Source organism: Lathamus discolor, chromosome 2 (assembly GCF_037157495.1).
Source record: "Lathamus discolor isolate bLatDis1 chromosome 2, bLatDis1.hap1, whole genome shotgun sequence".
Taxonomy (NCBI): Eukaryota; Metazoa; Chordata; class Aves; order Psittaciformes; family Psittacidae; genus Lathamus; species Lathamus discolor.
The window spans coordinates 107,453,749-107,597,927 of record NC_088885.1 but is presented as its reverse complement, the minus strand read 5'-3'; the positions used below and the strand labels follow the sequence as shown (position 1 = coordinate 107,597,927).

Sequence of the window (144,179 nt, the reverse complement as noted above, 5' to 3'; positions counted from 1 at the left end):
AGACCCATGTGGTTTATTGATATCTTCAACATAGTGTGATGGTAAGTTCTACAGCAAAACACTACATTGCAGGAAAAAGCGCTTCCCTTTACTTTCAACCTATTGCCTGCTAATTCATTTAATTCCCCAGCATTCTCTTACCAGAATAAACAGTTGAACAATTGTTTCCTTTTTGCCTTTTCTATGCTTCCCATAAATTTAAGATCCTTTATCAAATGTTTCCATCAGTTATATCCTTTGCAGGCTTGACAAGTCCTAATATCTTCAATTGTTCCTGTTATCGAAGCCATTTCATACGTTTAAACGTACTACAGCCCTGCTCTGTACGGGGTTTTTTATTACTGTCTTTTATTCAAGAAGGCCAGCACTGCATTCAAAAATGTGTTTTCAGCATAGGTTTACACAATAGGTCTTTATCATTTAATCAGTAGTTTATCCACAAGAGGACTTTTTTTTATCCCATGGCATCTTAGTGTCTCTAAGACCCTTCAATGAGGGATGTGGTTGAATGGCTTTTAGAAATCCAAGGAAATGAGATCAGATGGATCTTCCTTTTCATGCAGTCCATGATTGCTGGATGTCACAAATATTTTTAGATCCCCAATATAATTTTGTCTTCTGTTCTTTGATTTCAGTACGTACCAACTACCCCATATCAATGTCAGTCTGATGTTCCTTCAAGAATTCCCTTCAGTGGAATGTGCAAGGGAGGACAGAGAAGATGTGCGGGTTTTGCACTAGATGTGTATAGTCGCCGCTCTAAGGCAAGCACAGGCAGGTTGCACTATTTCTGTCAGCTGAAGAACAGATGGAAAGCAGTTTAAAAGCAGTGAAAATTTCCATGTTCACACACTTAAAAGTTTAAATTTGGTTATGTTTAACTTGCACCACTGGTGCTCTTCTGGATACAAATCTCTATACTGAAATAACTCACCTTTGCAGGTTCTTGTGAACTCTGCATCCACACAAGGATTACTCAAAATGGCAACAAAATAAATCATAATTGGAATCAGCTTGTTATTCCCAAAATCTTGTTATAGGCCAAAATGGGGACATGCCTTGTATGCAAAGCCAAGAATTGCTGGTCTAACAAAAATTTTAGCAGAGTTAAATAAAATGCAGTAAACAGTTACTGCTATTAGTCCAGTGACTAGATTTCACAGTCCAATTATCTAATTAAGTGAATACTCCTCACTATTTACAAAAATATCAGTTTGAATTGTTGCAGAGAAGCACAAATGAGCACACACACTGGGTGGAGTGTGATGTTGATGATGGGCTTTCGTTCTGTTCTTTGCCAGGAGGAGTATGATGTCGGCCACCTCATCCCTCTGGATTCCACTTGGGGCTATTTTCATGTTTGCTGACTCTCTCATACACCTTGTTCTTTCTTCACTGGTCTGCAAGTACATTACATCCATGTTCATGATGCACAGTGCATTTTACGTGTGCTGGATACTGCATTTTATTCTTTTACTCCTAACACTGGTTTTGCCCAGCTCCAAATTTTGACCGTGGGTGAGTACTTACATCCTTAGTGTTATCTGGAGGCAAGGCCTTTGTTTTTCTGGATTGCATCTAATGTCCCCATTTTGGAGCCTTTGCTGTCATACCTCTTCTATCTAATTACACTGGCCACAGTAGGTTTCAGTCCTAAATGTATCTTTCCATGTAAAATAACCAACTGCCACTACTATATCTATAAAAATTAATACATCACACGATTAAAATAAGCAAAAGTACACAGAATGGGTAGTAGCCATCTGATCACTAGAAGTGTTGTTACAGCTAAGCAAGTTCAGCCGAGGTTTCCAGTCAGACCTAGACAAGTTCAGCCAAAGAGGAGAACCAGACAACCACTCTAGTAAGTCAAACATCACATTAAAGAGACATCACAACAAAAAAACAAAACAACAAAAAAAAACCACAACAAAAAAACAGAAAAATCATATTGTTTTCTATAGATAACTGTAGATCCCCTGTAGGTTCTTGCAAGGCATCACCAAATTAAAACGGGAGAAAGTTGTACACAGTTAAGTATGCCGTGGATGTTATGTCAGTCTTAACCAGTAATGTGTTCCAAAATGAACAGATCTTGAATTGGTGCTGAGGATAGAATCATAGAATAGTTTGGGTTGGAAAGGACCTTAAGATCATCTAGTTCCAACCCCCCTGCCATGGCAGGGACACCTCACACTGAACCATGTCACCCAAGGCTCTATCCAGCCCGGCCTTGAACACCACCAGGGATGGAGCATTCACAACTTTCTTGGGCAACCCATTCCAGTGTCTCACCACCCTAACAGTAAAGAACTTCCTCCTTATATCCAATCTAAACTTCGCCTGTTTAAGTTTTAACCCATTACCCCTTGTCCTGTCACTACAGTCCCTAATGAAGAGTCCCTCCCCAGCACCCCTATAGCCCCCCTTCAGATACTGGAAGGCTGCTATGAGGTCTTCATGCAGCCTTCTCTTCTCCAGGCTTTCTCAGCCTATATTCGTACGGATCTGCAAAGACATTGCTAGGGAAGGGATTGCTTTGGGCTTGCTCTGGTCTCACCTTAGGCACTGACTGCTAATAGCAGTCAGAATTTGTTATCTTGTGCTCTTGAAGAACATCTTCTAGTTTAGACTCTTCTAGAAGGAATCGGCTTAATTTTCTTTTACACAATTCTGCAATGTGAATGAAAGTGCAGTAAAAAGGGATGATCTTGATCTGAATTAAAAGGCTAACATAGGCATGCCTTGCATAAGATTAGAACCAGGGTGATTAAAGCTCTTAACTGGCATTTTTTGCTTACTGGAGCATCTTCCAGTAGTGAAGGAAGAAAGTAGGAAATTAGGACTGGAACCAGGAAACTAAACAAAGCAAGTTAAATATGAGAGAAATGTGAGGTTGCATAATAAGTGCACTCAAGCAACCAGTGAGATATCTCTGCAAAGGCCATGAAATATGAAATGTAGCTGTAAGAGACCAGGGTCACCTACACTTAGATCAAGCTGATAAATTCAAAAGGTCTGTCTGCAAACCTGGAAAAGCATACAGTCATGGTTCAAAAGCACACAGTCATGAAGGAAAAAAAGTGGAAAGTTACACTGTTGAAAGACAAGTGCACTTCAAACTGAATCTCATTCTGCTAACTCCAGTCCTTATTTGTGATGTCTTGATCTCTTTCGTGGCAGCTGGGGCAAGGCACAGTAGGCTGTATGAAATGCCAGCTAACATCTTGAATTACAAAAGTCAGGGAGAAAAACAAGATCTGATTCTGTGGTGAAACCATCCACTCAGAAAATGCTTTTCAATGCAAAAGTAATAACTGCATGCTATTAAATGTAACCATAAACCTAAGCTAATATAATATTCTGTTTATTCCCACTGGGTGGGTTCCTGTGAGTCTGATCTTTTACATCTCCTTAATCCCTGCACGTGCTACTTTATGCATTTCCCTTTCTAATACTCTGCTTTGCTACCTGCTGTCTGTGCACTACATAAATTTTTGTAAGCATGTGGGATTATCTTTTTAGCAGTAGCTAGCACTGGCTGGCATTTGCATGCTACCTTCATTCAATTCAATTACTGATTGTCCATAGGGCAGTAATTGCAGTTTCAGGAAGCTGAGGTTAATGGGTAAATTGAGTTTTATGTCTTCCTGGGTCATAAGATACTGATGGGTAAAATGTATTTGGATAGTATAGATTTAAATTGTGGCAGGCTGTGCTAGCAGCTCATAAAGAAAGTTTAGGTGTCTGCTGAAATTGAAAATGTCATTATTGATAATGGAACCCGAAAGATGTTAGAGAGCTATCCTGAACAGTTCAACTTCTCTTTTCCCAATAAATAGACACAGCGTGCAATTTGGTTGGTGAGAAAATGAGCATTTCTGTTTTTCTGCAATAAAGACAGCTTTTCCTGTGCATTGCCCAACTCTAAGTAAACATCATTGTTTGAGGGACAAAAGGCTTCAAAGAGAGTTTTGTCTAATGTAAGGGTCCAAAATGAAAATTAGACATTTGCCTCCAGATGCCTGTCCATTTTTGGAGAGATCAGAAGGCAGTCCCTGCAGTACATCAGTTGTCAGCTTGATCAACAGGCATGAGGGTTGATTATCAGCCATCCAGTTCTAACCAGGCACTATCTAGGAACCGAATTCCCATCAAATATGGGGCTTTTCTGTATGTTTCAGTTTTTTAAAAAACCTTTTCAAGTCAGTGGTTCCAGAGAAAGACAAATTTGTCCCAGCTCTGCCATGCGAAGAGAAAGAGGTTATGCTGCCATAATGGCTTTCTGAAAGCGCTGTGCCTTTCAATAAAACATTAAGGCTCACATTTTCCTGTATGGCAAAAGGTTAAGAGCAACTAGAATGAATAAGAGGGAGAATGCAAATGTAAGTAGGGATGTGGGACAGTCAAGCCTCACATCTCAAATGTTACACACCAAGTAGTAATTCAGCTGGGAGTCAGATCTGCCCTGTGTTGCTTGGGGCATTCAATGCCTTATGCTTTCCATCTTTCTTTACATCCCCTCAGTTTCCTGTGGGGGGCTTCAGCGAAGGCTGACTGCAGGGATCTGGCTCTGTTTTCTTCATCCTCTGGCACACTGCAGCCTTAGCCCATCTGGCCTCATCTTTGACCTCCGTTAAAAGCTCTTCATTAGAAAGTATGTCTCAGTCATGGCTGGAACCTTGACCTCTCTCTTGACCCATACCCTTCTTTCTCATTTAACCCCATACAAGGGTGTGTTACCAGGGTCAGAAGGTCAGTAACTACGTATCTGGGCTTTAACTTCTCAGTGCACTTGGCTACTGTGACTTTAGGCAGGAGAATTAGAGGAGTGTTTGAGGAAAAAACAAAGAGGAAGTGGAGAATGGATGGGAGTATATCACAGGTAGACTGAATTTAGATGAGTGAAAGTGGGGGAGCAAAGGAAGAAGACATGAGAATTATCAAGCAAATATTACTGAGGTACTGGAAGAGGAAATTGTGCTCATTAGTATTAGACCTGTAAAGTCAGCCTGTCAGAGTTAGTGGGGGAGATGCCTACCTTGACAGCACCAGCTGAGCTGAGCTGAGGTCCTGGTGTGCCCAGACAAACCCTCAAAGCTGTGCCTTACCAGTCAGAAGGTGGGGGGGGAGGATAGCTGAACACCATACAAGTTGCACACCAGTGCTCCCTGGGCAGCCCTGGTGAGCAAGCAGGGCTCAGATCCTCAGGCCAGGATCCAAGGACCCATAGCATGAAAGTCCTGTGCACATTTCATACCTACAGGGTGGAACTGACAGGAGCCTGCTGGACACTACTGCAATGGGTGCAAAAGAATTAGAGAAAGAAAAGGGAAGAAAGAAGCAGACAGACTGAAATGGAAGAGGAAAACTGAAACAAATGTTGATAATATTGAAAGCATAGTCTAGATCTTGCCAACAAAATTATTAGCATGTGAGTGGAAGCATCTTACAGCTAGAATCTGCTTGTATGCACTTTGGTTATTTCTAAAATATATATGTAGGTCTGCTTTTGAGGTAGCACAGGAAACCATCCCTCTGCTTTGTTTGAAACTGTGCCAGTAACAGCAGCAAAACCTTTTTCTAGCATTGCAATACTGGGACTTGGCATCACATGCGATGCTCATGACAGCAGAAGCAAAAGGGAGGTGGTAGGTATTTTCTGCACTAGTTTCAGCTGGAATAGAGTTAATTTTCTTGCTACTAGCTGATACAGTGATGTGTTTTGGATTTGGTGTGAGCGTAATGTCGATAACACACCAATGATACAGTTGTTGCTGCACAGTGCTTACCCTAAGTCAAGGACTTTTCAGCTTCTCATGCTCTGTCAACAAGGAGGCTTGGGGAGCACAAGAAACTGGGAGGGGGCACAGCCAGGACAGCCAACCCAAACTGGCCAAAGGTATATTCCATACCATGTAGCGACATGCTCAGCATATAAACTGGGGGAAAGCTGGTTGGGAACCACTGCTTGGGAACCACTGCTTAGGAACTGGCTGGGAATCAGTCAGCAAGTGGTGAGCAATTGTATTGTGCATTACTTGTATATTTTAATTCTTCTAACATTATTATTATCATCACTATTTTCTTCCTTTTCTGTCCCATTAAACTGTCTTTCTCTCGACCCACAAGTTTGAGTCTTACAATTCTCTCCCCCATCCTGCTGTGAGGGGGAGTGAGAGAGCGGCTGTGTGGTGCTTAGCTGCCAGCTGGGGTTAAACCACGATGATTGGATAAATCTATTTAATGCCATTACACTATACCTTCTTATTCCTCCCTGTGGAAACACAAGCACCTGAGCATATGGCAAATAGTTTGAAAACATTGCTGGCAATTAGAAGCCCCGTGTCCTTCACCATTCACCTCTGGCAGAGCCATAATTAAGGTTAATTCCTCAAATTCTGAATTAGAATTGTGAGAGTATTTTATCCCATTTATTTATATTTTATGGTAATGCAACCCATCAAAGGTATATCTTGGCCTTGCTTTGCCTTCACATCATTTGTTTTCAAATTTCCACATGATATTGCCTATATCCCACTCCTTCTCTTAGCCTATGGTCAGCTGAGGGTGCTCTCTCCTAATGACTAGTAATTATTTTCTGATAATACTAATGTTTCCATAACCAAGATGGATATTTCCAAGGGAATGACTACATGAGTGCTTGCAGCTGTGTTCAAAACATAGTACAGCCAAAGGCTGTCATGAGTGTGTGTTACACACCCCAAATTCAGCTCCAAACAGTATTGGGACTGTGTTTTAAGAGCTCATGTTAATTCCTAGGCCTCTCCATGAAAATCAAAATTCTTGATATTTTAGGATTAGTCCGTGGCAAAACTCATCTGGAAGATGTTTTTTTAATCCCACTGAAACTGTGGGTGGAGATCTGGTTTCACATCCTTACTCTCTAACTATTCTCTGTTCCTGGCCAAAGCAGAATTAGTTGGGATTGTGATCCTTAGCCTATTTAAATGGCCCTTTAATAAGGGTTCAGGTTTTCTCATTATAGACAAAGATCTCAGATCTGAGGTTCCGGTGTCTCCATAGCTTTTTCCTAGGCTCTACAACATTATATTAGCTCATGGTTCTAGCCCTGAAGAGAGTGTAATTTCATCCTCACATTTCAAAAGGTTAATCTCTTCTCATTAGCAATAAAGGGTCACATCACATGGCAAAAAAAAAATAGCAACATACATCTGAATCTCCTACCCATGTGAGCAGTGGAAAAATGAACAGGAGTGGGAAGGAGTCATCACATCATGTACGTAACTCATCTAAATCTGGATGCTTAAATTAGGTTCCTCCACCAAGTGGAGTCAGGAGGAGTCATCTCTTTCCCTGTTAGGAAAGTGAAAAGAGCTCCTCATTTATTTATCAAAATGTTTGACTCTATTTGATTGTGTATCAAATACCTTAAAAAGGTGCTGTGAATATCTTAACTTCCTCCCAGGCTCTCAACTTCTTAGGCTGCCGGCTTGCTGCTCCTGCTGACCTTTCAGAAGTACATCAGGATGTCTTTCTTTGGGCTCCAGGCCAACAAGAAACAGAAAAAAAGAACCCAAAAAGCTTGAAAAAAGCCAAGAAGGAAGCATCTTCATTTTCAGAAAAAATCCAGAGGTGAAGAGGAGGAGCCGCAGATGTGTGTCACAGCCACAATAGCTGCTGCATTTGGAGATGGATAAACTCTCAGCCCACATGAACTGTGAGATGTGAGAGCTTAATGAGCAAAACTGGCCATGCACTTAATAAATATTTAGGCTGAAGGACTGAAGAAGGTCATGTTTTGAAGACCTAACTACAGACAATCCAATCATAATGGGGGTAACAAGGTATTTCTAGGAGGCAAAGGTGTCACTTCAGCAAAGCCAGGTAGGCAGGAGCTGTCAGAGGAAGGGCTACCAAGACCACAGCTCTCACAAGCAGATGCCAGCATTCCCTGTGGGACTGTAAGGGCCCCTCTGCTATGGTAGCTTCGCTGCCCTTGGCTTCACTAGCCCAAAGGTTGCAGAAACCTTTAATCTGAATCTAGCTAGATGTGAGATGCTGCAGGTACACCTACCCATGCCATAATGGCAACTTTGATTACAGTGTAGGTATCTTTGAAAACAGAAGATCTTGAGAACAGAGGTCAGGGTGTGATTATAAGAATTACAGGCTTTCCTAAAAGCGCTGAGGAAAACAAGAACGCAAGCAAACTGAAAAATCCATTGATTCTTCTATTTTAATCCTGATGACCAGCTACATCAAAATGATCTGCCTGGAGCCATTGCAGCCAAATCCACAATAAAGGAAACACCATTTGGATCAGCAACAGACATCAGAAGCCTTCCCAGAGGAGAGAAAAGGTAAGGAATGTAGTACTGGCCTTGTCGCTTCTCCTTTGGCAAATGACTAGCTCTCAAAAACCCTAATTAAGTTTCTGTCTTTAAAATGTGATTTCCATTTGCTCCCTAAGGTTTAAAAATAGTGAAAAGATTTCAGCAATTGATGACATTCTCAGTTGCACTAAATTAGAGCCTAGAGGAATTAGAAGCTGCTGTTGGTTTCACATCATAATGGTACCTCCTTTTCTTCTTTTCCCTTGTACCAGGACGCTGTTCCCTGACGCCACCCTCATGGGCAGCAGCTACATGCCAGAGAGGTAAATCACTTGGCCAGTGCTGCTCGGTGGTCAGAGTAAGTTTTCTAGCACTTAAGGTTTCATGTATCCTTTGGAGCCCTTCTTTCCAGTTATCCCATGGGCCTGCACCTCCATCTTTCTTCTCATATGCAGTCTTGTGAATATGGGAACGATTTTGCCTTTATGAGTGTTTTTGACAACAGGTTAACTTTACTGGCTGTGATGGAAATCCTTTAGATTTGCAGTGCAATGAACTAAGCTGGGCTCAGGGGATCCATGTGTGTGGGTACAGACTGCTTAATTGCGTGTGAGCAATGTTGTCCTCTGACTCAGAAATATCTTTGCCTTGGGGAAAAATAATATATCCCCCAAAATTCTTGTCTTTCTCTATACACAGACATCATCTCTTTAATGTTGCTCTTCATTTGTCTCAACACAATTTCTTGAGTAAATGACATAAAAAAGACTATTAGTTGTTTCTACTGCAATCTCTGAATGATAAACACATGTGGTTTACTCCTGTACACTAATTGGGCATTTCTGTGATTAGATAGTGCCTAATTAAAAGCATCTCACCTGCTCTCAATATGATGGCAGTAAAAACATAGCTATGTGCTGTGTTTCTGGCGTAGTTTCAGCTTTTCCACAGAGCTTAAATCATGACCGTATATACCAGTTAGCTTAGGCTTCAGGCTTTGAAAGCTCAATGTGAGTAATGAAGAGAAAGCAATCTGATTAGCTGGTGGAGCTGTCTAAAAGGCACCTTCATTACGAAGGAGCTTAAAGAAGGAATAGAACTATACAAAATAGATTAAAGATAAAATAATAATAATAACAGAATCAAACAGCATAACAAAGAAAAATGCATTCATCTGAAATTAATATTTAATAGATTGCACAGTGACGTCCATGGCTTTATATTCTTCTGTTTTAATGATCTTCACCACAGCTTGAGGTCCTTTGTCTTGTCCCCTTCTACTGACATCAGCTGGAAGAGACAGAGATTAAAACAAGGGTAATTTGCCCATGGTGGTTCATTGGCACTGTTTCTGCTTTGCTCAGCCATGAACTGAAGTTTAAAGGATGAAATGTTGTCACTCAGACTGATTCTTCCCTCCACCCCTCCTTACCAGGGTTAACCACTCAGCTAGTCACCAAGGAAACGCGTGGCTCCTTTGCCCATCTTACTGCCATCCTACAGCCTCATATTGAGAACATCACCATAATCTCATTAGGAGGTTGAATTTCCTATTGAAGCTTGAATTCCCTTAACAGGAGGGGACTGGACTAATGCAATTAAGCAAATTAGCATTTTGAGCCATTGCATGGTATCTGTCTAATACCATGAGCAAAGGCTAGGTAGTTTTCTTCCTCCGTTAAATGAATAAATCAACAAAACCAAAACCCCAGCCCTCTGCCCACGTTATGTTCATGGAAATACTGTAGTCCTCTCTGAGCGGTAAAGGTCTTTACAAATGGGAAGACAATTGTTCACTTGACTAAAAACATTAATTGCCTTCCCCTTCTTTTTCCTAGTACTCCCATCTGAGTGGTTCTGATTATTTTTATCCGTGTAACATTTATGCTTCTAAAGGTAAAGTAGGGTAAACCTGAACATTTTGTTTTGTTCCTCTCTTACGGTACGTAACAATGGTTACCAGATAGATAGGAACAAAACTCCTATTGGTTTCAAATCTATTTTGATGTGAAGTGTTTGTGAAGTGCTATGAATAACTATTTTAAAATGCACCGAATTTTCTGGAGATAATTCCATCATATTCAGTAATTCTCTAGAAATGCAGATTATTAAATGCCTAATGCAGAGCTTTTCTGCATTTTGTTGTGTGGTTTTGAGCCTAATCCAGTTCCCTCCTCCCTCCCCCACGCTGCCAAGAAAACAAAGCCATAAGAGCAGACCATAGCAAGAATCAGAATCCATAGATCTTTGAATAATATCCTGGTACATGAGTTTCAAAGGCAGTGTATTTCTCTAGGAGCCTGGGGGAGGGAGAGGAGAAGCAGTATCCTCCTGTGGATAATGCTGCCATCTCTGTCACAGCATTTCTTCCTGGGGAGATGGAAGATGGAACGAGAGGGGTAAGGTCTAAGAACCTCTTACACATATAGATTACCAAGGAGGTTATGTTGCTGGCTGTTTGCTGTGTTCAGCTTTGAATGAGAAAGGCAGGAATAACAAATGTATTTTAATAGATGTTATTGTGCTACCACTCATCTTCTCACGAATAAATCCCAGTCTGCCACTGGGCACTACAGTCAGAAGGAGCGAGAACATGGGTTATTACTAAATAAAGGCATGGGGTTTACACTCCACTCTCCATAACACACAGCCCCCATCCTAAGCTGCTTACCAAATAGATATGTATTACATAGGCAGTACACATAGTCCCAAAGGATAGACTAATCTTAGTGTTTTTGCCTGAAAAAAACAGTAACTTCAAGACTGAGTCAGTACTGAGAATATCTGTCACAAACTTGAAAATAGAGTGTAGTACAGATAATGCTGCGGTTATTTCAAAAGAGTCAAGAAGCTAATAAGTATTTCTGTGGTCACAAACTCCCAAAATGTCAAACCTGAGCTCCTGAGCTGGTACGGAAGAGAAATCGAAATGTGCTGAAACAAAATACAGGACTGAGGCTCACAAACAAAATGAGCTCTGCACTGTTGTAGCAATAGCCATACAGTTTGGATTAAAGTATTTTAGTATTTATGGTGTCAGATTAGATAAAAACAAAAAAACCTCAAAAAACACCAAAACAAAAAAATGGAAGAATTAATATTCTGAAATACCTTTTTCCCTCTTGATGTCATTACAGGGGATGAATTATTTCCCTGTGTAAGTTCTTACATAACAACTAGTCATGTTTTACACATTTGGTTTTTCCCTCCTATCATGTTTGGATTTAAATATAGCTTTAATCCTGCATATCCTGCTTTGAAAAGCTTAGATCTGTAATGTATTGTATAGTATTCCTTAAAAGGCTTTGCTCTGTAGTGTGTAGTGTGTGCTAGCCTTGGGCTAACAATATAGATTCCAGTTCTTAACCTTATACTTGATAGCTTTGTTTGGATAATATTTCTATGCGGAGAGGAATGTTCATCACCTAGACTGCATTATCCATTCCTACCTTCCTCATCTCTTTGGGAATTAAAATAGTACATGGCTTTGCCTCCTGAGATAGCGAGTTCTTTTGTTGAATGGAAAAAGGATGGTGTACAGAACCCCAAATTAAAGCAATTAAAGAGAGCTTGAAAGTTACAAATTTTGATGAGCTTAAAAATAATGAGTGACAAGTGCCAATTTAAACAGATGTTAAAGATATTTTTTGGTCTTCAGCAGAGAACACAACTGTTATAAAAATTGATGCGCATCTCTGGAGTGTGGCAGTGCAGATTTTTAGTAAAAAGGTCCAAAAGACACAAGGACATAATCTGTGTGTGGCATGCAGAGACACCGCCACCTCCAAATCCATTACTGTTTGCAGACAGCAAACAGGATGACTCAGGTGTGTATACTTCTTCATTCAGATGATGGCTGTCATATTATAATGGCTTGTGTTATTGTTCACTGTTTATTGCTAAAGGGAAGTGTCCCAATTTTAATATCAGCATTTTGCTGAATAAATCCCACATGCCTGGTTTTTGAGAAGCAAGATTGATTCATGTAGAAAAGGTAACTAACAGCAAAGCAGAAAAGGGGGAACAAATAAAGATAATGGATCCTTAGTGTTCCTTTGCAGGAAAGGCTCTATTTATGAAGCAAATGATACAAAATGAGTTTATTCATTAATTAAAACTGAGAGGTGGCACAAACATAAACAGACTATCGTTGGAATAAAACTGCACTGCTGTGCTTCCTGTGAACCACCACATGATACTGGCACTCCTCAGAGCAAAGCTGCTTACTCTCATGAGTGTGAGTGGCTTCTGCACTACTGAACACAGAAAGCAGAGGGATGTCCTCATGCGACCAAGGCTTGTGATGTGTTGGTGGATTTGTTAGAAAGAGGCACTTCCAGAAGGCATCATACGCAGCTATGGTGTCTCATGGGGTCTCCAACAGCCCCTTCCTTCTCCCTGCCCTCCATCACCCACCTCTTCTTCATCCATTTGGAAAGGTCAAGTGAACCACGGGAAGAGAGGAAGGTACAAGTTGTCATCAGACTGCACTGGGATAGTTTTCCAAATATACTGTATGTCCTAGACCTAGAGGTATTACTTGTTGGAAAGTAACATGCTTTGTAAGCTTGTTTCTCTTTTTCTTCTTGTCCAGATTTTTTCCCCCAAATTCTCCACGTCGCTATATGATAGTAGTGCTACAGAAATCTGGGTGCAATATAATTACAATCCAATGCTAGTTGTCTGTAATATGTGCCAAAACAGTCTCAGCACAAATCTTCATTAAATGATGAAGGCTTGATCCAGTTCCCACCTCTGAGATGTTCTCAGCACACAGTTACAATGCTCATAGCTGGGGTTTTAGGTGCTGTTGACCAACATAGCTTCTTACATTTAACACACAGATTAATTCTTTTTCAAAGCAAACTGAAATTATATTCTTAACTACTGAAGTCTTTTTTGACCATCCTGGTAAAAGGACAGCACTAAGAGGGTCCTGTGAAAATGGACTGATGATTTTGGGTGCTACAAACTTTCTGAGCTTCTCTTCAGTCTTTCCATGGTTTTCCTTCAAATATACCATTTTTACCAGGATCAGTTCTCCTCCACTCCATATTTACTCCTGTAATGTTTCTCAGATGCATTTTTTTTGTGTTAACTTAGTTTTCTGTTAAGCTCTGATGAAGACCACATTTTAGCTCATGTTTTAAAAATCCTATAGGGTTTCCTCTCATACAAAAGAGGTGAAGAAAGGCTGATCCACATTCTCTGTCTTACCATGACATTTTCTACTCTATCATACATCGCCCTTTAAATTCACTTAATTTACCTAATTCTAAACTTCTAGAAATCTCTCTTTAGCATATTTATTTCATGCATAAATGAAGGATGTTCTGGGATTAAAACCACAGAAATCAGTTTGCACTGCTGTTTTCAGATACCGCCAACCTGGCATCAGGAGTCAGAACAAGAGCTGTGAGGTCCTACCTAATGAAATGGAGAGAACTTGCCATTAATAATTTAGGACTTGAGATTTATTCAGAACAATTATATTGGGAATTCCTGAAACAAGTAATGAGTTTTGGAAAAACATAAATGGATTTTGCAAACATACACAAAAAGTTAATACGCTGGATATGTTTTAAAAAGAATTATTCACTCATCTCTGGTCCCCTGTCTTGCATGGGTCTAAATTTAATTTACCACAATTGTCTGTGCCCTAATTTCATTAAGATTTTCCTAGAGCCTGTCGCAGTCTTGAGCCACCAGAAGAAAATTTTGCCATCAGCAAATTTGGTGAATGAGGGCATTCACTTCCTCTTCTAAATTGCCAATGAAATGTCAATTCTATTGTGACATTCCTTGACTAATTCAACAATTAACAGCTTTCCATTTTTGCCAGTTCTCCCTGTGTACTTCCCACCTTGCAGTGAGTTCAGACTTTGTCACAAGGTGAATTGTCAAGACAATCTCCACAGACAGATTTTATCAAAACCCTTCAGAACATTTTAAATAAATGGCAGCTGCTGTTTGTTGTGCGTTTCGTGAACTCCTGGTATTTAGAACAATGTTAGCTGTCCTGTGAAAGTCTCAACAGTTTGGTTTTATTACTTTTAATTAATGTCTACACTACACCCAATGCTGAATCACCTGCTGCACTCTCCCAGAGGGTTAGCTGGTCTGTGATTTCAGCTCGGTGCTGACATCCGCTCTTGGTAGGGAGATCATCCTCCTCTTTTATTTCTTTATTCTGGGTTTAATCTAGTCTGACCCAAGTGGTCCTGAGCTGATTAACCCACTATAGTCACTGGATTTGACTTCCTGCAGGGACAAAGAGGATACAGGGCTCCAGCTCACACCCCAGCCCACACTCCCAGATCATCCACATGCTCCACGAGCAAACCACTCAGCTCACCAGTCCCTCCTTGGAGACGGGCAACACAAAACCCTGGGACAGACAGCCAAGCCCATGGCAGCATGGATGGAAGAAAAGGTGGAAAACCAAACCCCAGCCCTATCTCCCCCCAGCTCAGGGCTGAGGGGTCAGGGTCGGGGCAAGTGCCTCTGCCTGTGGATGTGGGCAGCATTGCCTGCACCGCACAGTGGTGCTGCACCCTGCTGTGAAGGGGGCTGCTTCTCACTCCTGCCACAGCAATGACGCTGCTGAAATACCCTCTGCTATGGCATCCCTCTAATAAGTGTCGGTTCTTACTGAGGGATAGAATAAATTCATTTACGAAGTTGCAGTGTCAGCGTAAGAAAGGCAGCAGCATGAACTTGTAATCACTCCCAGTCCAACATATGCATCCAAGAAACTGAGGTTTTGGTTTATCTTGTCTTTAATGTAAAATGATCTTCATATGAATTTTGGACAAATTATGCACAGGTAAGGCAATCAAGTACATTTAACATCTCAAGACTGGTCAGTGCTAGCACTATGCTATCACCTCACAATATTAAAGAGAGAATATTAGAGCTGCAATACCACTGCCAGATGAGAAATTAAACAGAAAATATTTCTTCCTTCAGAACTTTCTTCTTTCAAACTGTCTTATAAGTTAAAATACTAGAAAACTCTTCCTCCTCCCCCTGTTGTTTTCTGACCTGGAAGGGCACTTCGACATAGTTTTGAGTTCAACCCTACAAATTGGAATGCAGTAAATCAGTTATCAGATTGTGCCTTATTCTGTATAAAATGTAGGCATTTCCAGTACTAAATGACGTAAAGAACTGCTTCAAACTAGCCTCAGAAAAGAAGAGCCCCAAAGAGTTGTAAAGATACAATGGGTGTCCAATTTTTCAGCCTTGTGTTTTGAAATTCTAATAATTCAGTGCTAAGGACACTTCTTGGATATGCTACAGGAATCTGCTGATCTGAACATATTTTTTAGTGAATATTAACTCCCTGTTTTAGTGAAAATCTGTATTGATGAACCATTTTTTACAGTTACAGGGAAAAATCACTATCCATTCTGCTACTGATCAGAAACAAGCTGTAATACACCATGAGGCAAGTGAAGAATGCAAGCAAAGCTTATTCTTTGAATTCTGAATAGGAGTTGCTAACAGTAATGATTTAAATTCACAAATTAACGTCAATGACTTATTTACTGAAGGAGTGTGGAACCCTGAACATACCACTAGTACTATTTTTGGTGGGTTATATTGTGCTTAGATTGTATGTATATAATGCCTCCATCTACCCCTGCAGTCAGTGGCCCATCTTCTAAGCATCCCTCTGATGTATGGAAAGCAGTCTTACTTGCATACATTTCTCTTTAGGTTAGGATAACACATTCATGCTCATTGGTTTCTGCTTCTTCTGGGCCTTTGTTTTATGGTACTCAGACACTGATGGATGAGAGTTTGCACGTTCCTTATACATCATTGATTTCTCAATGGAATGTGAAACCTTCTTGGCTGAGTCTGCACTGCAGGAGGTAACTATAGGCTTGCCTCAAAGGTGCTGCATAATTAAGAGCTTGACTGTCACACAGGGATGCAATGACATGATCCAAATTTGGATGGGAGAGTTGGAGAGGAAATTCCATGTGGAAGCACAGGCAAGGAAGCAGACTTCAGTAATCAGCTTTTCTGAGCCCTAACAGAACAGCAGATGCAGCGAGGACAAAGTGACTCCTAAACCATTACAGTCAGCGTATTTGTAAGAAGCAATTGTTCGGGATTTTCAGAGGCAGGAAAAAACCTAGGGAGCAGCTGTCTCAAAAAAACAGACTTAAATCAAAACCAGCTACAGCTTTGAAGTGAACTGGCGCTAAAGCCAGAGGTCCTAAAGGTTTGGGATCAAATGGAGGTAGATTAATTGGAATTTCTGAAAGGAGATAAAATAGAGAATACAGCATGTCTGCCCACAGCGTCTTAGGAGGAATTGAAGTGGAAATGAAAATAAAAGTTGGTATTTAGTTACTGCTGAGAACAGTTACAATACTGCTAAGTCTTCTTAATGGTCAGAAAAGAAACAGTTGAAGAGGTGCTAGGGGTAGGAGGAAATAATACAGTGGGAATGAAGCACTGTGGAAAAATACTCACTCTTGAATTGCTAAGTTTGGTACAGATATAGCTAGGAAGTTAATCCTATTGAATGTTTGCTATATTGGGATATCAGTTATCAAAGTGGGGGTGTGTGCAGAATGATGTTTTCTGGAGTTTTCTTCAGCCAACTGTACCAATAGAAATGGAAAATTTGTAATATTCTGAGATTGATGTTTTGCTTAGTGTAAGCTGACACTTTCCATGCTGAATATCCAAGCTAATAATACTGTCAAACAGGAGCCATCTTATTAGTCTGCTCCCTTGGCTTTTCAAATATGTACCTAATTCTGATAAATATTATTCTCATGTTGAAGTAATATCAAACTATACCTTACAAACAGTATATCCACTGTATACCAGTGTGTACCAGTTTCAACAAGAAACTGTGAAAACCTCTATCTTCAGTCAGTAACAAGTATACAACCCGTCTTTCTTTTTCCTTATTGAATGCCTGGTAAGTTAATGCTACCTTTCTATGCCAGCTCCTTACTGGCTATGAAGGAAGACTCAAATGCACTGTTCCTCCTTTGGTGCTTCTGATTAAAGCCAGTCTTTGATTCTCAATGATTCTTGATTTATTTGGTCTCTCCCTTTTGAATATCACCAAACATCCAGGGGTTCAAAGCAATCAAATGTTTTATGGCTTTAGAAGTCTTGATTTAGTACAGTTATATTCCCCTACCACCCAAAAAATCCTCAAACCCCAAAACAAACAGTAGTGGCCAGCTGGGTTGAGCTGCACCTGCAGTATGTAAGGGTTAACCAGAAACAGAAGAACCTGTATCAATCCTACTTTAAGAGAAACTTGTTGAAATGCAAGAAATGATCCCTCGAAAGTTAGAGAGTTGGAAAATGAGTGGCACACAGTGCTATGCTATAGACAACACCAGATCCTAGGTACTTGTGCCTACAATGGGGAGAGGGTGATAAATATTGAAGTGTGCATGTAGGTGTTTATTGAGGTCACAGGTGGTTTGTGAGGAGAAGTACAAATTCATTTAATATTGGAAACTGCATGTTTGCCTTGTTTAGTTCTGAAATAGGCAGTAACCCTAATATGTGCTCTTTGGTTCAAAGACGTCCCTTGGTGTGATAGCACAATATATTAATTTTTTGAGGGTTTTTTTCCCATTGGACGTTACGGTTGGCTGTACTATGCAGAGATGGGTAATAGACCAAGTCAGGCCTCAGCATGAACTTTTGTGACTCTCCAGCAGCCACTAGCCTGGAAAAAAAAAACCCTGCCTTGTAACACTGAACATGTAGGACTTTACATTCTGGCTCTTTGGTGTTTCCTTGGCCGTTGAAATTGTGCACACTTGGGAATGCCCGCCCGTAACAGGGTTGCAGATTTCAGTCCAGGGAGCAGTGGTTAACCCAGAGCTTGAGGAACCTGACAAAGGTTCCTCTGTCTCTTCCGTGCTTGGAAAGGGGAGGAGGGCTTCACCTGTGGGAACCATCTGCTGCTTGCACAGGGCGGCCCGAGCTCTCACCCCAGCAAGGCTGCAAGAGCCATGTTTGCTTCTCAGTCTCAAGAGGATTCACACATGTACAGAAAGGCTCAGTACCAGCAGAAATGACTGACAGCAGTCAGCAAGCCCCATCAGCCCCTTGGTATCTGGCGGTTTGATCTTTAATCCCTGCAGAATGGAGAAGGCTTCAAGGCCAGTCCTCCCACTTGCTGCCAGGCCACATGGCCACCAGGTCCTCTGCAAGAGGTGCTGCTGTTTTCTCATCAGATCAGGTCCCTACCAGAAAGCATTAGTGGTGACCACATGATGCCTGGGGCTGCATTGCTGGCTCTGGGTAAGCAGGGATGGACATATACAAGGATAAAGCTCTGGTCATCCACGGAGCTTTATGGCCAAAATTGAGATGGCAAACAGCTAGGAGTCTGTGGGCTGGGTGATGGGCTTTGGATGAAGGTGACTAAAGTCTCTCTAAACCCTTCTGCTGCTCCTGAAGTCCTTTATAGGAATTAGTCATGCAATTATTTCCATTCCCTGATGTAATTATGGCAATCAGTAATATTGTTACTGCAGGACAGGAGCTCCAGTAAAGAACTGAGACCTTTAATAGTGGGGCTTTGTACCAATAAGGAGCAAGCAGCCAGAATCCTGCTACAACTCCTGGAACTAGGAACAAGGCTTTAAAAAAGGGTCTTTGGGGCTTTGAATCCCCCAGGGAGGGATAGCAGTTGAGAGAGAGATTGCAAAAAAAACCATAGTATTTGTGTACTTGAAAATGTCACATATTTTGTCTGTTGCAGCTATGCCTCATTGCGGTTGTTAACGTGTTACTGTAACACCTGCTGGCCCTGATTAGGATTCCTCCGGGATGGTATAATCACAGAGCACAATGTGGCCACCAAGAAATTACAACTCATGATGTGCAGCACATAAAGGGGGAATAATGATAGACTCAACCAGAGAGATATATGCTGGTTTATCCATACATATGGCCAGTATGAATTTGCATCTTCATTTACTATTTTCCTTTAGCCCCATGAGCATCAGTGCTCCCTTATAACTCTGAGCCGGGCCATTATAAGTTGGCTGTTCTTACAGTGTCATTGAAGTAAATCTCAAATAAGGATTTGAAACAGGAGAAAATAACAGCTTAGGTTTAGGCTACTGTAAGCTGGGCTGGCCCAGGGACAAATTTACGTTTAGATTGAGCCTCTTCACATCTTCTGTAAGTAATTGTAAACTCTCTCATGCCTCAGCCCTACAGAAGAATTTAGGCGGCCCTGCACTGTCAGAAACTGTGCCTTACACTTTGTAAGACATGAGATAGCTAATCAAAGTCGTCAGGCTTAGCATCTACTTTTCATAATTATTTGTGCAAGTACAACTCGGTTTATCAAATGTCTGCATTAATCAGACAAAGGATATCAGCGTTGCCAAAATAAATCTGTTTTAAAAGTGTTATGTCTGATTATTTGTATTATTCAACCAACACCCAGACGTCCTGTTATGTTAAGAGCTACGCAAGCATGTAAGAAAGCATTCCACCACCAGGGAGTGTACGACTAATTCACGATAACAGAAAACAATTGGACATTACAAGCAAATAAAGGGAGAGGAGAATGAGGGCGGGCATGATCCTCTGTGACTGGGTATTCCTATGAGAACTGTGAGCGAGTTTTAAATAAAGGGAAAAATGGTTTGATATAAATAAATTGGAAATATGATATCAGTAATCCTTACTGGGCATTTGCCTAGCCCAATGGAGATTTCTCTGGTATGTACATAGCTTTCATATTAGGGTCTTATTCATACCGTGCCTATTTACACCACTTTCACAGGGAACTCCAAATGGCATTGCAGAGACAGCAGAGGACAGAGGAACACAGCCAAAACACTACAGCTGGCCTCCTTATACCACACAAATCTGCCATCTGCACCCAGCCAGGCACGTGCCCAGCGAGGGTTATGGAGGCTGCATTTCTTTGTTATTAAATGCTTCATACTGCCAGCACGACATAAAGGGATCTTAGTGGGACTGTTTGTCTCAGCCTAACGTGTTTTGCTGCTGCATGTTTTCAGTTCCACAGCTATTCTGCTTGAGCGTTAATGTGAATAAATCACTTCATTAAGATGCCTACTTGAACTGGTGCTGCCTGGAATAACAAACCTTACTGTATGTTTCAATGAGAGGAAGATGTACAGAATAAAAGGATACATGTTCACAGAAGTCTCTGCTTTCCAGTACCCTTTCTGATCTGAGGTCACCCTGCCATGTCATGGGCCTTCAGTTATCCTGAGCCTTTATTTTTCAAGAGCACCTCCTTAGAAGTCAGGTTGAATTCTGGTCCTCTTTGCCTTTAGGAGCTTGTGGTCAGTGATACACAGCAATATAACAAGGCATCTTAAAAGAACAAAGCATTTAGCAGCTGAAACAAAGAACTTAGTGGAAAAAAAAAAAACAACATAACATTGCAAAAAATAGTATTTATTTATGTATTTTCAATGTAAAATTTACAAGGTAAACTTGTGAGAGGAAACTGGACTCTGTCAGGCACTCAAGTGTCTCAGATTAATTCTCCTGGACAATTCCCAGCCTTTTGTGAATGTGCTCCTTTCTTCACATCCCTAGTTCTTTTCCCATCCAGTGCAAAGAAGCCTGGCATTATCTTTCAGCTATTGTTTGTAGAAAAGTGGCTTATCTTGAGCCATACTTTTTCCTTTCATTTTCTTTTTGAATTGAACTGTTCTTTTCAAGGGGCAAAGTCAAAACAGGGTGCTCGTAAATTATCACAGCGCAGTTCCCTTTTCATCACGGTCATAAAACACATTGCAAATCTAATAGATGAAGTTGGAATTCCTATCTATTCTTGAAAGTTATAACCAAAACCAAGTGCGAGTGGCAATATAGTAAAGCAAAACAACCTTTGTGATACCTCTCATCTAGGTTAAAATCCATAATATTTAGTATTTACATAATAATTACTATTTTTCAGGATGAAACACAGTAACTGCCATCTCTTTCACCCTCCAGCATTCTTGAAAAGGAGCACTGCTTGAACTGACCAGCAGCGTATTGCCAGAAGAAACCCGAACTAGGAGCACAGCAGCTTGGTAGGAAACACTGATAACATGTGATGACCTGACACAAATGCTATGTCATTAAAGTGTAACAATAGTTTGTATTTCATAAGTCATCTTCTGTGTGAAAGCCTACCTGATACACTTCATACTGCTTCTGTAGCCTCAGAATCACCCAGTCATCATTGGGTCATCTCGCCCAATCACATAAATTACTGACATTGTGCACGGAGGGAGAATGAGGGGGCTTCCGCCTGCGAGGAGGGTTGCTGTTTTCCCTTCCTCAGAGTATTTTGTATAATTTTTAAAGGCCTTGGCCAAACCACGTCTCCCGGTAGCTCCACTTGGTGTGCAGCCCAGCAGTAGCATCTTTGCCACAAAACGCACTTTGCGGTGGGGCCCTAAAGGGCACCTTTGGATGCATGACCCAAGCCGCCCGGTAGCGATGCCAACGGGGAGGGGAGCGTGAGCAGTGGCAGAAGCCGATTAACAAAGAGATTAACAAAAAAAACCGCCCAACGACAGCAACAGCCTGGTGGGTGCCCTGGAGCAGGGCTTTCATCTCCTACCCACTCGCGGAAGGAACCGCAGCGGGGGAAGGAGGGCGAAGGAGGGCAAAGGAGGGGGGGGGTGTCCCACCGGCGGGGACGGGGAGGGACCCCGGCAGCCTCTCCCTCCTGCCCCGGCCTTCTTTGGGGTGCCTGGCCCCGCCGGCAGCCCGCCCATCACCGTGCTCTCCTGGCTGTGCTGCCCACGAAGGTAGCCCGGGGTGGTGCCGAAGGGCTGCTCCCAGTTCCTGGAGACCTGTAAATACAGCTCTGATTTGAATATATCTATTTCCCCCACACACACACACCTCTGCAGCCTTTGCAAAATAAGGGACCACCTGTTGCATACTCATGCGGCAGCAGCGGTGTTGCCACTCACCAGGATAAATCGGTTCTCCCCTCGTTTACCGGGACATGGGCTTAGGGATGCCAGCGTGGCCCCAGCTATTCCCCAGGCAGTCCGGCCCTGTCGTCTGGCGTCGGACCAGAACCGGGACCTGCACTGTGGAAGCCGGCTGCCCGACCTTACCTTGGGCACCCTGCCTGCGTTGTGCTGGTGCCTGGCGCCCCCAGCCCCTGGGGCTTTTACCTTTTGGGGTAACACTCTGTGTCCCTAGGTACTGCCCCCCTCCACCCCAGAAGTGCCCTTCCCGGGGCACGCTGTGGTGACTGCCGTTCAGGCGTGGATGATTTGAACCTCCCAAGGCCTTCGTGAGCTATGCCCGCGTTTACTGCCTCCGGCTGGCAGATAAGGGAGAGCCAGGGCAGCTGGTCCAAGGTCCCGCTGTGCTCGAGCGGAGGAGTCCGAAACATCCCTGTGCTGCTCCTCTGCTCTGCCCATTGGGCCGTGCCTCTTTCCCACGCCTGAGCCTCTCCTCCCCCTCATTTACTCTCCGGGTGCTTTGCAAATGCAAGGGCTGTAATTTCTGATCCCCACGCTCCAAAAGGTTGGGTCCGTTCCTTTTGTAGTTTAGCTACCGCCAGGAACTTGCTGAGTATTCGCTCGGATACTCAGCTCTGCCTCTGGGTGAACCTGTGTCTGCCTTGAGAAACGGGATAATGCAGTGGCTGTCGTTCTGTTGCTGCCAATCTCTGGAGAGGGGGTTTTTCATGAAGTCTTAGCTCCGACAGCAAAACATAAAATAGCACACGGGCAACGCCACACACCTCATGGCTGGCAACTTAAAATTTCCCCACATGAGGCTTTCTGATAGAAAGCGGCTGGCAGAGGCGCCCCTATAATAACGCGTGCGAGGAAAGTAGTTTGCTAGGAGGACAGCCTGGCTCGCTGACAGAGGGGGCGGATCCTGCGCACAGGCGGGCCGCGCCGGAGCGGCCCCAGCAGCATCGGGGCTATTTCAGGAGCCGGGCGGAGGCGGCAGCGGCGGCGGCTGGAGTCGGGGTTAGCGGAGGACCATGGGGTTAGCGGTGTCGGTGGGCTGAATGGGGGCTTGCAAGTGGAAGCGAAGGTAGCCAGGGAAACACGGGTTTGCTTCGGTTGAGGGGAGAAGAAGGTGGGGGGGGGTGGGGGGTTGAGGGCTGCATCACAACTTGAGCTGCATCAAGCTGAGCCAGGCAGAGAGGGGAACGGGAGGAGAAGAGGGAGGTGGAGACGGCTGCCACCGGGGGATTTGGGCTTGCTTTATTGAAACAAATCAGTGTTCGGGAGAGAGCGGCGAGGAGGAGGAGAAAGAAGAGGAGGAGGTGGGGGTGTGGGGGCAGGAAGAGGGGGATCGAGAAAGAAAAGTGCGAGGGCTGTAGCTGGGAGAAGCAGAAGTGATGAGAGAGCGAGCGGGGAGGCTGGAGGAGGCTGCCCGTCCTGCTGCTGCGCCCCGCGGGGACCGCCGCTCCTGCCGCCGCCGGGCGCCCCCGCGGCCGCCGCTGCCGCCCCGCCGCCCCCGGCCCGCGACATGGAGGCGCTGAACGGCCCCGGCCCGGGGCCCGGCGAAGCGTTGCGGCCGCCGCCGTCTTCGCCCGGCCACCACCACCCGCACGCCGAGAAGAAGAGGCTGCACCGCGCCCCGTCGCCCGCCAGACCCTTCCTCAAGGATCTCCACGCCCGCGCCGCCGTTGCCGCCAAGCCACCGCCCGCCCCTCCCAAGTCCCCTGGCCTCCCCGGCCGGGCACCCCCATCGCCGCACCCGGCAGCCCACCCGCCGGCCGCAGGGCTGCTGCCGGCCCCGGGCCGCCTCTCCCGCCGCCCCGCCGCCACAGGGTGCAAGGCCGCCGCTGCCGCCGTCGCCGCCGCGGGCAGGGCGGGTGCCAAGGCCGCCCCTTGCGCCAAGCGGGCTGCCCGCGGGCCGGAGCCGGGCCCCGGCGGTCGGGGCGGGGGGCGGCAGCCCAGTGGCGAAGCGGCCCCGCCGCCCGGCAAGGGCAGGAAGGGGAAGCGGGGCGCCGCGGCGGGCAGCGGCCATGCGGCGGCGGCGCTGGCCCGGGTGGGCCACACGGACAGCAGCTCCGATCTCTCCGACTGCCCCTCCGAGCCGCTCTCCGACGAGCAGCGCCTGGCTCCGGCCGCCAGCAGCGACGCCGAGTCCGGCACTGGTTCCAGCGACCGTGAGCCTCCCGCCGCTCAGCCCGCCGCCGAGCCGACCCGCAGCGGTGCCGGCCGCGGAGCCCCGCCGACCACCCGACCCAGCGGGGATCCGCTGCCCGCGCCCTCGGGCGGGGGACGAGTCCCGAGCCGCGGGGAGCCGCCGCCGGCCGCCCCTGAGGAGTTGCAGCGGGAGGTGGAGGAGCTGCGCTCGGAGAACGAGTACCTCAAGGTGAGCATCGCCCGCAGAGCCCGGCGTTGGCGGGTCCTCGCCCTGGGAAGGGGAGGAAATAGGGCGCAGCTCTCTCCTCGCTGGGACTATAGGGTCCGCGCTAGGGTTGGCGACTGCATTCGCGCAGCCTGAAAACACCGCCCGTACCCCACCCCTGCCAGACCAAATGTCCAGCTTCACCCGCGGGAGAGAAATAGGGGCAGGGAGAGCCCGCCGGGGGCCTCGGCGCTGCCCCCCAGAGCGGCACAGGGCGTCACTTCAGGGCAGACACGGGGCTTCAGCTTGCGATCCCGGCTCCCGGTAAAGCCCGGTTTGTGGAGACTGGATGAACGCAAATCCAGTGCAACATGTGCTGTGTAGCAACACTGCGTTTGGTTGACGTGGTGGTAGCTCAGCAAACCCCAACTCTTTCTGAAGCGCCGCAATCACTGTACTGGTTAGCAAGACCTTGCTTTCCAGGAACTGTTTTCCTCAGTACCACCCTTTAAGACAAGCCAAAGAAGCTGGTTTGCTCCTTTGCTGAGGAAGGAGTGACAGGTTTATGTTGTCTGTTTGTTGTGTTGCTTTATCACTGGGAAGCGAAGCCACTCATTGTGAAGTACTAATGGAATAACAGAGCAGCAATAAAAAGTGTTATTGCATCCTTGTGCAGGTAGAAAAGTACAGCTATATGCGTTCATCCTTGGAGAAACAGGAAAGCTAAATGCAGGCATGCTCTGAGCTGGGTTGACCTGCGGGAACCTCTAGTTGGACTTGCACATACAATCTGATCTTTTGGCACAGCGAAGAGGTTGCGTCCATAAAGATCTATAAATAAGATAAGCGGAGATAATTGTATAACCACATCTACTGTACCATTTGACTCTTTTGCTAGTGAGAACAATCTTCCTTTCCTGATGTTGGAAACACCCGGTTGTTAAGCAAAATGACCGTGGAAATCCATGGGAGTTTTCTTGGATAAGGACTGGAGTTGGGCTTAACCTTGGCAGGGAAGGGTGGTAAAGATACAGACTGAGCTTGTTAAGGGCTTTTGGCTAAGGAGCAAGAAACAGTGTTCAGTGTAGCAAAAGGTTAACAGTGGGGGTGCTGCAAGCTTCTTTGCTGGGTCTGGTGCTGCTTAATGAAGTGGGAAAGGGAATGAGCAATGATACAGCAAAATTTGCAGATGGCATTAAGGCTTTTCTGTCTTAACTCAAGCCTAGAAAAGATCAGACAGAACTTAATTGTAGACTTGACCCCTGAGAAATGGGTGAAAAATGAAGGCAGAAGATGAGAAATAAATCTCAGTATTGAAAATGTAAAGCACTTGGAGAGAAGGACTGAGTATGCACTTCTCTGGGTTTTAAGTGTGTTGTGTTAACTCAGGAGGATAATGAGAAAAGGAGCAATGAATGTCTCTGCTCAATGTGACACTGCAGGCAAAAAAATGTTAGATTTCAGTGGGAAATGAATGTTGTTATTCTTTGAATAACAAAGACAGTATTATAGTGTTCTAGATATCTGTAGCTGTTACACAGATCAATAGGTGTACCTGAAATACTGTGGGCACTGCTGGTCACCTATGAAAGAATAACCCAGAACTAGAACAATAAAAATTATTGGCACATTGCAAGGCTTTTTTACAGCACTTATTGGATAGAAAACTCTGAGGTGTGTTAGGTAAATGTAATAGTCTATAAAATGCTGAGCAGCGGAGAAAGCCTGTATCAGAAGCTTCTGTTTTACTCAACAGCCCAGAAAGAAGAGATATAATGAAGTCACGACTGGTAAAAGTATTGAACTGGTATTGCTTTTTAAGGAGCAGGTGAACTGGCACTGCCACTTGAAGTCATAGAGGCCAAAAGCCCAGGAGCATCTCTTTGCATTACAGGATTTGCACAGTTACAGTACTTTAACCCATTATGAAGAGTGCTTAAGCTTCTTGTTTCATATTTAAAGGAATTTTTAACTATAGGAAACTGAAAAAAATAGAGCGTGACTGAACTGTCTAGGACCAGCCGCTGTTAGGGTGTCCCACCTGAGGGACTTTCTGACCACAGGACCTGACTGATATTGACAAGTCATAGAATCATAGAATGGTTTGGGTAGGAATGGACCTTAAAAACCATCTAGTTCCAACCCCTGCCATGGGCAGGGACACCCCCCCCCCCCCACCCCCCACTAGAAAAAACTTTATTCTACATAGTTTCAAACTTTTCACCCTGTGCAACAGTGTCTTCAGGTCTTTCACCTTGAGATCTTCATCATCTACAACAGATGTGTCCCAATCCTTCTTTAATTTGGAATGTTGCTTTTCTGTGCTACAAGTAGTTCTGAGACCAGTAGGATACTACAGACTAGTTTCTTGGGGCTCCGTGTCTTAGTCGGCTTCTAGTGGGCTTGTCCTGGTGCCTTGAAAGCCACAAGCTCTCACTGTCACCTCTTCTGAAGGAAATGAGTGCGTGGTCTGTCTGCTCTCCTTGGCCACCTGGGTGCACGAAAGTTCTAGCAGTTCTGCTCCTCTCTCAAAATGCTTGGAAACAACCCAGTGGTGCAGAAGTTATCAAGAGGATTCCCAAACTTCGTTTTCCTTTTCTGGGGAAACCCATAAAAACCTTCTGTGAATTAAAGCCGCAGCATTGCCCAAGGTGTTTACCTGTGGCTTTGTTCCTCATGTTTTTTACGGTGCAGTTCTCTAGTTTGCCGTTACAGTTTTGTTTCCCCTTTAACTGGAGGGGGATAAGGGATAGCAGGGAGGCTCTCCGCTCTAAACAGACAAATAATGAGGTAAATCCCAGAAGAAACTGTTAATTTCCTGAGCATAGCCATATGCTGAATTTTTTTTGTTTTCACTTCTTATCCCTCTCTGCAGCTGGAGTGCAACTGTAAATGCACACGATTTTCAAGTCTGTTTCAGGGAAATTTATCCTTCACATAGGAAGCTCTTTCATGTGTCTGGAACATAGGTTATAGAACTTAGTGTGTGTATACACGCACCCACATCCACACACACACACACACTTAGTGCTAAAGATTACTGGAGATTAAAGGGCTACCAGAAAAACAAACCAAACAATTGTTTGTTTTTCTTTCTCATCAAGAAGTGCTAGAAGGTCTCCCAGAATGCCGAACAGAAGCCTTTGCAGGGCAAACTGTTGGTGATGCAAGCATCTCAAGACTTCATATCCTGTGAGCTAGATCTCAACCTGATACCAAGTTACTACCTTATGTATTTCCAGGAACTTTGATTTTACCCTAGATGAGGCTCCAGCAGTGGCTAACTATCTATAAAGTTAAGCTTGTAAGTGAAGTCACTGAGGAGGTGTGTTTACATTGGGAAGTGTCTCTTCTACTACTTCTGCAAGAGCTCGTCATTGATTTCACTTTCATATATTTCTTGCATAACCTCATTTGAGCTACCTGTGGGGAAGACTGTAATCCTACAGTAGCATTTAAAAGGTATTGCTTATTTGTTGATGTGAAAGAGGAATTATGTTGTGGAGCCAGGAGGTCATTAGTAAGTGCTAGTGGAAGGTGAAGTTTTAGTTATTACTCGTCAGTACTGTTAGTAATAGCAAAATACAACCCACACAAGTGGTTGTTTTTCAGGATTACTTCAAAGTGTCCAGCATGTGGAGAAGCATCTTGCACTGTGCAAATCCTTGGGAAACTTTGAAAGACGCTCTTTGTGGTGTAGAGCCCTCTAAAGGATAAGCGATCCTAAGGAAGAGGGCCCAGATTTTAGCAATTTTCTAAATTTAGCTATTTTAGCAATTACATTGTATTTCTGGGCATCCTTGAAACTGTAGGTCTTCAAGTCTGTAGGCTTGAGATGAGCTCATGAGGTGTAATACCACCATTTCTTTTGTTAACCTGCAGGGAGCTGTGTATGTCAATGGGTTTTGCAGGGCAAAAATCATGCAAAGTGATGGGACCAATTTTTTTCCATTTAGCAAGGGTTACTGGGGTTAGCAAAACAAAGCTCGTCCCGCATCTCTGCCTGACAAGCTGCTATTCCCACCTGGTGACTGACTGTCCCTAAGAGAATGGAGGTGATAACCCTGCTTGGGGCACAAAACCCGTGTGGCTGGGCCCAGCTGGAGGGATAGTCAGCTGTTGGAGGGAGATGTCACTTTGGGGAAGAATAGCAAGGCAGTGTGCCTTGTTAGCTCCAGCTGTGTCTCTGTCAACCCCAGTGCTGCCTGGAGGGGTTTAGCTGTGTGATGCACTGGGCAATAGTTTCTCTCGGTGGGCCTAAATAGATTATACCAGTGTTGCACCAGCCAGACAACTGCTTAAACGGCTTCAGCCGCCACAGTTGAGGAAGTGTGTTTGAAACAATACCGGGGCTAATGCTTGAATGAAGCAGAAAAGCTGCCAGATGCTGCTCTTGCTGTGGGATCCTAGAAGCTTAAACCAGCCCTGAAGTCAACAGGTGCTTGTGGTCCTGTGATCTTTTCAGTTCTTGTTTTGTGCACTAGCTTTGGATGATGTCGGGTCGGTGTATGACTTGTAAAGTAGTTTGGCTTGAGAGCTGAACAATAGCATCAGTGGCCCAGGGGCTTTAGGTTCATTAACATACTTTGCAAGAGGCAAAAAATAAGTTATTTCCTTTTTCCCGGACAAAGCTGTTTAGAGCATATTTATCCCTACTGCAATTCTGCCATAAAGTGATATGGGGGATGTGTTTATTCCTTAGCAGCAGCATCTCCTACATATAGACAGTTTGAGGTGTTTAAAATACAAAACCAGAGATTATGTAAAGTCACAGTTCATGAATCTGTGATTTATCAAGGACTTTCCAGTTCTGGATTCACCAGAGCAATAGCAGCTACCCACTGTAATTTCCACCACCCCTCCCTTCCTCAGTCTACTCTCATATCATGGAATGTATATTGAACTTCTTTCTATTTTAAAAAAGTAGTAGTGGCATAATCTATAAATATGACTATTGGCTGAATGAATAAATACTTCTATGTTTTACATAGACAATTGAATTTCATCCTTCATTTGCGTTTTCTTAAGTACTGTACATTTCATTGGTTTTGTATGTTTTTTGTCATCCTAGCTGGTGGATATTTCCAAGTTAGTATTTAACTGATGCATTCTAATTCATAGGAGGCTTAAAATTTTCAGTTTGCTAATATGCATAACTGTCAGTGCATAATAATGAGTTCGGTATCCACACATCTTTTATGCCATTCACACTCTGCATTAAGAGCTTTTTCTGTATTAGCCAGTAATTCAGCTTGGTGGAGGTACATAAGCAGGCTGACCTAGAGGTGCTGATGCCCTTACTCCTCCTGCTTTTATATGCAGTTTAGGGGTCCTTGGCTTGCTTTTATTCTGCCCATTAAATGGAATATACCTATTATACATGTGTTTTATAGCTGTCCAGAGGCCTCAAGAGAATGGAGCACATTCAGTACACCCTTGGAGTGTAGGTCTCTCATTTGTTTCAGAAGGAATCTGGTTCTTGCATGCTCTGTGGGTTGAATGAGTGTGTAGTTGGTGGGGATAACTGGAAAATTTACTTTCAGACCTCATTACGGATCTCAGCCAGGCTGGCTGGGTAGACACAGCCCATCAGTTGTACAAGTATGCCTGGTTGTTTCAGTGGGAATGACTCATGAGTATGGGTTACTTAGTATAATAGCTGCATGACCTGACTCTTTCCCTCCCTCTTTCTCTCTCTCTTCCTCCCTCACTCTCTCCCCCCTCCTTTTTCTTTTTCCTTTCCAGAATCCTGCACAAGGCATATTCCTATAATTTACCCTTAATTACACTTCATTATAAATTAAATTCATAATAAACAAGTATGACATCACTAAAGGTATTAATGAGATAATGGCTTCTCTTCTGACAGGCAAGTCTTCAATTTGCACAGCACAGATGTGGAATGACACCATCAGTATGTATTTGGGCTATGCTGTGATGTAAACTGCACACAGGCTTTCCCCTTTCAGCCAATTCATCTTGGCTTTTTAGACTGACAGGCAAACAGTGAATCCTAAATCTGTTGTCTTTGCACTGACATCTAGGGGAATCCTGCAAATGGAGCAGTTGCCCTGTGTTCATACAGTTGCCCTGTGAATCTCGGATGAGTGATCCCTATTACACCCATAATACCTGACCTCTAGGAAGTCATTTGGGCCAAGTATCTGAACCTATAAGTGGTTAGACTCAGGAGCAACTTTGATTTCTACTGCAAATTTGAAAAAGCTGTCAGTTAGAAGGTTGTTTTCTTTCCTATTCTTCTATTTGTTCTTTCTGATGACCAGGGTGACATCTGGAAAGCAAAGCAGTTTAGCTTTTTCCTAAACAATATTCCAGGACACGCTGCCTGCTGCTGTTCCTACTGAAAGTAATAATGTAATTACCATTAAATTAAAAGGGATCAAGAGGAGGCTCTCATCCCCTACAGGAATGTACAGCAAAATGAAGCTTCTTATGCCTGCACTTAACCTCTCAGTTTCAATTGCCACTTTGGAATGCTGCAGCAGGTCCTCCATGTTTAAAGAAGGGAGCGGGCTCTCGATTTTTTTTTTTTTAGGCACACAAAGAGGGATGACTGCTTTCTTACCAGTTTGGTTTAATTACTTTGAAGTGCCTATTCTGATCTCTTTCTTCAGTTTTACAATATTAAAATCCATTGTATGAAGCACAATACCTCCTGAGAGGGACCTTTAATTCTTACTCACAATAATCATAGTAATATGAGCAATACATTTTAATGAAGTCAGGGGTTGGGTTTATCTAGTGTTTCCAACCACCTCACAGCCAAAGCATCTTTTTTTTGCAAACTACTAAGTTTGGTATTTTCAAGGTTCTGATTTACCTTCAATTTCTCTAATGACTGACGTGTTTTCCTTCAAAGAGGTAGGTTTGCAAGTTTAGTGAGTAGGACCATCATAGTTTCAGTTGTAATTTCTACTTCTCTGAGTTTTCAACTTACCTTCCTCTGTTTTGTGTGCACTCATCACTTCAGAAGAGGAGTTTAATTTGTCCTGATTTTGTAGGTGTAACCGTAACAGGTCTGACTTAGAAGATGCTAACACAAGGTTTCAGCATCTACAGCAGACTCACAAGTACCTTCCAAGGAGAACAAGCTGTTATGAACTGCAAGCACCTACAACCTTGCCAGTAGTTTTGTGGCCTGTGTCAAGAGCAAGATTATATCTTTACTATAACTAGTAAAATATTATCCCAGCATCCATAATTGTGTGCTGTCATACAAAATCTGAGTCACGTATTCTTTTTCTCTATTTTGGTGTTTTGGAGGTGACATGCTCCTGTATGTATATTTTAATATATAAAAATGAGACTTCATCTTGCTACTCATCTGTCCCATTTGGGTTTGTTCTCCCTGGGCTGAGCCAACTATGTAAGTCCAAGCCCCAGGCACTGCAATAACACAACAGAAAGTGGGCTGCATGTAGACTGTATGGTGAAGTTTCCATTTCTTATACGCCCAAAATGTCTGTGCCTGCATTGTTTTTGCATATATGTTGCCGTGTTCTAAAGTTCTTCCAAAGGATGCTGTATTCCTAAATACAAGGCTCTGGGACATGGTCCCATTTCTATATGGAAGTTCTGGGAGCAGAAAAAAAAATTGAGGTTTTTTTATGTAAAAAAAGTAGTTTATCTGCAAATTTACACTAGAGGAAAGCAAGCTGTGTATTTATAAGCAAAACCAGAGGCAAGCATAACAATGAAAAATCAGACACTTGCAAAATCAGAGTTGTGCTGTTGAGGGAGACTGAGAAAACTTCAGGTTTTCTGAAGGTAAAAGACAGGCCTATCTCAGGAAAAACAGCTCATGCCAATGCTTGCAGCTTTTGTGGAACTACTTTGGTGGGAGGAAAGACATCGGATTCAAGTCTCCAATGGAGACAGAGTGACTTTTAAGGCTGGGAGAGTTCCCATGCCTGCTGAAAGGATCTGGGAACATTAATTTTAACTGGGATGACTGTTTCAGCGTGGTTTAAAAGGCTGTGACTTTCACTTTCCAAATTTGGTTGTAATAAATGCTTTGAAGTCAAATATTGTACGTTATTTGTCTTTAGAAACCAACTGTATTTTACTAATAAATATATAGATAAGAAGAAAGTTAGAGATGAGCACTAACATTATAGTTGCTTTTTGCAGGCCACTTAATACGTGAAAGCTATTGCTTAGTTTTTAAATAGAAACATCAGATTATAACCAGATCCCACTAATTTGTTGATGCCAGATATTTTTCTTTATTGTGGGTTTGTGTTTCAAAATTCTCAATTTACAAGCAAATTATTAATCTAACATCAGCATTCTGAAGATGATATTAAAAAGTTAATTGAGCTTAAATTTAGTTCAGGTAGATTCAACTCCTGAGTCTGCAGCCAGCCCTAAGCAATAACTTTGGTCCTGTTCATCCCAGAAGGCTGTATTAGCTCTGACAGGTAAAGGCTGTACTTTTGATATGAGTACCTTAGCCAAAATACCTAGGTCATAAACTGGTAACACAAACGTGTATTCCTTTTCTTAAGTTCAAAAGCCACTACTACTACCTAATCAGTTTCTATCAGCTCACTGAGGAATAACACTTTTGCTTCTCCATCCATGCAAATATCTTACTCCTGCAACTCTCCCAGGGAGACTGTGGGACAGGATTGCCTCTGCAGCTGAAATCTGAATATACTGGGAATGTGTAATGTTATAGTGGGCTTGTGAGAAAAAATGTCTGTCCTTTCCAGGCATCCAGGGAGAGCTCTGTAGAGCCCTGGGAGGGCTCTACTGGTGGAGCAGAGCCTCACTGCTGAGCCCAGTGTGGTCATTTTGGAAATAACAACCTTTTTGTTTACCTAAAATTTGACTCATGCTGGCTCAACTAACTGAAGTTAAATCATAGCTGTATATATACTTGTCTTTTTATATGTGGCTGGGATTTTGGTCAGAATAGCACTGTAATTCTAATATAACCATGCTAACAAGGCTAAAGAAGTTTGACAAGTCTTCCTTTGGTCAGGACTGTGCTCAGAGACCAGACCTGTCCCTCGCCTGTCCCTCAGTTACTAAAGCTTCAGTGGAGCAAGATGAATACAGGTAGAAACATGACTGTCCATCCAGTTAGGACACACGAAGGGGGAATGGGTGAGAGGACTACCAGGGGGATGCAGGCAGACATGTTCATGGAGAGACTGGACAGGGATGGTCCAGCCTCGGAGGGAGCTTTGTCAAGGGAGCTAGCTCCATAGCAGTGTCTTCTCCATCCAGTACAAGTGTGAAATATTCTCCAGCCACCCTTGGTATTTCAAGTGTCATTTACATATCTAAAGTGAGGTGAAGGTGCAGCTAGCCCTGGTGCAAGTTATCCTGTAAACTTATTAAAACAATGTTCTGCACAGAAAATTTGCTTTTTATCATGTCAAATGCAATTTTGAAGAAAACAATTAAAAAATTAATAGTTAATTTTAAATATTCTCATCCTGTCTCTTGAGTATTTTTTTCCCCCCAACTTAGTTCAAAGTTAGTAGAGTCATAGTTTTTGTGTCATGCAGTAGTTTAATGGCTTGTACCTTTGGGCTTGGAAGACCTTTATAAGAGTTTTAGCTTTGGAGCTTCAGTCGTGCACAGATTAAACAAATGGGAATGATAGAGCTTATCCTCTTCAGCCGTAAATCTTTAAAGCTGACTTTAGAGAGCGTGTGCTGCTCATGGTATGATGTGAAATTGGGGCAGTTCATGATGCCCAGAAAAGAATGACCAGGTTATTCCCAGGGGGCACAGGTTTTATTTTGTCCCGGTGGTCCCGTTATTGAAATGTGTGTGCATGCAACAGAATCCCAGTTTCTCCCACACCCAACCCATCTGTCACTAAGCATGTTCATAGTGCTAGGCTCAGATGGGACAGCATTTTCGTGTGGAGCAGTTTGGTATTTGGTGTAAAGATTCGTTCAAGTTTTCAAGGGACAACTTCGTTTTCAGGAAGTGCTGGTTGTTAAGAGACATCACATAGAGATGCTGATGTAGCTGATTAAATAGGTTTACTGTAGTCTAAATAATATGCATTTCATGTGTGTATAAATAATATGCAAATTCAGATATGCATGTTTTAATTAGAGATAGTAAAATGAAGGTGTCACCAGTTTCAGGAGACAGATAAGCATATGTTCTGTTTTTAAACATGAAAGCAATTGTAAGAAATACAACAAATATTCATTAATTTAGTTCAGCATAATTAGTCAATGTTGGGATGAAACCTCTATTCCTATGACTTCTGGAGCTGCATGTTTCAATCTGTACCATTTCATTAATATGGTATCCTAGCAAGCATGTTTCCTATTTTGCTCCCATGGGTGAGATTTAGAGGTATGATGGAGCACTGTTTTGACTTCCCACAGGACGAGCTGGATGAACTTCGGGCTGAAATGGAAGAAATGCGTGATAGCTATTTAGAGGAAGATGTTTACCAGCTGCAGGAGCTCCGGCGGGAGCTGGACCGGGCAAACAAGAATTGCCGCATTCTGCAATATCGTCTCAGGAAAGCAGAACAGAAAAGCTTGAAAGTTGCACAAACAGGCCATGTGGATGGAGAGCTCATTAGGAGCCTGGAACAAGATTTAAAGGTGGGTGAGAGATTCATATTCATGGTGAAAGAGAACAGACCAGAATGTGGCTCCCCGCAATGGAAGGGAGGGTGACACATGAAACAGGCAATAGTTCTCCCAGTGTCAGGACCAATTTCCTTCTTGCGTGGTAGAGAACAAATATTCAGCTTATCATCCTAAAAAGATGTGTTAGTGAGTAAAAAACATGTGCTTAGATTCAGAATGAAAGAAATGCTGTCAAGTTACATTTGTGCATTTGAAAGATTAAAAGGGTCTTGTTTCATTAGTTTCACTGAAAACCTTAGCTTTGCAAAACTGTATGAACAAAACCTCATATGCTTTTCCCAGTTCATGTTCTTTCCTTCCTTTTCACTTCTTGCTTAGGCTAAATAACTGGAAAGTAAACCAGTCAAAGTTGCATTTCTTAGTGCCTCATAACAGGAACAGACTGTTACAGTACTTTTGCAAGGCAGATAGAGAATCAAAATGCTTTTCACATAAAACCGCAAATTCCTGTAAAAAAAAAGTTTAGAAAACTGAAACAGTTTTTATGTTTTTTCAGAAATGTTTCCATCAAGGCTAAGCTTTGCATAGGCACGATGCTTATCTGGCTTTACTCATCTTTCTTAATATTGCTATCCTGTAGCTCTCTTGAAAATATCTTCTGTAGGGAGGGACTGCTTACCACTAGAATTATTAAACATTTTGTACTTACAAATGCAAAGCATGAAACCTTTGAAACTGGAATGATTGGTTCCCAGCAGTGGAAATAAGAATGACATACCAAGTCATCAAACATTTCAAAGTGTCAGAACTAGTTTTCTCTTTTATGATAGAAAACAATGATAACCTTATAATAATAGAAATGATACATTACTCAGTAAAAATCTTGTACATAGATTCGACTGAAAGAGATATTGAGGTTTTTTAGTGTGTTTGGTTTGGTTTTGCTGACTTCTTGTAATTCAGTAATTTATCATTTTGCTTGATGAATCACCTTTCCAAAAGTTTTTTGAGTAAATATTTATTCTTGTTAGGCTGGACTCAGAAAACCTAAGCTGGCGTATATTTCTGTTTTCATATCACTCTTGCCCAGCTGTGGCTGCAGCTAGAGCAGCAAATTTGGGTGGATGAAACTGCTGCGTGCATGCAGCTTTGATCGATGGCCTGTCAACTTTACAACACAATTCCTTGTCTTTTGTTTTATCGACATGATATGCTAGGACTTTGATGGGAAGGCTTGGTATCTGCTTGTTTCTTCCTACTGTTCATGACATTGCCTTAGCATAATGTGGAGAGGGAGCTGGAGACAGGTAATCAAATATATTTTCAATTCTAACTTCTTTATTAGAAATGAATATCCATTTTGGTACTTGGAAGGCTTGGAGCCTTTCATCAACAGTCTCATAATTGAATTAAAAATCTCTCAGCTGTCTAGGGCTGTAATATGCTTCCTACTGTGGGAGACATACTGTAGCTGTTGCTCCTCATGGATCCTCTTCATGTGTTTGTGCTCTTTTGATCAGGTAGCCAAAGATGTCTCTGTCAGACTGCACCATGAGCTGGAGAGTGTGGAGGAGAAGCGTGTTAAAGCAGAAGATGAAAACGAAATCCTTCGGCAGCAAATCATTGAGGTGGAGGTATCCAAGCAGACACTGCAAAATGAGCTAGACAAGTTAAAAGAGGTAAGCAGTAGTCAGGGAAGCCATGCAGTTTAGTGTTGCTGGGTAAGATGGGAAGTTTGAAACACAGGCATCTTAGACTAATTCGTAAATGAAATGCTTGCTGATATGCTTGTACAATTGCCCAAAAGGTCTCCTTTGCTATTTGTTCCAAGTGGGTTGGTAATTTAGAAGCAATAGAGAGGTAGATGAACGATGCTGGGGCTTTTGTCCAGGGCTTCTCACAGGGCTTCTGTCCCATTTTAAACTGGCTTCTTAAAGCCTCTTTTCCTACTGGAGTAAAACTGTCTTTCATTTGACTCCAGCTACCTCTGACTCTCGTTTATACAAACTGGGACTTCTACCTATTTGAGAGTCAAATGAGATGTGCATGACTTGTCTCTGAGAGATGGTTCAGATAGGCAAGCTGTTGTTTTGGCTGGTGCTCTTCAATGGTGATGGTGGGGGCCATCGACATGAGCTAGGCAGCAGGAATGTGGTCTGTAATGTATAAATAACATTGCCCTTCAGGCACAGAGATGCTCTCTGTTGAGAAAAGAGATCATTTCAATTGGAGCTGACACACAGTCATACTGGGTGAAGTGATGATCCTTGGAAGCAAGTGAGTTGAGGAGCAGGGATCAGTAAAGGAAGCCAGATACCAATGGCGGCTCTTTACCAGAGCCCGTATCCCGGTCTGTAGTGGTATTTCTGTTCTCTTAATAGTATAGCAGCCTTTGCTCTGTTTTAAACCAGGTTGTGATAGAGCATTTAAACATAGTGAGGTAAGGCATTTATCCTTCGAGCTCTGGTCAGATTTAGAGAGGTGGTGCAACTATGCATTATTTTAGTCTTTCAAACATTGCTTCCAAGTCAACTGGCACAATGCCTGACTCAGTTTTATAAGGACAACCCCTATTTAATTTCTCTATGTGTTTGGGTTATGAGTGCAGCATAAGAGTTTTGAAGCACTTGTACCTAACAAGGCAGATCATCAGCCTGTGTAAATATCAGTGTTTCTTAGATATTACTTAGGAGCCTGACAAAAAAGATAAAGTCTGCATGATGTTTTGCTATTCTTATTTCTCAATGTTATTTGTGAATGCTGTGCTTAATGGACATGATACCATGTTACAGGGTCTGTAGTCTAAATTCCATGCAAAAATACTGTGTCATCAACTACCCAGTACATTGCTTGCTGGTTAATACTCAGGTCCACTAGATACTGCTTAATAATCTGTAAGATTAAGCAGGTTGAAGAACTAAATTGTGGGTGAGCAGTGTGAAAGAAACTGGTCTAGCAGTGCCAGCGTCCCAAGCTAGCTTTAAACATGCTGAATTTACCCTGCTTCTTAGATTGCTTCAGCCTAGCAGGACAGGGATGCCCAACTGTCTCTGCTGCATTACAAGTCAAAGTGAATCTACCCTTACTTTGGAAGTAGACTTTGCCCTGTAAGAGCAAAGGCTGGACAGGAGCTAGGGTAAGGGGGAGATGACAGGTAGAATAATGGTATGTGTTCATGCTGATCTGGAGGCACAGCAGGGCATAAGATGTAGTAGTAGTAGGAGAGATAGTCTGTTTTTCATAGCATGAGTGGTGATTTCTCTGGGAGTCAGAATTTCAAGGGGTCACAGTAGGTGAGAAGACTGAGGTTTGAGTCCTCAGTGGGTCACACAAGGACAGATGAGCAAAAAGGTGGAGAAACACAGTGATATGAATGCCAGATAAGTATGAGTTTGTAATGTTGTTGACATTGCTGGGGGAAAAGAAATCTTGCCTCAAGATGTATTCAAGTAACTACCAGAAGCAGTGCCTCTTTAGAAGCATTTAATGTGTACAAAGCTTGAAAGGAATGTACTATAGATATGTCAGTGGGAAAACTAGTGGTTTATATACCAGGAGAAAGTGGCCCAAAGGCCACGTAGCTTCTTCCCAATCCTTCCTGTCTATGCATCTTGTCTATTTGAAGGCTGGCACTTAAAAGGAGTGTCTTTCCTATCCAGCCCTGGAGCATTGCCTGAGACTCAGACAGTATTCACTCTCTGATATAGCCCACTGTCACCAGAGCTCATTTTCTGTAATCATAGAATTATCATAGAATGGTTTGGGTTGGAAGAGACCTTGAAGTTCATCTGGTTGCAATCCTCCTTGCCAGGCCAGGGACACCTTTCACTAGACCAGGTTGCTTGAAGCCCTGTCTAACCTGGCCTTGAGCACTGCCAGGGATGGGGCAGCCACAACTTCTCTGGGCAACCTTTGCCAGTGCCTCACCACCCTCATAATGAAGAATTTCTTCCTAATATCTAATCTAAATTTACCCTCTTTCAGTTTAAACCCGTTACCCCTTGTCCTGTCCACAACATGCCCTCATAAAAAGTCCCTCTCCAGTTTTCTCATAGGCCCCCTTCAGATACTGGAAGGCTGCTCTAAGGTCTCACTGGAGCCTTCTCTTCAGGCTGAACAAGCTCAACTCTCTCAGCCTGTCTTCATAGCAGAGGTGCTCCAGCCCTCTCGGCATCTTTGTGGCCTCCTTTGGACTCATTCCAACAAGTCCACGTCCCTCTTGTTGGGGTCCCCAGAGCTGGGCACAGTGCTCCAGGTGAGGTCTTGTGAGAGCAAAGTAGATGGGGATAATCACCTCCCTTCTCCTGCTGGTCACACTCCTTTTGATGCAGCCCAGCACATGGTTGGGTTTCTGGGCTGCAAGCTCACACTCCCTGCTTATGTTGTGCTTCTAAACAACCAGCATCTCCAAGACTTTCTCTGCGCTACTCTCAATCCATTCTCTACCCTGCCTGTGTTTGTGCTTGGGATTGCCCCGACCCAGGTGCAGGGTCTTGCACTTGGCCTATCCTTGACTGTTCTCAGTTCTTTTCTGTATCACTGTCTGATCAACAAAAAGATTTTCTCACATCTGCGTTCATGTTCATTGCTTCATTCAATGCTAGTTTCTGCTTTGTCCTGTCATATAATTTCCTCAAGTCCAGTTTCTCCCTGCAGTGGATGGCATATACGTTGATAATGCATTTTGCATGCTGATATATCTTTAGGAATTGTACTCATCTCTGAAAGTACTCTTTCTTTAGAGCCACCTTAGTTTTGTGTCAGAATCTTTTGAGGAATTTCTAACGTTTGCGGTGTTTAGTGCTGTTATATATTCTTTCACCCCAGTACTTGTTTTGATCTCCACTGATACTTTCACCAGGTTTTTTTTGTGTGTGTGTGAAGTACGTACAAGTTGCTCTGTCTAAATAAAATTCTTATTGCCTTATAAAAAGCCTTGCAGATTTAACTGGGAAATTAATTTTCACCTCCTCCTGACCATGTAATTTCAAGTTGCTGTGTTAAGTACATATGAGATAGACTTTCTTCTTGTGCCACTAAATAACACTCCTCAGTGTATCTCGGCTTTGCAAATAAAAGAAGCAAAGTTACAACAAAGAGGAAGGATGACAAGAAGCCACCTGCCATGTCCTTCACAGTGCTCTTTATCTCCTACTGCTGTGTTGTAGCTAATGCACTTTACTCCCCAGTCCCAGATGCTTCTGAATTCCCATTTGATTACATGCTTTCAGAAGCTTTTGCACTATCAGAACCACATCTAGACTCTTGTTCTTGTATCTGCCAGGTACTCCCCCTCATCAAAATATTCTGTTTTTCAGATGTTTCAGTAAGGAGCTCTCAGATTATCAGTGAGTCACTGCCAGGTTTTTAGGACAATGCCACCTCTTTCTTTTTTTTTTTATCTTCTCTTTATTCATAAGCATGCTCCATCCCTCCAGCCTTTTGCATTATTTCCCGTAGATGTGGTTTGAGCTAAGATACAACTGGTAAGGATTCTTAACCAATAGTTGTGGATTTTATCCAATTCTGATGTCTTCCAGATAGACACTGCTCCTCTGAATGTCTTCATCAACACTCTGGCATTCATTTTGCTTAATCATGCCACTCAGCTTCCTTTTTCTTAAAGTCCTCTTAGGTGAAAGATAATACCGTGCTTTCCTTTCCCGTAATATTTCCTATTTTGGGTTTTTTTTCTTCTCATCTTGTTTATCACAGTGTAGGTTCATCAGTCTGCTACTTTTGGCTGAAATTCTTCCACTACTTCTTTTGAAGCTACTTCTTTCACAAGGTAATAATGTTTTCTGTCTGAATATTTTTTAACCTTACTGGCTGTACCAAGTTTTACTGTTTCAGTCTTCTCAAACTGCTGCAGCAGTGTAGTTCATTGGGTTTGGTTTGGTTTTTTCCCCCACAGTTCTATTCACCTGCATTTTCAGATTCTCTTTTCCAATTCTTCCTTTTTTTCTTTTTTTTTTTTTGGTGAACTTCTCAGCTGGTTTTGGGCTTCCCTCTGATGCTTTTTTTGTGGCATTCTCCGTCAAAGCTTCAGAGTTTTCCTACCACCGTGAACACTTCTTTGTAGCATTTCCTTGCAAAACTCGGATATTTCTTAGAACTGTCCTTTCTAGGAATTTGCTAGGATTTTCTGTGACTTACCAAAGCTGGTTTTTCCTTATAGCTTTAGAAGCAAAGGCGATGTACCCTAGCTGATTCAATAAATACACATATCACTGCCAAGGCTTGCTTGCTTTTTTGTCTTGTTGTCTAGGGTATTAACATCTCCACTTTAGTCAATAGGAGAGAGAAAAATTGTTCCATCACTAATGGGTTACCTCAGCAACATCCCTGCAATTTTCCTCTTCTTAATATCCTAATTTAGGTCATGAAAAATAATGATGTATTTTAAGAATTTAACGTGGTCAGCCAGCAAGCATTCAGGAAACTCTTTCCAAAGCTTCCTTTCTTTGCACCAATGCAGACCCCTTACCAATTCTCTCCTTAGCAACACAGATCTACAAAACGGATCTTTCCTTAAAGGCTTGATGAAAGCAAGTAGATTTTCTCTGAGATCTGAACATCTTCCACTCTAACCCATACCAAACAGCACTTCCTTGGAGACACCAGGGCATCTTTAAGGAACATCTTCCGTATATTTTCTCAGCAAAGAAAATTTACAACTGGATGATCTACCTTGAGTGTAAGTTTAAACCATGAAATAGTGCTTGGCAATTGTTGGGTGCCTTTATGTGTAGTGGTCATTAATTCCCCTGCAGTTAATACCTCTCAGAGTAATTCTCTCTCTAATAACTCTTTACCTGGGGTAGAATAAACCATTTTTGCTACTTACTGTAGCAGTATGCTGAGATAGCATGTGACCCTCTCCTGTTCCCCATGGGGAGAATGAGTCCATTGCATGTTTGCAGCCTGGGTTTGGTGTTGTGAGCCAGGGAAGAGAAAGAGGCAGGGCCATGGCAGTGCTGACGCTGCTGGGAAGGGTAGTCCTGTCGGGCTGGACAAAGAGAGGGGAGGAATAGGGAAGGGAGGACAGGGTTAGCAGCTGCCAAAAGATTTGATGTGAATGCTATTAAATGGTTTAGTAAGAAGCGAATGAGAATTGTGTGACTGGGAAGAAAGAGGCATTTATTGCTTGTGGGACAGCCATACCAAGCAGGTGACAGTCTCTACTGCTGCTGAAAGCAGAAGTACAGGAGGGGGAGCAACAGGAGGTGCTGCTTTCTCGGACCTCTGGTGTGGCAGTGAACCTTCCCCCGTGAAATTGAGGTTTTCTTGGCCAGCTCCTAACTAGTTGAAATAATTTGTGCTTTGAATTCTCATTATTGGGAAAGTTAGAGGCACAAGTGCTGTTCTCTGGACATGTTCATCTGGAAATCATTTCCAGTTGATGGAGGACCATGGCTGCAACTTCTGTTCACTGGTGTTTTTGCAGAAAGGCAGAGGCAAAATTTCTGCATGAGAGGACAGAAGTTCAAGTCCACTGGCTGTTAGTAATGTCTCTAGCACATCTCTTTAGGGTGCAGACTGAGATGAAAAACAGTACATACTGTAAATGGGCTTTCCCATGTTACCTGTGGGCTTTTTAGGGCAGTGCCTTCTCTCAAAGCTCTTTCATCCAAGGCTTAATTGATAATGGGGATGCTGTCATGCCTGAGCTTCCCCTTTCCTTCTCTCCTACAGCTCCTGATTTTTGAAGCACAGCTCAAGAACTGCTGCTTTTAACAGTCAAAGTAATTTTTCTGTTAAAATATCTGTACTTTTTAACAGAGTAAAAAGATGCATTCAGATGCTGTCGTGGTTTAAACCCAACCACAAACCTCTTTTGCTCACTCCCCCCCTTCTTGCCCTCCCCCTGCTTCTGGAGGGACGGAGAGGAGAATCAAAAAGAATGCAACTCCCACGGGTTGAGATAAGAACAGCCCAGTAACTAAGGTATAACACAAATCACTGCTGCTACCACCAATAATAATAGTGCTAAAGGAAATAACAAGAGGAAAGAATGCAACACCTCAACACCAGCCGACCAACAACTCACCCCACTCCCCCCAGCCAAGCACCGACCGATACCTCGTCCAACCCTGCAGTCCCTCTAGCCCTTCTGGGTAACTTCCAGTTCCCCCTCCGGGCATGACGTGCTATGGTATGGAATACCTCTTTGGCTAGTTTGGGTCAGGTGTCCTGTCTCTGCTTCCTCCCGGCCTCCCTCGTCCCCAGCAGAGCATGAGACTCACAGAGTCCTTGGCCAGAATAAACATTACTTAGCAACAATTAAAAACAATCGGTATTATCAGCTCTCTGCCCAGGCTGGAAGTCAAAACACAGAGCTTGCACCAGTTACTAAGAAGGAGCAAAACGGCTCCTGGTAAACCCAGGACAGATGCTTATATAAAATAATAGAAATGTGCAAGATGAGATCTTTCAGGCACATTATTTAGAGGCAAATTTTGTTCTGAAGTGCATGTGTACTACTACACTTAACATCACTAGAGGTAGAGAGCATTTTAGTGATAGAAGAATTTAGCTCTATAAACATAATAAAGAAAAAGGAAATTTGGAGGCTGTTTCTCAGAGCTGAGCATGTCAGTCTGAACGTTTTAAGTAGGGCATAATCATGTAGCATGTGTAAAGTGTGATTATTCCAATCTGAAGTCACTTTTCCCTCTTTCCTCTTTGATCTAAAGGTATGGTGCAAATACACAAATGGCAGGGAAATTATTCTTGGTGAAAACATGCTTGTTTGTAGAAAGCATTACCCATATTTTCATTAACTAGGACTTCATACATGCTTGTTAAGATAGTACATAATGTTCTTTTGGGTGAAGTGGGGCTATACTGTGAAAAATCTGATTTTTGTAATATATAACTTTTTGTAGTTATCAATGATTTTAAATGATGGGAATTCACTGAGACTTGTCAGCTGTAGATTTGAATAGCATTAAAAGGGCTAAGCAAGATCACCATGTTGACTCAGTTACCCTGCTGAGAAGTTACTGCGTGTGACAGTTGTAAGTAAGGAAGTCTCGTGCAATAATCATCACTAAAACCATTAACTGCATGAAAGATTTACCACAGCACCATTTTGTCTTCAGTAGCTTTTTTTCATTGTGATAAATAATGAATTGGTACCTAAACCACAGTGAATGATTTATACTCATTATGGCATTTCAGGGGCTGTACAGATAGTGAGATGGTCTGCACAGTGTTAGTACAATCAGGATGGAGGGAAGAAATGTGCGAATAGATCTCACTCGGCTCAAAATGTATAGCAGCTAAGAAGCAAACTCAGTAATATAATTACTTATTTTCTCCAAGGAATTTTATTATGTCTTATAATGCACTGTCCATGTTTCTTTTTACAAATTTAACCCATAGATTTAAATGCACTTCCCTGAAATTTTCAAAGTGCTTGGTGCCAGTCTCTTATGCTTGTAAATGCTCCCCCCTGGCCCCAAACCGTATCTACATCTAAATTTGTGACTTACAAAATGAACTTTCACCAGGCTCCAGATAGTCTTTACTCTATAGATATTTGCTATTTGTCCACAGTTACCAGCAGTCATCTGACACTGCTTCCAAATCCTGTTATAATGCTGGAAGTGGGGGGTTTTGAGAGAAAGTAATAGTGACTCTGCTGATCAGATCCAGAGTTTTATTTCATGCTGTTCTGTCACTTAGCCTGGACACAGCCTCTCATCCCAGATGTGGGCTTCCTCTAACTCACCCACTTGCTCTCAAATACTTTGGTGGACCTAAAGTGGCTCTTGCATATGGAGAAATTATGTTTAAGCGATGGCATATTCAGGAGGAACAATGACCTACCATAGCTGCATGGCTGTCCAAGTGCTGGTTAGGTAGAAGGAAACCTTCTTACTGTAGGAACTGAAATGTCCCACTTCTCATGTATTTTTCTTGCTATACAGCAGAAGTCTTCCAGTAGCTAAAGGACTGCTACTCTTTCAATAACAGAGACTGGCATGGAGATAACCTCCACAAAGCTCGAATTGTATATCGGTCTCCCCATCCTCCACCCAGCTACCAAAAATAATTCTGCTGTCTGTCACGTGGGCTTCAGCAGTGACAGTGCAAACAAACTCTAACCCCTGTGACATCTGTGTGAAACTTCCATGGGAAAAAGATGGGCTTATTTTTTACTTTTTTTTTTTTCCTTCCCTTCATCTATGCACAGCATAATTAAAGGTTCTCTTCAGCAAGCCCTTGTGAAAAATTGGTAACAAATCCTTCAGGTGCTGTTTTGGGAGGAAAAGTTAAGGCATGCTTTCCATATTCTAAATCATGATTCAACTGGGGCATAAGTCCTCAATGAAGTCAGTACACTTTGCTTTCCTTGCCAAGGTGTGGGCAAGACTTTGTTCCAGGACAAGGAAATTTTTACAGCATGCTGCTGTTCTGTGAGCAGAAGCAGGGATTTAAAGCTGGAATATCCACAGCTGAATGTACAAGGAAGTTAACTAGCAATGTCCCTTGTCTTTCTGCTCTTTGGTGAAATTCCGATCAGCCACCGTCTGACAACTGTTCACGCAGAAAGTGTCGTACAGTGCTTAGGGTGGAGATGGGTACCCAGGACATGATGGTTTTAGAGATGTCCCATGCCCTGCCCGCCCTGCTCTCCTCCCAGGCCTCAGAGGAGCCAGCACAGATCCTAAGTGAATCTGGCCTTGAGCATATTAGGGAGCTCCAGCTAAAGGAGAAAGGTTTTATAAACCTATAAAAAAGGAAGCTGGCATTGCCAGCAAGCTCAGTGCTAGCACTCTTGTGAGGCACAGCTTTCCTGCTGCCCTTTGGCTGGCTCACAGTGAGCAAGCGCCAACTGTTTTCATCTCACATTGCTGGTAATTTCATCCCAGAATCTGGAGCTCTGGGTAGTGGGATGGAAAAGAGGAAGAGACAGTCTGTCAGGCTGAGAAGAGGAGCTTTGTGAGATGCATGGTTTTTACCAGATTTCCCACACTGCCTGTGGTCTTTGTTGTGGTGATGCTGTGTGTAGGAATATGTGTCACATAGGAGTATTGGCAACCTTGGGCCAGCACTGTCCAGAAGTGCTTAGGCAAGTGGAAAAAAAGTCAGAGCTACTGATTTTTGTCCTTATTTTAAAGGGTTAATTGATTATTTCTCTTCTCAGATTAATTATTTACACATGCTTCTCTATCTCTATTTTTAAGAGGACCATGTAACTTATTGCACAGATAAGTTATGAATTATTAACACTGCACTACTCAAGCTGTCAGAGGATGAATAAGGGAGAAAGATGTGATGGTCTTGGCAAGTTCAGCGTTGCCACATGCTCCAGCGCTGGGTTTTCCCCATCCCTATCCTTGGCATCGTGGCTCTGCCACCCAAAGCCTTACTGGCTGTCAGGCAGCCCAGCTGGGCAGTGCGTCACATGTCGTCTGGATCCTCCAAGTAGTTCTCTGTTCCCCTGACATGGAAAAATGGAATTGGTCGGTGCAAGTAAGTCAGGAAAAGGATTTCAGTGTTAAAGAGGTGGAACTGAGCAGTTGTGAGTCTTCAAGCAACCTCAAATCAGCACATTTTGCACTTTAATGTAAATAACCTGTTTCCTTTATGCCACAGATGAGGACGCTTTCACCCATCTTGGTCTTTTCGCAAACCCACTTCATGTCAAAATGCTGGATATGCAGCACTTCAGCCTCTTTCTTATCCCCACAGGAGTGATCCCCACACCTCGTGGGTTTTGCCAGCAGTTCTATTGCCAGGGAACTCACTGCAAGGCAAGTTTTTCACCTTGTTCCTATACTCAGCCTGCTGAAAAGTGTAGGAAAAGATTCTGTTCTGTGGGAGGAGGCAAGGTGAAGCCTTCACTTGGTTTTGGTTCGTGCCTTGATGTGAGAAAGCCCAAAGTTTCTTTTAGGTTCATTCAATCTATAAAAAATATGCCATCTGCATCTAATGGGTACATTACCTATGTTTTCTTGGTTTCCTTTTCTTTTTACTGTCTATTTTGTTGCTAGATGAAAGCTTGAGTCCAAATGAATATAAGCATTAGAAGGTAGTCTTACCAGAATATAGAAATTTTAGGTCTTGCTCCAGTGACAGTAGCTGGTGCTGGGGAAGGTAAGTTGTGGTGGTATTTAGGGACATCAGCATAATGTCTATGTGGGCAGAAGGAGCACAATGATCCATCTGAGATTGCCAGATGTACGTATTGGTCTATTTCAGGCTGCTTTCTCAGGGATCACTCCAAAATAGTTACAGTCCAATCTCTTCAGCATGCTCTTGCTGCAGTCAGCTGTGCCAAGAGAAACTGGGTCTTGTGCAGAGATTGGTGAAGGCAGCTCTCCCCACCATCGCTGTCTGCAGAGTTCAGTATAAATTCCCATTCCTGATTTCAGTGGTGTCAAAAAGGCAGACTTGCAAATGATGAAGGAGGGAATAAAGTCATTAAATGACATGATAAACAGTTCTAAAGCAGATTTAAATCTGAAAGCCTATACGTTCCTTTTCTTTTTAGTGTTTTTCATCATATATGATATATTTTTCTATCAAAAAAATAATTGAAGGTTATTTGTTCATGTCCCCTTTCAGTTCTCAAGAGTCTGGTCCTTCATAGAATAGTTTGGGTTGGAAGGTACTTTTAAATATCATGTAGCTCAACCCCCCTGCAATGAATAAGGGCTTCTACAACTATATCAGGATGCTCAGAGCCCCGACCAACCTTACCATGAATGTTCCCAGGGATGGTGCATCCACCACCTCTCTGGGCAACCTGTTCCAGTGTTTTACCACTCTCATCATAAAACATTTCTTCCTTATGTCCAATCTAAATCTATCCTCTTTTAATGTAAAACCATTGCTGCTTGTCCTATCACAATAGACCCTACTAAAAAGTCTGTTCCCGTCTTTCTTATAAGCCCTCTTTAAGTATTGAAAGGCCACAATAAGGTCTCCCCAGGCCTTCTCCAGGCTGAACAACTCCAACTCTCTCAGCGTGTCCTCACAGGAGAGGAGCTCCAGCCCTCTGATCATCTTCTTGGCCCTCCTCTGGAACCGCTCCAACAGGTTCATGTCTTTCCTATTCTTAATGACTCTAGAGCTGAATGCAGTACTTCAGGTGGGGCATCATGAGACTTACGTAGGGGATAGAATCACCTCCCCTGACCTGCTGGTCACGCTTCTTTTGGTGCATCGCAGGATACAGTTAGCTTTCTGGGCCACAAGCACACATTTCTGGCTCATGCCCAAGTCCTTCTCCTCAGGGCTGCTCTCAATTCCTTTATCCCCCAAGCCTGTGTTAATACCAGCGATTGCCCCAGCTCAGGTTCAGGACCCTGCACTTGGCCTCGCTGAACCTTGGTGACATCTGCAAACTTGCTGAGGGTGCTCAATCTCATTGCCTGTGTCATTTATGAAGACATTAAACAGTACTGTCCCAACACAGAACCCCGAGGGACTTCACACATCACTGATCTCCATCTGGACACTGAGCCATTGACCACTACTTTTTGGATGAGACCATCCAACCAATTCCTCATTCACCACACAGTCCACCAATCAAAGCCATATCACTTCAATTTAGAGAGAACGATGTTGTGGGGGACAGTGTCAAAGGCCTTACAGAAGTCCAGGTAGATGACATCTGTAGTTCTCTCCTTGTCCACTGCTGTAGCCACTCCACCATAGAAGGCCACTAGGTTGGTCAGGCTGTCTCAGACCACCTCCGTGTCCTCCATGTGCCTTAGCATAGCTTCTAGGAGGATTTGTTCCGTGATCTGCCCAGGTACAGAAGTGGTTCCCCTGGTCTTCCTTTCCAAAGGAGTCCTAGCTTTCTGGTGCCATGCTCATGCATCTTATATGATGACTTTATAAATTTGTTGATTATTCCCAAACCAGAAGATGTACTGCATATTGCCACAAGTATCACAAACTGTGGGCAGTTATAGAGAAAGGTTCCCATATTAGTCTGAAATGTAAGTCCTACGTTACTTTGCAGTATGTGGAATGCTGAAAATTACCTGTGGGAAGGAGGTTACTGTTGTACCTTGACCATTATGCATCAAAATGGATCTTTGAAATGCCCAGCACACCAGTCCTCCCTTTTGGTGTCCTTCATCTCCTCAGAGGGCTTTCCTCTTTTCCCTTTTACTGGCCCCTCCTTGCTGGGATTCTCACATCGTTTGTTCCTTCCTTCTCTTCTTCGCCTTAGGCTTTTCCTCTGCATATTGCAGATGTGGATGCTAAGTCAATCCCTCAATCCACCACTGTATAGATGCAAACCAGCCCTTGAGGTTAAGGGCAGCTGTGATGGGCAGGACTTCAGGCATACCTCAGGACAGCAGTGTCCAGTGCTGGGAGCTGAGCTGGGCTGTTTGAAAAGTGACTTTACAGCTGCTGCCAGAAGCTTTTGCTCCACTCAGTCAGGGCTTCAAGCAAGCACAAAAATCTTGAAACAGGAAGTTTTTCCTGTGCTATTCTGTGTTCCACCTGCTCTCAACTGCCCTGGGAATACTGCAAGAACATTCCCTTTTTGGGATAATTTGTCACTTCCATTCTGGTCCTGACTGTAATACGTTCAAAGATCAAGCAAAATTAAAAAGCACTATGTCAGTGAATATTAAAGTCAAGGTGGGTTTGATCCTACAGTGCTGATGATAAACTTGGATAAAGTTTTGCATCTGTTCAGTTTTGTTTGAGTGGCTAGTGCGTCAGTCCATACAGCCATAGAGGAGACAGTAACTCAAGTAGCACAAATTCAGAGGTAGCCCTGGCTTCTTTTGGCCACAACCATTGTCAGAGTAACATATGTAACAATGTATGTATTCTTTGGGTGTAGAAATGTAGAAAATAGAAGGAGTTTCTGTGGCTCAGCACAGGGAGATCAGGCATTGGCATTCCTGCAGCTGTCTTTCATTGGACATGGCTTTGTGCTATTGGGTTGTTGGAAGAAACAGATACACTGCATGAACTGCTGTCCTTCTGAGTCGGTATGAATAAGCACTATGGAGAACTTCAGCATTGTTGTTTCTTTGCGATAAGATGATCAGGAGAAAATTTGGCAGTAACTTTCTTAGTCAAAGGGAAGGAAGAGGAGCCTTGTGGGGATGAGCATTGCTGGCATGGGTATGTCACACATGCTTCTTCACAGATGCTCTCCTTAGAAGTAAGAGCAATAGAAAGGCGGTAGATGTGATACCCCTCAAGCATCCACAAGTGATACTCCACAAGCACCCACAACACAGTGCTCCACCAGAAGTACATTACTTCTTCAAAGAATCTGGTCTAAACAGAAAGATTTCCATAACATTACTACATGATCTTTCATAGCGAACACAGGCCAAGAGAGAAGGAAAAGGGAGGCCTTTCTGTACATTGTCTTCAATTTCCTAAACGAACCAGCATGTAATTCTCGGCTTTCCAGGATTCGCTGAGGCTGGTTACTAATAAAGGCATTTTCACAACTAAACCTGACAGTCTGTTAACTGGTTTTAAATGTGGGTGTTGATTGGATCCTGGCACCTTTATTCCAGGTCATCAGCCGACATAATTGAAGGGGACAGGAGCACTAATCAGAATGCAAAGGTTGTCATTCTTATCATATTGCAATCTGGTCTTTAAAATTGAAGCTGTCTTTTCACCCCTTTCCTGGTCTGCAGCTGATTTGGTTCCTCACTTGGTCACTCTAGCTTCTTGCTCTGCCGTCCTGGACTCGAGTTTTACCCAGTGGCTTGGAGAGGAGAAGGGGCACGATATGAGATTTCCGCTTGGGCAGTCAGGAGGGGAAATAGTTCAGATAAATCGCCCACCACTAATGGCTCATTTTACTCCTGTCTCAGAAAGGGGAACTGCTGGGTGAGGACAATGTGGCAGTAGCCGCTTGGAGACTTGTGATGGGAGATGAGGTATTGAATGCCTTGGAACACTTCTGAGTTCGCTTTCATTTTCTTTTAGGGGGGCTTCTTGTGGTGCAACTGCTTGTAGCTGATTATCCGTAATCAAGACATTTCAAACAAAGCCATTAAGACTAATAATTCTACTGTCTCTCTGAAATCCTTCATAAAGGTTTAAAGCCTTAAACCAGATTGGCAGGTTGACATTTGCAAGAATTGTTTTTACCATGTGAAACTGCTAGCATTAAAGAGTCTAGGCATCATTAAGGATTTATTGAGTTTCTATTTTCTCCGTAAAGTACTTACTATTATTTTCAAATGAAAGATTTACGGTAATGAAATCATTAGTGACTGTGCATTTAGGGTTTTTTCTGACAGCACTCCTAGCTATTATAGCCAAGCAGTCAGACTCTGGCTGTAAAGCATGCATAACAGTGACAGCTCACCTTTTCCTCTTTGATAGGAGATGGAGAATTTAACCATAAGTGAGCAGATGTCAGAATGATCATAGCTACCTGCAGGTGGTTTTTTTAAGGTCATGGTATAATATCTCTTTGGCTTTTTACTGTTTTCCTTCTTTAATTGCAGACTTAGGGGAGTTTTATGACTGAGTGTGCGTTACAAAAGTAGCCTTGGGGAGTGATGTCAGGAAGAAATGCAAAGTGAAATATCACTTACTGCCCAAGTAGGGGAAAAGTCCAGATCAGTCTGTTAAGCTTTTTAGGACTTTAGCATTCAGTTCATGGGAATTTTGAAACATTGGAGAAACTGATGGCAGTACTTACGTATTTACAAGGGATTGGAGGTAGGGGTTTTGCATCCCTGGAGGTGACAAAAGTCTGACTGCTGTCTGTCTGCAGTTTTTAAAAACCAGAGAAGCTGGCTATGCAGCCAGGCAAGTCAAACCTTCCCAGGTAACAGCGGCAACCTCCAGAGGCAGACTGCCCAAAGGAGAGGTTTTTTTCTGTCTCAAACCATTGATTATTTTTACAGACCTAAGAAATCCTTCAGACTAATACATAGGCATCAAAGCAGCCATTGTTTTGGTTTGACGTTCATTAGCAAACAAGTGTGTGAGGTTTGATAAGGTAATTTAATTATAGCCAAATAAAATATGAAGGTTTCAGTACCTTGCAATTGTGGGTAGTCTCAATAGTGGGCTTTAAAAACCTTCAATTACTGTTGTGTTGTGGAGTGCGTACTCCTACCCACATGATGTGGGATCCAACAACCACGCAGTCCCTTTTCCGATCTGCATTTTGTCAACCCCAGACTGTCAATTCAGTGTTGCAGCAACAGATAACGGAATAAATTCTGGAATAGGTGAAATACAGCATGCTGCTTTAAAAGGGTATTTTTTGTCTTGAAAATGGTATGTAAAGCAGTGCCCAGGGCTTACTGTTTGGTTAAACAGACCTTCAAAGTAAATGTCTAGTGTACTTTTTGATTACCAGTCCTGAAATCTCAGCATGGGATGAGGGTTGTTCATAAACAACACCAGTAACAGTAAAACAACAGTAACAACAGTAAAAAGATGTCCTGCTGAACAGACTGTATTCCTTGGCAGTTTGACTGTTCTCTGCTGCGATCAATAGAGGTAGCCTCATCTTACAATAACACATCAGAGGGCACCCGCCAACCCACCAGCTTTTACCTTCAGTAGCAGATACTAATCCGTTTGTCTGCTAGGAGGAATGGAAGAGAATCTCCTTCCCTTTCTTTGCTGAGCATGAGGGGAGCTACATGTATAGATGTTCCTCTCACAAACCAGTTGCCTGTTCTGCCATACAGCTGGTGCATGAGGCAGTTGTACGGTGCTTCCCTACTTGTAGATATATCAGCTGCAGGTTGCTGCCTCTCTTCTGCTGCCTGCTCCTGCTCTTTGGTGGGTTTGGAGCATTTGCTAAATGAGGGACATTAGAGCCAAAAGCTGAAAGTGAAAATTCACCTTTGACAGTGAACATATATCTTAAATCCTCTAACAATTAATAGTTCTCTGGGATTGTGCATGTCCTCAGTATTTTTCCTCACAATCATCTGCAGAGTTTTCATGCAAGGGAAACAGGAGGGGTAAGAAGATTATAATGCCCAGATTTTTAGAGAGTGATGGTACAAAGGGTGGGATTTTGGAAACAGAACAGCTCTTTCAGATATAAAACATAATAAATTGCATCAGGATAATGATGCTCAGCAGAAGCAGAAAAGTGAGTAGCAGAAAAGGAATGTAATTTCAATTATGCCGCAAGTTCACTTTCAGCTGGCACAGACAGCTCTCAGAAGGCAGACAGAATTTCCTTCCTAACCTTAATGAAATACAAGCACTCTGGTTTTAATTTGCAGTTGGCATTTCTTCTTTGGTGCAGCAGAGGTTGGAAGACACCTTCCCCCCTTTTTTGGTATGAAGTTTATTTGCCTAGAAGCATTATCCGTTTGTATTATTCATTCCCTGGTTTTTACAACATGAATTTCCTGTGATGATCTCATGATGTTTATGGCATTCCTTGCAATGGTGTAAACAGAGGCTGATGCCTTGTTTTCATATTTGGGTGTGGTAGGGAATAGCCATATGCAAACTGTAGCTCAGCCACTCCCAGGGAGCCCTATCTACTGTCAGTTTGAGACTCAGTCTAAGTACAAAGTAGATCGTCTGCTAACAATGACAGCCTAAGGTTGGTCTCCACTGAGTTCCAGGGGGATTTACACAGTAGTGGGAAAAGATAAATTGATAAAGAAGAAAGAGCATGCGGAAAGTAAATATGAATTTCTATGGATTATCATTACAGCTATAACAAAAAAAGTCATTGATGAAAAAGAATCAGGAATGTTCAGAGTTGTTGTGTATGCAAGAATTTCCTCTAATCCTAAACTAATTTTTAGCCAATATAACTACTTAAAGTATGAGTAGCTCTTTCATACTCACAAAAATGAAAGGAAAGTACTTCAGAGTGTTTACTGACATTTGCTAATGCATTTAAGCTTATCAGAATATTTTTAGTCAGAGACCCTCACTGTAATTCGCCAAAGTTAATAAAATACATCATGGAGTTCTCTTTGTGATATATCTAGGCTTACTAATGGGGAAAAGAGAGGCACAGGATTATTTAAACATATACTACTTGTTGTTGTTGTGCCTGATCTCTTGAGTAGGGATAGCCACTGGGCTTTGAGGCCCAGCCACTATGCAATGAATTCCTGTCTTTTTACTGCAACTGCAGTAGTTTGTCCAGGGATACGTTTAAAGACATCTTTTTGTTTTATTTTGTTTTTCAGATTAGAATTGTTATGTATGTGCGTGGCTAAAGAATTTCTGCCTGGTTTGAGTATCCTTTTGTTGACAGCACTCCAAATCACAGCTTTTAACAGCAGTCTTTAAATCCCCATCATTTCTCCTCAGTGTTTATTGCAGAAAATGTTTCTTCTGCTGCTTGCTCTGCTCCTTCAGTCCAAGACAAAGTGACTTTTATGCTGGCACAGAGGGTTGCTGGAGGCAGAAGCTATTACAGAATAACTTGTTGGGTAGGCAGCGTAAACAAGTCCCCAGTCTGTGAAACTCATGGCTATGTGATTATCACTAAAGGGCAAGGGTTTAGGGAGACTCAAAGGAGACTAGGCATGCATTTGTATGAAATGAACAGCCGGACCTGTCATACGAATGCAAATATTACCACAAGTTTTAGGAATGAAAGCAGCACTAGATTTAGGATTGAAGTGTACATAAAATTTGGAGATTTACCTGAGTTCCCATTAGCTTGAAGGGATTTCCTGCAAAATCTTCTTCTTTTGGGCAGTGATCATCCCTAGCTTGCTTCCCAAAGGGAATGTGCAGGTGTCTCTCAGTCTGATATGCATAACCTTGCTAAAAACATACTGAAGCTGAGAAGCTTCACAGCTCCAAATCCCTAACAGAAGGGATTACATTTGAATCAGCCTTGGATTGAAACTCCAGTTTCATGTTCTTCCTTCATCTGAGCTATTCAGAATCCTCATTCAAATGTCAGAAGTCCATTTCTGTAATGTGCTTTGGCAGCTCAATTTTTTTATTCTCAATACAGCTTCCGGACATGACTGGCTTTTCTTAGCTGATGCTTATCTTCTGCTCAGGAACTTTAATTAAAAATAGTACATCCTAATAATGCAGTCACTTGTGTAATTTTTCTCTGGCAAAATAAATTAAATTTTAATAGGCTGTATCATCTTGCTGCTTACTGATGGGGCTTTTTTCTTTTTTTTTTTGGAATGGAAACTGCTAGATGAACATCTCATTAGTAATTCAACTGAACCAAGGTCGTTATTTTTAGTACTTTCTCCTGATAGTGAATGAAGGAATGATAATGTTGTGGAATTTCTAGGAAGTCTGAAAGTCTGAGTTTTAGCTGGTGCATGGCTTTAACAAGCCTTTTTAGCAGGGTTTAGACTATCATCTTGGTTGTATAAGCATAATCCTGACTGTAGTAAAATAGGATTTAGTGCTGCTCTGTACCTTCCCAGCAGAGTTGGAGTATACAGGATTTGTGTGGGTAGGTATCTGAGAGGAACAGCTGTGTAACAGATCTGCAGTAACTCATGGAGCCTGTGGGCTGCAGCATCATGGGGGGATTTGGGCCTTGGCTTTGTGCAGGGGAAGAGCTGCCACTCAGTGCCAGCCTCCTTCTCCAGGACATGAAGGGATGGACATGATGCAGCAGAGCTCAGCACAGCCTGGTGGGCACTGCTGTTTTTGCTGGGATGGAGAAGCCAATTATAGAGAGGTCAACATCCACTCAGAGAGATGTATTTCCATGATCACTGAAACAGGTTAAAAAGTATTCTCCAAGTTTTTAAATCCTTTGGACAGAGCTTATATGAAATCTCTTGGTCCCCTCTTTACATTTACTAGATCTAATGTAAGAAAAATAGGAGTAGTAGGTATGACCAAGGCATCGGAGTTGTTCTTACACAGGTGGGAAGTGGAAGGAAGGAACTGGACAGAGCAAGTGCTGGGTGTACAGACTGGTGTTACTGCTGTGGAATTGAGAAGAGGACAAGAATTAATCCCATGCCACCTCAGCACTGCTTGGGAAATTTGACCCAGATTGGGGGATTTTATTATATCTTTATTAATTATTATGCTGAATTTCATAGTGTCCTGGGTCACTTCGTAAAGGGACCAGTGGTGGTTTTCCATCTCTTCTGTAAGCTAGAACTGATGGGTAGGTAGGATTAAAAGGTTTTTGTGTGAATTCAATAAATAAAGCAGTGCTTAACTGCTTCCCACAAACTGCTGGTCTTCAGGCAGACCTTCATGGCAAACTCACCTTGCCAGACTTATTCCTTTACTCTCCCTGGAAATAGATAACATCACCAGCTGGTTCCTTGGATCACCTGTTATTTTGATGTGCATGGTTAAATGCTCGTGTATTTTACTACAATTTCAGAGTGCTGCGTTGTCGGAGAAGCTGTGCCTTTGGAACATGGGGTCCCTTTATGATTGTTTCCTTTGTAGACACACATCATCCTGCTAGCGTGCAGGAGATGTGAGCGACTTTCTTGCCCACCTCTCAGTGTGTGGACACATGCTCACTGGGTGCTGGAATCACTTGCTTAAACTCACTGGAATGGTGCCTGCCTGAGATCACACACCCAGTCGATTGGTGCTGGTAGAGCGAGGGCTACAGTGTGGTAAATCCCTGGGAACAAAGCCACCTCTGGAACTGGAGCCCAGGAAGGAGCCACATGCCTGTCCCTGCAAAGGCAGCATCCAACATGTCCTTCTAATACTGCCCTCCCTGAAGGACTGCTCAATGGCAGCACCAGGTTCCTTCTCTCAGTGTTTTTCTACCACATAGGAAAATGGAGCAGAGTTGCTGTTTGCACCCAAAATGGCCCCAAGCAGAAACAACTTTTATCCTCACTAGCTGTGGATCTGGAAACAAGAATAGTCTTGAAATGAGTCTTATGGTGTTCTTTGTGGGTAAGATCTGGGAGTTGAAGGCTACCTGAGAAGGAAGTATGTGCTTCCTATCACACTTCCTATCTGAGTATTAGAGGCACACAGAAACTCCAGTGGGAACTATCAGAGCTGTTAACAAACTTTGCTTTCTGGCATGCCCATGCCTTAGACCTTTGCAAGCACACAGAGTATTCATCTGAGGATGCAGAGATGTGTATTCCAGCAAATCTGTTACAGTATGCAGTGGATGCTAAACAAGAAATTCTTGAACAACTGGAGGTGGGAGGTCTTCAGTATTTTCCATCGTAAATGTTAATGTATGTAGCAGACAGAAGGAGTATTATATAAAAAGTTAATGCTTTCAGATTTTTCTGGTGCTGACCTATGGCAAGGAGGCCAGTATTTGCATTATTTCCATGGTATTTTTTTCGTAGGGAAGGGGTAAAAGCAAAGAATGGAGATTGTAACTTGAAGCCATTTGTTCCTGTGGAAGTATGATTTAAAACGAAAACTTGTTTACAGGCAGGAAGATGTGAAATCAAGGTCTGGCAAGGTAGAAATAAAGTTTGTTTATAAATGAAACTTCCAGATAGGTATACCCACATTTTCTGGAACACTTTTTCTGTCAGAGAGACCGTTATAAAATGCTAGGTTTCACTACCTTGATTGTGAGGATATTATCACTTTATGTGGCCTCAAAATATTCCAAATACTTAACGGAAAAGGCAGAAGACAGTTCTTCTGTCATACTCTACAGTGTGAAAGTGCGGCTTGCATTAGCTGTATTAACAGTAAACAAATAATTTTCTAAACCATTGGCTGCAATATACCTGAAATTTTAGCAATGATAAACCCTCTAATAATGTTTCTCTGAGACATGCAGTGGAACATAAATATAATGTAAAAGAGGATTTATGCTGAGAAGATAAACTCGTTCATGGGTACACACTGAAAGAGATTGTAATAAAGTCTTACTCAAAGCTCCTGCATACACTCAGACTGTGGGCAGGTCTCCTATGTATATGTGAGTCGGGAATATATTACCAACTGGGAAAAGGCAAGCAACATTTGCAATCTCTCTTCTAGCTTTTTCCTGTAACGTGGCTGCAGCACTGTTCTCACTAGCAGGCTCTCTTTCTTGATTTAGCAATGATAAAGTGGCTCTGTAAACCAAGAAGTCTCACCCTGACCTTCTGCACAGTGGCAATGAGATCTAAAAAAACCCTGTTTTCTGTCTTTGATTCAGTTGTGGTTTGCATTCTGGTAGGGGTTGTTCCAGGCGTTTTCCAGAATGTTGTGTATATCTCAAATACGTTAAGATCAGCAGCTGCAGTTTAGGTAACTTCTTGTGGTGTTCCCAGAATTCATGGCTAACTCAAGGAGGCCTGAGTCTCAAAAGAGCAGAAACATACAAATCCAAGCCAGAAGCATGTACAGTGCTTGTGAAAACACAAGGTGCATTTCACTTTGGCCAGCTGAGTAACACAATGTAAAGAGATGCATGGTGCAGCCCTTTCTTATGTGCAGGAGACATCATACGCACTTGGATAGAAAGACCCAATAGCTGCTTCTGCCTGGTGCAGGCTCTCACTTGCCTCCAGAAGTCTCTCAGCTGCTAGACGCAGAGGTTTACCAAAGCGTGATTATATACGTCATCTCTATTATTTTAAGTCTGCTTCTCTTGATCCTTTGTGCTTTCTGGTTTCTATGTGAATACAGACAAAGCTTAAAAATGAGGGTGGTCTGAAGTTGTTAACTGCAGTTCTGCATAAGGCCAGTGATGTGTACTCCTGCCATGTTGCTGTCGAGGACTGTATGTGTTGCTAGTCTTAGGGCACCTTCTGATAGCAGGGATGCCTCTGAGGAGCATTCAGGGGTAAGTCACATTACCTAGTCACTGTACACAGAGGTCAAGAATCTACGTCTTCATTCACACTGAGTGGTCTGTGTCGAAAGCTAAATTTCAGGACAGAGTAGGTAAAGTCCTTGTGATTCCCCATATTCTGACTATATTGGTGAATTATGTGAAGAGGGATTCAATTAGTCCTTTGAAGCTGTGCATCTTTTTGACTCACACTCCCTCTGTAAGGTGGCATTCATGTCTTGAGGTAAACTTAGGAGATTGTGTTGAGTTCCTGTCCAGAATGTCAGAAACTTCAGAACAGGATTTCCAGTTTGGGGAACAGGCATGTGATTCCCATTCATTGTGTATAATAGTGGCCTTCATCCTTTTTCTTCAAGTGTATTTTCATTCCTAGAAGCTTATGTGACATGGTCTTTTGCTCAGTGTGAGCACAGAACAGGTGAACCTGACTAACAGTCTATTAATGTTATAATAAGATGCTTAAGTGAAATTGAACACAGCTAGTAAAGACTGTAATGGTTAAGTAAAAGTATCTATGCTGTCTTATTTAACCCTTTAGATAAAATATGCAGATGTAGGGCATGTAGAACATACAGCCATAGTGCACGTTATGACTTTGTTACTTTGACATCTGTGGAGATCTATAAGCAGTGCTAAGCAGAAAAAGAAACTAATTGTAAGGGTTATCTAGTCACACCATCTCTCTCCCTAAACTTTTTTTTTTTTTTTGCCCACTGTAACCAGGTGGATCTGCAAAATATGGTATTTCATCTTCTTAAAATGACTGGATAGGTTTTACACCACCCCACACTCCCCCCCAGATTTGCTTTCCCCTACATCCCATAATAAGCCCTGTGTCCCTTTAGGCAGTAACTCCCATATTTTACATGGCAGTCGAGGAAGAAATTTTCCTCCCCTCAGCACTTCACAGATTTCATTCCAGGGGCAACAACTTAATCTTCTTTGATGGAACCCTCATCGTGATCTGATTTCACTGATTAGGTTACTTGGGTTCCTCCACCTATCATCATTCCTCTGATCCTTTCCAGGTTCTTATGCTTATTGTGATAAAGCCTTTAAGAAGATGACCTTACACCCTCGTTCTTTGTTCTTTATTTTTTTGCCATTTCTGAAGCAATCTGGCAGTGGATGCCAGTGGGTAACTAGGCTGTCTTGAGACCTTCCCGCTCCCAGGCCACATTGCCATCAATACCACTGGGGCTCATCCTTTAATGAAAAAAATATTTAAATTGTCATGTTGTTTGATGTTCCCAGAGGGAACAACTTTGAATAGAGCTGCCAAGACATACTCTGGGTTATTGTGAAGGTTTTAGGTCTTTATCCTCTTCTACTAGATTGTAAAACCAGAAATGTGTGTCCTGTCAGTTGATGAACACATGCCCCGGAGTACTCGCTTTCCTTAGAGGAGCAAGAAAATCTGCTCTACCAGCTCACTCTCAAAACTCCTCCTTTTGCAAAAAAGTGTAGCACTGTGCTGTGGTTATTCCAGCATTGCTACTGCATAAGTAGCTTCTTGTATTGCAGCTGTTCACGCCTTCAGCTGCATTTTCAGTATTTAGAGAGAATAATGAGGAAAAAATGTCTGTGTAGGAAGTACATTTTTTGAGATCTCTTCAGACTTAGTATTCAGTTGGAGTAATGAGGAGCAGATGAATGCTACCAACGTGTTTTTCAAGTCCCTTTTTACTGAAGCAGCTTTGCTTGGAGCAGTTGTCCACAGTGTCTTTAGAGACAAGTGGACGTACTCAAGGTGATAACCCACTAGATAAGCAAGAGTCACTTCAGCTTTACTCACCATCAGAAGAGAAACTTATGTCAGTTTGTTTGCTCTTAGAAGTTCCTGTTTGTATGGTTTTTGTTGCTTAATCAAAGAAAAATTTGGTTAGTTAACTTTGTGCATTGCTTTCGTACACTGTTTAGCACACTAGGTAGCACACTATACAAACCAGGTGTGATCAACTTCTTTCTCTTAATGCAGGGGTCTGATCCAGCTTCCTGCTATGTGGGACTGCACTCATTAAACGTAGCTTACTAAAAGAGATGTAGCTCTTGTACCACCTTGATTTGTACATTTTAACGTTATTTAGTGTTGCTGTAGATCCCTGAGAGCAGGTTTGCCTCCCAAAGATGTTAGGTTGATACTAGTTCAAGGCTCATTGCGCCTCTTTTCGTTGCATGTCACGCATCAGTCTGAAGAAAGAGGGGCCACACGTAGTTAAGACCAGTACATTCTTGTGAAACCTTTATGGCAGCAGGATGTGTCCATCCTTTTTCCATATATCTCTCCTTTCTCTCCATAAGTCTGGTGAACTGAACTTCAGTTTAAGTGTCAGCAAATGCCATTGTTGATGGCAAAGCTCCTTAACAAAATGTTGATGTGGGATGAATGCTTGCCTCACTAAAGTCCAACTGTGAGTCCAGATGCAGCATTCTTCATTTACTGCTTGACATAAAACCATGCGCAGGCTCAGATGAGATTAAAATGAATATCAGAAGGTGGTTGGAGAGAAACAATCAAGTTCTACCTTCCCATCCAAAGAAACATCCTTCCTTGGCTTCACTTCTCAGATCTGAGTTGGCCCGTTCTTGCTGATTTGAGACAACAAATCAAAGGGACAATAGATCTAAAAATAACCACTCACATGACTCAGACCTCATTTTGGAATTTGTTATACTCTGGGTTTTTTTACATTTTAGAACATTCTCTTTGCGTAGTGCATAGGCATTGCCTAGCTGCTCAGATTTAGGACTGTAATAGAGCTGCTTGAAAACAGGCCAAAAAAAAACCTGAAGGAAAGTCCTGAAGGGACTACAAAACTTCATATTTGAGGTCTGAAACTAGTCTGTAGCTGGTAAGAATAAGGGGAAGATTTCAATGCTGGGCAGATTATCCCTATTAACTTACCATCAGGCTTCTTACCTATTTCTCTGAAGCAGTTGGTGGTGTCTGCAGCAGAGACATAGTACCGGAAGATGGATGGACACCTTAATGATTCTCTATATCCTCTTCTTATGTTTCTGCTAAAATGCTGTTCACAAATACAGGCATACAAGGACAGTCTGTTGTCCTGAAATGGATGCATTCCTTTGAGAAACACAAATTGGGTAAGGCAGACCAGGGAGAGTCCATCCCACTTTATGTATTTATGATAAGCTTTTGCTGACAGTGAGACTTTCCTTTGTTTTTTTCTAATTTGTATTCAGCGTCTTTTTCAATTTGTGATGGAAGAATGAGCCTATATGAAGAATTCAGTATTGGTCACTCATTTCACAGCTGTGACCATGGCTGTCTTTCTTAGTAATTATCACCAGTGACACTTATTTATGGCGGGGCTTTACAGTTTGGATAGTTCGCACCTTTTCTATCTCATGGGCAGGATGCATTTTTATTTTTCCATTTGCTAAGATAGCGACAGTTATTTTTATTGCTTTAAAAAATTTATCTGATGAGTGCTAGCATTAAAATTAGATTACATTACTTTAAAATAGTAAGGTCATCAGCAGAAAAGCTGTTTGGGGAAAAAGGAAACGTCAGAATAAATAGCCAGTTTTCACAAAGAAGACAGACAGATGGTTTGCTCATTAGCAATAGACTCCTGAAATGCCCTTTCCTGCTTTCCTTTATTCTGTAGCTAGGTGCCCTACTGTTTGGTAGATCAGTGTCTGAGGAGCTGCTTGCTGGTACTTAGAAACTTTAAATTGAATTCTGTGATTGCGCAGTGTTCAGGAGAGCATGGAGTGGGCTGATGACCTTCTGTTAGATGGGTGGGGATTAGTCAACCATCTCTTGGGCAGAAATCCCCTGGGAATCCAGCATGACCTTAGATGGCCCAGGCCAGCATGGGACTGACATCAGACTTTGGTCTGCAGATAAGATGGAAGAGTGTTTTGCTGTTCTTGTGATGTGGAGATTACAGACATTTGCAGAGACCCAGGACTGTGCATTTCCCTACCAAATGACATGACTGACTAACATGCTCCCTCGCTTTTCCAGATGTAGCTTGGAAGAACTGGTAGGACATGGAAGAGGGAGTTTAGTGATGGACTAGATCAAGCAGCAGCTGGGGCAACCTTCAAGTAGCCTCATTAATTGTTAGAATTATTGAATAATATAATATCTTGAGTTGAAAGGGAGCCATAAGGATCACTGAGTCCAACTCCCTGCTCCTCACAGGACTACCCAAAACTAAATCATATGACTCAGTGTCATCCAGATGCTCCGTGAACTCTGACAGGCTTGGTACCATGACCACTTTCACATGAGCCTGTTGGGGTGATCGACCACCCTCACAGTGAAGAGCCTTTTTCTGATGTCCAGTCTGAACTTCACCGGCCACAGCTTCTTTCCATTGTTGGTGAGAGTGTTACTTCTGTACAAAACCTGCTTTTTGTACAGTACAAGCCTGTTTAAAGTGTTATTGTCTGTTACTGCCAGATAGTTCTCACTGCTGCCATGCCGTTCTCTCCACTTATAGAAGTCCTTGATTGCTTTTGGTTTTGTAAGTACATTGACCTTACAACTGATTTCCTCTTGGGGTCTTTCCAAATGTGGGTTTCCAGACCATAGCACTTTTCTTTCCTGGGCTAGATCTTTCCCATGTATCCATTTCCAAATGAAGGGAAGAACTACTTGTGGGGCAGCGATAAGGCAGTCCTAACCTCTGTATCCTGTCCTACTAGAATTTGGACCCTGTGAGCTCTTGGAAAGCCAGTGGTAGCGACTAATAGAAGTGACTTGGGAAAAAAATCCAAAGCAGAGCATGCTCCTTCCTCCCCTCACGATGACATGCCTGTTTCTCTGCATGAGTCTTCATACCAGCAGCAGCCTCTTTTACTGAACTCAACATACTTCTCTTCTGAAAGGTTGTCTTTTGTCAGAGCTCAAAACAGGCAGATCTTAACACCTCTGACCACAGGACTGCAGCAGAGAAGTGGCTCTTCAAAGCTATAAGCTTAGCAGTTGTGTTTTGTGGGGAACTTCTTATCTATACTGCATTTTTTACTTTTTGTCTTTGATTTAATGCTTCACATTCAAGAAGACAGTAGTATAGAATTACATAGAGGAGCAGAACTGTGCACATAAGGGGGCCATAAAGATGTAAAACTGGCACATTCCTGGTTTGACAGAGCTTTGAACCAACTTCATTTCTGTTGGTAGGAGCTGCATAGTGGGTGGATTATGCCAGGTTGCACTTATTAGCACCAATACTGAATTTGGCTCATTGCCAGGCTAGCTACCATAATGTGCAATGACATATGTATTTGCAATGTGGGGGAACATCAAAGGGAATCAAAGAATAAATGATGACTGTTATTTGTGTAACTGTGAAATCATGTGAGGTGTATTTTTTTTGCAACACCTGTCTGCTTTTTAAATTATGCCAAATTATGCACAGATTTTACCCCAGGATAATAGAGTTTTTTCTAAATACAGTGTAAGATAATTACATGACAGCTATCAGCTGATCTTTTAATTCCTATTGCCTGGAAAGCAATCAAGCGACCTTAACTATAGCTGTTATTCTACATATAACATGCAGATCTTTTTAAAACCCAGATTTAAAGATAAATCTTTTCAAAGATTTATGCCTTGCAACAGTCCTGTGAGGTACGTACATGGGCAAACTGCAGTCTAGAAATTAGGTGATACAAAAATCAGTGTTAAACCAGAACTCAGCATTCTTATTTACCACATCCATGCTTGCATCTGCTGCTTCAGCTGTCTATCTGTATGGGGTAGAAATAGAGCTGCAGAGAAATTGAAATTATGACCTCTCTTGCAGAATAATCTGCTTGCTCTACTCCAAAGTGGGCACTGTCCCAGGACATTTTTCATCCTTTTTCTATGTGTCTGTCTGACCTTTCACAGCTTAACTTTGGGAGTCTGCTGACTGTGCAGCCGCTTCAAGGCTCTGCAAGGAAGTCTACATATTTTAGGGGTTGGTTTCATCATAAATATCAAAGTGTGGAGAAGGAGAGAAAAAACAATATTGCTTTTCTTCAGTTAGCAACTTTTTACAGCTATGTGCAAAGATCCAGGAACATATGCACAAACATCCAAGTATAATGAGGTTTAAAACTCATGGTTTGGAGAAATTTGCATCAGCATTGTGGGCTCTGGGCCACTTTGATGCCAGTTATCCCTTTTTGTTTGGGCTACTGCAATGTGCCGCTAATGCATCATGTGGGAGAGAACAAAGAGGCTTCAGCAGAGCCTGAGATTTCAGCTAATCTCTCTGTGGTTAAACATTGACAGATAGGAAAGAAACAATAAGATCATAAGGAAACAAAATTGTGAAACTGAAAACTTGCCAGAAGAGCTGACAATACCAGCCTATCTCTAATCTGGGAGCAGCCATCTGACAGTATACTACCAAGCTGGTATCCTGAGAAACACCTCAAAGCTGCAGGATGTTCTACATTAAGGCTATTCTGTTTTCATTTTAGAAGAAGACTGAAATAGCCAAGTAAAAATGTAAGAGGGATCATGTTAAAAACTGTAACCCCTTAGGGTGACATTATTGCACTGTTGTACCCAGAATATTGATTCAGAAAAAGGACTGGTCGGGTTTTATGATCAGTGGCTGAGATAAAAAGGCTTTTGACTCAGAAGATTTGAATAGAAACATTCAGATTATAAAAGCCTGTACCCGTTTGCATTCATTGTTAAAATCCAGCCGAAAGGAAAATACTGCTTCTACAGATTATTCACGCATTAGACCTCATGTAGTTTCTTGCTGTGAAATATATCCAGAAGTGCTGTTGTGCACTGGGTATGTGTTAATGCAACAGCAGTGGTAGGGACATCGTACCTTCCACGCAATGTGTACGGATACCTGGCATTGCTTCCAGTCTCCCAAAGCTTTTCTAATCAAAGCCTCATTATTCTTAGGAAAATGAGAGTCCCCAGGCTTCTATGGAGAATACTATTTCCAGAAAAAATTAGAAGGATGAGCAGTTGGTTTGGAGGAAAGCTTGTCAAAGCTGCTTTTTAAAATATTCAGTGGAACTACAATCAGCTGGTAGCCTGGAGTATTTTCAGCAGACTATTTGCAGGCAGTAATTGCAAAGTTTTAAGAGTCTTCTATTCCCTAAGCTCTTACCCTGGGCTCAGCTCTTTAGTGTTGGCCAGCAAACATCCTTCTATTGCAAGTTTATTGTGTGACTGAATATTTCAGCCCAGGGTCTTGTTGAACATGTCTAGCATTCCTCGTGAGAACTGTAGTCTTACATATGAGTTTGCAGTGAGGCTCCCTGGTTGAATTCACACTTATTATGAAAAGCTACATAGAAGTTAGAGGGCGGAGGAAAGAAAGAAGAGCCTAAGGAGAAGAAAAGCAGGGCTAGAGAAGAGCATGTCATTCAGGGGAGCCGTGTGAAATCTGACAAGTGTGCATAAATATTGGGCCTGCCCATAATAGGGCTGTGATTTCAGAGTTCATACTGATGGGAGGCCAGTGGATTCCTTGCACAACTAACAATGAACCACTCACATCAGTACGTGCAGCACAACTTTGGAGCCTGAATAGCTATGACTACTACAGAGTCTCTTTGCTCTGCAGAAATAAAAATGGTTATTGAATTTTCATTTTGTTTGGGGTTTTTATTTTATTTATTAATATTATTTTTTTTCTTTTTTGGAGGTACCAAGTTTTTTATTTTATGTCTCAGTAGTGCTGAATGGTGTTCAGAAAGTTTTATTTTTAAAGAGAATCCCTGCTGAATCATTTGGAAGAACCATAGAGCCTACTTAGTTCATTTTGCAGTGTCTGCAGGGCACTGCTGGAATCATAGCAACAAGTGATACAGAGCGCACATAATGCTGTACAGGGCTCAGTGACAAGAAAGTGAGGTTAAAAACAAGAAGTATCTTCTTTAAGCACCAATCAGAATCAATCATTTGCTATTCCTAAGGTATGAGTAGTTTTATTATCCAAAAAGTGGGACGAGATTTCAGCGTATACCTTCAAACAAGATTAATAATCTTTGCCTCTTAGAATTTAAGTCTGCAACAGGCTTTCACTTTAGGTTTTGTTATAAAAGTAGACTATTTGGTGAAAACCTGCCGTTTTTATGTTGACGGTTAGGGAAATGAATAGGCAAAATCTGAAGAGGATTCATCCAAATGAGTTTCACTTCCAAGTAATTAGAAATAATTATCCCAATTCGAGTTTTATTTTGCCTAATTCTAGATCTACTTTTGCTTCAAGTTTCTTTGTCTCCTTCTGGGGCACAAAGAGCTTTCTCCAGTTTTCCCATGTAAATGAAAACACCTCAGAAATTCATACTTCAGTTATATACAAAATAAAGAGAAAATTAGGAAATTGGGTGTTGTTCAGGGCATTCAGGGTGGCCAGGAAGAGCTTTTCTGACACTGGTGAGTCAAGTAGCGCAGGGACATACGTATGTGTGTACGGGAGAGGGATAGCCCTGTGTGCGTGGCTGTGATAATGCTGACTGATGGAGAAATAGTATGGAAGGATGCATGCTCATGCGTATGTGCGCATTTGTATGAGAGAGCGCATGAGCACGTGGGGTGAAGGTTTCTCAGTTTCACTGAGCTCTTATTGTTTTCAGTTTTATAACATCATGTCCCTTTAATGAATTTGCAGATATCCAAGTGTTGAACAGCCAGTATTTTCCAGGCTGTTGGTGTACACTGCACACTTTTTTCCTGCCTTGTCCTTTTTTTTTTTTGCTGGGTTTCTTTTTCGAAGAGATGCTGTGTATCTCTGGTGGCTTTCAATCCTTGCTCAACCACCCCAATCTGTGGGGTCCAACCTCCTCATCATACACTGTGTGCAGTAACATGCCAAAAGCACACCACAAAGATCTTTAAAAAAAAAAGGCTCAATATACATGTGTGAGGCTCCTTTGGTTTTAAGGACAAATGCCTTGCATCTCCTGCTTTGAATTAAGAGGCAAACCACTGCAAAAGGTGTCGGAAAATCAGTGTCTGGAGAGGAAGACCTGGGCTTTGCCACACTTTTACTGAGATTTACTGGGAGAAAAAGTGGGTGTTTCTCCATTTCTGTTTATCCAGAGCTTACCTCAGAGCTCCCTTGAGGTCTCCTGGGAGCCTGGCAAGGTAGGGCAGTGAGGAAAGGAAAGGAAAAGCAAGGGTTGGAAGTGATGTCTTGGTTGAGACCTGCTGCTCCTTGCTGGTGATTTTATTTGTTTTCTTCCTCCCAATGTTTTAGGTGTCAAGACTGTCAGGATCTTAGAAAATAGTTGCCAAAATGGTCTGGGGACTTCAGGCTTCTGAAACAAGCAATAAAGAAAACCCACACCAAAATTTCTATGAATAGAACAGAAATGCATATTTTATTGAGAGCCTCCATAAAAACTGTGATCACATGAAACTTTAGCGTCTGATCAGCAGCTGCGTTAGAAGATCAATCCCCCCTTCTTTATTGGTCAGTGGACAGAGTGTGCACCCAGGTGGTGACCACAGCACACCTGCTTTAGTACCACTAGGAACTGAAATTATGTGGTTCTTTTGCTGTGGGAATCCCTAAGGCAGGTATTCCTGCCTTTATTTTAAGCACTGACACCGTAGCACCCTTTGAGATAGGGTGAGCCATCAGCTAAGAAACAGCTTACCTGCAAGGAGCTGCTTTTTCCAGGTGACTGAGGACACAGAAAGAAAGAGTGAGCAATGAATTAAGTGGTAGAGAGAAACAGTTTTCGTGTTTTAATTAGCCAAATGAAAAGTGCATTAATTTCCTCATAGTAATAGTTTCTGTCATCTGAGATATAATGATCTAAAAAAATAGCAGGTCTCTCTGGCAGTCCTTCCACTGAGCTCTCTTTATCCACTCTAATGCATACATATCATTCATAGTCATGAATCATCTGCACCCAGGCTGTGATAAAGCCTATTCTGCTGTTAGTTGCCATGTTTCAGGTCAAAAGCCCATCCACTGATGTAGCTCAGACACTTTCATTTTGCTATTGCCAGGACAGTAACTGCTTTTTGGGAAACCTTACCTTAACCAGTGGTAGAGGAAGAATATTTAGCTAGATTTTTGAGGTTTTCCCTTTTCTTTCCCCTTTTTATTTTGTTTTGTTGGTCAGAGAAAGGAGGTTAAGGTTTACCAAGTCCCCTAGCAAATCTGCACTTGCTGTTTCTTCAGGCTTCACAAAATAATCCTAGATTTGTATTCTTGCCTGTCAGACTCGGTATGGCTCCAGGATGTGGCCCAATCATGGTCTTTTATCAGGCATCCCTGCTGCCTTATTTTTAATCACAGCAGAACAGTAGTCATGGATTAGTGACTATTAGATGCCTCTTTGGAGCAACCCCTGTATCCAGTCTCCTACAAACTTCTGTTTCAGAGAAGACAATGAGAGCCCCTGACTCCTAAGGCTTTTACCCACACCTCACTGAAGTTAATGAAATTGTGAGATTTTTTTTTTTAAATCATTAGAAAATGGAGATTGGTGTGATTTTGGCACATGGTGGTATCTGGTATTTAGCCGTTTGTATATAGTTAAATCCCTGTACTTCATATGCTGATTTATGTATTAAAAAGTGCTTTCTTTTCTTTTTGGTCAAGAAGTATAATGAAAAGGTACTTTTCGAAATGTTTTCCCAACCTGCAGTCCCCAGCAGGAGCATGCCATTGCTGCTTTGCTCTTGCTGAGTGCTTTGCAAACTTTCCACATATGAAGAGGTTCTTTGGAGTAGGCAAATCAAATACAAAGCACATAAAGATGTTCCTGTTCTAATGTACTTTGGAATGAGAGGTACCCAGAGATGAGAAGGGCTTTGGAGTTACCGTCTAAGAACAATTTTTCAGAAGCTGAGTCTCAAATCATCTTCAGATACCTCTTGTACTAGGCAGCAGCGTCAACAAGCTGTGCAAGTGGGATCAGTAAGCTCTTCCCTGTAATTTGTGTGTTTTGATGCGTGGTTGCAAACTGAGGCACACTGACTGGCATCAGCTTTCAGGGACTTGTGAAGTTGACAATGCTGCTCATCTTTTTTGTATTTTATTCTGTATTTGGGACTGGATGTGCAGCAGCACAATCCAGATAGCTGGGGTGGGGTTTTGCCACTTCATTGGTGAGCTGTATATATTCTCAGCAAAACACATACTTTGTAGCAGGTATATAAAAGTACAAAGAAAAGGGCATGATTTTATAGCCTTCGAGAGAAAGCCATGAAACCCAAGTGCTGTCAGTCTTAATTTATTATCATAATAAAAATGCTGCATACAATGTGACTAGGGTTACAAATTCAGTCACTTGAGAGGTTAGGAAATGGTAGAGGAGAAGTTTCCCAAGCAGCCTAATGCAGTGCGTAGATGATCCCTTCCTGCTTGCTGTTTTGGGTCCGGGCTAATTATGGCTGTGGTGACCTTCCTGCACTGCTCCCATAGGTCCTCTAGTTCTTGGAAAGTACAAGGTTTCTTATGCTGAAGTTACTGAAAACCAGCCCTGGCTGTGTGTGTGCAGCTCACCCCACACAGGGGAATGGAAACATTGGCTGTTATTGAGCATAATAATTTTATTTTAATTTGGGGCCTAACTGCTGTTGCAAAGTTAGGACTCAAATAGGGTGCGAAGAGAGAGATATGAATACCTACAAAGTTGAAGCTGAGAATTCCTCCTTTAGGCAGGTTCTGAGCACCATCACCTCCCCAGAAACCAGTGCCCAAAGTACTGAGGCACTGCAGTAGGGAGGCTTGGGGCGGTGAGCTCCAGCACCGAGGGATGGGAAAGCCATCTGTACTTCCCAGGAGCTACAGAGCAGACCAAGAACCATTGTCTCAGCCCATGCTTTCACCCATCTCTAAGAGCTACTCTCAAAGGCCTGAGAGCATGAAGTTCCTCTCCCAGGTCTCCCTTCCCCACATAAGACTCAGTAATACACAATACCTTTCATTTTGAGCTTTGGTCCTTGGAGTCCGAGCATCCCTCCCTATGCAGACCATGAACTTCAGCAACGAGCTGCAGCAGGTCGTTTAGGCTTCAAAGCAGCACAGGAGAGTGCAGCCCCTGCACACTTACAGGGTCACCACAGCTCCCTGAAAGCAGTGGGAATGGGTTCCCAGGCAATCATGGCCCAGCCCCAGGAGCAGGCAAAATAGTTAAGGATAACCCAAACACCCATCCAAGTCATGTCTCCTCAGATATATGCTTCACACAGGAACATTTTGCCGTTAACATCTGTGGTGTCTTTACATTCTGTGCGTTTTCAGTTTTAGTGTTTAAAGCACTGTGTTCCTGCTTGGGCTTGTCATGCTCCTTTCCAAGCACATCTTTGTGAAGCTATATCCATCATGTAGAATTTCTCATTTCGTATTTACAGGATTGCTGCTGACACATCTCTATAGACTGGACTTATTGAGGAAATGCAGCTTTTGCAATTACACTCTCTCCTAAAAATTGCTTTCCCTCCTTGCCGTTTCTAGCGGCAGTGGGGCTCATAGGTAACCTAGCACTTTTCTCCCATAAGGATAGCTCTTGCCCCGAAAAATGTATTGGGAAAGTGGGTGGACATTGCATTGCTGCTTCTGGAGCATTGTTTGTTACAGCTCACCATTGGGCTACTGTGCTTGCAGGAGTTCTGTCCCTTTCTCACCTGTGCCTTGCCCTGGCCTGACCTTCACCGTTTCTTAATTACAGGTGTTATGCTCTGGCTTGAATTTAATTCCTATAATTGATGGCTTTCTTCACTGTAGCAGAACTAACTTTATTTGTGCTTGAACTGTGACTCCCATGATTTGCTGAATATGGATGTCTTAGGGGTGACCCATCACCTATTGGTAAATGACTGTGTGCACTGAATGACATATAGGAAAAGGTAGCAGCTCTCTGAGGTAGAAGCTACTGAATTCACACGAATTTGCTGTGTTTTAGCTCTATTTTTATAAACCCTTTTTTCAGATTGCAGTGTCCTTAAAATTGTGAAATAATAGATGGTCAACCAAGGATTACAAAGGCTATCTGGGACATGTTCATTGGGGATCATTGCAGTTGGCCTTTAATCTCTCTGCTTCTTTAGAATTTCATTTAATGTTTTATAGAAACCGCAGGTTGCTCTAATCCAGAGAGATTGAATATTCTTGTGCTTATAGTTGTCTGCTCAAAGAAAATCTTTCTTTCTATCATCAACGTGAAAAACAGTCCTGTAGCTGTTGATCTATTAGTGCAGAAAGCACAGATGTTGTGCTGTTCTGAATACCTTCCTCTTCAAAAAGACCTCCAAAAATATCTGGGCTTTTTAGATGCTATGCATTTTGCTCTTTACATCTATACTGTGTGTGTTATAGAGATTGCAGAGATGTGTGTTTTCTTCCTCTCCCAGGGCCATAAATTGCTACAGTAACCTCCTGACCTAGTATGAGCTCGGGGGTGGGCTCAACAGCCCTCCTCTCCTTTGTCACCACTGTCCAAACCGTTTCTAGCTCTGCTTCATCCCATCGCTGTCACACTCTCCGGTTTCTCCAGTGTGCTGAAGGCTGTTCTGGTACTGGGACCACCAGTTATGTAGCCCTGCTCTCTAAATGCTTTTAGTGGCAGAGCAAGCTCTGTCTCTGCAACTGGAGATGAGGTATCCGTCCCTGTGCATGTATCACCTTCTTAGCCTTCTGAAGAAAAAAAACCCAAACACTGTCATTTGTGCCTGTAATAGATTACCTCTGCTACAGGAAATGCCTGGCTGGGAGCGCATTGATCAGCAGAAAATGCTCTTATATTGTCTTCCTTTGGGAATGTAAACTCCTAATCGCTTCTCTGAGCCCTACCTGGCCTGCAGTCCTATTTTGTAAAGCCAGCCCTGGCCAGTTGCTCACCAGCAGTTCCCACCTGTGACATGACAGCAGTACGCTTGCTGCAGTCCCTCAGAAATGATTTGGGTTTTAAAGCATTTTTTCAGGGAGAAGAGGTGGGGAGGGCAGTTCACCTCTGTTTTCAGGCAATCTGCATTTAGCACTGGGGCAGTGCCGAGCAATGCAATGTGGGAGTTAGATGGAAGAGCAGATATGTCAGGGGCTGTTTCCAAGGGTTTGCTTTCCCTAGCGGTTGCCTAGTTTGCCCAGGTTGCTGCAGTAAGTGTTGTCACAAGAGCAAAAGAAGGCTTAAAACAGTCATAAAAGTTGTTTGTGCTCTCCAGGAGTTTTGCAACTCCTGTTTTGTCCAGAGAGATGGAGAAGAGAGCCCCAGCCGGCACCACTGGCTGTGGGGCTGGGTGCCTGCACTCCCAGCAATAGAGGGACACTTTCTCTCTCAGCATGCTTAAACTATGCCTGGGCCTGTGTCATTGCATAGGGTTTTGTGGCTGAGGATGAGTACTATTCTTGTTGGCAAGCCATTTCAGGACAGGTCTGTTTCTCTATGTGTATAGTTCCTGGCACATTTTTCATGGGCTGTCTGCTACGGTGTAACATTAATGAGGTAATTACAGGGCTCAGGCGGTGTCAGTGCAGCACATACCATTCAGATTAGATACGGCTCCCGAACAAGCTCTTTCCAAAAGGGGGTGCAAGCTGGTGTGGCTCCCAGCCCATTTGCAGGGACAAGGAGCAGGGAATTCAGGGTGCTGCTCCTGCCTCCTGTGCCAACAGGGAGAGTAGTCCAGCTAGCATACCTTACCATGGGCACTGCAGGCATAATATGGGGAGAGACGGAGAAATAGGGGTCTGGCAGCAGCCCCCTCCTGCTGGTTGCTGCTGCTGCTGCTCCTGTCTGGCAGGAGTGCAGTGATGCACAGCTGTGGTTTCCTTCTCTGACACAGGGGCTGGAAGTGAGGTGGTGCCACAGCAGAGGGTTGTCAGCAAGTGTGATGTGGGGGTTAAGGGACAGGCACAGCATGGGGGACTCATGTTTAATAGCTATGCAAATGCAGGGGTGACAAGGCTTGGAGAGACACGTTTGCTCCTGACAGATCAGCATCACAGCACTGGTGTTAGCCAGAGGGGGAGAAGCAGCACTGTCTGTAGTGATCTACATTGCTTCTTTCTGTTTTTCTTCACCTGAAATAGAACCCAAAATAAAAAAGGAAAGTCTGGTCCTAGTGTTATAATTTTCTTTATGTATTATGACATGTCATTCGGGTCTCAATAAAATGAGACAGACAGGGACTTTTAAAATACATTTTAATGAATTTAAGAACTTACTAAGAAAAGTGTTTGGGCAGAAGCACGGCATAGATCAGTGATAGAACTGTTAGAGTATAGAATCTGAGGTGTCTGTCACGGGGTTTCACTTACTATATTAATAACAATTATTACATCACTGGGATGTAAATTTTTACCATTTATTACTATAATTATTTACTCAATATCATATTAATATGAATTATTATATTGGTTTCAGGTCCTCTTGTCAACCTCCACTGACCAAATATTAAGTGACATGGTGTTTTGTGAGCTGAATGCAGACCTGGCTCAGCTGTCTCACATCCACCCGAGAACTACAGACAGCAGGTGCAGCCCTGCTGCTGCCCTCCCCACAGCACGCTCCCAGACCTGTCACACCAAGTTATTTGTAAACACCAAGCCACCTAATATCACAACAGCATCAGTCTGCATGCGAAGGGCACTAGGAAGCCGTGAGAGACAGACGGCGCTGTCTGTTAGTAGTAAGAGGCAAAAAAGAAAGAGGCTCCTCCAAAGCCTCTATTCATAAGCTTAGCACAATAGAGTAATGCAGCGTTAGGGAAATTTAAGCTGGTGCTGAAAGCTAGTGTGCTTTGCTGCTTTTTTACTCAAGGGATGGCTTTTATCCTGAATTGTAATGCTTATGATATTTCAGACATGGCTTGCTTGCTAGGTCATGTGAATGATGAATATCGCAGTGTTTAGAGGTTTCTAGTAAATGAAACACACATGGGAATGAATGCAGATATAGATCATTTGCGTCAAACCCAGCTTTATCAGGGCTCAGTGAGATATCTTTTTCAAGGGCCTACAGCAATTGAAAAGAAATTAGAATTTCATTGTGTTTTCCATTTCCATTAACCATCCCGTAGATACACATGAAAGTCCACGTGGAAAAAAATCACTGCACATTCACTGTATAGCCGTTGTAATACAAAAGCATGGGATAACAACAAAGCAAAATTTCAGTTGGTTACTTGGAATTTAGAGACACTTCAGGCCTTAAGAAAGAACAGAAAGCAAGTCTGTCCTATTATTAAAAAAAGTATGTTGCTGCAGAAATGGGAAATGCTTCCTTTTCAACACATGGGCGGGTAACAGTACCAGGAAGATTTCAGAAAGCTGCAGTAGAATCACAGAATGGTTAGGGCTGGAAAGCACCTTAAGGTCATCAGGTTCCAACTCCTGTGCCATGGGCAGGGACACCTCACACTAAACCATGTCACCCAAGGCTCTGTCCGACCTGGCCTTCAACACTGCCATGGATGGAGCATTTACCGCTTCTTTGGACAACTCATTTCAGTGCCTCACCACCCTCACAGTAAAGGACTTCTTCCTTATATCTAACCCAAACTTCCCCTGTTTAAATTTGAATCCATTACTTCTTGTGATAGCTGAAAGCTACCCCTCCTAAAGAAACAGGTCCTGCTCATGTTTGAGAGTGACAGAGCTCTGCACAAGGGTTTTTTCTGTATCTGCCAGGCTGGGCATGTGGGGCTGTCGGTGAAGCAGTGAGACGAAGGGGAATCATGCACCCCCTCAATGTCAAGGTCTGGCAAGTCCAAAGCTGCAAAAAGTTGAGTGGGAAACTGCAAGAAGTGGCCAGTGGAGCTGGATTTGTGTGGAGGGGAAGCACAGAGATCCCCTGCTTTTTTCATCCTCTGCCATAATCTTCCCATGTGGTCCTGCACAGTGCCTGGAAAACGCTTGCAGTGAGGCTTTCCTGAGCAGTGATTAACAATGCAGTTAATGAACACTGGTTTACATCACTTGGGGATAAATCCACCTTCTGACCATCTGTTACAAGTGGATCTGGTTTTCTTCCGATTCACATTCATGCCAAGCAGAATTACCTTCACTTAAATCACTGGTGTTTCTTGGAGAGTAGCTGCTATGAAAGAGTTGGTCCATCAGCAAGATCTCCCAATGAGTCATGTACCGTGTGGCAGAGATTATGTGTCTCTGGATGTTTTGTTCATTCTTGACCATGAGGGTGTTCAACAGTTAGCAAGAAGTTACCTCTTATGTAGAAATGAGAGTGTGTGACTCTGATGCTATTAGCCTTGCAGATACCTGTAATCTGAAAGCAGTCTGCTTCACCTACCGCTGTATTTAGAGCAAGTAGATTTGGTCGCTTGTGCCTATCTTTTTTTTCTAAGTAGAGTTAGATCTCTCACTGACAGTATTTTCTAATGAATGCAAGTGAAACTTGTGATTATCCATTTCAAAGCAATCTGTAGCAAGCCATCGGTGTGCACAGAACATTATTTATACATCTTAAAAGCCCAAGTGATGCTGCGTGTAATTCCTCACATCACAGTGATAGAAATTGCCTTCAGGGATGGACTTTTCAAGCCAGCCTCTCTGTTTTTAAGTTGCAGACATTGCCACTTCAATGGCTGACTACATGATTTTGCAGGTTCAGTTTGATGTGCATATGATAGCAAGCCCACGCTTGCCTGCAAATGCCAGAATGCACCAAAAATTACTTGCTTCTCTTAATAGCGGTGAATAAAGTGACAGGCTGGCAGCTGTTAGAGACTCTGGTTCTCTCTTCTTATTTTCCAAGTCCTCTTCACTGCTGCCGGTTCTCAGCTCTATTCTCATGCTACTCAGCACTTACCTCAGTATGAAAACTTGGGGCATATCATGTGTTTATATGTATGACTGCTCTTAACTCAAACTTTATTGATCAGCCTCTAATTCCAGTGCATTGATTCCTGCTTGCTGTTCCCTACGTGGGTGGTCTCGCTCTCACCCCTCGGTTTGCAGGACTTCTTAGGCCTTTTAAGAATGGAATTCACAAAAAGACACGAATTATCTCTTCCTGTCCATGCTAGGCTCCTAGGGAAAGGAAAATAATTGTATCTCTTCCTGTTGTTATTATTGTAGTTGTTACATCCAATAATCTTTTGGGAAATTTAGCTTTTAAAACACTGAGCAATTTATTACCGCATATATTAGATCTCCTTGGTAGCCAAGAGGTATGGTGACAAATTGCAGTGAAACTGTAGAGGTAGAAAATATCCAGCGAGTAATCTCTTTCCTTACAGACTAGGTTAAACAAAGGACTAATAAAACCTTGCTTAACCATCCATCATTGAAAGACTTTTTGGTAGACGGCCATCTCTGGTTGGTCTCGTGACTATAAAAAGTAGTATAGAAATGTTTCTTATAGCATGAATTCATATCAGCTTGTGATGCCAATCTGTACCTCAAATAAAAATACTCCTTTATTGCATCATTTTACATTTTAAATCACTTGAGCTTTTAGCACATTCTACCTGCTTCTTTTTGCAGTTGCAACCTCTGCCTTTAGTCCAACCAAAATATCAGGTATGTTAGTTGGTGTTTCATATATATGTGCAGCCTGGTCCCACAGTGGTGAAATGGAGATCTTTCCTTGCTCTTACATAGGGCTTAGAGGGTTTTGGCCAAGCAGTCTCTTGTTGCCATGCCTGTGTTTCTAGTCCTCCACTGACTAGAGGCTGGGAGGTTTCTCCCTGTAATACACTTGTAGTCCCCAGAGGTAAATATTCCATTCTATTTCTTACACCAAGGACAGACTCAGCCTAAGGTTGAGTCTCTGTCTTATGGAAATACAAAACAATCTCCCAGCCGAGCACTGATCACAAGGTTGTTCTTACGCAAATCCAAACAGGACAGTGTGAAAATGCTTACAGCAGCACCCTATTTATGGCAATACGTTACAAACTTGTTAGTCTCAGTCTGTGAAATCAGTTTTTTCAGTGAGGAGTAGACCTTGTGGCTTCGAAAACTAGCTCACTCCCTGCCTGTTTTTCAGTCTGTGATCCATGTCTCCTACCTAAATTTTAATTCCCATCCCCTTATTATGCTGTACAATAGAGCAAAAGCTTTATTGCTTTCTCTTGCACAATGCATCCGATGCATTTATATCCCCTTCTCAAGTTGGATGTGTCTAAATGTATCCTTTAACCTACAGGTAAGAGCGAGAGGTTTTTGGGATATGGCACCATGTTTTGCATTTCTAGCATGACTGGTAGCCGTTTGCTACAATTGTGTTTTGAGGCGTCTGCAGAAATTAGTAGACTCGTCCCTGACTCTAAGGGCTTCCAAATTAAATGCAGTAACCAAACAGCCTCCTTTTGCTCAAGCTGGTCTTGCTTGAAGTCACATGGAAAAGCAGTGAGTACAAGGGCCAGGGCTATGCCCTGTATCTCTTCAGCCATAGTGACCATTCTTGCACACAGGGGCATGATGCTGCTGACTGGTGACTGCTTTCAGTTGCATGTCTGCTTCCAGAATAACACCACATTTGAAAAAAAGAGAAAACAGTAACTGTTTATCCTGGCTAAGCTTGTGTAACAGGTTTTCATAGCATTCTATGATTCTGTGATTCATGTGATGTTTTTACTGTTTGAAGTCTTTTTTTTTTTTTTTTCATTAAACTGTTTCAGTATCCAGAAAAAAAACACCACATTTCTCTTACTCAGCTTCATTAGTTATAGAAAATCACTGGATTAAAGTAGAGAGCAGATTAGCAAAAATAAACTGTAGTATGTCTTGGGCATATGGTGCCGTGTATGAATGGGTTTTAACTACTTAACTGTGTATAACAAAGAGCAGAAGGAGAGATTTGTCTTAGCGTGCAATAATTATAATTTGCAGTAGCTGCATAGCTTAACAGTCGGAAACCACAAATCCATGGAAAGCTTTCGGTTCGGATCTGCTTAGGGTGTGTGCTCCCATCCCTGAGCTCACGTCGTGTTTTCTGCCAACTGACGGCCAGGCACGAGACTGGACTTAGCTAATTAACAGGATGCCTTTCCCTGCTTTCCCTTCCTCTTTGCTGGGCTCATGTTTTGCAGCGCTTTGTTAGTGTGGGTTACAGAGACTGGGATTTATCCTATTGGATATGGGAGCTGGTGCTGGGCCAGGCACGCTTCTGCATCGCATGGGCCGGAGGGGAGGCACACTGTGGACAAGCCCATGGTGGCCTGGGCTTCAGCTCGGCTGGAGATTGTCTGTGCAGAGCAAATACAGACAGAAGAAATAAATAAAAGAGGCCACAATGTCAGGGTGATTGCTGGGGAGTATCATCCTTCAGGCTCTGGGCACAGACAAAGCAATACAGCCAACTTTGAATTCAAATGACTCTGCAGTTTCTAACTTCCCACTTTTTTTGGTGTAATATCTATCATTCCTCTTTGATACTTCAACCTACAAAAGTCAAATTCATGCCTTTTCTAGATGATAGACCCTGCTCACACTGGTATGAACTTCATCCCAAGACAGAAGTCAGTGCAGACATTGGTAATGTCCTTGTGGTGCTCCACCTTCCAGTTCTCAGGAAAACTGTGCTTTTCCATTTGGGTGCTAAGAGGTTTCTGAAAACCAAGCAGTGGTGATGACATCATTTCCGTGTCTCAAAAAACCTGCTTATAAAGGGATATAAAGAATTGCAAAGCCAATCAAATCGAATTTATAATTTAAATTCAGAAATACCTGGAGAATCACGTGGTCTTTATCTAGGCTCCTCAGTACATGTGCTAGCGTGGATTACCCAATAATGTTACACCACATAGTTTAAAACGTGCATGTCCTTCCCTTTTTTCAGGGGGTTGCTTTCCCCTGAGGTTTCCACAATGTGTTTCACATCCACTGTGAGTAACATTCTTGGAGCTCTGCCCTAGATTAATCAAACATAAATCATTGCCCTATGCAAAAAGAAAGCTTTGCCAAAAATTGTGGTGGTCCAGAGAAGAAAAGAGGGCGGTTTTTTCCTCTGTGAACTTTCAACTAATTTTGTTCCCTTTGCCTTTTGATGGGAAATTTTGTGCATTGAAAAATCCACTGACAAGGCGCTGATCATCCTGGGATTTTAGTGATTATTACAAAAAATCAAATCCCCAGCTGCTCAGGAGAATATTCTTGCTTTCTCCTAAATCAGTTTTATAGTGGTGAACCCTGCCAAACTTGCAGCTTTGTATTTTCCTTATCAATAACTCAGCCTTGCTTCTGTTGCAGAGCTCCCTGAAGAGAAGAGGCAGCAGAGAAATGCACAAAGAAAAAAAGGCATTTACCCAGGTATGGTTTTCATGAATGTGCAAATTTGGGCAAAATCGCATGATCAAACTCAGAATTTCTTTTTACGGGTGTTGACAGGGCCATCAGGCACATTAAGTAGAGTGCAATTAGGCCTTAATCTACTGAGACCTCCCAGAGATAATGTAGAAGCAATTTAGGACACAAGTGTGATCTCTAAACCATGCAGTTTCTCGGGCTCCTTGTGCTTGTATCCACAGATTCAGGCTGCAGTTTTCTACCAGAAGAGAAAATCACCTTGCCTCACAAAGTAATTGGATCACAGCTTAGGGACTAAATAAATTTACATGCGGTGCCAAAGAGTTTGTGCTAATCAGCATCTTGGCTGGGAATGCAGTTCACACACAGCAACGGCACCTCGTGAGCTCTCGTGTTGCAGCCTGGGGTTTGATCTCTCTGGTGTCGAGGGGCAGCACACGAACTTGTGCTCCCCCAGGCTAGGACACAAGACAGAGCCCAAGCTACCCACTCAGCCTCACTTTGCACACCCATTTTGTTGAAATCCCAGAGGCTGATCCTTCTCAGGAAAGTGGTCTGCCCAATTTCCTCTGCTTTTTGTGCTGACTGTAGGAGTTAAAGCTTTTCCCGGCACCCGTACGGTTACTGTTTATAGCCGGAGAGATGGCGATAGTGTTTCTTCTTGCTGGGAAAGGAGCCAAGACCGACATTGTGCCTTCCTTAGAGAAAGGTTGCACCTCCCCTGCTGCCTCTTAGCAGGCTGAGTGTGCACAGCTGAGACTTGCGGGCTGCCTCTGAGTCGGTGGAATCTTCAAATCCATTGATTTGTAATAATAATCTTAATAAATAATGACAATAGGTTGCACTTGAGTGGGTAGAGCGGACAGCTGAGTGGACAGACATGGGGTTTAGGGTGACCGGAGACTGCAGCTTGCTTTCCTGGGACACAGCAGACTGAGCTTCCCCACTTAGCCTACAGAGGCACAGCTTAATCAAACCTTAAAATGGGGCACTGGGCAGCATTTGCTGCAGCACCTGCAATGGAGAATTGTTGAAGTAAGTTGTCAGTCAGGTCAGAGAGTTTATGTTTCTGCAAGTCTGGAAAATAGATGGATGAAATATAAATATATATATATATGCCCCCACACACGCAGATTGAAGATGAATCTACATGAAGGCACGGTTGTGTCCACTGGGGTTTGTGGGCGGCACTGTCCTTCCTTTACTCATTCCTGGAAATACAGAGCAGTGCAGAGGGAATGGATTCCTTGTGTTTGCTTCCTCCGCCCAAATCCAGGCATTAAAAGCAGCTGTAGTTTGCTGTGGAAAGCCCTAAAAATGACTTCACAGAATTAGCCAAGTAACCATGGGTCAGCTCTGCACCATTCACAGCATGGGGAAATGGTCCAGGAAACCACCTAGGGGAAAAAACCAACCTTTATGCTGTATACACATATTGTAATTTGCGGAAGCAGAGGGTTTAGGCTTGAAAATGAAAATCATTGCAACAGCACTATGCAAGGTAGCCGTTTTCTTCAGCAATTCTTTAGGGTATGAAAATCTGAGAAACGATACTATATATATTGACATGGCCCAGCCTGTAAGTGCATGTCCCAGCTATCTCCCAACTCTTAGGTGTTACTCAGAGCTGTCACCAAACCCCAGTATCCAATTAGAGGCATGTGCTGATTGAGACCAGAGCGCACCACAGCAAGTGCCCAACCTGGTCAAACAGCTGCCAGGTCCTGGGGCATGGCCTAAAAGGATAGGTACAGACACAGCCTGAGATGTTCAAAGTGCTACTCGTTAGCAACAGCCTAACCCTAAGTACCTAACACAAGTTCAGATCCCCATTACATGTTTTGTGAGAAGCAACCAGAAACTTACTTAGGTTCTGTGCATCCTCATACTCGGAGATATGTGCAGCATATGGCAAAACTGGTGTTTTTACTTTCTGAGAGCTAGCTCATCATGAATATTAGCTGGAACATCGCACCCACTGCAGGGCACACCAACTAAAAAATACCTGTGAAATCCATTGTCTTGAAGCTGTGTGAAAGCAGAATTCGTAGTAGCGCTTGCCCACCTCTAGCAGTACTGAAGGAAAAGTTTTTATTCAGCAGAATTGCAAAACGGAGCTTCTTGGAAAGTACCAGGCACCAGCCAAAACACAAAGAAAAGTGGTTCTCCAGCGCAAGGTAGGAATGCTGGCACTCAGCCAGATGCTTGGGTGCTGGTCGTACTGCCCTGTTGTCAGACTTGCAACCCCAATATCGCTTACCCATCTTCTGCCTGGCAGCTCCTTTGAGCCGGTGGTGGTGGTAGAGGAGATGGCGTTGGTCTCACTCTATCTTTGTGTCTCCTTGCCAGAAAAGAAATATCGTATTTGGGAATTTTTGATCAGCTCTTCATTCTCATCACATCATTTACATTGCAGAATCACTTTAAGTTCTTTCTGTTGAGTTTCATTTCTTTATCTCCACGTTCTACATTTGTCTAAATTAGACTGCAGGCTCTGCAGGGAGGGATCTGGATTTTTCCTTTCTGTTTTGTTGGTTTTTTTAATCCCCATTAGCATCCCTCTGAAGTGCCATGCAGAGCTGTGGTGCCATTGCATGCAAATAATCGCTATCAGTAGTCATTAATTCCCATTTATCCTTAACAGTCTCTTAAAGTCCATGACAAGCACCATGACTGATTGAACATTTTTGCACTGTCATTCTTTCTTTTCTTTCTATATGGCCTGCCCCACATATGTTTTTCAGGAAAGCATCCACATACTGGATATGTAATACAGTCAGGCTACCACAGCCCTTATTTAGCCCCTAAGATTTGAGCCTCTTGTTCTTCCAAAAAGACAGAAAGACTATTCTCTCCCTCCCCTCCTCCCCCCTTTCTTTTCATTTTTGATTTAACTAATAATGAACTATTCTTATTTTTGGTGATTTGCCCTCTGCTTATTTTGCCTAATATGTCAAAGCTCTACTTGCCTGTGTGGGTGTCTCGCTTTCTTGCTGTTTCTGCTTTGTTTCAACTGATCAAGAAATGGCTGATATTTCTGTACACAAAGTTTCCGAGGGACAGATGCATGAAGGTTGGAGTCCTACCCTTCTGGCATGCTTAGATCTGGCTGATAAATCTCTCCTGACCGTTCTTTTCCTTTGGAAAAAAAGCTGTCCAGGGAATGGGATTTTCAGTAGTCATGGTCCCTGGCAGAGAAGCAGGGAAGATTTAGAGCTTTCTCACCTTTCCAGATGGGATCCATATTTAGTAGGCAAGATTAACTTCCATCGGCTCTGTTGTTTTGTATGAGGCTTGTGTTTGTTCAATGAAAGAAATCTCATTTGTTTCAGCTCTTGAAAAAAACAAATCTACAAATGTGGTCCTTTTTTTTTTTCATAAACAAAACCTAGCAATAAAGTAGCACTGTTTTAAGAAGTTAACAGTCATTTTGTCCTGCCCTAATAACACGCTAATTCTGCAGATGCATTGAGTCGTGCAGTGATGCTGAGCAAAAACACTGGGGCCCTGAGCCCAAACCCAGCAAAGCCTTTCCCTTTTCTTCAAAGCTTCAAAATGCTGAGTCCGAAGTGTGCCTGGGTGACTGTTGTTCATACTGTTTGAAATGCAGTGGGTGTCAGGCTGGACCACTCACTGACCCCGGAGGAGGAGCTGGCCCCTAGTGCTCCCAGCTGGGGTGAGATCTGTGGGCAGGCTGGCCCTTCCACATGGGCAGTGGTCCAGCCAGGGAGCTGCAAGCTTCCAGCTAGTGCCACTGATGGCTGGGTGCTTGCAGCCAAAGAAGCACAGGGAAGGATGTTGGATTACAAAGACAGAATAAGGAAAATGTCAGATATCATTATTTCCAAGCTATTAACAGATAAATAAACCGGAGTGGTCACCCCACCTGTGAGCTCTGACATGCAGCACTGGTCTGGCTGTAACTTTCCTTGTGATCCTTTTATTTCCCTAAAAGCAAAGCCTGCAGCTGGGGATAAACTGATTCTCGATGATAGCAGAAACAGAGCTCAGGTATTGTGCAACCCTGAGCAAAGATGATGCTTTAATCATACAGCCTTACCCAGCCAGAGCAACCAAGATTCAGAGTGACTCCAGTGGAGGCTGCATGGTGTTTTGCCAGGTTTTAATCTGATACTTAATTTGCAGTTTCAAGTCATAAAGAGAAAAGCAATTTGCAAATGCATGTGTGAATAGGAGGTGTATGTATGTGAGCAGACATTGAGAGGAAAGAAAGCCCATCTTCTAGAGCCTCTGCTTCTAATCAATTATGTGCACGTTGATGATATTCATAGAAAACTCCCATTTCTGGTGCCAGAAACAAGATGACCAGAATTTTTGTCAGTCAACTGATAAACTGATTGCAGCTGTGTTTGACTGCTGAAACCCACATATTAACAGACACTTTGACTATTGTTTACCTCAATCATGTTATTAACATTTAAGAGAATTATTTCACTATTTACTATATTAAAATCCCAACCTGCACCCAGCAGAATCACTAAGAAAGCTGATGGAGTTCAGAAGCATACAACCAATTTCTTCTGTGGCTCTTTAGTTAGTAATAGCTGAAATTAAGATATAAGTAGTATATATCTAAGTAGAATGGAGCAAAATAAATCTAGGTAACATAAAAGACAACTGTTCCCAATGTGCTGTAGAAATCAAATCATTGCCTCGGATTGCTGAGCTGTAATTAGTTTTGTAAAATTTTTATTTCTTTTTTTTTTAATAGCCTCATCTGGGTGAACAATTAAAGTCAGTCATGTTTGCTTCTGGATTTGTTTGCCATTATTAGGAGTTATAACAAAACAGTGCTTGTGAAAGATAGTGGTGCTCCAGAGCCTGAAATGAAGTTTCCATAGATACTTGCACATATGTCCACATGGCCTACCAACAATGATAAAACCTGCTGTCTCAAGAGATCATCTTTCAAAGCCTGCCTTCCATTATACTGCTAATGCTGATAAATGTGTCTGTCTCTTACAGGCCAAGTGGCTGTATCTCCATGACAATTCACAGAAGTGATTCATGCAAAGAAATTGTTCATCGGCTTAGAATTTGCTTAACCTTGTCTCCTGTTTCAGCACAATACACACTGGAGTTTTCATTTGAGTTGAGATGTAGCACTTTGAAATGCCCAGCACACACAAAAAGATCAAACTCTCATTTAATACCCTGGTGCTTCACGAAAAGTGCAAGTTTTCACATGGGATGGATTTGGATGTTACCACGGTTTAATGATTTTTTTTTTCTTTCCCTTTCATGTGTTTTCTCCAATCTCCCTTGTGAACAGTTGTCCATACCAGAGACAGTGATCACAATCTGGTCTGGCCCAATAATAACAGCAGCAGAGGCAACAATGTGCTTCCTATTTGGAAAGCGAGTTAGGCATTCTGGCTATTTCACAGCACTGTGAGATCAGAGTAATGAAAGTCTTCACTTTGCAAGACAACCGTGCAGCTCAGCAAAGTTTTTTTATGCCTTCTAGCTGAAGGAAACTGAGATTTGGGATTATGATGAGTAAATTCATCTGAGTGGTCTTTGTTTCATGATGCTAAAAGGGAGCAGATGTATCATTAAACATAAATGGAACAGAATGTGACAACAAATCATAGAGCCTTTCATTTGGATCATTTTTTCTAGTGGAAGGGGTCCCTGCCCATGCAGGGGAGCTGGAACTAGATGATCTTTAAGGTCCCTTTCAATCCAAACCATTCTGTGATTCTATGATTTTATAATTATGTGTTTCTTTTCCACAAAATTTGCTCAGTATCAGAGAAAAGCTGAACATTGTGCTGGCACTCTTGCATCACTGAACACTTGCAAAAGGCACACGTGATTTTTTTTCCCCCCTCTTTAACTCAGGTCAAGCTGCTTTGCCAATTTAACCAGGACCAAGAGATGTGTCTCAGTTGTGTGGTTTGCGCAGCTCTGTTTGTGTTGTTTGCATACATAAAAGATACAGCTCAAAGGGTGGGAAGGAGAAGACTTTGCAAAATAAGATGCTCTATTGTAATATAATCTTGGGGGGGGGGGGGCTTGATTATTCTTGGCAGGAGGACAGCGCTGATTTGAAGTGCCAGCTCCAGTTTGCCAAAGAGGAGGCAGCGCTGATGCGTAAGAAGATGGCCAAACTGGGGAAGGAGAAGGACGAACTGGAGCAAGAGCTCCAGAAGTATAAGTCCATCTATGGAGATGTGGACAGTCCCCTGCCTACTGGGGAGGCAGGGGGCCCACCCAGCACCAGGGAGGCAGAGCTGAAGCTTCGTTTGAAGTTGGTGGAGGAGGAAGCCAACATACTGGGCAGGAAAATAGTGGAGCTGGAGGTGGAGAACAGGGGGATTAAAGCTGAAATGGAGGATATGAGGTGCCAGTATGAAAAAGAGTGTCTCAGCAGGGACCACATTTCAAGCATTCCTACCTCGCCCTACGGTGACTCCGTGGAGTCAGCCACGGAGCTGCGCCGGCACCTGCAGTTTGTGGAAGAGGAAGCAGAGCTGCTGAGGCGGTCGATCTCTGAAATTGAGGATCACAACAAGCAGCTAACGAACGAGCTGAACAAATTCAAGTTTGAGCCAGGCCAGGAGCCGGGCTGGTTGGATGACACGGCGTCCAAGTGTGGTGGGACATTGCAAGAGGAGCTGAAGTCAGCCAGGTTGCAAATCAATGAGCTGAGCGGGAAAGTGATGAAGCTCCAGTATGAGAACAGGGTCCTGATGTCCAATGTCCAGCGTTATGATCTTGCCTCTCACCTGGGCCTGCGCACTTCCAGCCCCAGGGACAGTGACGCTGATAGCGATGCTGGGAGAAAGGAGAGTGACAGTGAAGAGGGTCGCCCACCCCAGCCAAGGAGAGAGGGGCCCATTGGGGGTGAGAGTGACTCTGAAGAAGTTTATGAGAAGACGTCAGGTTTTGGGAGTGGGAAGCCATCAGAAGTCAGTGACCTGTGCTCCACTGAGCTTATAAGAGTGAAAGAGGACACAGAGTCTTTAATTAACATCAAACGCGAGGCTGAGCGGCTGGAAAGGACTGTGGACCGCCTTATCACTGATACAGACAGCTTGATTTATGACGCCAAGGTGCATGTAACCAGCAGCCCATCCACCGAGCAGGATTTCAGAAGTGGTGAGGAACGGAGAGAAGATAAGCACGAACCAGAGCTTCTGGACACCGTCAACTCCAGGATGAAAGCTTTCCGGAAGGAGCTACAGACCTTCCTGGAAAAGGTTGATCACATTGGAGAGGGCCTTAAGGAGCAGATGGAAGACCTCTCCCCTCTTCCCCATCTCACAGAGTCTTCCAGTTTTCTATCCACAATGACATCCATGTCCCGAGACTCTCCTATTGGTAACCTGGGGAAAGAGTTAATCACCGACTTCCAGGTAGGTTGGCCCCTTGTTTGCCTTCTGTTTATCGTTTCTCTTTCTTTCTGGCATCGCTACCTTAGAGCTAATTTTCCTCACAGCTGCTTTGTTATGATTTCAGACCTGCAATGTATTTAAGTGTGTAAAGTTAAACAAACACTTTATAGGCTTTTTTCTTTTATTTGTTTGCACAACTCCTTTGATTCAGAGGCGGTTCCTCATGGCAAAAAGGCTAATCCACTGGTGCTATAGAGATCAGTCTTCTTTTTGTCTGTAACAGCAGTGTTTTCCCATGAAAGAGGAGATTAATTAAAAAAAAAAAAAAAGAATCTGATGAATGTAAATTAGCAGCATTGCTAAGAAATGTGAGGAGGTCTTTACCATGCTCTCTCATAAAAGGGTCAGGCGTGTTCTCAAAAGCCTTGCCAAAAGAACCCAACCAAATGCAGTTTTCTAAGTGATGTGTTTTAAAAAGCCTGCTTACAGCTCACTCCCCTAACCGAGCAGCGAGTGAGAAGCTCTGTAGCCAGCGAAGGACTGCCTTGCCTAAAGCGTTGCCCATGGGCGCATGTCTAAACTGCCACAACTGCCACACTGGATATGGCTTTTCTGCACAGCACAAGTAAGGAAGGAAGAGCCTTGTGTCCCGTATCCTTCATGACTTGTATGCTTGCTGTTGGTTTGACTCATGCATCCTCATTGCATGCGCCTCATAACCAGTGTTTGCATTCTTTTTTCCTCTCTTTCTCTTTTTTGCTTTTCAGATGTTTCAGCCCATCATTTTGCTCATCCTCATTTTGGTTTTGTTCTCTTCACTTTCTTATGCCACTGTATTTAAGTTGGTTTTTCTGTTCACGCTTTTCTTTGTCTTGTAGTTTTTCAGTCGTCTACCTTACCCATTTTTGTTTTCTTTATTCCCTTCTGTCCTTTTGTTTTTTTGTTATAAACTGCCCATGCACCTAACAGTCCAAACTGAGGGATCAGATGGAGTGGCAGCTCAAACAAGATCGTGGAGAGGAGCAAGAGATTCACCACCAGCGAGCCACCACCGACCCACACCGCAGAGCTGATGGAGACATAAAACTCTACAGGCCAGGAGACAAGGGCTGTTTCAGTCTAGAGGTCAGCAAAGCAGCCCGTCTTACTCACTGCCTCCTGCTGCCTTAGCCAGGAGATGAGTAACAGAAGCCAGGGGTTGGGGGAGTAAATTGGACCAAACAGAGCACCTGTGTTGTGACATTTGTGATTTACCTCTATTCCCCCTTGCAGTTTCAGATAAGCAAATTGGTCCTCACATTGGACTCATCACCCTGCTCCCAGTAGCTTGGCTAAGTGGGAAAACATGGCTCAGGGACCCACTAAATTGAGTATAGAAACGAAACATCCCTGGAAAAGGGATTCACATCTCTGATGTGAAATCATGCTTCCAGGTTTCACTTTATTGGTTATTTTAAATCTGGATAGTCTATAGATAGAGATCTCTTTACATTTTGCCTGGCAGTAGTCTGCGCAGGAGAAGGTTTGATGCTGGTGTTCATGGTGATTCTCTAAAAAGGAACACAGCACCCTGCAGCTTCCAAAACAACTTCCTTAAAGCAGAATTCTCCATTGTTTGGGTTGTTGAGTACTTTTCCATTCATCAAAAACATCAATCAGTTTTTATTTAAACCTTCATCCATGCGGAGGCCGTATCTGCCTCAGTAAACATCTCCTTAGCTGCTTTCTCATGAACATAGATTATCCAGACACTACAACCAGTCCTGAAGAAAATGATTTCTGATCTATCTCCATAAAGGCAAGCTTGGAGCACTGGAAAACCTTTCTGCTGGCCACTGGGAAGCCAAGTCCACCTTGAAACTGGGGTGGTTAGAGTAGCTTCTAGTGAAGGATGAGTTTTAATGTGTTTATAACTAAAAACACGTGTGCAGTCCTTAGTATACCTGAAACCCCTAAATGATTCTGGGAAAAGGAGAATGCTGGCTGGGACAGCTGGGTTTGTAAGCAATAACAACCACTAGAAAGCAGGGTAGGAACAAAAAGCTCTAGGCGGCTGGTAGCCGAGCAGCATGATGCTGTGTTGAATATCAAAGGGAGAGTGGCCCTTCATCTTAACACAGGTAATTCTTTCCTGGTTTTGTTTTGCTTGTTTCGAATTATCCTGACAGTGCAGAGTTTTGGTAGTATTGCAATAATTTATTTGTTCAGCTGCTTCTCTTCCAACTTCTCACTTTTACGTAATAAACTTCAGGAAGGGGTATCTGATAAACCCAGGACACCGTAAGTCACTGAAAGGTAAAATCTTTCTTTGTCAGCCATGAAATGAGCCAGTGAGGTACAGAAGCCTTGCTGTTCAGCATGGATCCCTTTGCAATTGTACTGGTCAATGGCTATTGTAGATTAGGTTAAAAAATGCCCACAGAATATGTTTACAATATTTCTGTTTAAATTCTGTTTTTATTAATTCTGCTTTACCTTAGGTTAGCCTTGTTATTATGTTAAACCTTGCGTATATGAGTCCTTAGTTAAAATTAAGGATTTGGGTAATTTTAGCACAACATCTTTTTTAACTCTCTCAGCACGGGATGACAGTGTGTAAACTATGTACAGCAAACAGAGGATGGATAGTTTCACACCATAGCCTGACAAGGAACAAGCCAGTAATTATAATCAAAGGTAGAAACTAGCTAGCTTAGGTCCAGATGTGCTCAAAAGGTGAGCAAGGCTGGGCCTTAAATGTCCTCACTTGAGAAAATGTTGAAGACTAAGGTCTTAGCTTCAGTCAGGTTTACTTAAGCAGCAACGAATATTATACTGCTTTACACTGAAACTTTTCAGTGCGTGAGCAGCCAACTGAAATCCTAGAACATGTAATAGTCAAACCCAGGTGAAGCAGAAGATTCATCCAAATAACTTTGTATGGTACCATTTTTACTCTTTTTTGATGCCATACACCCCACTAGCAAAACCTACCAATTTTTTGTGCCAGATGAATGAGCAGGAAAAAAATACTATTGAAATACCAAAGGGGTGTTTTAATTACCACAGAAAATTCAGATGGAGACTCAAACCTTTCAATGCCCACAGCAGAGATGGCTACACATAAGCCGTTACTTGCTTTCTCTAGAAGTGAAAATATATGCACTGGCTAGTGGATAACATTGATTGATGATCTTCTTACTGCATATGGACTTCCCACATTAGAGCAGCATATTTCGATGAGGCTGATGTTTTCTTTTTAAGCAAGCAAACCCATTTTTCTAAATTTATTTTTTTCCAAATTTATTTTTTTCCCAGCTGAATTTTAAATGAAAGTTTTCCCAAGCAATGCTGAGCAGCTTCCATTTAGCCACTTCTCCCATTTCTAAAAGTAAGCATTATGGGAGCCAAATTGTTTGATTAAATATGAAAAATGCGGACTGACTTGTGCTTGAAACTACCCAGTAGCCTAACTGTAAACATCTGCCTTTGTTTGGGCTTTGCACTGCAGTTGTTAGTGCAACAGTATCATTAGAATGTATTTGCATGTTAAAGAGGTGGGTTAGAGTCACAGTCCAAGGGAAATTATATCTCAAAATTGCCTTAAGAGCAGGGCTTTGTTTTCTTATTGAAACAAGCATTCAGCTGCTGTTGCTGGAGGTTTGAGCCCATCGGAGTGGATGTTCTATCCATTATTCATGATTTTTGCAGAGCTGGGTTATAGTGGGAGTGGGAAATCATTCTTTACCATCCAAAGAAAAAGCAAGTGAACAAGTGAGAACTGCCCTGGCTAACAGAGGAACTTAAAAAAGGGAACACAATGCTTTGTGGAACAGATGCCCAGCACAAATCAAAGAATTGCTATGGCAACAAATTGGAACTAGTGGGAAAAAATGGTAAATAATTTTTCATCTGGTGAATTTTACCCATTTTACCAGGGGAATAGCCATAAACAAAAGGCAGCCTACTTAAGCAGCCTCCTCCTGTTTATTCAGAAACAAGAAGGCATTCTGGAGAAGAAAAATTTCACTCTTTCACATTCATATATGACCAAATATAGTCTGTTTGATATATTTGATACATATATATTTGATGCCTAATGCTCCGAAAGGGAGCTGTATCTCCTAGTTCTCTTGGCTTCTTCAGAGGGCATCAGTTCTGCCCTTACCCAAGTACATATCACCAAAGACAAAAGCACTTATCTTTGCATTTCAGATTTGGATTATTTTCACACATGGCTTTTAAAGACTTACACATTTGTTTCTGTGTAGAAAAGTGCCACAAAACTTCCGACACTCCAGGTTATGGAAAAGCAACCACTGAAGTGAATTCACTTACAAGGAACAAGTTGTCACAAGAGAACTATAAAAAAAAAGCAGATAGAACTATAGAATGGTTTGGGTTGGAAGGGGCCTTAAAAACCATCTAGTTCCAACCACCCTGCCTCGGGCAAGGACACGTTTCACTAGACCAGGTTGCTCAAAGCCCCATCCAGTCTGGCCTTGAATGCTGCCAGGGACGGGACATCCTCATTGAGGTTTAGGGCTACCCTGTTTCTTCTGATACAGAGAGGAAAGAAGGAAGTTTAATGATGTCTGATGTTGAAAATCTGACAGGTAAGTCTGTTCTATGTGGTTTGTTTGCTGATATGCAAATATTCAGCGTATTTTTGAATTTTACGTTTGAATTGTCATATTTCTCTCCAAAAGTTAGCTACCACTAATACAAGCTACAAAGTACTTAAAATCAAGGTGAAATTAAATAGGCTAGAGAAGGTGAGAGCATGTCTTAAAAAGCAAGTCTTCCACAAGGTCTAGTAATAAAGTGGGAAGAGCACACACTGAAGAAAAATTTCTTCTAGGCCATTCTTGTTCTGTTCATCCATTTTCCTTACTTATCATGCCCATACGAATTATAAAACATCTCTATTACTCTAAGTTAATCCCTGGGTTCAATGTGGACCATGTGCAAGTTAGGTAAGTCACTTTATCACCTGCTTTGAATTAAAACTTCTGTATGGACCATTTTGGATATATGGGGAGAATTTCGGTCTATATTTTGAAAGTTGCTATTTTTAGCTGGGTTTGGAATATCTGTGTCCCTTCTGTGCAAGTTTCATTATTCCCTGTGATAGCTTTTCAGCTGGATGGCTTTTGCTGCAGCTCTCAGCCATGTGCTGAGAATTTGCACATCTTTTTCTCTTGCCCTGATTTAAGATTTTGCTTTCACAGAAAGCAAGCCGTGGATGTTTTATACATTGTGACGTCCCTTTCTTTGGGGGAAAAGAAGAAATACAAAAAATAAAACCAAAAAAACCCACCGTAACCCTCAACAAATGACACATAGAAAGTTGTATGTCTTAGTGTCCGCTGTTCCTCCAATGCAAAGCTGTGGGACGAAGAAAGACAAACGGGTGCTGACAGTATTCCTTCCCACCAAGATTAGGGGCAGCAAGAATAATTTACTTTGATGAATTGTATTCTTTCTTGCTATGAAAGATTCTGTAAAGGTTGACAATATAATGGCTTGAAAGACCCTTTATGATGTAAATCTGGATATCGCAGTCCTAACTGAACTCGGTGAGACTTTGTGTACTATCCATACAATGGGGTGTTTTTTTAAAGACTTAGAGCAAAGTGTTCTCTCTCCATATAAGCACAGACAAATAACTACACAGCTGCCTCTTGTAGCAAATGGGTAAATGTAATTTATTTTCAAGGGGTGAGGAGAAGAGTACATCTTGAGAAGCAGCCTCTGAGAATTCAGTTAGATGTGTATTGCTTACAAAAAGTAATACAAAATGCACTGGAAGTGCCTTTCTTATCTGATTGATTGTATGTATGCAATGGTCAGCAATCACATGTGAAAAATTAGCAGTTTTTAAACTGCACGGTCAAATGTAAGGTCCAAATATCAAAGCATATAACATAGCATTGGGGAAGCAGCATAGGATGTTTATCTTTTGGCTTCCTTGGAATTGCACACAAATGCTGGAGAGCATCTTTCTACCCTGCCTCCTTAGGGCTTGCTCCTCCTTCAGTTTCTCCTGAAAAAAAAAAAAAGAACAAAAAGAAAGATTCCATGAAATTTGATGTTCACCGTTGTTGCATATAAACTGATTGAGTTTGCAGGCAAATTGAGGTTGTAATTAGCTATGGTAAAATGGAGAAAAGGGATGAGTGTAACCCAGCTGTACCTCATGGTGCCTGGCAATCATGCGAAAACAAGTCATGGCAGAAATGTGGGATTGTGTGAGCTGGAACGTAACCTGAAAAGCTGTCAACATGCTGACAGGGGTGGAAAGGGGTCAGTGCATTAAGGGTGTGGTGGTGAAGCCCCCAAAATGTGGATGAATTTTCTCTGCTTAACCTCTTGAGGTAAAGACATCGGCATGGATTAGCTTGTTCTGGAGTGGTAACAGGTGAGAGAAAAGGGTTCAGCAGAAGGACTTGGCACTGCCTGTCCAAGAGGACAGGAATGGAAGTGGATCTGGAAATGCATTAATTGGGAAACCGTGTGTAGGTGTGAAGCTGTGAATGAAGTGTAGCTGTTTCTGTGGTGCTGTGGTGACATAGCAGTAGGTCTCAGTTCCAGTTATATTATGTTCATGTCTTGTGGGTTTGTGTCTGTTTCTGTGATGCCAGTACAATGTGTAGTGGCCGTCTCAAGGTTTTTTCTGTTGTTCGTGTAGAGCGTTTGTTAATGAGAATGAAGGAAACAAAGAACGGAAGTTAACAGGTTGCCAATTTTTGTGTTCATTTTGTAGCAGTGTTGTTTTCCAAACCAAACCAAATCTACAGTTGTGCCACAGACTAAACCCTGCTGATTATATGATTATGTATGATAGGGCCTGATTTCCATGTGTAAACATATAGACATCCATCAGTGCAATATCGGATACCTGAACTGCATACACAAATATCATGATGCGTTTCTACCTATTCTTCATTCATGATCCGGACATTTAGCAGTAATCTATAAGGTGCTTAAGTAAGCTTATCTCCCTTGATTTGAGCATATGAATCACAATGCTACTGGTAGAAATGACATTACATGACATTACAGATTATGAAGAATCCTCAGGTTGTACTGGAAGGAAAAAGTTGTGCAGCTCTGCATTCATGCATGAAGTGCTTTTCATCATGTTTTCTTTACCACTTCTGAAAATATGTTGTCTTTAAAGAGGCAAAGCAATTGTAAGATGATTTGCACTGTTTAGTGTGCATGTAATAGTCTGTCTGCCTTTATGATGTATTTAATCTCTTCTTAGTAGTTCCAACAGTTATCACACAATCCCGTCACCCAAGTTTCCTGAAACTTGGCTTTTCATGAGCTACATTTATTGAAAATCTGTATGAGTTAATAATTTTCTTGCTTTAATTTTGCAGACTTAAGGTGTTATCAGTATACACATAACTGATTCCCATTAATTCTAGTCTGAATTAGAACAAATGATCTTTTACCAAATTGTTGTTCATTGGAAAACACAAGTGTGAAGTGCATAGAGAAAATTCAGACCTTATCTTCCTGGTAAATTTTGCTGCTCTGATTCAGCTTCCAGTTTCAGGAATCCCAGGACCAACAGTATTTCTACCTACCTAAATGCACAATCATATGGTTGCAAGGAGAAGCATACTAAGATCAGTGATTATTGTGACCAGATCTTGCCTTTGTGCAGTGCAAAATGTCTGCAGACACATTAAGGTGTAAGATCAAATCAATAAGGCACATAACATTGGTCACTTCACGCATACCTTTCAGAGGGTTGGGAGTATCTTTTCCTCAGGTACAAAACATACTTGCACAAGTCAATAAGTGAATCAAGTCAAGAAGGAACTGATAAGGCCCAGAAAGTGTATGTAAGGGCTAATTTCATTCTCCAAGCAAGTCTCTTCCTGCTGGTGGTTTATGGGATTCTTCGATCTTTTTCCCTAGAGGAGCAGAGCAGCCTCTGCTCCAGTGACAAATACTTTGTGAATAACCAGAAGTGTCCCAGCAAAAGCAGCCACATCCCAAACAGCAACAGCAGCTGGTTTTGCTCTTGGGAAGTGGGAGGAGTGCCTGGGGAGAGGATACAAGTGCCAGGGCTGATGTCAGAGGGAAAATGGCAGTGCAGGCCCCGAGAGTGGTCCCACGACGTGCGTTACATCCTTGCAGCTGCTGAGATTGGAGCGCACTGGACATTGGTCAGCAGAGAATTTGGGATTATGCTTTGAAGCCTGAAGTGATCCCTGCCTTAAATGTGTCTTCACTCTGGGAAGCAGGAGTTTGGTGCCATAGTGTTTTCTGTGGTCACACGAGAAGAGGATGGCATCTGGCCAAGCATCACCTTTGTACAGAGAAGTCAGTTTTAGCTCCAATGTGAGAGACAGAAAAGAAGGAGTTCTGATCAGGAATATAAGTGTCACCAGGTTAATTAACATAGTATAAATGGTGACATCTGACTCTGCCTTCTTGGGTCTTTATTTTTTAATTAAATAAGTTCCAGAAGTAAAGTGGATGGGATGCCAAACCTAAAGATAGCATAAAACTGGAAGTATTAAGATTAGAATGGCGTAGGACCTGAAAGGGAAGATACTTAAGCATTTTGGTCATATCTCAGGCTCCCACAGCTTATCCCTGTGACATTTGTGGAGTAATTGTTTTGAGTAGAAATAGCAGAATGAAGTTGACTTGTGCAGAAAGCTGTTATGTATCTGAAGAAAAGGACCTTATATGCTTCGTCAGTGTATAAATGTTATCCCATTAACTGCCTAATCAGGAGTGTTGCAAATGAATAAATAATTAGGTCCAAACTGTATTAGGTGCATCTTCTGCAGAGATGTTAAAATTTTTATAGCTTTGATTTTCATAAATAAATATGCCACCAAATATGTAATCCTGTAAATTGGAGCTCGTCTGGCAAATGTCATTGATGGTGCGCTGTCCCAGCTACATGAGTGCAAACCCATAGCAGAGGCCTGAAGGGAATATCCGACATGTAACATCAGCATCCCAGCTTTAGTTTTCAGAAGAAGCCACACAGGAAATTCCCACACATATTTAGGGCATCGCTATTTATTTGCACACTGTGCTTTGGTTTTAGCTATTGATAACCGTGGGTTGTGCAGATGTCTGTCCTGCAGTTCTGTTCTTTTGTCCTTTTTTTTTTTCCACCACGGAGACACATTTTCTGCTAAACCTGTCCCTTTGTCCTGCTGATCAGCTCAGGGATTCCCATGTTTTACCTGTACAGAATGTATCGATACAGGAGCTTCAGGCTCAGCTTGAGCAGGAGACAAGACTTCACCGAGAGGAGCAAGAAAAGTTTACAGAAAAGATCATCCAGGTAAATACGAAACCCACCTGCTGGGAGAGATGTGTGACCATGACATGTGTCATGGACCTGGTTTGTCAGGACCATGGCAATTTGTGTCCTGATGGCCGTGACTGCTTGACCTCCTCTGAGTAAATGAAGAATCTGGAAGTTGGGGAAGTGTAAACTCAAGCCTGTTCTGCAACTTTGAACCTGGCTTCTCTGCTTGGCGGAGAGGAGTTTTGTCCTCCCCTGTGTGGGGCAAGTCAAGGTAGAGACATGAAATAAGGCATGAGGAATTATTACAGCCCCTTCAGCTCTCTGTGAGCTGGGGAAGGGTGTGTTTGATCTCTGGGAGCACAGTTTGGCTCTGTGCCTTGTTCTGACCCCTCCTAGAGCAAAGAAAGTCCAACACTTGTCTGAAGTTGGAGGAGTCTTTACACACTCATAACTGAGACACAAATCAGGACTTTTTAGTGTTTCTCAGTACCCCATGCTCCTAACCTTCTTATTCATAACTGGTGAATAAATCATATTTTGTTACATGGTCTCCCCCTGCTCTTTTGAAGGCTGGAACAGATTAGTCAATCTCTTTGTGATCTCTAGCTCCTAGAGCGAAAAAATCTGCTACTAATTTTGGCAGGCTCTTTGGCTCTTAACTGCAGTTTTCTTTTTAAATATACTTCATGGACTAAATTCAGCATAATTGTTGTATAGTCTAGAGCATTTTTCCTTGTGCCAGCTTATCTCATCATGCCCAAGTGGTATCTCTCCATTTTCTCATAAGTAGCCTTAATTTCCAGTTGATCTCCATAGGAGCTTTCTCGTGAAGGCTTTTGAAGGCAACCAGTAAATTGATTTCCTTCCTGGTTGCTTTTGCCATGAAAGCTTTTTGGAAGCTATGCCTGCCTCTTAAAGTTATTTTCTTTTGCAATAACTGTCCATTGAAAAAGCATAATACTCTGTGAAGTTACCTCCACCAGGGTCTTCTGCAAGAGTTTGTGGCCATGGGGACTTAGATCATAACAGCTTGTAAAAACAAAGAAAAATGCAGCAAAATCAAAGCTAGCTATTCATGTTGACAGCTAGTAGAAACAGAAGAATAAAAGCATCTTCTGGATTCTTCATTTTTTCCAGATTATGCCCATCCTGTCGATATCCTCCTTTTTTATAACCTTCCAGTATTTCTGGTGGAAATGACTCAGATCTCTGCTGTACTTAACCATAACTTCATTTGGTGGAAGAATCTGCATCAACACAGAACCTATTTGTTTCTCTATGTAAAGACTAAGTTTAAAATAAGTGCCTGTTTTACTATTCCAATTTTAGCAATGTTTAACTCTATCAGATTGATGTTTGTTAGCAGTGTACAATTTCCATGAGTGTTACCAGGAGTTGCATGTATGGGGTTTTTTTGGTCATTGTAGCTAATTTTGTTCCAAACTACTTGTAAGCTGCATTTTAAGCCCATATAAGCTAGCAACTACTGTAAATAATTTTTATTTAATCAGACTTTTTAAGGCATAGTAACATAGATGCTGAAAATTTGCATCATGCCAGAGCACACCATTTAAAGGTCAGAAAAGTCCTTAGCAAACAATCTAGTATGGACCAGTAGCCTGTGTCAAAGGCATCTGAGTGCTACTATGAAAATCAAACATATATTTCTTAGCAGTATTAATTTCAAAGGGCTCCATGCTTCTGAAGAAGAATCATAGAATCATAGAATCATAGAATGAAGGGGGCCTATAGGGATGCTGGGGAGGGACTCTTTGTCAGGGACTGTAGTGACAGGACAAGGGGTAATGGGTTAAAAATTAAACAGGGGAAGTTTAGATTGGATCTAAGGAGGAAATTCTTTCCTGTTAGGGTGGTGAGGCACTGGAATCGGTTGCCCAGGGAGGTTGTGAGTGCTCCATCCCTGGCAGTGTTCAAGGCCAGGTTGGATGAAGCCTTGTGTTGGATGGTTTAGTGAGAAGTGTCCCTGTCCATGGCATGTATTCTTCATTGCTGTGTCAGTGTTGTTTGTTTCAGGGTATGTTCTTATGGTTCAGATCATTGTGGTCATTAGTGTACTACGGCTTTCATAGATTCCATCTATGGAGCTGGTGAGCAAAGGGAGAGGCTGTTGTTCCCCAGAGTGGAAAATAACAGAAATTGGCACCTGTAAGCAGTGGCTCTGTCTTATTTTCCGTTTACCTTTCTGGGTCAATGTGAGCCATCGCTTGGTTGAAATGGAAACACTATCTCATCCGTGCAGAATATGAGATGTAGTACAGCTAACTTGTACAAGTGCTGTTGGACACAGATCATGGCATGGTTTGATTTTGACATATCGAGGGAGAAGTCACATTTAAAGAATAATGTTTCAGGTGGCTTTGTGTTGAAACAGATGTGATTCCAAAGACTGAGCTTTTCTTGGTGCTTCTAGTACTGAAACTGAGACATGTTGAATGCCGAGCTGCAACCTTTTTCTGTCTCTTCAGTTCCTGTGTGTGTCCCTGATCTAGTCATATCAGAATGAGAAACTGTTTACTGTGAGTCATTCAGATGCCTCCAAGTATGAACTATTGAGAAGTAAGGGACCAGTAGTTATATCTGAGATGCTGGAGGTGGTTCCTTCAAAAGCATTGCCTTTCCAGAAGCAGAGGGAGACATAACCAGAGAGGAGAGGATGAGTCTGTGGCTGGGAAGGGAAGAGGCATGGATAGTATCCCAGTTTGTCTGAAGGGCAGCTCTGGGCCCACCTTGTAGGAATGGCTGCAAAAGCATTTGTTAGGTGTGATATGCACAGCAACGTGGGCTGATGGCTGTGCTGGGAACATAGTGCATGGATACAATCAAGAGAAAAATATGTGTGGTATAAAATGTTTAAGCAATAGCAGAGTTCTCATGTATCTTTAAAGTACAGGTCCACTTACACAGCCAGCTACTTGCATATGGTTATCTAAAGCTTTTTGGCTTTCCTTGACAGTCATAATTACTGAGGAACTTATTGGGCAAAACTCAATAGTTACTCACTACTAATGAAAACTAGAGATTTCAGTTTGTGTCACCCAACAAAGTAAAAGTCCTGGAAACTGCCCCAGGACACTACCCCATTGACACGGTGTCTGTCGTTCCATTAAAGCTGGAGGAGGAGCATATGCAGACCCTGCGGAGGAAAGACTTGGAAGTGCAGAGCTTGACTTTGCAGAACAAACTGGAGGAGAAGACCTGGAGCCAGGAGAAAAGTCTGCTGCAGCAAGAACTCAGGCATTTCAAGCAGGACACCTTTCTTCTGTATGTGAAACTGAAATGGCTGCTGAAACACTGGCGGCAAGGCAAGCGAATGGAGGAGGAAGGGGAGGATGTATTAGAGGTAACTGTCCCTTATTAACGCAATAGAGTTGTAAGCAGTGGGGTACTAGGATGCAGTTCTTTAAGTGTAGACTTTAAATATGATGTGACAACAGCAACTTTATAAATATATCTAGATTTTAAGGGGATTCAAATTAAACATGAAACCTTAAGTTGGCTTTTGCTAAAGTACATGTGACTCCTGAATAATTTTATGAAAGAAAATAACTATTAGCGAGCTGATAGAGTCAAATCTCTTTAGATGTGTTGAGTTCTGTCATTTTCTCATTGTGTGCACAGTGTGTTCCTTACAAAGCCTTCAGCAATAACAGATGGAGGGAAGCTCTGTTTTCATGTTGGCAGGAGAATTATACAGCTTTTTGTGGGAACTTACAGTGATTCATGCTTGTTTGTTCCTCTTCTCCGTACACAAGTCTCTCACCATCAGCAGCAGTGCACCAGTAGTCATCACAGTGATTTTCCAAGTAGTGACTAAATTAAGATCAGGAATTTCAGAAGTACATAACAACCTGGAATCCCCAAGCGGACACATCTCAGCAGGAGTGTGATTGCCAGCAACATGCACTGTGAAGAAAGCTGCTGCTAATCTGTGTCAAGTTGCACATGCAGAAATCACAATTTGCTTTGGAAATCTTACCTTAAAAATAAATAAATAAATAAAGTGTTTGCCCATTCTGACACTTTATGCAAAAGTTTTGAGAATAATTGATTTATTCTGCAGGTTCATGCAATTCTGAAACCATTTGCTAAAGCAATTAAGTAGTTTTTCTCGGTATTTCTGATATTTACATGCCTAGTGTTTTTCAGGGTTTGCTGCACTTGGCAGTACAAGTAACCTTTCAGGTCTGGTAGGAGTATGTGTGGTTTGTATTCTTGGATGAAGGGTGGATGAACATCTTTACCTTCATCCGCTATGGTAATATGAGTCAAAAACAAGAGATGAGTAGCTATTTAGCTTCTACTTTACTTCAACAGCACTAATTTGCTTCTATGTAAACTAGCTCATCTTCTAATATTAAAATCACTTTCATTTTTTCCACTGTGGATTTTTTGAATGGTTAATTTATAATCAATCCACTTCCAGTCATTATTGGAGTCATGTGTTTTGCTAATGCATTAGAGAGAATAAAGTGGTAGATTTGGATACTTCCTGATCTCCATGTCTTCATCAGACGATAAACCAGTGCTTTGTATAGTTTTTCATTAATGCGTGATGAATTATACCCACTGTGCTACATTACACCCATCTCCTCAGCCGCGTAGATGTCCTATTTTGCACATCTGCGTGGTGCTGGTTCACATACGCAAGATGTCATATATCACCAAAGATCATTTCCTGTAGCCTGCAGGATAGAAGTCAATATATCCCACTGCAGGGATGCAGGGGAAGATAGTCCCTTCCCTCAACCCTTCAATAAATTTCTGTCCCTGAGGTAAATGGCAAAATAGCGTTGATGTGTCCCATGTCTTGCATTTTAGATCGAGCACCCTGAGGCTGTCCCAGGCTTCGGCATGCAGTCTGAGCAGAAGGGGGATGACACAGAGCGAGAGGAGGAGGAAGAGGATGTTGTGTTTGCACTGACAGATTTCTCCCAGCGTCCCTCCACAGACAGCACTGATCATGGACCACAGCTGCAGACTGCAGAATTACTACAGCAGCAGAAGCAGGTACTATACCATTTGTGTATCGTGCCCTGGGAATGGAAACTGGATTTTCCAAGAGAATTCCTTTTTTTTCTGCTGCTGTGTTAAATCACCTAGAATCATACTTGTAAAAATACTTCTAGCTACACAGCAATTACAGTGGATTTCATCCATTATATTTATATTTAATCAGGAGCCACGTGATGACTGTTCTTCTGTTGGCAGATACTATCAGTGAAAAATCCTATTTCCTCTTGTGGCTGTTTGCCCAGAAACATCTATCAGTATGTGATGGTTTGGAGAACTTACATGCTTCTCTTGCCTGAGCACATCTTTTTTCTACTGTCAAGCTTTTAGTGAGAAGTTCTGACTTTATTTTCTTTAAATCATTTAAAAAACTATCACATGTATTTTATGTTTCCCTTGGAAATGATGGGAAAAGAATGCAAAAGTTCCTTCCCAACACTGGGCTTGTTTTTAAGTGCCTAAAACCAAATCATGCTAACTTCTCCCTGACATATCCTGTGCCCTGACTGTGTCTGTCAAAACACTGCCATGTATCCTAGTTTTTTCCTTTGTGCATTTAATATACCAGCAGTCCTAACAATAATAATAGCAAACACTCAAAGGGGACAGACTTGAAGCTTCCAACAGTTGTTCAGGAGCATCTTCTGATATTTTTAAAATGGAAAACATTCAGATGAGAGCATCCTGTCACATAGTATTATTTGCAATCATAAGTAGAATGGAACAAGAATTCTCTGTAAAACACAAGTTCAGTGAAAAAGGACTTGAAGCTTTTTGCCCGTCTCTATCTGGGCCCTTGACTTGGGAGGCCGCTCCACAGCAAGAGCTCTCAGACAAATACGTTCATTCTATGACCACAATATTTCGCTTGCAACCTGCTTCTCTAGTTCAAGATGTAACTTCAGTTAGAATTTCTGTTTGAATAAAAATAGTAGAGATCTGTGATCTTTATGCTGCTTCATCTTCTGCTTTAAGTTTATATAATCTTTAGCTTTCCTTTTTCACAGTGCTGGCTGACAACTCCATTCTCTAGCATTTATTTTCTGTGAGGTGTGCTACCAAGGTAGTATTCATTTGATCAGTTTGGCATTTGGAAAGGTTCCACCTTGCCAGTCTCCCAGACCCATCACTGTCATCCTCTCAGCAAGCTCTTCTGTGTCAGAGGCTGAAGGCAGCCATGGAAGGGATGCCTCTGAGTGTGTCATTTAATGGCATTCCATCTGTAGACTGATTTAATCCAGAATAAGTAAAACAAATATAAACCAACATGTTATCTATCTTAGTAGGGACTCTACCATGTACTAACTTTCCATATATATCTCTTAAAATTACCAAGAACATTCTAATAAATTATGTCCTCTTTAAAATAATGAGTGCTTAGACTTTAATCTCAATTAAGGTGGCAGAAATGGGAAGTAGGATTGCTTATAATTCATTTTTATATAAATTGCATACTGTTCTAATACAGCAGTTCCAGCTAACCTTGCTTAAACAAATGATCCGTAGGAGCAGAGCACATCTCAGTGCCCCTCTTGATAACGAATAGTGCATGATAGCCAAATGGACTTGTGACTGTAAAATGGGTTTCATCTTTTCCAATCAGGAAAAAAGTGTTATTTCAACACTGCAAAAATGAGTGAGTTTGCTAAATATTTCTCATTTTAAGCACTGTTATTTGTTTTGCCCACTCAAGCTAGTCAATCTTTTAACAAGTGCTGTGTTTATTGACAGGTGTGTAAGAAGGGTTTTCAGTGCTACAGGTCTGTGTCAGTAGTAAGAAAGGCCCATGGTTATTCTCTGGCATAGTAATAGTAAGCCCTAGTGAAGGTTAATTCTGATGCTATCATAGCTGCAGGGCATCAGAAGGGTCTTCTGGACTGTCAGAGGAGTAGCCACCTACACACCTGTGCTCTTGAGGCTCTGTCATAGCTTTGCTCTGCCCTCACACATCTTAGTATCAGTTGGCCCTGAATGATCCATCTCACTATGGTGGATGGCTTGGCCCTGCAGACCTCCTGCATGCAGGACCTTTGCTCATAAACCTCACAGACCCTGGTCCTTGCCCTAAAAACCTTACAGACTTTCACCCATAAACATCATCTCCACTTAATTCATACATGATCCCAAAACACATTTACTAAACAAAAAATAGTGCAAGAAAACACTTCACCTATGTTTTCCAAGCTTTAAAAGCTCTGAGAGTATCAGCAGATTCAGAGCACATCCTTCCTGAAGGGTTGGATCTCAGCAGTGCTCACCTACCGATATACCACTGACTAGTCAGGCTGTGCCGAAAAACCCTCAGGGTTTTGGGGGTCTTCTGCAGGCTCCTTAAGCCCACAGCTGAAAAAAAAAAAGGCACTATTTGTATAGGGAATTTGGGCTAAGTGGTGAAGCTGGAAGTCTCCAAGGTTTGCCTCCACCCAAGGGGGCCCTAAGTTGCTGGTTCTGCCTGACAAGCTCCAAGATGAAATGCATCAGCACTTGTATCGCATTAGGAAGGAAATTTTGCAATAGCCCAGGAGTGGCTGAGATAACTAGGTCAGAAAAAAGAAAGGGCTTACAGTAACTTGAAGTAACCTGTATTTATTTTTAACATTTAATATTAATATTTAATGGCTTGTGTTTTCAGCCTGCACTCTTGCTGCTGACTTTCTCACCCTGCTTGGAAAGCGGAATTATTTTGAGAAAAAAAGGGTAAAGCCTGAGGCCTTAATCTCAACAAGAAGCCTTTAATTTTATTATTATTATTTTAATTTATTTACATTTTTTAATTATTTAATTGTATTTAATGTTATGATTTGAGGTACTCGACCTGATGGAAAGTATGCATCTGCCTTGCCTTTGATTTTTATGTGGCCAGTGTGTGGAGGGATGAAAGCACAGCAGAGGGGAAAGGGCAGGAAAACGTAGGTTGATAAGAGGCAGAGTAGATGGGGACTCTAAGAAGGGCCAATTCATCTTTCTCTTCATGGTGTTGTCCCTTGGCTTCCAGCTGAGGCACACTGCAGAAAGAGTCAGGCAAGGAGCTGGCAAGACTCAGAAACCAAACAGGAAGTCTGGTCAGGGGCAGGAGATAAGAGTTTGGCTGCAGGCACAGTAGAGGAGGGCTTCCTGTAAGTCAGTGTTTCTATGTGTGTAGTAAGAGATCTGGGAGAATAACCTGTGGGAAAAGGAACAGCTTGTGTTCAGTTGAGTAGAAAGATTGAGATGCCTGTTGGATGGTGTAAGATGAAGGTGAGTAAGAAGAGAGTTTACACATCTGTGGTCCGATGGAAGAAGCATTAAAAACATGTGGAACAATGAAAAACCCCAATTAGATTTTTTTTTGTTCATACAGTATTTGTTTTCAATACTTAGCTATTTGGAAAAGCCCAAAGCAATAGACATAAATACACTAAAGTTATTTGCATCAAGATCCAGCTTCAGTTTTGAGTAGATCTGTGATTAGACAGAGGAAATGCTCAGTTCTTGTTAAGACTCTTGACCTTGTGGTTTTAATTGACTCTCTACTAAACTGCTTGTAACCCCAGACTGTGGCTAAATTCTTAAGTGAAATTCTCAGAGAAAAAAAAAGAGTTGTGGTTAAAAGCAGAACCAAGCTTCAGAAAACTGCCCTGGTCCCAGACTTTTCTGGAGCTGGAGGTTTCCCTCTGTTGGGCTGACTCAACTTAGTAAGACTCCAAAGTCCTGGAATTTAATTGCAGTTTACTACATTAAGTTTTTATTTATTGTCAGCTGTTGTTTCCTTTATCTATAAATCCTGAGTTATGGATACAACAGGACTTCAAACCGCTTTTGTAATTCCCCTCTCTTAGATCAGTTGTGAATCTGTCAGATTCCTCCATGCTCTAAGTTTCAGTAACTGGTAAGGTACTAAAGAGCCAGCTCCTTGTATGGGAGGACTGTCCAGGGAATCACAGCCATGACCTGTTTCTTCTGCCTGTACAACATCCCTGGGAGGAAGGGGAAGACCATAACAATCCTTGTTATGTATCTATGAGGCTTATGCAGAAGCTGTTTGGCAGTTTTACCAGCAGGAATCTAAAGCATATCTAGAAGTAAATGTCATGTTTCAGAGCACATTGCCTCAAAAGCACTTTGTCTATTCTCCAAAAACAGTTTGGCAGCACAGAAGAAATAATGTCACAAACCTCTCCAGCTTCAGACTGTAAATACAGAGTCATGAAAAACAGACTCCTCTGCAGGAATTAGAAGTATGTAACCAAAATTGGATTTATATTGGCAAGTTAATTAAAATCCCAGCAAGCCCAGGGGGCACCTGGGCTACTTGTCTCATAGGACTGACATTTATGTAATGCCTTTAGAAATAAGACATGCCCTCATCTCAGTAGACTACAAACCTGCAATGATGCTCTTTTGGCTCCAATATGTACTAGTCCATCACTTCTTTCTTTGCAAATTTAATTTTACAGGACTGTAAAGCTATCAAATGTATGCATGGGAATGAGGGATGTAGCTTGCTTTAGTTTGATTTTTCTTCTGCCTCATTTCCCTCATGAAGTCTTTAGACTACTTGGCCAGAGAAAGCTTTATGCAGCATACCAGAAAACACAGAATGTGGCTCTTGAATGAAAGCACTTCATAGACATTTCGGGTTAGGGTTTTTAAAGAGGATGAGGCCAGATTTTAATGTGCTCAATACGCAGCAGCTCCTGTTGTGACACTAAAGGCAAACCTTCAAAAGATCTCTTATTCTGATTACTACACGAGGGGCTTGAGATGTTTTGAGAATTTAGCCTTAATTGGGTATCAGCACAAAAATTCACAATAAAATCTCATTACGTATTGAAAAGTAAGTGATCTTACATGCATGATGCAGACTGCTGCTGTATAGTAGGAAAATGCTAATTGACATTAAATGTTAATGAAATTAATTCTGCTTCTGTGGGTACGTTCCTTATAAAACCCCATGTTGTACACCATCACATTTCATTAGCCCAAACAGATTATAGGCCGGCCATTCAGTGAGCACCTGCAGCCATTTTTCCACATCTAGTATGATGAATCAAGTAGCTTGGAAAAAGTAGACCACATTTGTTTACTTTTAAAGAAAAAAGGCACCATGTTGTGTCTGATTAATCATTATGAAAGTGGGTAAGGTGGGTTCAGTGGTGTCAAAAATCTGATAAGCATATGAAATCAGATTTGTTGTCTGTATCAAATTTTATATGTGTTGTTGTTGGAAAAAAAAGCACATGAAAATTATTTAGATTTTTGTAAATATCTGTTTATTTGACTCGTCTAGTCAAGTATGTCCCCAGGTAGTCCATTCTTGGCTCCTGGCTAGCACAAGAGCACAGGCATTTCAGTGTGACTATGACATTCTCAACAAAACATGGATGGGGATGCACTCCTTGATCCCATCTGGAGAGGGAAAGTGGCCTACCTGGCATTCGCACCTTTGGTATCGATCAAGGTGCTGCTGCGAAGCTGATCTGTGTGCAGCTGCCTGGACTGAGCAGAATTTGAAGCACAGACTACTGAGACACCTTAGCAGAGATACCCAGCTCAGAAAATTCACTTCTTTTTCCCAAAGTAATTTTATCTGACAAAACAAAAGCATTGAAAAATAATCCCTTTTCTTTATATGTATTTTACAAATATTTGACATTTGGTGCTGAGCAATGACTGTATGTATAAGATATCCAGCTACCAAACAAACCTCAGGAATGACACTCTAGCTTTGAGTTACGGTATTGAAAAAGAAGTTATTACAGATGTCCTCAATCTAGAAAGATGCTTAGTGCCTTTTTCAGAGTGATTTAAGGATCTTTGGCTTTCAGGGGTGCTTCAGGACTAGGGCTAACAAGAAGTAGAATCATAGAATCACAGAATCACAGAATCATAGGATCATTTAGGTTGGAAAAGACCCTTAAGATCATCAAGTCTACCCATAAACCTAGCAGTGCCAAGACCACCCCTAAACCATGTCCCTAAGCACCACGTCTACACATCTTTTAAACACCTCCAGGGATGATGACTCAATCACTTCCCTGGGCAGCCTGTAGACACAGAAGGCATTGCTATTCTTAGTTTTCTCATGCAAAAGTTAGCCCAGGAACATTCTTTTCCATGCAGAAGCTGTGTAGGCATTCTTCATCCTGAAAATGAAACTGGAGGCTGCAGCCATCCAATGACAGATTTTGTTTGCTGTGTTGCTGCAGGCAAGTGAAAGTCGGAAGCTCCTGAACGCTCTGAAGGGTTTGCTGGATGACTTCCGCTCGGAGTTGCGGGATGAGGAGCGTGAGCGCCAGGGGCTTCAGCAGCAGTACGCCCTGCACAAAGCAGCCTGGGAGGTGGAAATGACTGAACTGAAGTGTCACCTCGAGCAGGTAATGTCCTCTGCGTCTGACACCAATAAAGAATGGCTGAGGTTCTTAGTCAAACAGGAAATCTGTGACGGCAGGAAAGGGACTACATTTATTCATTTTACCCTGGTGCCTGAAAGCCCTGCTGAAGCCTGAGAAAGCTTTGCCTCTTGAGTTGTCTCTGGGATTCCAGTTGTCCCATCATGAGTGCTCACGTAATAGGTACTGTGTAACATAATTGGGACAAAGTAACTGAACCTGTTCTTGCTGGACTTTCTCAGAAGTGTTGGCTGGTAATGTACCAGCTGTGGCAAGGAGACATGCGGGTGTCCCTATTTATTGGCATTTATAGGAGAGAAAAATGTCCTGAAGTTGGCATGCTCACAATTAGCTTGTCACTGTGCCTTTGCACATAACTGTGGCATTTGATGCATAGGAGAGAAAGAGTGGTATAACAATACTGCAGTGATAGATCAATATGTTAATATTAAACCAGCTATACAAAGCTACTGGTTAGTGATGGATGGTACCACACTGAAGAGAGAGCTCTAGTTACCTGCCATGGGAGAGTGTTAAAAGTAGGTGTATAAAATGTGGTGCCAGGTGCTTCAGTACAGCGTCGTGTACAGTTGTTCACAGATGTACTGTTTCTGAAGCAGTATAAAAACAAATCAGCAAAAAGCCCCACAAAGATTTATTTCCAAAGCTGAGGGCATAAAAGCTCTAATTCTCTACACTGAAGAGGGGAGGGGTGGGAAAATTAGTACATTCAGGTCTTGAGAAAAAGATTTGTAATTGTAGAGCCTCTCTGCAGCAGACAAATGCAATAAAACTGTTCACTGCTAGGAGGGAGGTACATTTAGGAGATTTACTGAACGCCAGAGACTCACTCTGACGCACAGAGCAGAGGTGCGTGCTCTGCTTTTCCTGCCCAGGTACTGTAGGCTGCTTTCCCAGAATAAAGGAAGAAGCTTTCATTTTAGCAGTTTTCTCTCAACAGATTCAGTTTCTCAGTTCAGCTGCTTCTTAGTGCACTGCATTTCCAGACAACAGATCACTTGAAAAAGGGAACAACATCAATCCCCACGTTTGCTCCTCCCAGAATAAAACCACAGTGACAGGTTTAACCTTAAACTTGACGTAGCAACAAAGAGCAAAACTTAGAGAAAGTCTGACAAGAAACTGCCAGTCTAGAGCTTGCATGCTTTGCCTTTTCGTGGGTGATAGACACCCAGGCTGACATTTTGGCTGACGTTTGGCACTAGGAAGGCACTACCATTCCAGCTCAGGGAGAAGAAAGATTTGTACCCTTCCTTCTGGGGGCTTTATCAGGCTCTTTTCTGCCTTCAGTCCTCCACTGGTAATAATATATAACATATTGTAATTACTGAGCCATGGGTGTTAATTTTTCCAGTTTTTCAAGCAAATGAAATGAAAGAAACCAATCAATATTTACGACAAAAAACTGTCTTCCTTAGCCAATTCCCCACAACATTTCTATTTCACAGTAAAAACTGGTCCCTAATGCAGTAGCAAAAAGATAACACGTCAGTCATTAGAATGTCAATTAGGATAGGGAAAACAGTATAAGTGTCCCACTGAGATCTGGTGTATGTGCCCACAATTACAAAGAGGTAATTAAAAAACTGAATATATAAATAGCATAATAAGCCTGAAATAGAAATAAGATAAACATACATTTAACTCAAACTAATTATAAAGGTTAAAATATAGGGTGTTTTCACTATAGATACAATTTTGGGATCAAAATGGGAGGAGCTAGTGAACAAGGTGTAAAATATCAGCATTACATATAATCATGTTAACATCCTTTTCTATTCTGTGCCCAGCACGTGGCATGACAACTGCTTCAACTGAATAGCCAAGTCTGTCACGTTGGTGTGGGTAGCAGAGCCTCTCGCCTCTCGTAATATCATTTTGTGGTTTTGGTTGGTAGTGATGAAGTTGTGGGCTGTACAACGCTCACACCATAGGTTTCGTATAGAGCTGCCAACCCCCTGACAAGCCTACAGAAAATCAAGACTTTTCTAGTCCCCACTGCTGTCCTCACTGTTGCTGTTTTCCACTTCTTTTGTGAAGCAGTAGGTCAATTAACAAGAGCATTTTCCTCAAGAGAGTCAACTCGTAATTTATAGTCACTGGCAATAATTTTGCTTTTTGATGTTTCAATGCTCTGTGTAGGAAAGAAAGAAAAAAAGGACAGAAAACTCTTTCAATACAAAAGCACTGTATCTCAGAGGTGACAATGTACTGCTGCTTGCTGCTTTAGAGCATTAGCGCTGCATATATCATTAAAAATAAGTCTTGGCTGTCAGAAATGCATGTACATCTTATTTGGTGGAAGGATCCTCAGGCATTGTCTGTAAGATAAGAAATAATTATATTGCTCCCAAGCACGGGATTGTGACAATGCTGAGTCAATAGGCATCCCTGTAATTCTCAGCCTCCAGCTGTGTAAGTAAAAAATCCCAGTATTCTGAGAACTGGGAACTGAGAAAAGTTTGGAAGAAGGAGGGAATTTGTATGAGGGGCCAAACTCTGAGTATGCTTTGAGAACTTGCACGTAAGGACATGGACCCTCATTAGGACTCTGACCAATGGTCCACCTTTAGGATGCCCAGAAGGAATATAAGCTGAAGTGTACCTGGAGAGACATCTGGCCACCCTTCATAGTTAGCAGATTCAGAAAAGTCATACCTAGACTTTCATGCTGAGGAACCACCAATGCACCTTTCCTCTACGATTGGAGCTGTTTTGTCAAAACAGAGGCAGAAGGACTCCTTGCCAGGAACATTGTTCTGCCTGCCATAGGCACCAAGAACTGCCTTCGGAGTCTGAAGACACTGCCTCTGACTGGAGAAGGATTTAGGTCTCAAGTTGCTGAACACCAGGAAATTATTTTGCAGGTGCCTTGGTTTTGAAGTTACCTTCGTACTCACAGACTTCCTGTATTCTCAAATGGGGCAGGAGCCAGGGCACTGGTCTGGGTGGGCCCATGGTCTGGCACAAAATGACTTACTGTATTTTGGGATCTTGGGCACTGCACTCTAACGGCAGACATACATTCTTGGGATATTGGTCTCCCAGAGCACTTACTTTCTCCCCACTGCCTCTCTCATCTTTCCTGCCCTTCACAGGCTTCACTGCCCATCTTGTTTGCTAACTGAAAGGCTTAGAATTTGCCCGGTGGTGGTGAAGAAATCAGTGGTGTAAGGGGAGAGAGAGAATGAGGCTTGATGGGGTTCAACATTTTTCTAATATTTTTGAGAGTCAAAGAATTGAAAGAATGAATTTGCTTTATAGGGTCATCATACAAACAGTATAGTTGACAACTATAGTGCAGCTGAACATTTGTTTGCTTTATAGGTGGCTTTTAGCTTTTTCATGCTTCATACCAGCTTAACAGTCTATCACAGGCATTGCCGGGTCTTTGCAACTTAGCATGCTAGTTATAGCTACTGCTAAGGCAGCAGAATCGTAAAGCTGAGTCTGCACACCAACTTAGTTTGATTTGCCCAGACACTCCAGCACCCTCCCCTAAGAGTTTCTATTGGAAGATGAGAAGTCTGTGGGGCATGAAAGGTCGTCAAAAGATTATTTAAATACATCCTAAAGAAAAGGTCCAAAACAGCCTTCTTTCATAGAATCATAGAACAGTTAGGGTTGGAAGGGACCTCAAGATCATCTAGTTCCAACCCCTCTGCCATAGGCAGGGACACCTCACACTAAACCATCCCACACAAGGCTTCATCCAGCCTGGCCTTGAACACTGCCAGGGATGGAGCACTCACAACCTCCCTGGGCAACCGATTCCAGTGTCTCACCACCCTAACAGGGAAGAATTTCCTCCTTATATCCAATCTAAACTTCCCCTGTTTAAGTTTTAACCCATTACCCCTTGTCCTGTCACTACAGTCCCTGACGAAGAGTCCATCCCCAGCATCCCTATAGGCCCCCTTCAGGTACTGGAAGGCTGCTATGAGGTCTCCACGCAGCCTTCTCTTCTCCAGGCTGAACAGCCCCAACTTTCTCAGCCTATCTTCATACGGGAGGTGCTCCAGTCCCCTGATCATCCTCGTGGCCCTCCTCTGGACTTGTTCCAGCAGTTCCATGTCCTTTTTGTGTTGAGGACACCAGAACTGCACACAATACTCCAGGTGAGGTCTCACAAGAGCAGAGTAGAGGGGCAGGATCACCTCCTTTCACCTGCTGGTCACGCTCCTTTTGATGCAGCCCAGGATACGGTTGGCTTTCTGGGCTGCGAGCGCACACTGAAGCCGGCTCATGTTCATTTTCTCATCGACCAGCACGCCCAAGTCCTTCCCCGCAGGGCCGCTCTGAATCTCTTCTCTGTCCAGCCTGTAGCTGTGCCTGGGATTGCTCTGACTCAGGTGTAGGACCTTGCACTTGTCATGGTTGAACTTCATAAGGTTGGCATCAGCCCACCTCACAAGCGTGTCAAGGCCCCTCTGGATGGCATCCCTTCCCTCCAGCGTATCAACCGGACCACACAGCTTGGTGTCATCGGCAAACTTGCTGAGGGCACACTCAATCCCACTGTCCATGTCAGCGACATAGATGTTAAACAAGACCGGTCCCAACACCGATCCCTGAGGGACACCACTCATTACTGGTCTCCAGCCGGACACAGAGCCATTGACCACGACTTAGGTGTAAGGAAACTGCATGGACTTTACTGCATTAGTCCCTTGTTATTTTGGCTGATCTCAGCTCTACAGTGACACTCCTGAAATTCATTATTCTTTAGTGTCACAGCTACTTAGTTAACCCAGCAGGAACATGTAAGAGTGACCCAGGGTAGGGGGTCACAGAATAGCAAAAGTAAAGCAAATAAACCTAAAAGAATGGGTGTCAACATTGGTGACTCTGGCTGCAGCACCAACTTTGACTCCCACAGCACCATGAAATGGAGTTGGGGACTTGTGGATCGACAGAGGAAGGATGTAGCAAGGGGCAAGAGGCAATTACCTGAAGTTAATGGTGAGTTTGGAAACTAGTAGTGTTTCATATTGCTGAGCTAACATACGGGCAGTCAGCTGGGGTAGGAAAGAAGCAAAGCTTTCTGACTCTCTGAGGAGCCACGCTGCCCAGGACGGTGTCTCCCATCATGGATCTGCAGCACAGAGCTGTCTCTCCTGGGATGTTCTGCATTTCTGCCCCACAGCACCTCCAGTCTGCCACCAAGCCATGCAGTTGTGTGCAAGACAGACTCTCACACATGGCTGTGGGTCCCACAAATTTGCACTGCACAAATAGCAGAAGCGTGACAAAGATGGTACTGTGTCAGCTTTGTTGAAATAGGATGCTGCTGGTTTATAATTGTTTTTTTGGTTGGTTGGTCAGTTGGTTGGTTGGCCATGTGAAATCTACTGGATTTTGGAAATCAGTAGTAGAGGATGCAGGTGTTTTACCATTCCCCTGTCAATGCAAGTGGCTGTAACGGGATGTTCTCTGCAGCTCAGTACAATTTTTAATGACCCAAGCAGTGACCTCTTGGCCATTTGTTTGGGGAGGCTGTTGCAGAGACAAACAAGCTTCATTCCTGAACCCAGTCTAAATTTCCCTTTGCTCAGAAAGTTTGGGCTTATTTTCCATACCGGGCAATGTGAAAGTGTTGTCCTCTCTTGCTGAAGGAGCATGTTTCCCAGCAGACCTGCTGCCTCTCCTTTTTGAGGACAAGTTTAACTTCAGAGGCAGAAATGAGCTTTCACTGCTTTTCACTTCAGTTTACCTGCAGAGCCAGGGGACAGAGATGTATCCCATTCTGAGTCACTCACACATCTACTGAGTTGTCAACAAAAGGTCAGGCTTCAAGGTTAAGTTCTTCACTCGCTTGAACTTACACAAAACCATTGAGCACTCATTTCAGTTTGACAACAGTCCAGCAGTGGCCCACGCTGGCCAGAAAGGATGTGCAATCCCTGCCCATGGAGGTTTGTTAGGATCCAACTGAGCAAAGTCCTGCACAACCTAATCTGATCTCAGAGCCAACCCTGCTGAAATCAGGGCATTGGTCTAGAGACCTCCTGACACCCCATCAAGCCTGCATTTTCCTTTGGATCTATGACCTTGGGCCAGCAATTTTGATCCAACTGAGCTGACCTCTCAGCATGAAGTGAAAGAGAAGGGAGGGAAGGTACATGAGTTAACTGCTCTAGAAATCAGTTCAGACACCAGAGCCTGCAGAGATGGGGGAATGATCTTGATACATCTCCTGCTGCTAACACACTTGTTGGAAGGTGTGAGGAGCTGTAGAATAAGACCATTCCTGAGGATAGTTCTGGGAAAAGTGTCTTCAGAAGATGAATGCACTCTCTTTAGGTTTCAGGTGCGCAAAATAGAGCAGTGGCTGAGGACTTTGTCCTGGCGATTGTCTCAGGGATGATGATGAGGCTGAAATTTTACCTCTATGTTTCCTTTATTGCTGGTACCCATATTCACATCAGAAAGATCATAACCGATGCCTTAATAGCATGATATGGTAGAGCTTGAGAAATTACTCACTGTGGTTTTCACCGTCTTGATTTTAAAACTTTTTTTAAATTGAACTTATTTGATCATTTATTGAGATCCTAAGGTCTAAGAATTGCCATAATTTTGCCATTATCTTTGTGGAGTTAACTCATTGTCAGACACAGGCTTTTACCACAGAAAGTTTAATGTTCTAGTAATGTTTTACTTTAATGCCAGCTGGAAAGGAAGAGTGAGAACACCTCAGGAGAAATGGGCCTCACTTCTGATGCAAAAGGAGCCTTTAAGAGGGAAAGAGAGGAGCACAAGAAGCTTCTAGCTGAGAGTCATGGTGTGGTGATGGACCTCCGCTGGCAAATCCAACACAATGAGAAGAACTGGAACAGGGAAAAGGTGGAGCTCCTGGACAGGCTTGATAGAGACCGGAGAGAATGGGAACGTCAAAAGAAGGAGCTGCTCAGGCGGATAGAGCAGGTAAGGAGTCATCTTGGTGTGAGGGATTGCTGGCTCCAAGCACATGGCATGGTACCATTACTACACTCAGGCCAAGGTCAAGAGACTATATTAAGAAGCAGCACAGGAAAGATCTTGGTTCCTTGGCTACTCAGTGTTTCTCATGCTACAAAACAATTTACATACACTAGGGAATAAAAGGGAAATGCTCATAATCCCTATAAAAGACCACTTACGAGAAATCAACTCCAGGTTAAAGCCCATTTCCTGCCTCATTTCAATTACCCCAGACAGGCATGGTCGCATCGATTTATTCTGTTGGAAAGCTTTTATGCATCTCTCTGTGCTAAAACACTCAATTCCACATTCAGGGTTATTCAAGGTTTGATGTACAGCTTCCTGCCAAAAAGTCTGTCCGTTTGTGAATTAGCCACCAAAGATGCAGCTGCTGTAACTATTCAGTCTCAACTGAATTCTTTTTCTCTAGCAAAGGAACTCAGGGGTTAACATGAAGGCCGGACTGATCACAAGTAAATAGCTATCAATACAAAATATTCAGAAGACACACCTGACCTTGGATACATGAATGTTGTGCACACGTTTGCTATCATTTGCACATCTGATAACTGCATACCTGTCCCCTTGGTTTCTGTGCTTATCCAACTTTCATCTGCCCAGCACTAGAGACAAATTATACCTAATGGAAACACTATCTATCTGGAAGCCATATAGAAAATAAAGAGTTTAATGAGGGAGAGTTAATGCATCATTTCTGACTGAACATTGTTCAGCTCTGAGTCATGCATTCCAGGAAAAGTAAGAAAAACAACTGAAATTGTGGGTCCTCAATTAACTGAATACTTCCTGTCCTTAGGACCTCCGAAGTGGAACGGCACCAGATTTGTGCATGCTCTCTAGGGAGCATTACACGTGGATGAAGCACAACGTAGTTTCACAGGTTAAACTGACAAAAGCTCAGCGTAACTTCAGGACCAGTTTTTTAAAGGGTTCATTATCTGTGTCTCATGTTCCCATGCCTAGGCTGCTACAAGAAGCCAAAGAAAAGACATCAGGCTGTAAACATTATGAGTGCAAGACTTACCCTCAGTTTAAGCTATGTCTGTTAAACCCACAAAGAAGCACTTAGGAAAATCCTGTACTCTGCGGGTATTTCTAAAATCACTGCTGAAAGTGTAGGTCTGAATGGGCAGTGACCAGTATGAAGGTTTTACAGATGGAGAACGGTGATTTTGATCTTCTAGATTTAAAAATATCAATAAACAATATACTGGATCTTTTAATCTCCCATTTATCTGAGGGGTTTCATGTATACTTCGTGCAGCTTTTTGAGCTACCCCTTATAATGCAGCCCTATAGTATGTCTCCAAAGATAAAACAACCAACACTAATGAGCTAGAAAGGCTTGTAGCAGAGCCCTTCATGCACATGACTTGGTGTCCAGGGTTAAGTGGCAGAAGGCGCCTAGTTCTCCATGGCTTGACTGGGCTGGTTTCAAACTGTTGAGTTTCAGTGCATTCCTCATGCACAATGGAAATTAAATAACCCTCAGAAAATATTCCAATATATGAAGAATGTGGACACAAACTTTCCTCCAGAGAGTCACTGGTACCTCTTTGGACATTAATGCTGCTGTCTCTGTGAACTGTGTTTTTTAGATTACCTCTTCAGTGTACCCTCACTAGCTTGAGGGACTTAACCTGGTTAAAGACTGCTTTTTCCTATTCCCTGGGAATGTGGCACATTGAAGGAAGCAACACAGAAATCCCTGTTAATGTTACCTAGTCTTTAATCCTCTTTAAAGCTGACATAATGTCTCAGTGTCATCTTGGGAGAGCCTACAAATAGCTCTTAACTAGTCCTGGAGCTGATTTCTTTTGTTACTATTCTGGCTTCAACTATATATTTACTGTACAACAGAGTTGTACACAGAATTAGCAATAGATCGGGGAAATGAAAAATACTACATCAAGCTAATTTCAGAGGACTAGATGATCAGAAATAGCATTTGAAAGCTTGGCTACCTGCCTGCAAAACCTCATAACTCCATCTTTGCTTATAATCAGACATTTCCCTGTGTGACAGGAACCTTCCAAATATTTGCAGGCTTTTAGTAGAATATCCTCTCAGATTGCAGTTATGCCCTGCTTTATATGGAAACAATTAGTGTATCTCTGAAGTCCTTCTCCCCAGGGTTTTTCTGTGTGTATTCCATGTATGGCAATACAGAAAGGATGAGGAGACTACACCAGTGTGTATGTTTGAAAAACAGAATCTAAGAGATAGCAGAAGCGTGTGCCAAATTTCATACTAATGCTTTATGCCTGTCTGCTTCCACACAGCCCCTGAATAATACATGTATGATAAGAGGAAAGCTCACACCAATGTATAAAATATATAAAATACTTTACTACTTTACCCTGGATGGTTATGGGAATACTGCCCACATATAAAAAACATGATGGCCTACTTTTTTCAGAGCTCAAAGTTGTGGGGCTTTTTCTTTTTAAAACACTGTCACTTTGTTTTCCCTTAGAGAATCTCCCTCCACTGTGCTCCTAAAGCTAATTCTGCACAGAGTGCTCTTGCAAATACTTAAACCTGCAAAACCACCTGCATGAAAAGTTGTGTGCTTAAAGGCATAAACACATGGACTCAAACTCATTATCACTCTTAAATGTTAGGCCAGTATTTTTCTCTTCAATTCTCTTGTCAGCTGTCTGAGATTCAGAGAATGAGCCAGTATCTGTACTGTTTTCTCATAAAGGTTTCCAGATCCTTATCCTTATAGAATCTCTGAATATCTGGAAGGGCTTGCAGTTAGAACTGTGTATACAGAAAACCTGGGATGACCATGCTTTGATTCTTGCCCATATGCTGGGGAATGGACCACAGGATCTCTTGAGCTGTACTTTCCAGCCCCTACCTATCTAGGATACCTTAAATTAGCTCCTTTTAATAAAACTGTTCCAGATTTTGTGTATCATCAGCAAAGCACTGAAGATGCACTCCCCTGTTTGTAGACCTGAATCAAGCAAAAATCTCACTGATTTCAGCCTAAGTGCAAATTTAATCATTTGGGACCTAAAATGTCATGACCTACATTAGGCAATACAACATCTATTTATTTTCTCAAACACATGCAACAGGATTAAAATGTTTTGTAGATTCTCAGCCTCCAGGGTCTTAGGGAATGAGTTGCATTTGCAGGTTATTCTCATTAATTTTAGCATGCTGCTCTAGCAAAACATCACAGTTACTTATCAGATTCCTGCTGTCATTCATCTATCTCATATTTACAGTTAAAGGAGAAGTTGACTACATAATCTAATTTTCAGATTGGCAATTTCACTAGTGGTTCACCCTCTCTTCACACAGCTTTTGCAAAGTGTGGATTTAATATCTTTGATGGCCCTTCTATAAATATGCATTTTCTTTAAACATGCTTTGCATGCCTAATTCATTCTTTTGAGAGTGCTGTTTTGTACAAATAGTCAGCTTTCCAGACATGCATTAGGATTAGACCATTTAGAATAAAAAGCCTTTGTCTTCTGTTAAGTGGAATTTTCCACCTCTGGAAACAAGTGATATACATAAAAGTGCAACTTTTGTACTGCTGACAAGAAGAGAAATTTATTTGTTTTGATGAGACTCCAAGTTATTCACCCTCCTTGAGCTGCTACTTTGTAGTGCTTTAGGATCTCATATGAAGATTGCTTTTAAATAACAATCAATGTTGATTCAAAATACAGACAGATGCTTTGCTTTGTGTATATGTACACAGTGTGTATATATGTGTACATATATGTGTAAACAAGCAAAATTATACATATACTCATTTAATCATGCAAAATCCCATGAGTAATAACATCAAAGTCCTAGAGACATCCCTCTTTGCAGAAGGACCAGTACATCAAAGCCAGCATCCTTGGATCCAGGTGGTGACCTCGTGGTGCCTCCCCAGGGCACATGTGCCTCGCTCCTGGGGAAGGATGAGTTCTGCAGAATGCCATGCACTAAGTGATTGCTGTTCTTTTCAATTTGTCTTGTCTCCAGCTTCAGAAAGAAGTGAGCCCGCGAAGAGCAGGTGGTTTTCTGTGTGACCAGAAGGAGAGTAACCTTCGTGCATTTACAACCCAGGGGAACCTTCACGTGCCTCGAACAATGGGGTCAAGATCCTACTCCGATTCAGATGCCATTCAGTTTGAGGATCGGTCTCTGTCTAAGCTGAAGGAGAGTGATCGGTGCAGTGCCACAGAAAACCTGTTTTTGGAATCGCTGTCTCTTGATTCTCCCGATGCATCTGATGAGCCCCAGCCTCGGCAGCTGGAGCGAGAGAAATTCTTGGCTGGATTAATGGAAGTATGCGTTCTTCTACCTTTTATCAAGCTAGTGTGTTCTCTCTTATGTCAGAATTGGTACAGCATCCCTACTGTAGGAAGTGAGATGCTATGTTGCAGGCAGTGCTTACAGTTACTCAGTAGCGAATTTGGTATTGACAAGATTCCTTGTTATGAGCTGGTTGGACCAGTGTCAATCACCTGTAAAACTAGGAGTCAGCCTAGAGGTCCCAAAGATCACCTCACCTTCTGGCCATACATACTATGTATAACTAAATTTGGCACAAGATATTGGTTTAGAAGGTCTTAAATCTCTTCCAGATACACCTATATGAAGAAACATAGGCTGTATTTTGATAGTACAGCAATAAGTGCTTTAGAGAGGCACTTCTGGTTGTTCTGTTGTGGCTGCCTTCTAAATAGATTAGTATTAGTAAGTGAGATGAGACGTTGAATAAATAAAGTTATTCTTTATCAGCAAAGTACCTACCCTGAGGTCACACCAGAAAGCTGTAAAGATGTAAAATACAGTGCTAAGTGATGCCATGGGGACATAGTGAATGTAGTCTGTGTCCTGCTAAAATCTGTGCCACCGCAGGCTTGCTTCCAGTTGTTTCAGCTCTTCACAGTCTTGTTTATATTGTTGCTGAATGAAACCCAGGGCCCACACCTCCATATGCTGGGACAACGTAGCCTGTGAGCTGGTGTATGATATTAGTGGCACAGAGAGTGTTCACACTAATCACAACTGTACACTCTGATGGTTCCTGTGAAATTTAAAACATACTACAACTTAAAAGCAGTAATGTCTCACTTATTTTCTATTGTTCCTTGAACGCTAGCAGCTGTTATGGAACAAGAAGCACTTGGAGACTGACAGGAGTTAAAGTTAGCAAGAAGGCAGCAGGTTGCTTGATGCAGGTTATGAGTATTTTCTTTTTGCCTGAAAATTCAGTTTGGCGCAGCTTCCTGCAGGACCAGGTTCACTGATGTGCCTTAACCTGGGAAAATTTGACCCAAGCATTTCTTTGAGGTGTATAACATTGTTACTCAGCTAAAGGTCTGGAAAACCAAGTTTTATTGAGAGGAAGAAGAGGAAAAAGATTAAGAGAAGCAAGAAATGTGACCACCCTTCTTACATTTTAAGTAGCTGTAGGCTCCTGTGTGTTCCAATCAGATTTTCCTCCCTCAGTGCCAAAAATGTACAGATAGCAGTGTGGGATCCTATATTCCTTATTAGCTCTTATTTCATACATGTCCAGTGCTCAGTGAAGAATGTTGGTACCAGTGTCAGGGATCTATGTTTTGCATTTAACTTTGATTGCTGTTTTCTTTCCTTCAGATTCAGTCTGATATTTAAGAAGGGAGATCTCTCTCCCCCTTTCTGTTTTTCAGACGTTACTGCCATTAACAAAAGTGTTGGCAGCAAATTTTCTTCCTTGGTGATATTTGCATAGCTTCATTCCTTCAAAGCGTGCTTTAGTGAAACCTGGGCAAAGTCATTTTCCCTCAGAGGGTTCGCTCAAGTGAGACTGAATGGAGTTTAATAAATAGCTTAACTGAGGATACACAGGGGCAACAGCAGCCTTCTGACTGTTCCTCTCCGCAGTGTTTTCTTCATGGTACTAACTGCAGTAGAAGCAATCCAGCCTTCAGCCTGATTCTCCATTCAGTCAGATCAGATTTACCCTGCAGTAACTCCACTGAAGCCACCAACGTTATTCCAGACTTACACCATGGTGAATGCAAGGAGGATTGATTTACTGCTATTTTTACCCCTAACTGAATAAATACCACGAAGGTATCTGCTGAGTTAAGCAGTGCAATTTTGAATAGTCACAATTTGAAATACACTTATGTGTATTTGATAATGTTCCTGATTTCATGAGTACTAACACTCTTTTTTTCCTGATGATATTTTGTATGCCCTATAGTTTATTAGGAACATAAGCAAACAGATAAATGATAACTGTAGAGCAATTGCTTCACAAGTATGTATTAAAAAAACCCCAACTCATTATGGGAATTGTCACAGGGAAATAATTGCCATAAAAATATCTTAATGCTGTTAGCAAGCTGTAGGTACCCCCCCCCATGAAACAAGTAACAGTCTTCCTGCACATTTAATTTAGTTAGCTTAATGAGTTTTGACTGGTGCCATTTGTTAGTTCCTAGAGAATATATAATGAAATCTCATGTCAAAGGACCCTGGTTTATCTCTTACTTCAGCACAGTCTCTGGCATAAAGCAGATTACCTTCGGAGAACAAATTCAGTCACAAATATGTGGTCCATGGGGAAAAAAGCCATTTGCAGCTTACCTCCGTTTGTGATTGCACAGGACTATACCAGTTCAAGGCTGTTGTAGATTTGGGATACAGGTTTTCCTGTGCAGTCTGTGGTTGTGATGGGATTGTCCATTCCTGTGTACATAGGGAAAAATACTCCCACTGGCCATTTAAGATTCCTTATCAGAGGGAAAATCAGGCACCTTTTAGAGACAAACATACCTGGTACAACTAATGGGAAATGAATGGCAAAATACCCACAAGCTGATGCCAAGAGGTTCAGAAATAACTTGTCCTGTTTGTTTCTGGTTTTCTTCAGGAGGAAGAAACACACAAAGGAAATCTTCAAAGGTGAGTGAAACTTACAGGGAAAAACCCAGGAAATGCTCAGCTCCCAGAGCTATGTCTCTCTGGTGCCCAAACCACAGACCTGGGGCGTAGTCATGCCACTTCCTAAGTAGCCTATGATCCAGATTAATAGATTTACCCAGGGATTAATTTGTCTCAATATGCTTCTGTTCTACTCTGATTAACTTGGACCACATTCAGCTGTGTAGCACAATGATCGAACTGTATGAAACTGCATAAAGCTGCAGCTTACGCTGAAGGCTAAACCTACCTTAGCAAGTACCGTGAGGGTGGTGAGGCACTGGTTGGTACAAGCTGCCCAAGGAAGCTCTGAATGCTCTATCTCTGGCAGTATTCAAGGCCAGGTTGGATGCAGTCTTGGGTGACACTGGGTTTAGTGTGTGGTGTCCATGCCTATGGCAGGGGGTTTGAAACTAGGTGTTCTTAAGGTCCTTTCCAACCCAAACCATTCTATGATTTTATGAAATAGTGCAGACCTGCAGTCATCGATACATAGAGGAAAACAGGTGGTGCTGAGGACCTGACATACCCCTGCATGTCAGGGATATTTTGCTTTGGACTAGTTCTGGTATGATCCCATGGGCTAAATACCCACCTAAGACTAGGGTGCATTACTTGTGCTTCCCAGCTCACTTTCATTCCAGTGGAACCCAGCCCACTCTCTCTGAATTACCCTTTGATGCAAACCAGAGCATCTGAACAGGAGATCCACTTCAAAACCGCATTCTTGGTCTCACCTAAGTCCTTAATGTTGATGCACCCTGAATGCAGCTGGTGCTCTTGATTAAAAACTCGGTGTTATTTTAATGTATCCTGTGGATCACTGATATTTTAAACCACTGCTTACTGAAACCTCACCCAGCTTGAGTTACCTCATTGAGCTGAATCTCATAACTACACTCATTTGCATTTTTAAGTAGTCTCATTCAGAAAGCTGCCTTTTTGTTATTTTTGCTTAAAACAAAGCAGTAGGACAGCTCAGCTGGATGCTTGTGATTTGTACAAACTAGCAAAATGCAGGAAAGCCAAAAATCCAGAGTTCATAGAATCATAGAATAGTTAGGGTTGGGAAGGACCTCAAGATCATCTAGTTCCAACCCCCCTGCCATGGACAGGGACACCTCACACTAAACCATCCCCCACAAGGCTTCATCCAACCTGGCCTTGAACACTGCCAGGGATGGAGCATTCACAACCTCCCTGGGCAACCCATTCCAGTGCCTCACCACCCTAACAGTAAAGAACTTCCTCCTTATATCCAATCTAAACTTCCCCTGTTTAAGTTTGAACCCGTTACCCCTCGTCCTGTCACTACAGTCCCTGACAAAGAGTCCCTCCCCAGCATCCCTATAGGCCCCCTTCAGGTACTGGAAGGCTGCTATGAGGTCTCCATGCAGCCTTCTCTTCTCCAGGCTGAACAGCCCCAACTTTCTCAGCCTAAATCACACAGCAATTCCCTTTGGTTGAATTTTAGCACAAGTACAGCTCGCCAAACCAGTTCAATGTAACAGCATCTAGGCTGGATGTCCCACATCGCTACACACCAGCTATGCAGCCCGGGCAACCTCAGGAATGGGGCTGGATTCGCTGGTTTCCCAGCAAGTCAGAAAAACTCCACACTTGCTTTGAAAAGCATTCCTCATACTGTCACAAATGCTCATTTTCTGTGAATGGTGTATTTCTGAAATCCTGCTCCCATATTTCTACTGCTTCCGTATTTCAGACATTTGCCAAGCAGTAATCCATGAGAAAGCAGTCAATTAAAACCTATTAATAACCCATTTGGTACTCTTAATGACACGGCAGGAATGCTTGAATTTCACACCTATTTTAAGGGTAATAAATGGGAACTTTAGTGAAAGAGACAACTAATGTGGTTGTCATTATAAGCAGATAGTGAAAGTTGGGTTTTCTGAGTTAGTTTACTGCTGAAAATAAATCACTCTGTGAGTTTCCAAGCCTACGAGTGACACTCTCATGTTCCCCTCTCCAGGGCAATGTCCGTTTCTTCCATGTCAGAATTTCAGCGCCTGATGGATATTTCTCCATTCCTACCAGACAAAAACTTGCCTTCATCCAGCAGCAAAGATGACCTAACCCCTCCCTTGTCTCCTGATGATTTGAAATACATCGAGGAGTTCAACAAAAACTGGGATTACAGTAACACTAGGAACCATGGTGGGGCCAGCGAGAAGCCTGCAGATGGCTGGGCAGAAAGGACAGAAATTGGGAAAGCTGGGAGTGATCCTGCTTCAGATCCTTTCCAGGCATCATCGTGGTACCTCACCACCAGTGTCACTATGACAACTAACACCATGACCAGCCCGGAGCACTGCCAGAAGCAGCCAACGAGGAGTCACGGTGTAACTGAAAAAATGGGAGTTCGGGTCTTTCACAGCCCACCGGTTGTCCGTAGGTTTGATAACTCAGTGATAACTGGCAGCGAAGGGAAAAACCAAGCTGAGCCGGACTTCCTGTTTTCTGTGACCAAAGCTATGGGGAATGTAGCTGAGACAAAAGGTGCTTCCTCGGATATGTTTGGAAGATGGTCTTGTGACCTGGCCAAACATCATAAGGATTTTCTGGAGAGTGGTCTTCATCCCATTGAACGTCCTATTTGCACTACTGTGGGCTTTGCCTCACCCTTGCACAACTTGGAGATGTCCAAAAATATGAGTGATGACATGAAGGAGGTCGCTTTCTCTGTCCGAAACGCAATACGCTCTAATTCAACAGAGCCTCAGTTTAAGGACACTGCATGTCAAACCAATGGTATGAGAACGACAGGGACGCAGACCACCCAGACCATCAGTGTTGGCTTGCAGACGGAAACCCTGCGCAGTATCACCAGCAGTCCACACAAGTGTCTGACACCAAAGGGGGGGTCCACGCCTGTCTCTTCACCATCCAGAAGCCTAAGAAGCAGGCAAGTGACCCCTGTCATTGAAAAGGTCCAGGCTAAGTTTGAACGCACATGCTGCTCCCCCAAATATGGCTCTCCAAAGCTGCAAAGAAAAATCCTTCCCAAATCAGACCAGCCAAATAACCGGACTTTGCCTGGCACACCTCAGAAAGGATTCAGTGAGTCCGCCTGGGCTAGATCAACTACTACAAGGGAGAGTCCTGTCCACACCACTATCAACGATGGCCTCTCCAGTTTGTTCAACATTATTGACCATAGCCCCATCTTTCATGAGACCTTCCAAAAATGCCCCAGGTCTAGCAGCCGGTCCAGGTCAGCAGAACCCAGACCAGAACTGGGCCCAGTGCAGGAGCCATGTACAAATGCCCGTGGCAGATCACCCAGTCCTCTCCGGTTGGGGACAGAGACACAAAAGGAAGAAGGGACTGAGGTGACAAGTATCAGACAGGACTTATCTGCTCCTCCAGGGTACACACTTACAGAAAATGCTGCCAGGATCTTGAATAAGAAACTTTTGGAGCATGCCTTAAAGGAAGAGAGAAGGCTACCTTCACACAGCCCACCAAATCTTAGCAATGACAACAGCACAGGAGAAATTGTCAAAGTAGATCCAGGGTCCATAGAGGTAATGAGTTTGTTTGTTTTTCCTCCTATAGCTAAATGCACTCTTCTTTGAACAAATGCACTATGAGATCTCTTGCAGTCCTAGTAAGTATTTACAATGAATATCCTAGTCCTGTTGTGGTACCACCAGCGAGTTCCAGTCATGAAACTATTGGATTAGTCACTGAAGAACTCATTAAAGAATTGAGTTTCTATCTTGACAGCTTATCGGGCTTGAAAGCATCAGAAGAGCTTTATCCTTTACAGGATAAAGATGCCTTTACAGGATAGAAATGGTTCCTTCCTGAATGACTGGGATAAGGGGTTTCTGTCACACCACATGTTACAGATGCTCTAGGGACTCTAGGTTTGAGTAAGTTTCTCTTTTATGGAAAGGTAGACTCTTCTACACAAGAATGGGTGTTTATAGGTGTGTGTGAAAAGGTTTCTTCAGTACCCCGACGGGCTTTCAGCATACCTTTTCTGGATGTATCTGATGAAGTTTGGCTTGGGTCTGAGAATGTGATTAAATGGCATGACGTTTGGTACTGCCTGTTGCTGCCTCACGAAAATAAGAAAAAGAATAATCAACTAGTCTAAGCACATACGTACTTAGTGTTTAAGAACTCTTTATTGATATTTTGCTTTCAAGAGTGTAGCAGTCGTCACCTGTCTCAGCAAGTATATGCAGGTATTGGGGGTCAGAGTCTCAGGTACAGTAACGTGCTAGAGCAAACAAAAAAGGGAGTGCAATGATGGACAAAAGCTTTTGTTATCAGTGTCTAAGCCTCCTGTTTCTGTGCCCATGAGGGTGTTGCCCTGAGGAGGCCCAGAGAAGCTAAAGTATGCCCAGCTCTTACCAGCACATGTTGCCTTTCTGGTACAGCACTGCAGTGGCATGTGCCCAGCTGGTCGGTGATGCTCCCCAGGTTAGGGGCAGACGCCCATCATCCTCTCTGCTCCATGCTGCCCCTTTAGCATCCTGCTGGCTTGGTGGACCCTGACCACAGGTCAGCAGCTCCTGCTTGACCCCTGCACACCCCAGGCATCCCACCTTGTCCTCAGTGGGCTGACTCCTACCACTCCTGCCTTATGATAGCCTTAAGGGAAGGTTCCAACCCCAGTTTCTAACTCGGCATTTGGCTTGAAGGACCTTGCAGGCACCTGAGTGCTGACACTTTTGGGCTGCAGTTTGCCTTGCACTAGTGGGGGGTTCTCAATGGACAGTCGGTTCCTCTATTGTTACGCTCTGCTCAGAGGACCTGATCTTTTTTGCCTAACAGAGAATCCAAAGCTGAGGATATATTCCTTATATGCAGTTTAAACAGATAGAAATAGGGGAGTTTGTACATAAAAAAAGAAACCACATGCACATAAATAACAGTGAAAGTGGTCTTTATGCATAAACCTCAGAGTGAATAAAAGTGGAAAGCAGCCTCGTTTGTTTGACTCTTTCTAACTATCTCTTCATTTTGTCCTTATTTTTAAATACTGGGAATACACTACTGGTCCTTGTTAGAGAGTGTGTTGTACTCTTACAGGTTCAACGCCACTTTGCCTTCAAGGCATCCCTGAAAACTCTTGATTTCCTCCTGCATCTTTTAAATGTCTCAGTAGATTTCACGTGCAGGTAAAGAGATGTCATCCCACATCATCACAAATCACTGCTGGCAAAGTACAACTAGCATCAGTACCTGGGTTTGATGCCTGGAGAGGTATGGGTCAGTGCTGTTTAGCTAAAACTCATTGACCATCGACCTGGCAGAAAATTGCTCTTCTTATGGATTATCAATATCTTTTGCCTGATTTTGTGAGTTCTGAGCCTCAGAGCTGAGACTTGTTTTTCTTTGCAACTCTTACTTGATTGTTATGATCTTTGGACAGTACTGTCATTTTTCAGGAATACACATTGAAAAGGAAGGTGTTAGGCATTCACAGGAGGAGTTGAGCTTTCCCTCAGTGAGGGATTGCTCTGCAAGTGTACTTAATAGAGCATGGGTTTGCTGCTGCAAAGAAAACTACAAAAAAGTTTCAACTCTGCAGATGCCTGGGGTTATTTATGGATCGCACTGACCACACAAATTACACTTTGTACAAATTCCACTTACCGCATGTTGTACAAAGCCAGGCACAGCAGTTCAGCAAGTGATGATCTTGCAGGAGGCAGGCTGTGCTTGGGACAGCCTCATGTCAGCGCTGCCCCTGCCACCCTCCCATAGATCCCTGCTCTGCTCCCCGCCTCTCCTGTTGATTCCTGGCCAGGACAAGCACCTTCTTAACCACCAAACGCCTTCTTGGTTTTGCATGGTGTGGTATACTAATGACTTTTAGACTTGCATGGAGCACCTGTTGGTGGCTTTTATTTAATTTGACCTTCTGAGTGGTTTAGTTACAGAATTTCCTCTTATATTCCTGCTGCAAATAAGAAATCTAGTTCATATATATATTTAAATGCTTACATACATATATATGTGTGCTAGTGAATGTATATGCGTACATGGTAGTAATAACTTTGTATTTTCTAAGTTGCCCAGAACTGCTTACAAGCAAATTCATATCCACCCAGTGTAGCCTACTAGTGTCTTATCCTACTAACTGACTAAAGCACTATCTTACTTGCATATCATGAGATTAATAAATATTACTATTAAAAATGCAGCTTAGCATTACCTAACTAATGACAGAAGAGTTGTATGGACATTTTTTCTCCCATGACTATCAAGCCTGTAAATCATGGAGCTTACACAAAAGTCCTGGAAGTGGGTCAGACCCACTTCTAGAGTGAGCACTGTGCAAGGACCATCCACACAGACCCACAGAGGGGAGGTCAGCTGCTACGTCCTCTGCTCGCCGGGGCAGAGCAATTGCCACACACTTGCCACTGAACTGTTCAGCATGGGAGGGGGAATGTTAAAAAGAAGGGAAGGCGTTGCCAGAGTTAAAGGGCTTTTGATTTATTTTTAGTCTCCCATCCAGCATCACTGTTAAATAGGAGCAAGGGAGAAGGGTGAAGCAAAGGACTTTCGTGAAACCTGAGCAACATACGCATGAGCAACGTGAGGAACATGAGCAACATAAAATATTGGTCACCTTTTCGCTTGTTAAAGATTTCCAAAACAGAAATTCTCTCTTGAAATCAAACAAAGAGGGGAAAAAGATATAGCTTTATTCCTCTTTCACAGAAATGTGGTTTTTCCCTAGCCCTACCAAGGTAGGCAGAATATATCAGATGTGTTTCTCTACTGAATAGAAATGTTTGGTTTGTTTGATGCTGTGCTCACTTCTGAGACTGTGCTAGGATTGTAAAAGGTTGGTTTGTTTGCTTCCTTCCTTTCTAAATCTTTTTCTACTAGTGGCTTGTCTTTTATCTTTGATTATTAGTTTCCCTGTGATAACAGCGGTAACATGATCTGAATGGGGAGTAACATCTGGAGACTTCTTCCTTGCTGACATGAAATCTTCACTTTAAAAACATAATTGATTAAACCAGTTCTTTCCAACCTACTTGCTTTCTTTTTCTTTTCTGTCTGTTCTGTCCAGAACCAAACTGTCTTATTAACTGCCCCCTGGGGACTCTAACCCTGCCTGCCTCACTGCTGTAAGTCCTTTCTACCTTGTTTCCAGAGCTTTCCAAGAGCCGTCTTTTTTGAACATGTGTGTTAACGAAGGGAAATAAATGACCACAGCTGCAGAGGTATCAGCATGCACCCAACATCTCTGTGGGGTCCTTCGGATGCAACAATCAGGAAGCTCTCAGGGTAGGAGCCCATCTGCTGTCTCCTGCGGCAGCACGGGCTGTAGAAAGGTCACAGTTCAGTCAAACTTTGTGCTGTTGGGTTTTTTTGTTAAACTTTAAAAAATTGGCAAAATTTAAGACCAACATAAAGCTATGTAAAAACATTGTGGGGAAGGGGATTCAGATTTATAGGAAACTTCACAAAATCACAGCATCATAGGATAGTTTGGGTTGGAAAGGACCATCAAAGGTCATCTAGTTCCAACCCCCTGCAATGGGCAGGGACAGCTTTCGCTAGATCAGGTTGCCCAGAACCACATCCAGCCTGGCCTCGAATGTCTCCAGGGATGGTGGTTTTTATTACTGTTTTGTCTACACATGCATAGCACTGCTCAGGGCTCCTGACTGCCATGGGGTGCATTCGCTCCGGCCATGGCTACAGCAGCAGGTGGAGGGGGCTGAGGAGGGGACTCCAGCACGAACCCATGGCTGAAGGCCACCTTTGCTCATTAAGCTGTTCCTGGCCCAGTTTTGGCTGTCGGCTGGGGATGCTGCAGCAGAGGAAGGGAAGAAGCTTTGCAGACATGAGCTGTGAGCATCCACTCCACCTCAGAGCCAGATAACTCATTTGTTTATGTATTAATACAGGCATAGGCATGGCTGCTGACAACCTGGGTCAGGAAATAGCTAGAAACTAAAGCTGAAATCATCTTTCCCATTTTCAATGGCCAGGCTCGGAAGTGCTGCCTGTCCACCCACACCCCCCCAGCAACCACCAAAATAGATTACTCACAGGACATTAATGTTTTTAAAAACATTTGTAGCTATGACAGCTACATGTGGTAAGCGAGGAGGAGCTTTCACAGACCATTCCAGACCTTTTCCTTCTCATTGGTTGGATTTCCGTAGCAGAGGAAGCCATGCTGCAGGTGGAGGTGATGGACTCAGCAGCCAGCACATTATAAGAATTACGCTGGCAGCCGCTTGTTGGCCCTGGAGCAACATCCATCACCAGCACAGCCTTGTGTTGTGCTGGGCATGTGTGCATCACAGATAAGATGAGCTTAACCCTGTCATTCAGTAAAAGCTGACCAGCCTTTGCAGGCATGCTGAAGAGAGCCTTTTGAACTGAGAGGCAGCAGTGGAAATAAATTTTGTTATCTCCATGCTAACTCTCAATTGCTGCTATGAAACTAGGATAAAGCAGCCGGAAGCAAGCAGAGCTATAGAGATATCATTTTAAGCCACTGTTTAGAAGAAAGAAGCTAAGACAAAATCCATAAATCCCATAGCCTCAATTCACCATGTTGCACTGCCCGTGTGTGTTGCTGTGCATATGGATTTCTCTTAACAAATCTGAGTCTAGTGACAGCTTTCACAGACCATATGTTGCCCCAGGCGCAATGGGATAAGGTGAAGTAAGGACACAGAGTCACTCTTCTTGTTAGCACAGATTTCTATTTCAGCCTCACTGTTGTTTTAGCAAAGGTTGTTGTGAAGTTTATGATGCAGAGATGGGGCAGTGCAGGCCTTAGCTCTATAGTCCCCTGACTAGCTTCTGCAGTGGCTCGCTGGTCTTGTTCTCTGCAAGCAACAAGGGCAGATCGCAGCTCTGGCTCAAGCAGCATTGTACAACTGTAGATCACCCTATTGGCTGTGTATTGGCCAACGGCACCAAGGTTCACCCTTCGCAGAGGCTTCCGCAAGTCTGACAATGCCCTCTATCCAAAAACTGCGCATGCACAAGCTCCATTACCCACACCTCAGCTCTGTGCCTTCAAAACTGATCTTTCTGTCATGTAGCATTCATGTTTGGTCCTCCCACTGCAATGGAAAAGTTCAATGGTGTATCACCTTGTTTGTTCACTGCCAATCACATCATGTTACCTACTCCAGTATTCTCCATCCCTAGTCACATTTCTCCTTCTCTATGGGAAATAGTGCACTGAATCCTTTCCTTCCTCTTGTATTGTTCTACTGCTGCCTTGGTTTCCCTGTGCTCTAACCGTGCCAGAGCTTTTCCGTTGCATTGTATCATTTCTGGTCTCTGTCTTCATCTATCACTAGTTTGCATTCTGACTTTGAAAGCACTCTCCTGTCCTCCCAGGGACTGTTCCTCAGTGTACACATTTCTATACATTGACAAACTCCTCTGATTTGCTTTTATAAATTGCAAAATATGCAGAGAAATACAGAAGTTTGGCTTTGGCACTACAAGACAGACTTGCTCCCACAATCACTCATCCTGATGTAAGGAGCATTCTGAGCAAGGCAGGAAGCCTAGCTGTGCGAAGAGCAAAGTCCATAAATACTAGAGGCAATTACCGGCTTAGTGCCAGAGAGAAAAATGTCAACTGCAGATTGCTTCTAATCACAAACGCAGGCTAACCGAGCCTGAGCAGTGGAAAGTTGGTGTAGGAATGAAATTTCCATTTTCTTCCATTTCTGTGAATGTCATCTTTAACATACAGTACCACTGAATCCCGTAATTCAGACTTCAGCAGCTGGCAGTAACAAGTGATGTTCCAGGAGATGTAACCTGTAGGTAAGCCTCATCTTTAATCCATTTGGAGATCATAAGTAGTCCTGTAGTCATTATTCTGCTGCCAAGAACTCTTTCCTGCTTGTCAGTCTGAACTCTGAAGCAATGGAGCAGACAAAAGGAGTCAGTGGTTGATTTTCAGCCCACTTGCAAATGCCACACCTGGCCCTTTTATGCCTGGTCAACATTCAGAGCAATGTGATGAACAGTGGATTTTCCTGAATTATCATGCAAATGTGCTTTTCAGCTCTTCTCTTTCTAGCACAAGGAGAATTAGCAAACGGAGGTTTGTCAGCTACTCCAACTCATCCCACACCTCTTTCTTTCATTCTCTCCTTACCTATTCCATAAATCACAGACATACATGCAGACCCCTGGAGCCCACACATAGCCAGGTGTTCGCTGCTTGCTTTTGTCCCACGAGATGACAGATGTTTAGCTTTAGTTTTAATTTCTTGTTTCCTAATTCTTTGCGCATCCCGACGGCCTCTAATGCAAGTCACTAACCGCTGTTTTGCTCTCTTGGCTGCCAAGGAACTACCTTGTTCTGCACTAGCCCCGTCCCTCCAACCCTGCTTCTCCCGGCCAGAGAGACCAGCGAACCGGCGCCCACCGTCGCGATGGGCTTCACATTCCCCTACTGCCTCACAGTCGCAGTCCACCGGAGACCTGACTTCCTCGGAGGAGAGCGGAAGCAAGGAGCCACTGGCAGAGACCCCCAGCCAGGGAGGCGAGCCGGCCTGACTCCGTACGGGAATAGGGGGGCTGCGACTCGCCTCCACCAGGTCGCCCGCCAGCCGTCTCTGCCGCCAAGGAGAGAGGTCTGCTTGGAGAGGTCAAAGAATGTTCTCAGACGCAGCTGCTGAATGTCCGACCTGGGAAATAGAGGTGTTTCTAGAATGAAACAGTTAATGTGCCTGTAATAACTTAATTTTTTTCATAGCTGAGAAAACTATTTTTGTCTCCATCTTTTCTACATACAGTATATTAACAAAAAAAGAAAAAAAAAAGGGGGGGGGTAAAAATTACTTAAAGTAAGATTTAAAATAAAATGTAAATTAAAGTTTAAGGGAATTTGAATACGTGCTCGCGCTCTCTCCAAATACTGACTGCCTTTTGGTTATATTTGCACTGTTACGTTTTCAGTTTTGGTTTGGGATTCTTTGGGTTTGGTTTTTTTTATTCTATTATTATTTTTTCATGTAAAACTAGGGTCTTAAGTTAATTTTATTGTATTTTAATGTCAGTGTTACCGGTTTTTAAAAGTAAGGTTCTTAAAGATGCTTCAACTCTCTGAAGTGATACCTTTTAAGTAGTGAAGAAAGCCATTAAGCTCGTTCACTAGACTTGTATGAATTGAGATGGAGGGGAATACAGGTAAACACAAGAAAAAGTGTAAAAAAAAGAGTAAAAAAGAATGCCTCAGAAAGTCTTATGGAGTTAGCTGTAAAATACACCTACAATACTTGACTTGCATGCCTCTGGGTCCTCGCACTTTAGTGCATGTACATACTGCTACTGTACCATCACATAAATGTGAGTCAACCTGTTTCACTGTAATATTGTTGTGAATTTACCCGTACTGTACTTTTATTGTTGGTATTCTTGCATTGACTATACAAAAAGAGTTTTTAAATTATTGTTAGCAGTGCAACTGGCAATGTACAGTGTTTACTGAGAACTTCCTTCGTTTGGGGAAAACCATGGAGATCTCTGGGCATACTAAATTGTGATCGGTCTTGTTCAAGAGTCTGTTGGAGACCATGTGAAGTGGAAATAAAACCCTCAGTATTTACAAGCTGCTTGAGTGCTTTGTGATGGGTTTTTGTGATGGTACTTCCCAGTTTCATTTAGCTGGGGCAGGAGAGCCCCAGACTCCTCCTTTAAGGGAAGAAAAATGCTTCTTTGTATGAAATAAATAATGGTAATGCCAAGTATTGTGCCACAATACTCCACACACTCCTGTGAGCACTGGGTGAGGCCACGGGAAGGTTTCTGAATTCCCTCACTGAACTCCACAAAACAGATGTTCACACAGATACTGGGACCCATCTTCTCAGCTCCTCTGAGGCTGTTGCTTTCAGTCATTCATGGAAGTGAAAACCGGCCAGCTAAACACGATACCAAAAGTATGACATTTCCAGTGTTGATTCAAGCTTATGGCTCATCTGTGTTGCACACAGAGACCAATAAAACCAGGGCTTTTGTGAAACAGGTGGCTAACACTGAGAAGTAAATGCGGCTGAGAATTCATGCACTTCCGAGAGGTGGAAGCCTCTCAAGCTACTTTGCCTGGGACCATCTGTTTGGCCACATGCTTTCTCTGGGAGCCTCAGAACTGCTCTGACTAGTTATCCCATCACTGAACTGGCTCATTCCTGTTCAATTTCCTTTGCTGGGGCTTTCAGAGGCTTTTCTGTTGAAGTGCACCATCTGGGATGCCTAGAATCCTTCCTGGTTAGCTCTGTCAGGAGATAAGCCCCTCACATCCTGTCCTGCTGTGTTGTGGCCAGCTTTCTAGGAACTTTAATTCAGCTGTTGGATGAGAACAAACTCCCTAGCTCCCAAATAACACCCAGTTGACGTCTGATTTCTCTCGTATCAGTTAGGGCCATGGCTATTAACCCAGTGTCAAAATGTTCACCTGTGGGTGACAGGTTGCCCAGAGAATTTGTGGCTGCCCCATCTTTGACCATGTTCAAGGCTAGGCTGGATGGGTCTTAGAGCAGCCTCGTCTAGTGGAAGGCGTCCCTGCCCGGGGGGTGGAACTGGATGATCTTTAAGGTTCCTTCCAACCTAAACCCAAAAGCTGGATTGAACTGTTTAATGACACAAAGAAAATCCAGGTGACTGATTTGTAGCTTTGATGCCAGGAAATGGTCTTTGCCTTTCAAATCAAGGATACACCAGCCCGCAGAATTAGCTGCTGGCCATGCTGTGAGGATAAGCAGCTGCCTGTGGCTTGACAGGTAAAGTGCTTCTGGAACAGCAGGAATTCCTGAAACGAAGCAAGCAACAGCAAGAAGAAGGTTAAGCACAAATACAAATTCTGTGGACGATCTTAAAAAGAATTACATTAATTAAGCATTATTTTTCTAGTCTAATTAGTAAATACAGTGATACTGAGAAATATCACATTTCTACTGGCTCTTTGGAAACACCAAGGCTTTTATCTTCCAGTATTGTGGCAGGTGGGGTTGGGGGATTCCCTCCTGCCCCCCATTATTCTGACATGCTCTGTAATTAATTAAAGAAATAATAAAATAAATGAAATAATAAAATAACCATCTAGGGCTATTTTAAAAGCTTCTAAGAGAAAATGAAAAGCCTTTTAATAAGGTCTGCAGCTCACTCAGTGTCTGTGGGGTATCATCTGAATTATTGCCTCGTGGATAATCAGGGCAGGAGAAGCTTCACAGATTGCCACACAAATTAGCGTAAGGGGATATGAATGCATCTGTCACAGCTTTCCCTGATGTGGCTGAAACAGATAGCTGGATTTCACTATGGGGTTTGTGGTGCCTTAGATGATGATCTTGGGATATCACCCAGTCCTGCAACACAGCAGGGATCAGGAGCAGGACTGTGATCCATGGCATCCTTCCCAGTCCAGCCAGCTTTCTGGAGGATGCTGCAACACCCCAGGGTAACCCTCCTTCCACAACACTGCAGTGTCCGTGTGGGCACCATGAGGGGGAAATGTCACCCTTTTCTTCTGCTTTACTTCATGCCTCTCCACAGTCAGATGCCCGCCAACCCTTTACACACCAAGCAGACCACTGGTAATGCTGTACATCCCCTTAACTCACCTACCCCAGTCCACAAGAAAAGACCCAAAACTGGACACCATGGCAACATCACATCTGTGCTGTGCCTCAATGTCTGGACAAGGACCAGGCTTGGACCAACTTTCCCCACCACCCTTTCCCTAACATCCCCCTCTGCACAGAGGAAATCTCTGTACATATAGAGTACCCCAAGGCATGCATCTTCCCCCCGACACTTCCATCCCTGAGTACCTGGAGCCATAATGCTCCCTCATGCTCTCTTTGGAGGTACCACATCTTTTGCTTTCTCCCTGTTCACCTGGTTTGACTTCCTTTTATGTAAATCACTGCAACCTGCTAGAGTATTGTTGAGCTTTTGAGTATATATAATTTTCATATGAAATGACAGTTAATGTTTTCAGTCTCCACACAGAGACTGCTTTCTGGAGAGGCTTAATGGCTTTAAGCAAAGTCTGCTTCCCTTCCTTGTTTATCATCTTACCCATTTTGCAGGAGGAGTATGAGACATTCTGCCTTCAGGTTTGGGTGAGAGAGATTACTGCCCCGCTATAGATGTCTCTAGAATAAAAGCCTACCATCTGTTGCTGAAAAATGCCACTGTTTTTTCTAACAGAGCAGATTTAGGACTTCTCTCATTCTTTTTTCTTCTTGGGGGGGGGGGGGGGTGGGGGGGTGGGGTGTGTGTGTGTTTACAGACACCTCCTGGAGCCCGATCTCAGCATCCTGACAAAAATGTGAGAAATCCTGAGAGCACTTGGCAGGATTTTGCAGCTAAGGGAAGGCTCCACAGGCTGCTCCCCAATGCCACTGCAGCCTCTTGTCCTGGAGCTGTCCTGAAAAGAGAAGGTGCTCCCTATGGCGTAACTGGAAGCAAACGTGGGGCTGGGGCTGCACAGACCCAAAGCAGCTCCTCAGGCATCCCTGGTTTGGCAGCCATCAGTTGCAGGTTAGAGCTGCAGGAGGTCAAAAGGTGGGTGGCAGAAAGGCCTGCCTGCTGGGGACAGGGCACCCACTTGTCTGAGTTAGTCTGGCACAGGATGATGGGCTGAGAGCTGAGGAGAGAAGGTCATGGAACAGTAAAATAATAAAACCCCGGTGTACTTGGCCGCTGCAGGCAAATGGAGATCTGAATGAGAAGAAGAAAGAAGGTAGTTTGGATATTGAGTTTTATATGTCTCTTGATGGCAACAAGCCTGGCCGAGCTATGTGAGTGGATACTGCACTAAAAGGGAACAGCACTGGGTGGGCTATGGAATGTGAATCATATTAAATGCCAACAATAGCAATTTTAGTTTGTCATTTGAAATCCCTATATATATATATATATATATATATTAATATACCTTAAGTGGATTTTTTAATCCCTACAGTAAGGCTTTAGAGCAGGTTTACACAGAAAAATGTCATGGACTCAGGTACCCTCCTCTTCCTGCTTCTCTACTTGGCTGTGATCCCTCTGCATTAGGCTGCAAAATAAAGAGATGAGGGTAAGTGGACAGGCTCATCCCACAGGCATTGCTCAGCAGACACTTCTTTCTCGCTAAGCTGGATGGAACCAATTTGGCTACAAAACAGTAAACTCTGCAGTAACAGGCAATGGGGCACAATTTTGGGGTGATGAAAAAGTTCCCATTTTACCTAGGAGAGGAGTGGTCCATATCTTTTAGTTACTAAGAACTGCAATGCTAAGTGCTTAGCAATTACGAACATAAATCTCTCTGATTTTCTGCCCAGAGAAGAGATTTAAGTAACTTAAGAAGTTTTGGGAACTTTCATCACAAGTCTCTTACTACAGTGTGTTTGTCTATAAGATACGGCCTTGATCCCTGATGTATGAGAGAAGACGTATTGTGTTGTTCGCCATCTGATTTTCTGCACACTGCATTGACAGGGTAATAGAAAATACACTTTGCATATATGAATGAGAGGAAGAACAATGAAGGCCATGATTTTGTCACAGCTATTTCCATGACAAAACCAAAGACTTTTGAGAGGGTATTTTCTTAATACAATGTCACTGTGTTTGTCATGGAAATCACACCTTAGACAGAAAAATCAGAGCCCTGACTTCACAAATTATCTATGTTCCACTCAGCCCATGGTGCCTCTGACAACACCACAGCTTCACTACATACGCATAAAATGCAAGTTAAATATATTGTACAAGCAGCTTCAATGTTTTACAAATAGGAATTTATGTGCAAACTCAAAAAAGCATATTAAATGTATTTTTTATAAAGTAGTAGGACCATGAAATATCTGGGAAGAAAACAGTAATGAAAAGTCGGGGAAGACAGACCTACCCTCTGGAGAGCAGCGCCCTGAACTGTGTTTCATAGAATCATAGAATAGTTAGGGTTGGAAAGGACCTCAAGATCATCTAGTTCCAACCCCCCTGCCATAGGCAGGGACACCTCACACTAAACCATCCCACACAAGGCTCCATCCAACCTGGCCTTGAACACTGCCAGGGATGGAGCACTCACAACCTCCCTGGGCAACCCATTCCAGTGCCTCACCACCCTAACAGGAAAGAATTTCCTCCTTATATCCAATCTAAACTTCCCCTGTTTAAGTTTTAACCCGTTACCCCTTGTCCTGTCACTACAGTCCCTGACGAAGAGTCCCTCCCCAGCATCCCTATAGGCCCCCTTCAGATACTGGAAGGCTGCTATTAGGTCCCCACGCAGCCTTCTCTTCTCCAGGCTGAACAGCCCCAACTTTCTCAGCGTGTCTTCATACAGGAGGTGCTCCAGTCCCCTGATCATCCTCGTGGCCCTCCTCTGGACTTGTTCCAGCAGTTCCATGTCCTTTTTATGTTGAGGACACCAGAACTGCACACAATACTCCAGGTGAGGTCTCACATGAGCAGAGTAGAGGGGCAGGATCACCTCCTTCGCCCTGCTGGTCACGCTCCTTTTGATGCAGCCCAGGATACGGTTGGCTTTCTGGGCTGCGAGCGCACACTGAAGCCGGCTCATGTTCATTTTCTCATCGACCAGCACCCCCAAGTCAAGTAAGGGGCCTGATTCCAATTTCCTAAGGAGTAGCCCTGGGCCTGTGGCTTGGCTGTAGCAAGCCTCGAGTTGTACTACTGCCCAGGAGGCCTCACAGACCTTGCCCATCTATAACATTGACAGCATCTCTCAGAATCAGTCCACATTTGACCAGCAGGGAAGCCCCAAGTTGATGGAGCTGTAGCTGTTCTGTGTCACTATTCCAATGAGCCCCCAAGTCTTCAGCAGGACAGCGAGACTTGCCAAGCGGCGATGTCCTGAAGAACACAGTGACACCCAATGGAGGAGAAACAGTGGGATGCTATTTCCTGAAATATTCAGCCTTTCTCCCATCAAGAACAGAAGCAGATTTATTTGTTCCGAAACTGCAGCACTATGGAACAACACCTCCTCATGCACATGGGCTACTTTTACTCAGCAAATAATTAGCACATCTTCCTTGCACAGAGCTAAATAACTAAATATTTCCTTGCTTAGAAGAATTTGCCAGAGCTCTTGGCTGGCAGGTCTGGGTTAGGTGACCAGGAGCCCTCCTGACTCACATCAACCCTTCCTAAAGAACCGAGGGAGCCTTCACTCGCTGCAGACCCTGTCCCACTGCTTAGCCACCACTGGCTCCCAGATCCAGAACTGGTCCCACTACCAGGTTTTCTGGTTTCTCCTACTGGAGCGAGTTACCCTGAAATCACCCCAACGCCAGCACAGAAGATCCCTCTGGTGCTGGTTCTTCAGGTTAAGCAGAGGCAACTCAGAAACCCAAATAGAGGCAGGGTGGGGAACAGAGTAAGGAACTAGCCCACTGTTACCTGAGGCCATTCCTGACCTGAATGGAAAAAAACAACCACCCTACACCAAAATTAAATTACCATTTGAGCTACTTAGCAAGTTAACTAAATTTACCATGACCTACATACCAGATAGCACTGGATATGTGGAAATACTTCTTTCTGTGGGAGCCAGGTCACTCAATAAAATCTAGTTTAAAAATCCATACACACTTTCCTGAAGCCTCCATTGGTCTTACAGCAGAGAACAGCCAATCTGAGGAAGCAGTGAGACATTTTAACCTTGACATCTATTAGGTCAGGCCTGCAATGATTTTAGTCTCTTGTCAGGTTATCAGACAATGCTGACAGCTGAACTTATTAAGCTGGGTGCATATTGCAGTGCAGACACAGTAATTACAGCCTAGAAACAATCATTTAAATAGAAAATAATGCATTGCATTATGCCTAGAGGCAGCACCTCCACAGCTGCCGCGCAGAAATAAAGCTCATCAGGCAGCACATTGGGTATTAAAACTTTCTAAAAGTACGTCAGCTGAAAAGCAACCACTCACAAACAGCAGATAGAGTTGAAGATAAAACAATTAAATGTATATATTGGAAAGAGTCTCCTAAAGAAAGACAAAGACACATCTATCTATCTATCTATCTATCTATCTATCTATTTATCTATCTATCCATCCATCTATCATCTACGTTTAAAACAGAAAGTCTACTTTATTTTTTTATACCCAGTTATTTATATGTATATACACAGGGGTAAAAACAGACCCTTATTAATAGTTACCTTGAATAGTCTATATAATGGCCTCTTCCAAAACAAAGTGGAGGATATGTCCTTTAGGCCAGCACTGAAGCTGATCAGCTGGACCTTCCCACACCTCTTAGCATCTTTCTCTACCCCGTGTCAGCATCACTCAATTTTTAACCACATACTGATGCAGCGCTGGTCTTTGTAAATAAAAATGCCGAGTCACCACACAATATTTGCTCTGCTGTTTTTAAACAGTATTTGTGTATAAAAGATCAGCTGAGATTAAGAAGATAAAGACAATGCAGAGCTTTAAAGATAAGTTAAATGGACAGTGAAAATTGGCTTTTAATCTACTTGGGAAGTCTTTGTGATTAAAGTCTGGCATTTTTTTCTGTGCTAATGAAGGACTGAGCCATGGCCTGTTCTGTTGTTGTTGCTTTTCATTCTAAATCATTTGCACAGGTAAATTGTGATTTCCTTTCCATACCCATGCGATCAGATGAAGCACACAGACACTATTAAAAGATGCATACATTGGCTTTCAACCTCCATCACAGCAAGTTTCCTTTTTCCAGCAGGCATCTGAGTTTGCTACCCCGTATGTAAACCTACTTGGGATACATGCTTTATGCAAATAAGCTTTAGTGAGCAGCAGGCCACGAGCTGGCACATACATCAAACAGCATGTAAATCCTTCCCCATTGAAGACATGGCTTATAGTGTGCCACTGGATTGTAAGAATGTAAAACATCTGTCAAATACTGTACCGGTATGGCATGGGGGCTCTTAAAAACAGCCACTCATCAGATTAACAGAGTATATGCTTTGCAAAACCTTCTCTGAGGCACCTATACCCTTAGTGGTGTATTCAAACGCCATAAGAAAGAGCAATTAGTCCTCCTGATGCTTTACAGTGGATTAGAAAACAGAGGAAACAGGCATGGATCTCAGTTTAAACCAAGTTTACTGGAGCTCAGCTGATTGGATTTGCTGGGAATTAATTTTAGCAGCAAGGTAAAAATAACATTAAAAAGGTGCTACTGTTCACTGGCAGGTATTGGAAAGCCCAAGCGCAACCCGATTTGAACTGCAAGGCACAGGGGGATATCACTTGAGCTAGGACTGCCCTCAGTTAGCACGGTGTTTTCCAAAGGAGAAACGGAAGTGGAACATTATGTTACAAATGAAATCAAAGAGGCTTTGTGTGCTCACCCTCTCTGAAAACGTGGTTATAAGAAACAGACACCTAAGAATAATTTTCTCTCTTCTATTTAGTCCTGCCACACTTACCCCTTCAGTATTTGAACGCTGCCATGGCATGGTTTAATAAGCAGCATGACTAACATCTGTCCCATAATTTATTTACTCATCCTCCCCCTCAGGAAAGACCCGTGTGCAGTGCAGACTGCTTTTATTATGTATACACACAAAACCATACTTAATTAAACAAGCACACGCATGTCCACGTAAGTTTGTCAGAGAGAGCAAGATGAAAGCAAAGGTGCCTCATATCTAGGGCAGGGAGTGCTGGGGTTTATGCAGTGGGAATGGGGAGGCTGGGGCTAGAAAGGGCCCCAAGAAGGTGCTGCCCACACACGCCTTGTCCTTCTCTTGGATAAAGCATGGCTGTGCTCTTGGCGTAGCACTGCTGTGGCACATAGTCTTTAGTAGCATAAATGACCTGGTGACCACCATAACTTAGTGGTTATGGAAAATTTGGAGTCTTACATGAGTTTTAGCTATAGCTGCTACATATAGTGCCCAATAACACAGAGCCAAGGAGCTTGACCAGTAATGAAGTACCAGGATTTCTTCAGACAGTTTTAAAAAGCTTTGTCTATGCTACAGCACTGTATTTTACCAGGAACTTGTTTTTATATTAGTGACAGCATGTCTGTGCAATACTGTTATGCTGGAGCGACCTGCAGAAGAAGAAGCTGTTTCCTTAGTACAGGAAGAAATTGGGGTACTAATTAAATTTGTGCAAGTAAAGGCAGGAGAAAGGAATTTCTTTGTCTCTCTGTTTCTGACAGTGAGAGAAACAGATTTACAAGGAGATTTATGGAACTTGGCCTCTTTGAATAGGTAAAATCCATTGCCATTCAGGAAACACATTATTGTAGTAGCAAGCAGTGCTATACAAGAAAAGATCCACTTCTAGTTATTTTCTTAGTGCATGATGGGTGCCCTTTAGTTGGCTGTGCCCCGTGACTGAGGACAGGAATGCTGGTGCCCATTTTTCTAGTGATGTGTGGTCTCTGTGAAGATGTATTTGTATTTTTCTAACCTAGATGGTACATCCAACAGTGGAAAAGAACTAATCCAGAGAGCCTGGCAGGTTTCAGCAGGAGGGGTCAGGCAGTATCACAGCAATAAGTGACAGCTAACATGAGAAACTACAACTGCTCATCCAATTTCCAGGAGCCAGGATGAAGGGCCCAAGCCACTAGCACTCAGCAGCACTGTGTCTGACTTTCAGCCTCTTTTCAAAGTACCCACCTGAACTTGATAGTGTTTTCCTTCCTCAGATCCTATACGAGCCCAGACAATGCTTACACAGACATTTGTTTCTTAGGAACATATAGCAGTTTGCTTTCTCTCCTTTGGCAGTTGCTGGTTTGTCAGCTGTGAAACTGAGGCATTTAGAAGTTAAATGGTTTATATAATGATGTGCAGCGGGACTTGGAAATCACCCCATTCCTGCTCCTTCCTGGCATCAGTTGAGTTCAGTAGGCTGCCTTTGCATGTACAGTGGATCAACGGCAAGGTTTAATAAAATCTTCCACATCCTATGCACTTTTCCATGAAATAAGAAGGGGCTATCAGACTAGAGAATGTGACCTGCAAGAGGAGAGCATCCCTCTGGTGTTAAGGAGCAGGTCTCTTCATACTGCCATGCATTTCAATTGATAAATGCCTTAAGAAAGCTACTGAGACACTTCTTATACTGCCTAAAACTTTACCAGCAAGAGCAGACAGGGTATTACAGCCCTGGGCATGGCCTCCAGCCACAGCAAGGGGACTGTAGCCCTGCACTGGGTTCCTTTGGGCTGCATTAGTGAAGGCGAAACTGCCCAGAGACCAGCTCTGGGTACGCTCCACAAAGAGGGCAGCTCTGGCTGCAAGGATCCTAAGCCATGGGCTTTCTGCTGGCTGCCTCACTCGTAGCTCCCCAGAGCCCAGAGGAGGACCTGCTTCCCACCAGGCTGCTGCACTGCATGGTCAGCGCACAAAGGAGAGAGTAGCAAGATGAGCAGGGCAGCTGCAGTGCTGCATGCAGATATTCACAGATCTGCCTGCATTTCCTGCTTTTTCCAAGAATGACAGCTCAAAATAACAGCATCATAAATGCCGCGTTTCAGCTGATTTCCAACCTGGGAGCGTGAAATGTGCATGTGCCTGAATCGCTACCGTGGAAAACACCTTTCAATCCTAGCCAGCATCTTTGAGGATTTCCTGAGAGTCGCAGGTGGCACTCTGCCATATTTAGGGATTTAAACGCAAATAAGAACTCATGTCACTGGTGAATGAGGAGCACGGATCATCATGAAAATAAAGTTGCTTGCAGGCCATATCACAGACTGATGGTGACATCAGCCTCAGAGGTGGTGCTGGCCTCCTGCCATTGCCCAGAACAATGAAAGGCCAGCTTGGCAAGAAGCAGGGACATTGTTTGGATCTGTTTGTACAGCAAGTATGGTGCTGTAGATTGGGAAAAAGAAATCTAGCACCATCTCAGTCCATTTCTTTATGCTTCCTGCACTGAGGGTGGGACTAGGCTTGCATTTAAAACAAAAAGGAGGAAAAAAAGATAAAGGTCAGTTGTGTTTTATGTCACATTTAACTCTGTGGGTGGTACCAAGTTTTGGTATGTGCCTGCTCGTCTGTGCCCAGAAGCTGTGCATATATTCTTTTGCAATGGGAACCAGTACAGCAAAGCAGCTGC

General features: G+C 42.9%; 1 protein-coding gene and 1 long non-coding RNA gene across 7 annotated transcripts; one reads left to right on the top strand and one right to left on the bottom strand.

Moving 5' to 3' along the window:
- Window positions 1-24,187: 24,187 nt before the first annotated feature.
- MTCL1 (microtubule crosslinking factor 1) lies at window positions 24,188-133,687 on the top strand. Of its 5 annotated transcripts, none has more exons than XM_065668008.1 (16): window positions 24,188-24,671; window positions 35,030-35,254; window positions 36,763-36,921; window positions 80,051-80,110; window positions 82,210-82,284; window positions 86,164-87,489; window positions 88,438-88,593; window positions 96,683-96,775; window positions 99,873-100,103; window positions 101,582-101,770; window positions 107,962-108,129; window positions 114,838-115,092; window positions 119,146-119,451; window positions 122,036-122,067; window positions 124,079-125,633; window positions 132,424-133,687. In XM_065668008.1, the coding sequence occupies exons 2-16, from the start codon at window positions 35,057-35,059 to the stop codon at window positions 132,631-132,633; spliced, it is 5,013 nt and encodes a 1,670-aa protein (XP_065524080.1). In that variant the 5' UTR covers window positions 24,188-24,671; window positions 35,030-35,056; the 3' UTR covers window positions 132,634-133,687. The 5 variants fall into 5 exon arrangements, with proteins under 5 accessions (XP_065524080.1, XP_065524079.1, XP_065524081.1 ...); XM_065668007.1 differs by having other exon boundaries at window positions 82,207-82,284; XM_065668009.1 differs by lacking the exon at window positions 82,210-82,284 and having other exon boundaries at window positions 24,189-24,671.
- Window positions 36,648-43,377, bottom strand: LOC136008560 (uncharacterized). 2 transcript variants are annotated; one of them, XR_010610140.1, is made up of 3 exons: window positions 43,325-43,377; window positions 42,090-42,251; window positions 36,648-36,798 (listed from the first exon to the last, which is right to left on the bottom strand). It is a non-coding gene; the product is annotated as an uncharacterized LOC136008560 (long non-coding RNA). The 2 variants fall into 2 exon arrangements; XR_010610139.1 differs by having other exon boundaries at window positions 43,293-43,331.
- Window positions 133,688-144,179: the final 10,492 nt, after the last annotated feature.

Bases quoted from the DNA above. Each gene is read 5' to 3' on its own strand.
- MTCL1 (XM_065668007.1), top strand. From the start codon at position 35,057: ATGGAAGAAATGCGTGATAGCTATTTAGAGGAAGATGTTTACCAGCTG. The intron at 80,111-82,206 runs GTATGGTTTTCA...GTTTTTATTCAG, and splicing joins AAAAAAAGGCATTTACCCAG to CAGAATTGCAAAACGGAGCT. The intron at 101,771-107,961 runs GTACTATACCAT...GTGTTGCTGCAG, and splicing joins TACTACAGCAGCAGAAGCAG to GCAAGTGAAAGTCGGAAGCT.